At 45.1% G+C, this 144,179-nt stretch overlaps 4 protein-coding genes across 10 annotated transcripts in view; all 4 read right to left on the bottom strand.

Annotated features, from left to right (window-relative positions):
- Positions 1 to 6,038: 6,038 nt before the first annotated feature.
- Positions 6,039 to 22,624, bottom strand: LOC116406760 (histo-blood group ABO system transferase-like). Of its 3 annotated transcripts, XM_031891611.1 has the most exons (7): positions 22,561 to 22,621; positions 17,541 to 17,613; positions 17,252 to 17,317; positions 16,197 to 16,259; positions 12,130 to 12,165; positions 9,075 to 9,209; positions 6,039 to 7,374 (listed from the first exon to the last, which is right to left on the bottom strand). In XM_031891611.1, the coding sequence occupies exons 1-7, from the start codon at positions 22,574 to 22,576 to the stop codon at positions 6,681 to 6,683; spliced, it is 1,083 nt and encodes a 360-aa protein (XP_031747471.1). In that variant the 5' UTR covers positions 22,577 to 22,621; the 3' UTR covers positions 6,039 to 6,680. The 3 variants fall into 3 exon arrangements, with proteins under 3 accessions (XP_031747471.1, XP_031747473.1, XP_031747472.1); XM_031891613.1 differs by lacking the exon at positions 9,075 to 9,209 and having other exon boundaries at positions 22,561 to 22,624; XM_031891612.1 differs by lacking the exon at positions 16,197 to 16,259 and having other exon boundaries at positions 22,561 to 22,623.
- A 17,517-nt stretch (positions 22,625 to 40,141) lies between these two features.
- LOC100491908 (histo-blood group ABO system transferase) lies at positions 40,142 to 60,091 on the bottom strand. Its single transcript, XM_031891559.1, has 7 exons — positions 60,014 to 60,091; positions 52,152 to 52,224; positions 51,863 to 51,928; positions 50,808 to 50,870; positions 45,938 to 45,973; positions 42,965 to 43,099; positions 40,142 to 41,477 (listed from the first exon to the last, which is right to left on the bottom strand). The coding sequence occupies exons 1-7, from the start codon at positions 60,027 to 60,029 to the stop codon at positions 40,784 to 40,786; spliced, it is 1,083 nt and encodes a 360-aa protein (XP_031747419.1). The 5' UTR covers positions 60,030 to 60,091; the 3' UTR covers positions 40,142 to 40,783.
- A 17,437-nt stretch (positions 60,092 to 77,528) lies between these two features.
- On the bottom strand, positions 77,529 to 121,433 carry LOC101734865 (histo-blood group ABO system transferase). Of its 5 annotated transcripts, XM_031891553.1 has the most exons (8): positions 121,340 to 121,425; positions 95,594 to 95,632; positions 93,476 to 93,548; positions 93,179 to 93,244; positions 92,133 to 92,195; positions 86,947 to 86,982; positions 84,779 to 84,913; positions 77,529 to 78,864 (listed from the first exon to the last, which is right to left on the bottom strand). In XM_031891553.1, exons 1-8 carry the CDS (start codon positions 121,377 to 121,379, stop codon positions 78,171 to 78,173), a joined length of 1,146 nt encoding a protein of 381 aa, XP_031747413.1. In that variant the 5' UTR covers positions 121,380 to 121,425; the 3' UTR covers positions 77,529 to 78,170. The 5 variants fall into 5 exon arrangements, with proteins under 5 accessions (XP_031747413.1, XP_031747414.1, XP_031747416.1 ...); XM_031891554.1 differs by lacking the exon at positions 95,594 to 95,632 and having other exon boundaries at positions 121,340 to 121,433; XM_031891556.1 differs by lacking the exon at positions 84,779 to 84,913 and having other exon boundaries at positions 121,340 to 121,428.
- A 22,084-nt stretch (positions 121,434 to 143,517) lies between these two features.
- The window catches only part of abo.4 (ABO blood group (transferase A, alpha 1-3-N-acetylgalactosaminyltransferase; transferase B, alpha 1-3-galactosyltransferase) gene 4), a 29,330-nt gene continuing 28,668 nt past the window's right edge, over positions 143,518 to 144,179 (bottom strand). The window contains exon 7 of the mRNA XM_002941921.5: positions 143,518 to 144,179. This exon is cut by the window's right edge and continues 1,632 nt beyond it. The gene's annotated coding sequence lies outside the window, so the exon portion shown is untranslated.

Here is a 144,179-nt window from a genome sequence, read left to right as displayed (position 1 = left end):
GGTCCCAGGCTGAAAGACCTGCAGGCACATGGCTGTACAGCCTTATATACTGTGTGCACCTTGTGGCCTAACTATTGAACTGCAGGGGAAGCTAACTCCCTGTTAACCCTTATAGTGCCAACCACCCAAGGTGTCCCACTACTAAAGTACTACCCTCCCTTGGGGTCTATCCTGGGGCAACCATCCTAGGGGACCCAAATTTTGGGGAACCCTACATTCTTCCCCCACAAGAAAAATGTCACCTCCCGGCTGACATACCTTTTACCAAACCATATACATTTTACCCACACATTACTTATACCAAAATCACTTCTTCACAGTTCCTCGCGGTGTCTGCGCAGAAACCTGTATTACCTGGGAAGGAAACAGTAAACACAATTTTACCTTTCCCACCACCCCCAAAGTCTTGGTATAAGTCCCAGAGAGTCTTTTCCCTGTAAGAAATTTCACACATAAACTCAGAAATGCACAGGACAATTATTTCTCAAAGAACAAAAGAATTTTTATTGAACTGCTCCTTTACTACTCCCTCCTCCTCCTTGAGGGAGTCCTTACCCCCGGGTGATCAGCACCTCCTGGGGTCTTCCACCAACGGGTGGGGATGCTTAACTCAATTGGCAGCTCCAGCCGGCAGCTGCTGTGCCCTCCTTGGGCCATAACTTTGGGGCTTTTTCCCCCTTCAACTGAAGACAGCTCCTCCTGGTGGAAGAAATGGCAGGCAGTCCAGGCCTCCACTTTTTAAACAGACAAGATAACTTTGCTTAGGCATCCCCCTCACACGAGGTAGGTGAACCTGCTCTTTACATCCGCATATGAGGTGTAGTAGCGGGGGTGAGGTTTCTCCACCTTCCCACCATCAGGCATAGTGTGTTCCACACTAAAGAAACGTGGCTTGGGGTTTCTCTTTCCACAACTCTGGACAGCATGCTTAAGCACGGTGCGGCCCCACCACCACTCCTTCTCCCTGGAGCGCACGTGTTTCCAAGCCTGTAATCTTTTGGCCCGGTCAGGGGAGTGCAAGATGTTAAGTGGCATTTTTTCCTTCCTCTGTATCTCCTCTACCACCCATTCTTCCATCATATGCTCAATTTTATCGTACACCCAGAGGGGTGCATATGGAAGAAAATACCCCCACATCATATGAACCTTATAGTTCAGTACCTTCTGTATTCTGGATACAGAACGGAAAACTGCAGGGTCTGCCTGGCCAGGCAGTACCCAGAAGTACTTCTCCTCTTCTGGGCTCACTTTGGGAGGGGCCACAAAACTGTGGGGAGATCTTAGTACTGCTACCATGCCCCCTTCAGCCTCCTCTGCTGAATCCTCGGCCCCAGTGGTGTATTCACTCTGGGAGCATGCCCTTTCCGGACCGTAGGGTGGGGGTGCTCGGGCAGTTGGACCTTCCCTCAATGCTTGCAAATAGGAAGGGGGAGCCAGAACCTCATCCAGCCCTGACTCGGATGGCACTGGTGATGGGGGCCCCATTGCTGCAGCCCAGGCCTGATCCCTTTCCCCCTGGTAAGTGCCCCTCTTGGGTCCTCCCCTGCGTCTGCGGGATCTGGGTAGATTAGCTCGGTTAGCATCCCCCTCTATGGGTGGGTCAGGGGCAGGCCGTGTATTACTTTGGGCCCCCTTTTCACTCACCTCTTCGGCCGCAGCTTCCACCGCCGTTGAAGTACAAGAGGCGGTATAGGCGGGAGCGCAGGCCCCATCCGGATCGACCTCCCTTCCTGTAGGATCCCCCTCCTGAGTTGGAATGGCAGGCACTTCATCTCCCTCCTCCAGCTCTTCCTCCTCACTGAGGGTAAGGCCCTCGCAGGCCTCGGTGATGTCCTCCACCTCGAGTACTTGCGCCCCACGGGGGCCCACTCCGAGTGGCCCGCACCAGTAGGGTCGGTCGCAGGTGGGGCAGTTTGACTCCGGATGTTTTAAGGATCCAAATGACTCGGTCTCACACCCGCCACATAGCGGTACCATCCAATGCAGTGAGTCATTCACTCGCATCTCCGCGAAGCTGCCCGACCAGATGAATCTGCGGCCGGTGTCCTCCATCCTCACGGCTCCCCGTCCGGACATCCTGGCAGGAGGTGGGAGTCCCTGCCCAGGTGGTAGCTGTTTACTTAGATGAGGCATTCAAAACTTTTCTCAGTGATGCGCAGCAGCTCCTCTCTCTTGCTCAGCTCACTGCAGTCTGATGCTTCTCAAAATGGCCGCGGTGACGTCACCGGCCAAGTCGCGCCCACTCACTTTGGCGCACTTTTTCAGCCACACGGTTGGCTGGTAGCTCTAAGGGGCGGCTCCAACAATCAGGAGGGTCCTGTCTCCTCCTCCTCACGGGGCCTCCCACGTTATCTCCCGGGTCTGTTTGGCGCCACTAGCCTGCAATCTGATTGGCCCAGAGCTACTCCTCTGCTCTTTTGGCGCCAATTTTTCCTCTCTGGATACAGATTCAGGGTGCCCAAAATTTAACCCATATGGAGGTCAGGCTTCCAAATTCACACTAGGCCCAAATGCTGTTATGGCCCTTCTGCACTGTACTTGCTGTTCTTTTGCTGCTGTTTCGGGATCTCAGCAGTGCCTCCAAATGTAGCCCACTTTAAGATTAGAGGTGGCACTACCTGCTGATATATCACTGTACTTGGCGCTTTCAGGGATCCTGAGCCCCGCTTACTTTGGGGAACAGCTATGTTTATACGTTGGCGTGCCTCCACCCAGGATAGGGATAGAATGAACTATAACTCCCCTCCTGAGAACTTGATACTGTACTGCAGTGTGGGGACTCCCAGCCCTCCTGGTACCTTGCCCCCTCCCTGGGGTAGTTGCTTACCCAGCAGTGTGGATCCTCCGTGTAGGCAGGTTACACACAGGAGCAATGAGACAGTCAGGGTATACTCCCTCTTCCTTAAGAGACCCTCTCTCCACGGGATATTAGCAGTACTACTCGCCAGATAATTCCCTTTAGGGGTTCCCTCCGGTACTTCTCGCCAGAAGCCCCTCTCTAGGGCACTTCCCGGTACTACACGCCAAGCGGACACCCCCTCAGCAGACCTCACCCCGGTACTTCCACTTAGATACCCCTGGATTAGGCAAATCTCCTACACTTAGCACTTTACTCCCTGACTCCAGCTATGAGTGCTGGTGGATCTTAATCCAGTAAATCCTCCTGTAGGGGCCACGCTGCCCAACTAGATAACCTGCCTACCACTCCTAGAGCGGTCTATAACAATCACTTACTGTCTAACTCGGACCTGTTGTTAACCTCTTCTCCAAGAGGGGTCCCAGGCTGAAAGACCTGCAGGCACATGGCTGTACAGCCTTATATACTGTGTGCACCCTGTGGCCTAACTATTGAACTGCAGGGAAGCTAACTCCCTGTTAACCCTTATAGTGCCAACCACCCAAGGTGTCCCACTACTAAAGTACTACCCTCCCTTGGGGTCTATCCTGGGGCAACCATCCTAGGGGACCCAAATTTTGGGGAACCCTACATACAGATAGCTAGAATCTCAGCCATAAAGTTGCGTGCAGGACTGCTGCTTGTAAAGAAATTACAATTTAACTATTGTTTAATATTTTTTTCCAAAACATCCCTGTCCTACTAAGTACACACTCTTTATAGGCACACACCTCTCCCACACTTATTTTGCAATACACACTCTTAGTAGTGTACAATTGTCATCTGAATTACCCATATAACTCTTACTAGCTTCTTTCGATTGCAGTAAACAAAGTTATGCCTAATTAACCTCTGGGTCATTGTTATTCTCTCCATTTTAAAATGTATGAATTTGAATTGCATTAGTGGGTAATAAATCATAAAACGAGCGGTGCTCTTGTTTTGGGGGAGGAACACTGAACTTTTTTGACATAAGCTCATGTCAAAACGGGGGTATATTTCCCCTTTAAGCGAGTCCCTCTGGCTCACACAACCAATGGCACACATACATGATGGGCTACATCAGACAACAAATGGATGGATGCGTCTCTGTGACTCCCATACTGCTTCCTGCATTATTTCCTGTCAGGTGATCAGTGAGTCCCACACAATAATAAAACAGTACCTGTACTTGATCCCAACTAAGATATAATTACCCCTTATTGGGGGCAGAACAGCCCTATTGGGTTTATTTAATGGTTAAATGATTCCATTTTCTCTGTAATAATAAAACAGTACCTGTACTTGATCCCAACTAAGATATAATTACCCCTTATTGGGGCAGAACAGCCCTATTGGGTTTATTTAATGGTTAAATGATTCCCTTTTCTCTGTAATAATAAAACAGTACCTGTACTTGATCCCAACTAAGATATAATTACCCCTTATTGGGGCAGAACAGCCCTATTGGGTTTATTTAATGGTTACATGATTCCCTTTTCTCTGTAATAATAAAACAGTACCTGTACTTGATCCCAACTAAGATATAATTACCCCTTATTGGGGCAGAACAGCCCTATTGGGTTTATTTCATGGTTAAATGATTCCCTTTTCTCTGTAATAATAAAACAGTACCTGTACTTGATCCCAACTAAGATATAATTACCCCTTATTGGGGGTACAACAGCCCTATTGGGTTTATTTCATGGTTAAATGATTCCCTTTTCTCTGTAATAATAAAACAGTACCTGTACTTGATCCCAACTAAGATATAATTACCCCTTATTGGGGGTAGAACAGCCCTATTGGGTTTATTTCATGGTTAAATGATTCCCTTTTCTCTGTAATAATAAAACAGTACCTGTACTTGATCCCAACTAAGATATAATTACCCCTTATTGGGGGCAGAACAGCCCTATTGGGTTTATTTAATGGTTAAATGATTCCCTTTTCTCTGTAATAATAAAACAGTACCTGTACTTGATCCCAACTAAGATATAATTACCCCTTATTGGGGCAGAACAGCCCTATTGGGTTTATTTAATGGTTAAATTATTCCCTTTTCTCTGTAATAATAAAACAGTACCTGTACTTGATCCCAACTAAGATATAATTACCCCTTATTGGGGGCAGAACAGCCCTATTGGGTTTATTTAATGGTTAAATGATTCCCTTTTCTTTGTAATAATAAAACAGTACCTGTACTTGATCCCAACTAAGATATAATTACCCCTTATTGGGGGTACAACAGCCCTATTGGGTTTATTTCATGGTTAAATGATTCCCTTTTCTCTGTAATAATAAAACAGTACCTGTACTTGATCCCAACTAAGATATAATTACCCCTTATTGGGGGTAGAACAGCCCTATTGGGTTTATTTCATGGTTAAATGATTCCCTTTTCTCTGTAATAATAAAACAGTACCTGTACTTGATCCCAACTAAGATATAATTACCCCTTATTGGGGGCAGAACAGCCCTATTGGGTTTATTTAATGGTTAAATGATTCCCTTTTCTCTGTAATAATAAAACAGTACCTGTACTTGATCCCAACTAAGATATAATTACCCCTTATTGGGGGCAGAACAGCCCTATTGGGTTTATTTAATGGTTAAATGATTCCCTTTTCTCTGTAATAATAAAACAGTACCTGTACTTGATCCCAACTAAGATATAATTACCCCTTATTGGGGCAGAACAGCCCTATTGGGTTTATTTAATGGTTAAATGATTCCCTTTTCTCTGTAATAATAAAACAGTACCTGTACTTGATCCCAACTAAGATATAATTACCCCTTATTGGGGCAGAACAGTCCTATTGGGTTTATTTAATGGTTAAATGATTCCCTTTTCTCTGTAATAATAAAACAGTACCTGTACTTGATCCCAACTAAGATATAATTACCCATTATTGGGGGCAAAACAAGTCTATTGGGTTTATTCAATATTTAAATAATTTTTAGCAGACAAATTATGGAGATCCAAATTACGGAGAGATCCCTTATCCGAGCATTCTGGATAACAGGTCCCATACCTGTACTTGTTATGCACTTTGCACATTGCTTTTTGGTGCATTTAAATTGCCACAGGTCTTGGTGCTCCATTTGTGAGTTGAGAGACCAAGCCCCCCCCCCATAAATATAACATTGATTGCATTTCATATAAATGTTAATAACAATTACCTTATGGGTAATAAGAATGTCATTTTAAACAAGTGCCCACTATAGAAATAGTCCCGGCAGGCACAACATTTTGGCCGGCCCCCACCTCCCTTCCTCAGGGTCAGTGACCCAAACAGCCGAGGGAGCATTTGCTGTAGGCCAGGAAGCGGTAGGGGAGGAAGGAAACATTTTCAAAAAATACAAAATGAAGTACTGAAACCATAAGTATAATTATACCGTACTTACAGTAATGACCCCAGAGGATCATGGGTTCCTGTGCCACAGTTTTGCCCCCAAAACTCAATGAAAGCACAATTAATAATATTTTCCTCAATAATATTGGACCTCTGTGTACTTGAAATGGCAGAACCTATTTTGAATCCCTGAGTCTGGGCCTGGATGTTATATAATCAGGGTTGGACTGGGGGGTGCAGGGCCCTCTGGGGCTGTTGTAAAAGTACCTTCAGCACGTCAGGGAAGGGAGACCGGTGACTGGAGGGAGTACCCTGTGGGAATCAGGTCTGGGCCCACCTGGTTTTTTCCCGGTGCCCTGGCAGCCCAGTCTGACCCCTTGATCTGCAAATCTGACAGGGTAGTGCAGGGTGACAAAGGTACCTAAATCACATTATTATAGTTATAAAAGTTAGTTCCGGACTTCATCTGCATTTTTATGAAGTGAAATGAGCCTTCTCTTTCTCAGGTAGAATGCGGTCCCATCCCTCTCGTTCCACAGATACTCCGGAGAGAGGATCTTAGTAGGCTTTTTGTAATATAGAAAGTAATTGTTCAAGTAACTCTCATCGTGCCAGATCGCTTCAATGTTATTTGCTTTGTCGGTGAGCATAGCATGATGGCAGTGGTTGGTCAGCTTGTAGACCTCTTCTACTTTTCCTCCAAAATAACCCCCCGCATAATAAAAGTCTCCTTCATCTTCAGGGATGTAGGCTTGAGACTCCGGCCTTCGTTCAAATGTAAATTTGTCCCTCCCTTTAACAAAGAACGCCGGGTGTAAAGTCCCAAACACATCACTGAGGATCTCTACGCCAACGTGGTCTTGGAATCTCATGTCCACATCCACGCACACCAAGTAGTCCACCTCGGAGGCAAAACGCTGCTTAGTGAAGTCGCGAATCATCTGCATGCGTCTCATGGTGACGTCCTGCCACCGCTTGTAACTGGGGACCTCAAGGAAGATAAGTTGCTTTCTCGGGCCAACCGTCATGTTAAAATTAGTTACGTTGCCGACTAGATCAGTGAAGATGTAGTAGTTGACAGGGTATCCCACCATGAAGAACTTCTCGGCCGTTTCAATGAACGTTTTGAGAAACCTTATGTATCTGTGAAACAAAGAAAGGTTTGTTATTAGATGGGGTGGAACTAAGCATCAGGTACAGGGATACAAGTTATAGGTTATTAGTGGCTTTTTTTTGTATTATATAGTGAATAAAGTACCCACTATTGTAATATATAGGGATATTATAAGTCCCCGAGGAGTTCCTTATAATATATAGTGAATAAAGTACCCCCTATTGTAATATATAGGGATATTATAAGTCCCCGAGGAGTTCCTTATAATATATAGTGAATAAAGTACCCCCTATTGTAACATATAGGGATATTATAAGTCCCCGAGGAGTTCCTTATAATATATAGTGAATAAAGTACCCCCTATTGTAACATATAGGGATATTATAAGTCCCCGAGGAGTTCCTTATAATATATAGTGAATAAAGTACCCCCTATTGTAACATATAGGGATATTATAAGTCCCCGAGGAGTTCCTTATAATATATAGTGAATAAAGTACCCCCTATTGTAACATATAGGGATATTATAAGCCCCCGAGGAGTTCCTTATAATATATAGTGAATAAAGTACCCCCTATTGTAATATATAGGGATATTATAAGCCCCCGAGGAGTTCCTTATAATATATAGTGAATAAAGTACCCCCTATTGTAATATATAGGGATATTATAAGCCCCCGAGGAGTTCCTTATAATATATAGTGAATAAAGTACCCCCTATTGTAACATATAGGGATATTATAAGCCCCCGAGGAGTTCCTTATAATATAAAGTGAATAAAGTACCCCCTATTGTAATATATAGGGATATTATAAGCCCCCGAGGAGTTCCTTATAATATATAGTGAATAAAGTACCCCCTATTGTAATATATAGGGATATTATAAGTCCCCGAGGAGTTCCTTATAATATATAGTGAATAAAGTACCCCCTATTGTAATATATAGGGATATTATAAGCCCCCGAGGAGTTCCTTATAATATATAGTGAATAAAGTACCCCCTATTGTAATATATAGGGATATTATAAGTCCCCGAGGAGTTCCTTATAATATATAGTGAATAAAGTACCCCCTATTGTAACATATAGGGATATTATAAGTCCCCGAGGAGTTCCATGACCATATAAAGCATGAAGCCAAAGGCCAAGTGCGGTTATACTGTACAGGTCATGGGACTCCGAGGTGACTTCTAATATCCTCATATTTTACAACAGGGGGTACTTTATTTAAGTTTTAGTGAGTCATGTGACAGAAATGACACCACTAAGCTCTGATTATAACGGATTACATCACTAAGCACCGTTTATAAGGATATCATTTACAGTTTGGTCCCATAGGGGAATGACCAAGCTGTATATAATGAGTGGATATAGGAATGAAATAAGGGTACCAGCATCAACGGAACATCCAGGTATTGAATCTACCTGCCCAAGTGTTATGGACTGTAGCGTAAGGATGCCTGTAGACTGCTAGTACCAACCTTTTGGGGCCCCGGGCTTTCTACGATGGGAAATACAGGGAATCTATACACTTCCAAGGTTGATGCAGGAACACGGTACAAAAGGGGTCCAGTACCACTGGATGTGCACCAATGGGTGAAAGGAAGGACGAGACTGGGGAGCAGTATTCCAGATTCCTATATCCCATGACTCTGTGGCCAATTGACCTCCAGCCACCAACCTTCCCAAGCCGACAAATCCCAAAGTCCCACTGTGACCAACCATAACTTACTTTTTAATGGCAAACACTGTAAGGCCAATTCGAACATTTTCCTGGCGGAACAGTTCATTTAGTATATCAATGTTGAAGTTGCCTTCCCACACTATTGGGGCCAGCCAGGGGGATACGGACAGTACATTAGTTCTCCTGGAAAGGAATATGTAGATATTAATGTTATTATCTTGTTTCTTTTTTTTTATTCCCCGCTGAGTTAATCTCCTGCAGTACCAATACACGAACAGTAGGTGGCATAAGAGCATTGCACTGGTTGGCGTATGGTATTTTTTTCTTTATTGGTACCAAAGTATCCTCTGTAGATTTCTAACTAAGCTTTCTCCCTCAGCCACTGCCCCCTTCCTGCAGAACCTCGTTACTACACTCCCCCCAAAACAGCCCTGTTTGCCCTCTGTTCCCATAAAGCAGAGTCCCGCAGCGGGGTTGGCGCCATTGCATCCAGTTTAATTTTCCATTGGTAGCAATTGGCAAAGCTAAGAATGTAAAGTTAAAACCAAACCAAAAGCTGTTTCAAATGAGTATTCTCAGTCAAAGCTTTGAGTTAACTTTTACTATGATGTAGAGCAGTGATCCCCAACCAGTGGCTCGTGAGCAACATGTTGCTCCCCAACCCCTTGGGTGTTGCTCCCCATGGCCTCAAAGTAGGTGCTCATTTTTGAATTTCTGATAAGTGGGCAGTTTTTGGTTGCATAAAAACCAAGTATAATGCCAAACGGAGCCTTCTGTACGCTGACAGTCCACATAGGGGCTATTAAGTAGCCAATTATAGCTCTTACTATCACCTCCAGGAACCTTTTTCATGCTTGTGTTGCTCCCCAACGTTTTTTCCACTTAAATGTGGCTCATGGGTATAAAAGGTTGGGGATCCCTGATGTAGAGAGTAATATTCTGAGACAATTTGCAGTTGGTCTTCACTTTTTATTATTTGTAGTATGGTTATTAGTTATTTAACATTTTGTTCAGCAGCTCTTCAATTAATAGTTTGGCAGCTATCTGGTTGCTAAGGTCCAAATTACCTTAGCAACCAGGGGGTGGGTTGAAAGAGACTGATATATGAATAAGAGGGGACCTGAAAAGAAAAAAAAAAACTGTAAAAGGTAACAATAACGATATAACTGTAGCCTTGCAGAGCAATCGAGTTTTGGCTGCCGGGTTCAGAGACCCCCACTTAAAAGCTGCAAAGAGTTTGAAGAAGGAAAAATGATTCAAAAACTATAAAAAAAAAAATAATGGAGACCAACTGAAAAGTTACTTAGAATTGGGCTTTCTATATTATACTAAAGAATAACCTAAAGGTCAACCGCCCCTTTAAGAGGGGCAAAATCAATGGCGTAACAAAGTGGCCCCACAGGAAGTTCACAGATTGGAATGAGATCCCTGTTCCAAAGAGCTTATAATTAGTGATGAGCGAATCTGTTCCGTTTCGCCGAAAAATTTGCGAATCTTTCAAAAGATCCGCGAAATGGCGAAAAATTCGCGAAATGGGAAAATGTCGTGCGACAAAAAAAAATTGGCGCCCGTGGCTATTATTTTGTCACGCGGCTATTGTTTCGTCACCCGCGGCTATTGTTTCGTCGCCTGTGGCTATTGTTTCGCCGCGCGGCTATTATTTCGTCGCCCACGGCTATTATTTCGTCGCCCGCGACCATTCTTTTTTGACGCCGGCGACAATTTTTGGACGTGCGGCGAATTTTTACACGAATCCATACCTGGCAAAACATTTCGCCCATCACTACTTATAATCTATATATATATATATATATTTTTTTTTTCTTTTTTTAACTATGCTTAGATGTACTGGGTAATTCAATAACAGTTGCTTGGGGGTATGACAGCCTGAACTCATTCTCCACAGTTAGCCATGGTGCCTAAGGTGGACAGAAAGTCAAGCTGCTGCTCTTTATTCCCTATGGGAGCCGAGAGCAACCTCACAGCCCAAAGTGCTTCACAAGCAGCCAGGTTTGTATTGTCATGTTGCCGTATCCCCAAAATGTAGCACTTTGAGAACATTTCAGTGCCCCGGCCAGGGTCCAGAGCTTGGCACTTCATCTAATAAAGAAGGAAAGGGAATCCATAGTTCCTCTTCACTTCCTGCCATTCTGATTGTCTGGGCTAACGGCTTAAATGGACACTGTCATGATATTAATGGGGCACTTTCAATTTCTAAATAACAATGTTACACAGCAAATAATTCCCTCTGCCATTTAACATTTTATTCATTAACCAACAAATTTGTAGCTGTAATATTGGTGTGTAGGCGCCATCTCAGTGCCTTGTGCCTGAGTCTGAGCTTTCAGCCAGCGCTACACATTAGAACTGCTTTCAGCTAACCTATTGTTTCTCCTACTCCCATGTAACTGGAGGAGTCCCAAGCCGGACTTGGATTTCTTACTATTGAGTGCTATTCTGATACCTACTGGGAGCTGCTATCTTGCTCCCTTCCCATTGTTCTGCTGATCGGCTGCTAGGGGTGAGGGGGGATATCACTCCAACTTGCAGCGCAGCAGTAAAGTGTGCCTGAGTCTGAGCTTACAGCCAGCGCTACACATTAGAACTGCTTTCAGCTAACCTATTGTTTCTCCTACTCCCATGTAACTGGAGGAGTCCCAAGCCGGACTTGGATTTCTTACTATTGAGTGCTATTCTGATACCTACTGGGAGCTGCTATCTTGCTCCCTTACATAGTTAGTTACATAGTTAGTTATTAACTAATGGGTTTTGGAAAAAAAAAAGGTAGCCATGCCACGTGTACTGGGCCTTGCCAGCAGGACACCCCAGGACCAAGCCAGTTAGCCACCCCCCCATATGAGCCAAAGAGAGCTCCCATTGTGTTGGCCGACAGTGGTGCCGTTGGAATCAGATGCATGGGCAATGGGAGGACAAGGAACCAGACATGGAGAAGGCAACAGAGGAGGCACGTGCCTAGCGCCCCATCACCTTTGCACCTAGGCATATGCTTTATCTGCCCACCCCTAGTTCTGGCCCTGATACTCGCATACATATTCCTTTAGACACATCAGTTTAAATATTTGGAACTAAAATTCTAACTTACGGAGGCTTTAAGGTTTCAGGCTTCGGATACACCATTCTGCAAATGTAGAGAGAAAACAGATGAAGTTTGAGCATTCAAACTAGTGATTTTATCCCCTTTGTAAGTTTCCTTTCTCCCATTATCAGACAGTGTATCTATTGTGCATTCACCAAAATCTTTACCCAATTGGCCCTAACATAGTCCCTTTCTTAAAGGAACAGTAACAACAAAAAAATGAAAAATGCATCAAAAGATTTTAACTTATAATGTACTATTGGCCAGTGTTGTTTTCTTCAGGAAGACTACTATAGTTTATATAAATACCCCGCTGTGTAGCCCCGGGGGCAGCCATTCCTGCACTGGTACAGCTGGGGTGTTTGCTACAGAAACCCTACTATAGTTTATATAAATACCCCGCTGTGTAGCCCCGGGGGCAGCCGTTCAGGCTTAAAAAAAGGAGAAAAGCCACAGATTACATTGTAGATATCAGATTAAACATCATTTTACAGAGTTTATCTGTTATCTGCTATGTAACCTGTGCCTTTTGTCCTTTTTTTCCAGCTTGAATTGCTGCCCCCGGGGCTACACAGCGGGGTATTTATATAAACTATAGTAGGGTTTCTGTAGCAAACACCCCAGCTGTACCAGTGCAGGAATGGCTGCCCCGGGGCTACACAGCGGGGTATTTATATAAACTATAGTAGGGTTTCTGTAGCAAACACCCCAGCTGTACCGGTGCAGGAATGGCTGCCCCCGGGGCTACACAGCGGGGTATTTATATAAACTATAGTAGGGTTTCTGTAGCAAACACCCCAGCTGTACCGGTGCAGGAATGGCTGCCCCCGGGGCTACACAGCGGGGTATTTATATAAACTATAGTAGGGTTTCTGTAGCAAACACCCCAGCTGTACCAGTGCAGGAATGGCTGCCCCCGGGGCTACACAGCGGGGTATTTATATAAACTATAGTAGGGTTTCTGTAGCAAACACCCCAGCTGTACCAGTGCAGGAATGGCTGCCCCCGGGGCTACACAGCGGGGGTATTTATATAAACTATAGTAGGGTTTCTGTAGCAAACACCCCAGCTGTACCAGTGCAGGAACGGCTGCCCCCGGGGCTACACAGCAGGGTATTTATATAAACTATAGTAGGGTTTCTGTAGCAAACACCCCAGCTGTACCGGTGCAGGAATGGCTGCCCCCGGGGCTACACAGCAGGGTATTTATATAAACTATAGTAGGGTTTCTGTAGCAAACACCCCAGCTGTACCGGTGCAGGAATGGCTGCCCCCGGGGCTACACAGCGGGGTATTTATATAAACTATAGTAGGGTTTCTGTAGCAAACACCCCAGCTGTACCAGTGCAGGAATGGCTGCCCCCGGGGCTACACAGCGGGGTATTTATATAAACTATAGTAGGGTTTCTGTAGCAAACACCCCAGCTGTACCAGTGCAGGAATGGCTGCCCCCGGGGCTACACAGCGGGGTATTTATATAAACTATAGTAGGGTTTCTGTAGCAAACACCCCAGCTGTACCAGTGCAGGAATGGCTGCCCCCGGGGCTACACAGCAGCTTATTTATATAAACTATAGTAGTGTTCCTGAACCAAACATACCTGTTTTACCAGTGCTGGGCAACAGTACATTATATTTTAATTAGTTTAAAACGCATTCATTTTGATGTTACTGTTCCTGTAGCTGCTGGATGTTACTGTAGAGCCAAATTTATGTTCTATTAAAAGACACTTGGGCATCCATTCAAATTAGAAGAAAGGAGGGTTTGTTACAGTGAGAAATGTGAAGTTGTGGAACTCTCTCCTTGAATCAGTTGTACTGGCCGATACATACAGTAACTTCAAGAAGTTGTTGGGTGGCTTTTTATCAAGGAAGAAAATACCAAGATGCTGAACTGAACTCTTAGCACCAAGCTGATCCAGGGACTGGCTCAATTGGCTTCTTGGAGTCAAAAAAGAGTTTTATTTCCCCTTTGAGACCAATTGGAGAGGTTTCAGATGGAGATTTAGCTTCCTCTGGATCAGCTGGAAGTTTGGCAGGTTTTACAGATTTCAAGAAAAAAAAACCATGGAAATCAATATTATTTTTTCAGCTGGGGTCTCCTGTATCCTGGAGATCAATGGAATGATGCTTTTATGGGAACTAGAGACCTACAAGGGTCTAATTGGGTTGACTGGGACATTTGTATCTTCTTTCCACCAATTTTATCCACAACTGGACCTGCCACCCACTGACCTGCTCACTTATTGCATTCCCACATTGTGAGTTCCTCTGCCTTAAGCCAATTATGCTCTTATATTTTACCTTGTATAAGGTAAACAAAAGATCTATTACTTATTAACTAGTTCAGTAATTAGTACACTATTTAAAAGGCCAAGTAATGGTGGCCTCAGGTGAGCTGGTTAATTACCTAGACCAGTGCTGTCCAACTGGCGATCTCCCTCTGTGTGGCCCCCCACCTGTCTGGTTGCTTTGATGGTTTAACTTTGTATAAGCTTTAAATGGTATCAGTACTGAGATAAACTGCCCCTGCATGGTTCACACCTCGGATTCAGGCTGTAATCCCCCTGTATTGTTTAAACATGTAATCCCCTGTGTTGTTCCACATTGTCCACACCTCAGACTGTAGGAGCAGTGCCAGCATTGTGTCATTATATGTACTGCCTGCCCTATGCTGCCTGTGTGTGCCATACTCTGCCTGCCCTACCCTGCCTGTGTGTGCCATACTCTGCCTGCCCTATGCTGCCTGTGTGTGCCATACTCTGCCTGCCCTATGCTGCCTGTGTGTGCCATACTCTGCCTGCCCTATGCTGCCTGTGTGTGCCATACTCTGCCTGCCCTACCCTGCCTGTGTGTGCCATACTCTGCCTGCCCTATGCTGCCTGTGTATGCCATACTGTGCCTGCCCTATGCTGCCTGTGTATGCCATACTGTGCCTGGCCTATGCTGCCTGTGTGTGCCATACTCTGCCTGCCCTATGCTGCCTCTGGGAGGTGAACCTGGCAGGGGTTTGTTGTGGGAGTTTTTTTAGCAGTTGGAAATAGCCATTAAATGATCCCTAAGGTGTGTAATTATGACCTGGGGGTTGCTGTGCTACCCACAGAGAAGGGGGAGGCATATGGATTTAAGGGTGTGTCTTAATATTACATAATATAATTCTTTCACATATGAATGATGGTTGATATCCCCGCAGTGAGGACCAAGCATTTGGGTTTTTGCTGTGCTACCACTATTGTGATAACATGGGTGTGGTTTGAAGTGGTGCGGTTTAAAGGGGGGAGTGGTCAAAACTGGCTTCCATTAGCGGCCCTACACTATGTATGCTAGAGAACTTCCGGCCCTCTGCACCACAGACGTTTGACTGCACTGACCTAGTTCATATACTAAATGACTGGATTGCATGTGGTTTGGCTACAGTGACTAATTTGCCGTTAGGTAGTCCCTATGGTGTGAAGCACATGACCAGATGAGGCTTGTGGAGCACTTGGGTACTTTTGCCAGGTGTCTATACAGTGACAATTCTTATCTGATCGAGTGGCCCCACTGGCTGGATGGATACTGTGTGATGCCCACTTGTTCCATTTCTTGTAAAACTACAGCGTAAATGCTGCTTCTTCTCGTTACTTGCTCATTCACAAGGTGGCTTCTCTGAGACCTTCCATTGAATGGAAACCTTCTTCCACTGGTATAGGCTCCTTTCTGCAAGAAAAAGCTCTACTGCAGTGGTTCCCAAACTGTGGAGTTGGCCCTGCAGGGGTGGGACCTGTAGTAGTGGGCAGAGGGATGGGGGCTCAGCCTGAAGGTCAGTTATGGTTAGAACTAAGGAGAATGGTCATTTTCTCTCCAAGATAAGCCTGAGAACCCAAGTTAATGGTCATTTAGGGTGTGATTTGGTGTTAATGTGTATTTGCAGCAGTAGGCCAACTGTTGGACCTTGAAGGGGGCTAGGAAGGTTTTACAACTACTGCCCCAATAAACATTTTTAAGATGAACAACCACCTACCCCTAGTGCACTTAAGCCCCATACTCATGATAAATGAGACCAACAAATTCATTGAACTTTAGAGTATCAACCTTTTAAGGTGGATCACATTGACATTGTCTGGACTTGAGCTGAAGTAATCGGATCCCTCTGAGCTAAAGAGGAAATGGAATGTAACGTGTTAATATGATTGGCAATACAAGGAGTATCACACACACTATTCTATCCTGATGAACAATTTAAACTAAAACTCCCATGTCAGGCTCATCAGTACTGTACATATTGTGCTTAATACTACTTTGAAGAAAAATTCCTTCAAAATTATAACCAGAGCTATATCTTCTCTACTGCTTGGGAAGTTTAAGAAAGGACTCAACACACTGTTCATCCAGAAATGTCTCTGCAAGAGTTAGGGGACCTATTCTCTAGCCCTTACCTAATATTCAGGTCTCTTCTTCAAGTGGTTAACCTCTGGAACACTATCCGCTCTTTTACACCATGTTGGGCTCTATATATAGCCCTCCTAGAGTGCATAGGACAACCTACACTCACCTTAACTCTACTTTCTTTATAGGTCTTCTTCATGGTTTGATCAAGTTTTAGGATCAAGGCTGTCCAAGGCTTCCAAAAGAGTCTCTCACTTTAACCAGGATGAGTTTAGCTTCATAATAGCTCTTACACAGCCCTAAACCTGACCTACACAAAGATCTAATTGCTTGTGAATGTGACTTCTTCATACAGGGTCAGACTGGTCTACCAGAGGACCCCCGGCAAGCCCAGGCCTTGATGGACCCCAGGCTAGGCCTATTTCCACCCAACTTTCATAGTAAACCTATATAAAAACCTACACAATCAGGTAATATATAAATATATTGTTGTTATGAAATGTGGGCTAAAGGCAGCAGGTTCTCCAATGGGCCCTAGGAGATCTAGCCCACCACTGCCATTATAGGAATACAAGGAATTGCACTGTAGGACACATTATGGGCAAAGTCCAAAACAGGTCACTTTGCACCCAACTTGTACCTTTCCTCCTGCTTCTTAATGAGGTTGATAGACTACAAATGATTTTACAAAGACTATTACCTACAACCCGACAACCCACAATCAGTTAGCAGATTAAAAAGATATTTGATAAGTTACTTACTTTGCTTTGCAGGAAAAGATGTAGCGAGAATGCCAATAAGAGGAGGTTTCTGGGAAGTAGCTGTACCTGTTTTGGTTAAGGGGTTGAAAATTATTTGTTTTGTCCAAAATGGACTATATAAGGCAGAGCAATACATTTCTGTCTAGAAGCAAGAGTGGTACAACTAGAAACCCACAAGGTAAGCCCAACGCTGATTTTTATGCATCTGGGCATCATGTGGCACCATTGTCTTGTTAACAAAATCTCAATTTCATATAAACAAAGCATCGCAATTGGGTTTCTGACTCACCAGCCCAACACAACAAGCGCTGCAACAGCAAGACTGGAAAAATACAGGGTTTTCTTCCCAAAGCTGAACTGGCCTGCAACGCAAAAAACATAAGTACAAAAAACATAAGTTTTCCTTACAACTAATGGTTCATTTGTGCTTGGGTTTGATCTAGGTTTCCATGTGCTTTTATTTACTGTACTTTCCACTTTATTTTATTTATTGGATTTGCATCCCTCTCAACTTTTACTCTCTCAACATCTGCCAAGGCCTAGTAAGTAGTGTCGAGTGGTCCAGCCTCAAAGCTTTGGGACCTGTGGGATATCCATCGGCCAGGCAGGTTTAGGCTGATAAATTGGACCTCCAGCAATTTGTGTGCAGGTTGTGTGCTTGGCTGTACCTCTGATCCAGATGTATTGGATGGCCAGCCTGTGGACTTCCAGTTGGACAGCCTTGGTCTAGGCTAGAACATACTAGATGGACTTCCAGTTGGATAGTCCTGGCCTAGAGCATACTAATGGACCTCCAGTTATACAGCCTTGGTAAGCATACTAGATGGACCTTCAGTTGGACAATCCTGGTCTAGGGCATACTAATGGACCTCCAGTTAGACAGCCTTGGTGAGCATACTAGATGGACCTCCAGTTGGACAGTCCTGGTCTAGAGCATACTAGATGGACCTCCAGTTGGACAGTCCTGGTCTAGGGCATACTAATGGACCTCCAGTTGGACAGCCTTGGTGAGCTTACTAGATGGACCTCCAGTTGGACAGTCCTGGTCTAGAGCATACTAGATGGACTTCTAGTTGGACAGTCCTGGTCTAGAGCATACTAGATGGACCTCCAGTTGGACAGTCCTGGTCTAGAGCATACTAAATGGACCTCCACTTGGACAGTTCTGGTCTAGAGCATTCTAGATGGATCTCTAATTGGTGAGCATACTAGGTGGACCTCCAACTGGACAGTCCTGATCTTGAGCATACTAAAAGCTTTTTTTCCCCCCAATAACTGAATAGATTTTTAGTTTATCAGTACAACTCTAGTCCTCTATAAACCACTTATATGGTATAATTCTATAGGGCTTATGCTGCCCTTGATGATTTCCCAGAAAATTGGCCTTGATATAAAGGATGTCCTGGGAGGTTCCCCCTGCTGGCATTCCTACTGTTTGCCCTATCCCTCACATGGGTGAGCAAGACCTGCTTATGAATGCTAGAGGCTTCACTACCAATCCTTAAGGGATATTTATCAAAATAGGAAGAAAATTTAGTTCTTTCAGACATTAATTAATAATTCTGGGACAGTTTGCAATTAGTTTTCATTTTTTTTTAATTTTGTTGTGATTTTTCAGTTATTTTGCATTTTGTTCAGAAGCTTTCCAGCTTGGAATTTCAGGAGCTATCTAGTTGCTAGTGTTGTGTTTGCCTTAGAAACCAGGCAGTGATTTGAATAAGACATTGGTAAATGAATAGGAGAGAAACTGAATAGAAAGTTAAGGAATAAAAAGTAACAACAACAATAAAACTGTAGCCTCACAGAGCAATAGATTATGGGTTGCCGGGGTCAGTGACCCCCATTGGAAAGCTATAGAAGAGGAAGGCAAATACTTCAAAAGCAATAAAAAAATAAATCAATAATAAAGACAAACTGCAAAGCATGGTAAAAATCCGCCCTTCTTTATAAGGCGTAAACACATTAAAGGGGAACTCCGACCAAATCTGTTTTCTCATTATGCTAAGCGACTTCGTTAAGACCTTTTGATGGTTTTTAAAGACGTGGGTCAACTTTGAATTAACTTTTAGTATGTTACAAAAGGATTCTCAGCAACTTTTCAACTGGCTTTCATTTTTCATTTTTATAGTTTTCCAATTATTTGCCTTCTTCTTCCGACTCTTCGGCTTTCAAATGGGGGGTCACTGACCCCATGTAAAAAAACAAAATGCTTTGTAAAGGTCCAAATTTGTTGTTATTGCTACTTTTTTTTTTACTCCTCTTTCTATTCAGGCCCTCATTCAAAACGGTGCATGGTTGCTAGGGTCATTTGGACCCTAGCAACCAGATGGCTAAAATTGGAAACTGGAGAGCTGCTGAATAAAAAATAACTCAAAAACCATAAATAACAATTGCACATTGTCTCAAAATATCATTCTCTACCTCACACTAAAGGTTAAGTCATGGGCTCGTAAATAGTATGTTTTTATTACATATTTCTGTTAGGACAGATAAGCATGATGTTAAACTGGAATATTCACTCCTTCCCTACCCACACAGGAGACTGAGCGTTCCGGTGCCGGCAGACAGCCGAGGGCCATGGTATCGCCTGTATTTTCCATATTACATATATGTTTGATGTCTACACCCTTCTGTACAGTGTTACAGATTATATTAATAATATCATATACTTTATGGGGTTGGATGGGTATTTAGCAAGTGAGGGAATACAGGGTTATGGGAGATAGCTCTCAGTACAAGTGAGGGAATACAGGGGTAGGGGAGATAGCTCTCAGTACAAGTGAGGGAATACAGGGGTAGGGGAGATAGCTCTCAGTACAAGTGAGGGAATACAGGGGTAGGGGAGATAGCTCTCAGTACAAGTGAGGGAATACAGGGGTAGGGGAGATAGCTCTCAGTACAAGTGAGGGAATACAGGGGTAGGGGAGATAGCTCTCAGTACAAGTGAGGGAATACAGGGGTAGGGGAGATAGCTCTCAGTACAAGTGAGGGAATACAGGGGTATGGGAGATAGCTCTCAGTACAAGTGAGGGAATACAGGGGTATGGGGGATAGCTCTCAGTACAAGTGAGGGAATACAGGGGTATGGGAGATAGCTCTCAGTACAAGTGAGGGAATACAGGGGTAGGGGAGATAGCTCTCAGTACAAGTGAGGGAATACAGGGGTAGGGGAGATAGCTCTCAGTACAAGTGAGGGAATACAGGGGTAGGGGAGATAGCTCTCAGTACAAGTGAGGGAATACAGGGGTAGGGGGGATAGCTCTCAGTACAAGTGAGGGAATACAGGGGTAGGGGAGATAGCTCTCAGTACAAGTGAGGGAATACAGGGGTAGGGGGGATAGCTCTCAGTACAAGTGAGGGAATACAGGGGTAGGGGGGATAGCTCTCAGTACAAGTGAGGGAATACAGGGGTAGGGGAGATAGCTCTCAGTACAAGTGAGGGAATACAGGGTTATGGGAGATAGCTCTCAGTACAAGTGAGGGAATACAGGGGTAGGGGAGATAGCTCTCAGTACAAGTGAGGGAATACAGGGGTAGGGGAGATAGCTCTCAGTACAAGTGAGGGAATACAGGAGTATGGGAGATAGCTCTCAGTACAAGTGAGGGAATACAGGGGTGTGGGAGATAGCTCTCAGTACAAGTGAGGGAATACAGGGGTAGGGGAGATAGCTCTCAGTACAAGTGAGGGAATACAGGGGTAGGGGGGATAGCTCTCAGTACAAGTGAGGGAATACAGGGTTATGGGAGATAGCTCTCAGTACAAGTGAGGGAATACAGGGGTAGGGGAGATAGCTCTCAGTACAAGTGAGGGAATACAGGGGTATGGGAGATAGCTCTCAGTACAAGTGAGGGAATACAGGGGTAGGGGAGATAGCTCTCAGTACAAGTGAGGGAATACAGGGGTAGGGGGGATAGCTCTCAGTACAAGTGAGGGAATACAGGGTTATGGGAGATAGCTCTCAGTACAAGTGAGGGAATACAGGGGTAGGGGAGATAGCTCTCAGTACAAGTGAGGGAATACAGGGGTAGGGGAGATAGCTCTCAGTACAAGTGAGGGAATACAGGGGTAGGGGGGATAGCTCTCAGTACAAGTGAGGGAATACAGGGGTAGGGGGGATAGCTCTCAGTACAAGTGAGGGAATACAGGGGTAGGGGGGATAGCTCTCAGTACAAGTGAGGGAATACAGGGGTAGGGGGCGATAGCTCTCAGTACAAGTGAGGGAATACAGGGGTAGGGGAGATAGCTCTCAGTACAAGTGAGGGAATACAGGGGTAGGGGGGATAGCTCTCAGTACAAGTGAGGGAATACAGGGGTATGGGGGATAGCTCTCAGTACAAGTGAGGGAATACAGGGGTAGGGGGGATAGCTCTCAGTACAAGTGAGGGAATACAGGGGTAGGGGAGATAGCTCTCAGTACAAGTGAGGGAATACAGGGGTAGGGGAGATAGCTCTCAGTACAAGTGAGGGAATACAGGGGTATGGGAGATAGCTCTCAGTACAAGTGAGGGAATACAGGGGTAGGGGAGATAGCTCTCAGTACAAGTGAGGGAATACAGGGGTAGGGGGGATAGCTCTCAGTACAAGTGAGGGAATACAGGGGTATGGGAGATAGCTCTCAGTACAATTTGCCCCAGGGACTGGTCTGATTGCCATCTTGGAGTCAGGAAGGAATTTTTTCCCCTCTGGGGCAAATTAGAGAGGCTTCAGATGGGGTTTTTGCCTTCCTCTGGATCAACTAGCGGTTAGGCAGGTTATATATAGTACTATGTTACTATGCTGGTTTTCTTCTCTACCCTTTTAGTTCCGACTCAGCACACAGTATATCACATCCCTACAGCTTTCGGTTACTGTCCCAGTTGTCAGGGGAGAAATTAAGCATTGTTCCAGAACCTTCCTGCAATTATCCCACAGTAAGGACCCATCCTGTCCCCGTTCAGAGAGGGATAAAATGAATTTAGCTAATGATTCTAGTTATTCGGCTCTTCATCTGTTCTGCTGCCAATAAGGGAAGGAACATTTTCTGCCCCTTCCTATAATACATGATTTATGTGTTGCACTATTGGCTTCACATTGGCGACTGCCATTTTCCAAGTAGGGACACGTCGATTTGGCAGAACCGATAACAAATTAAAAATAAACATTAACACATGAATTGTGGATGACAGGCACCTCGAATCTTCCCTTTGTAATAGGATTTACCTTTATATACGTTATTACTGACCCCATTGCCGGCCCCTCTGGAAATAACCCAGTTCCCCTCTAGGCAATCACTTTAACAGCCCCCCTATATAATAAAGACATTACTTACATTTTTCTGGCCACATCGTCGGAGATGGTAGAAAGCAGACTAATAGGGAACACAAATCCAATTAGACGTAATTTGTTCAAGTTCAGCCCCTTATTGAGACATTGTTCACACCCAATTACAATGAATAGGTGCAATGGGAAACTCCCTTACCCTACAGCACAATATCTTCCGGATAAAAGTATTCTTAAAAAAGACTTAGCAAAGTGAAAATAATTCAGCTGCATTGTCACAGGTTTCCAGTGCTTTACATGTGAAACTCTTTAGGAGCACAAAGTCCTGCTTTTTATTGGGGAGGGTAACTTAAACCAATACGGTCATGGGAAAAGTTTTTTCCAAAACCTATCAATTAATAGAGTTTCTCCAGCAGAATCTGTTTTTCCCATGGCGCTAGCCATATTCTTCATTTCCCAGGGTGCCTCAGCCATGAGACCAGTGCTCTGATAAACTTCACTCACACTTTACTGCTGCGCTGCAAGTTGGAGTGATCAGGGCCGGATTTAACTTCTGGGCGCCCCCGTCCCCCCCGAGTGCACATGCGCGATCATGCGTCACCAATGCGCATGCGCAATTGCACATTTAAACTCCCATACGGAGCAGTGGGGAGAGGTCCCGACTGCTCCATATGGGAGCCAAATTAAAAAATTCTGTTGCGGCGGGGCGGCATGCCTCCCCTAAACTTGTGCCGCCCTAGGCCTGGGCCTTTGTGGCCTTTCCACAAATCCGGGCCTGGGAGTGATATCCCCCCACCTCACACCCAGCAACCAATCAGCCGAACAATGGGAAGGGAGCAAGATAGCAGCTCCCAGTAGGTATCAGAATAGCACTCAATAGTAAGAAATCCAAGTCCGGCTTGGGACTCCTCCAGTTACATGGGAGTAGGAGAAACAATAGGTTAGCTGAAAGCAGTTCTAATGTGTAGCGCTGGCTGAAAGCTCAGACTCAGGCACAAGGCACTGAGATGGCGCCTACACACCAATATTACAGCTACAAATACATTTGTTGAGTTAATTATCTGCTATGTAAACAGTGTCATTTAGAAATAAAAAGTACCCCATAAAAATCGTGACGGAATCCCTTTAACTCTGGTGCCCAAGGATTTGGCTCGAGTCATCCCCAGTTTGGTTTAGTTTAATCACTGACTGGTTTGCAGTCAAGTGCAAGAGTTGACATATTAACTCTTCCGGTGTAAACCATAAAAGTGGAAAGAAGTGGTGCCCTAGTTGGGGCATATATGAGAGAGATAACAAATGGTACAGTATGCTGGAAAGGTGACCGCACCCATGTCCAAAGAGATGCCTTTGGTAGAAGATTGCTATGCAGTCTGGGTGTTGGGCCTGGATTCCATGAAACCATGGTTATGACACTTCCCAAAGTGCTTCCTGGATAAATGCCATTCTTTACCTACTTGTGTAAATGACACGTTTCAATTTCTATACTACCATTATACTAGACTAGTAAACAACTAGTTTGTGGTAGATGTTGATCATTACTAATGGATCAACTAATTTAGAGAGAGAGGGCCATGTAGATCCAAGGGTGAACTCCAATGTTTACCTCTTAATAAATATGCCCTAAATCAGTGATCCCCAACCAGTAGCTCTGGGGGAACATGTTGCTCACCAACCCCTTGGATGTTGCTCCCAGTGGCCTCAAAGCAGGTGCTTATTTTTGAATTTCTGGTAAGGAGGCAAGTTTTGGTTGCATAATAACCCAGTATAATTCCAAACAGAGCTTTCTATAGGCTGCCAGTCCACATAGGGGCTATTAAGTAGCCAATTATAGCTCTTATTGCAACTCCCAGAAACCTTTTTCATGCTAGTGTTGCTCCCCAACACTTTTTCCATGTAAATGTTGCTCATGGGTATAAAAGGTTGAGGACCCCTGCCCTAAATGATTTTATACAAGAGAACAGAGCGCTTTGATATCCCCCCCCCCAATATCAAACTGTTCCCAAGCTTCTGCTATTTGATAAATAATACCCCCAGATTAGGTTTCATTGTTGCTCCCTGTCATGAAAAAAAAAAAAAAAAAAGACATAATAGGAACTATGTCAATATGTTTAAACTGATCCGGGAAATAAACAGAATGCCAAGTGTATATATATGCTTCTGGGCGTTGGCATAGGTTTCTCTATAGTGTTTCAGAGTACATCAAATAGGAGGTGGATATTTTCAAGGTTCTGTCAACATGCAACAATAGCTACGTACTCGTAGGGATTAAAAGCAGATGCAATTGCCCTTTAATACATAGGAGTAGGTAACGGTTTGTTTTTAGATGCCAAGTAGCAACAGCACAGTGCAAGTGAAGGGTATGCAAGAAGGTGCTTGTCACACAACGTATGACGTATGAGCCGCTAGCACAATCAGGGAAATACCACACGTGCCACAGGGGTTGTTTCACAGGGGTTTATTACAACCAAACGTAGATAAACAGGGAAAGGGCAATACGCATGGAAGGTCCACAAGTCCCAATCGCATCAATCCTCCTACAGGGAGTCTTCAGGGCAACCCCCCTCTGCACAGTCTCCAGGGAACAAAGGCAGAGTCTCCCAGCCCAACCCCCAATACACAAAGGTGTCCCACCCAGACAGTCACAATTACCTGGGTAGCCTCCCCAGGCAGTTCCAATGGGAATAAACAAAGTTCCTTTTTTGGGTAGTTCCACAGAAAATGCACTACCTTGGTTCCAGGGCAAACAGTCCTTCCACAGGGGTTAGGGTAATCCAGTTGGAGGGAATCTTCCTGCCTGAGCTAGGATGGATCCCAAGGAACCGCAGGGGAGGGTGTCCTGCCGTAGCGAGGTTACACCCAGATCAACAAAAAGCTCCTTCTCCACCCACAACCTCTGGGTTTTCTACCCTGCTGCTGGTACCTCCTCTCTTTTCCACACCCCCTAGGATTGATTGGTTAGGAGGCTGACCCTGCTTCTGCTTAACCCAACCCTAGCAGCTCCAATTGGCAGGGTCCCCTGCAGCATCATTAGGGGAGGGGTTTAACCTAGGAGGGACATGCCCAGCTCCTCTGGAGGGGACTTCTGGGAGCTTCTTTGTTTAAAACCCTTTCGGCGGGAAAACAGAACAATGGGCTGCCACCATCTTGGCTAGATCATGCACTGGCTGAACATGGGGCCAGTATAAAGGTTTTTTGGTCACAGTGCTCATGTATGATGCTTCTTCTATCGTTGTAGAGCCATAATGGTATTATATATGACTAGCCATGGGCTAAGAGGGGGAACCCATATGATGCCTTCTTCTATACCAGTGATCCCCAAACAGGGGCTTGCGAGCAACATGTTTGATGTTGCTCCCCCTGCCCTCAGTAGGTGCACTTTTACTCCAAGCAAAGCCTTCTGTAGGCCAGCAGTCCATATGTGACTACCAAATAGCCTATCGCAGCCCTTATTTATGTAGCACACCCGTGAGTGTTGGCTAGAAGTATCTTTGAGCGTGTGTGCTAATTGAGCAAATCCCAGGACCTTGCTGCCCCTTGGGTGAGTGCTTACCAGGTTGTTGTTGATCCGCCTGGAGAGGAATTGACCAGGAGACAGGAGGTTGCGGCTTAACCAAATGAACTTCTTTATTTAATCCAAACAGTATTCAGTAATATGATATGCAGGTTCAGGTATCTCTCCCCTTTATCCAAACCAGGAGATTCTCTTACTCCAGATAATATGCTGTGACCTGATCTAGCCACTGAATGTACCTGAACTATGGCCAGTAATGTCGGGAGGTAATAACCTCACTGATCTCCTCGGAGGGGCTTCAGACTGCCCAACTAAATACACTATCTACTCTTACTATTAAATGTCTAACTCATTTATCTAACTGGATCCTGTAGCTAGCCTCTGAAAGAGGTGAAATCCCAGGAGGAAAGACCTCAAAGTTTGCGAGTCATCCTCTTTCATATTGCAGAACACTACCACCTAGTGGTTACTGCTGGATTACAGAGGAAACCCTCCTTTAACCTGGAAAGAATAATTATAGTACACACACACAGTTAGGACCACCCTTAGGTGTCCCTATCCCACAAGGCCACCCACTGGTTTGCCAAATCTTGGGTTCCCTACTCCCCACTTGAGTTCCTCAAAGAACTTTTTTCATGATTTTGTTGCTCACCAATTCGTTTTACATCCGAGTGTGGATCACAAGTAAAAAAGGCTGGGGACCCCTGTTCTACAGTGACCCCACCGAAGAAGTTAGCAAAGAACTTTTTTCATGATTTTGTTGCTCACCAACTCGTTTTACATCCGAGTGTGGATCACAAGTAAAAAAGGCTGGGGACCCCTGTTCTACACTGACCCCACCGAAGAAGTTAGCAGCAGGGATACCTACCACTGTACCAAAGCCAGTCCCCTAATGAACATATGATGGACTTGTTTCATAACCTGCGGTGTCGGACTGGCGCACCAGGATACCAGTGGGCCCTCCTGCTCACCCAACCATTTGACTTGTATGCCTATACCATGGTCATTACTCAATTCTAGATGAGAAGAAATGGAGGAAAGGATAGATAATAGTATGTAAAAAAAAGTAATTAAGAGACTAAAGAAGCAGATAAATGAATCCTTGAGGCAAAACAATCCTTTCGGTTTAGTTAATGTTCAAATGATTTTTATGGAGAGATCCCTTATCTGGAAAACCCTGGGTCCCGAGCATTCTAGATAACAGGTCCTATACCTGTACTGTTTTATTTGTAAGCTTATACTGGCTGCACATATGATGGCATATCTGAATGGCCTGTGGCACGTGTATGGGGTCATAAACCAAACAAGAACAAGGTGGCGGTCTGGTCTACTGTAACTGTCAAAATGGGGGCACCTGCAGGCGTGCAGTGTGGCAAAACTGGTTAACTTATGTTAACCAGGGAACATAGGTTTGCCTTACAGATCTATTAATATACAGTAAGGGTTTTGTTCAGCAACCATTGGCCTTAGGATGGCCAATAAAGGAGGGATATAGTGGCATATTTTTGCCTTGTCCCACCACCATTGTGACCCTCATGGTCCCCTTTGGAGGATGTTAAAAAAAAATGCATTCAGCCCATCATAAAATCCAGCCTGAGTATTTCCCTTATGGCCGGTGGTGGCAAATGCCCAAGAATGGTCATTGATGCTTGGGATAGAAGCACTTGTATATTTTAAAAATTATTAATCCACCCATCAAATATAAAATTTGTTCTATGGTTTCATCCCAAAGACTTTCTGTTTCAGAACATTTGCGTGTCAATATTTGCTATTTCTCATCTGTTTATTCAGTTCAGCTACTCACTGCCAAAAAACGAGGTAGTTATGAAGGAAAACAATGACATTAATAAACTTCCGCATCATTATGGTCACCATAGAACAGGGATCCCCAACCTTTCTTACTCGTGAGCCACAGTCAAATGTAAAAAGACTTGGAGAGCAACACAAGCACCATAAAAGTTCATGGAGGAGCCAAATAAGGGCTGTGATTGGCTATTAGGCAGCCTCTATGCACCCTATCAGCTTACAGGGGCTTTATTTGGTAGGAAATCTTGTTTTTATTCAAACAAAACTTGCCCCCAGGTCAGGAATTTAAAAATAACTCCCTGGTTTGGGGCCACTGAAAGCAACATCCAAGGGGTTGGGGAGCAACATGTTACCCCTAAGCCACTGGTTGGGGATCACTGCCATAGAACATTCACAAGTGTATTTGCAAATAGAACACACTAGGTCTCTTTACCTTAGTAAAGTCATAGGGCTAGATTTACTAATCCACAAATTCGAATCCCAAATGGGAAAAATCCGGATTAGAAACGAAAATTTCTGAAGATCGCAAATATCCCGAAAATGCTTACGAAAATTTTTTATTAGTCACGATACTATCGTATTGGCGATCCAAAAGTCACGAAATTTTCGTACCGAACCATTGTAAACAGTGGTAAAACCCGTCCGATCTTTTCGCGCAAGCATCCGAAAAAGTCGTACGGCATACGAAAAAGTCGTGTGGACGCCCGAAACATTTGCCGAAAATACACTCGGAGCATTCAAATGAACGCTCCGAGCACTCGTGCTTTTGTAAATGTGCCGCATATTGTTATTAAAAAGAAAAATGTTATCTTTGTACCTCCATAGAGAATGTATGATGTACATGTGTCTATAGATGTATGGAGGTGGATGGGACATCAATGTGAACATAGTCCCCTGTAGCGCTACTGATATAGTGTATTTTGGCTAAAATCCAGCTAGAAAAGGTTTAAATGCTCTGGTAGGGTGTGTTGGGTAGCTCCACCTGACTTACTGTAGGAGTAATGGAGTCTGGTTTGGTACCATCAAGCCAGGTGCAAAAACAGCATTGTACGTGTCAGACAATAGATGTCAAAGCTCCAATCATGCTAATACAATCAACACCTCACCTTCAGGAGATCCCTGGTATGGTAAACAGATTATGCCAATTGGAGCAACATTCCAGCATATTTATTCAAGGAAGATCTTGTGACTTGGAGAAACCAGTTGGCTGACTGGCAAAGCGTATTCAAGAAAAACACAGCAAGTCCAGTTGATTTGACTTATTACTACAGATGTACCTTGGCCTGGATGAATGAGAATCTTCACAAACTTAAAGATTTGAACAACTATTAACCATGAAATAAACCCAATAGGGCTGTTCTGCCCCCAATAAGGGGTAATTATATCTTAGTTGGGATCAAGTAAAGGTACTGTTTTATTATTACAGGGAAAAGGGAATCATTTAACCATTAAATAAACCCAATAGGGCTGTTCTGCCCCAATAAGGGGTAATTATATCTTAGTTGGGATCAAGTACAGGTACTGTTTTATTATTACAGAGGAAAGGGAATCATTTAACCATTAAATAAACCCAATAGGGCTGTTCTGCCCCAATAAGGGGTAATTATATCTTAGTTGGGATCAAGTACAGGTACTGTTTTATTATTACAGAGGAAAGGGAATCATTTAACCATTAAATAAACCCAATAGGGCTGTTCTGCCCCAATAAGGGGTAATTATATCTTAGTTGGGATCAAGTACAGGTACTGTTTTATTATTACAGAGAAAAGGGAATCATTTAACCATGAAATAAACCCAATAGGGCTGTTCTGCCCCAATAAGGGGTAATTATATCTTAGTTGGGATCAAGTACAGGTACTGTTTTATTATTACAGAGAAAAGGGAATCATTTAACCATGAAATAAACCCAATAGGGCTGTTCTGCCCCAATAAGGGGTAATTATATCTTAGTTGGAATCAAGTACAGGTACTGTTTTATTATTACAGAGAAAAGGGAATCATTTAACCATGAAATAAACCCAATAGGGCTGTTCTGCCCCCAATAAGGGGTAATTATATCTTAGTTGGGATCAAGTACAGGTACTGTTTTATTATTACAGAGAAAAGGGAATCATTTAACCATGAAATAAACCCAATAGGGCTGTTCTGCCCCAATAAGGGGTAATTATATCTTAGTTGGGATCAAGTACAGGTACTGTTTTATTATTACAGAGAAAAGGGAATCATTTAACCATGAAATAAACCCAATAGGGCTGTTCTGCCCCAATAAGGGGTAATTATATCTTAGTTGGGATCAAGTACAGGTACTGTTTTATTATTACAGAGAAAAGGGAATCATTTAACCATGAAATAAACCCAATAGGGCTGTTCTGCCCCAATAAGGGGTAATTATATCTTAGTTGGGATCAAGTACAGGTACTGTTTTATTATTACAGAGAAAAGGGAATCATTTAACCATGAAATAAACCCAATAGGGCTGTTCTGCCCCAATAAGGGGTAATTATATCTTAGTTGGGATCAAGTACAGGTACTGTTTTATTATTACAGAGGAAAGGGAATCATTTAACCATTAAATAAACCCAATAGGGCTGTTCTGCCCCCAATAAGGGGTAATTATATCTTAGTTGGGATCAAGTACAGGTACTGTTTTATTATTACAGAGGAAAGGGAATCATTTAACCATTAAATAAACCCAATAGGGCTGTTCTGCCCCCAATTAGGGGTAATTATATCTTAGTTGGGATCAAGTACAGGTTCTGTTTTATTATTATAGAGAAAAGGGAATCATTTAACCATTAAATAAACCCAATAGGGCTGTTCTGCCCCCAATAAGGGGTAATTATATCTTAGTTGGGATCAAGTACAGGTACTGTTTTATTATTACAGAGAAAAGGGAATCATTTAACCATTAAATAAACCCAATAGGGCTGTTCTGCCCCCAATAAGGGGTAATTATATCTTAGTTGGGATCAAGTACAGGTACTGTTTTATTATTACAGAGAAAAGGGAATCATTTAACCATTAAATAAACCCAATAGGGCTGTTCTGCCCCCAATAAGGGGTAATTATATCTTAGTTGGGATCAAGTACAGGTACTGTTTTATTTCTACAGAGAAAAAGGAAATCAGTTTTACTGAATTCTGAATTATTTGATTAAAATGGAGTCTATGGGAGATGGGCTTCCCGTAATTCGGAGCTTTCTGGATAACGGGTTTCTGGATAAGGGGTCCGATACCTGTATATATATTTACCCTAAAAGACTCACCGGTATCTCAACATGGATACATACTGTATGCTGAACAGGTCATGAAAATGGCGAGATTCACCATAAATCTAGAACAGTGATCCCCAACCAGTGCCTTAGGGGCAACTTGTTACTCACCAACCCCTCTGATTTTGCTCCCAGTGGCCACAAAGTATGTGCCATATTTACATTTCTGGCTTAGGGACAAGTTTTGGAAGCCCAGAGACACAGAGCCTCCTGCAGGCAAGCAGACCACATGGGGCTACCAAATAGCCAACCACAGTCCATATTTGCCATTCCCAAAGAACTTTTTTCATGCTTGCGTGGCTCCCCAACACTTTTTACATCTGAGTGTGGCTTATAAGTAATTAAAAGGTTGAGGGGATCAGACAAGGCATAGAAATAATAATTCAAATATCATAACTGTCAAATTATAAAAAAAAAACCAAAAAGTTATTTGGTGCCATAATGGGGGTTTAGATTTCTCTCATTCACTACTACTTTACTGTCTCCCCAAAATGCCTTTGGAGATGACACGTGGCTCATTTAATGGTGAGCCTATATAATGTGTATTTTGCTAAAGGTCCTATTTGAAATTTGATTCTCTGGCAGAAGCATTCATATAGCAACCCAGAGAATTCTGGAAGCAAATCAGTCATTTAAAATGGGTAGCTGAACTTTTAATATGTTATAGAATGTCAAATTCCAGGCACCTCTGTGATTGGTCTTTACTATTTATTTATTTTTTATAGTTTTTGAGTTATTTCCTCTTCTAAATCCTTCCAGGGTCACTGACCCTGGCAGCCAAAAACTATTGCTCTGTAAGCTTAGCATTGTATCACTATAGAGGAAAACTCTTCCTATTCAGGCCTCCTCCTATTCATATTCCAGTCTCTCATTCAAACCACTGCCTGGCTGCTAAGGTAAAGAAGACCCTAGCAACCAGATAGCTGCTGAAATTCCAAACTGGAGAGCTGCTGAACCAAAAGCTAAATTGGGCATGGTCGCGTGAGCAATTCTCTCATCACTATTTGTTAAACAAAATTTAGGATTAACGGACTATGGCAACAAGGAGGGAACTACCATACAGCAAACCAATGGCTCAGACCCAGGGTTGGACTGGAGGGTGAAGGACCCACTGGGGCTCCTGCCTCAGGGGCCCTGCAGGTGCCCATGCCACCCCCCAGGGGTCCCCCTCACCCCCACCCAACGTCCACCCCCGAGGGCGTAAATTTAACGCGTCAGGGGAGGAACAGTCGGGCAGGGGAGCGCTGGCAAAGGTCGGGTCTGGGCCACTGCTCAGGCCCCTCTATAGTCACAGGGTTATGCCACTGCGCCCCTCCCTTTATTCATAATAAAATGTACAATGTAATTGAAGATGAGGATTAAGTGGTTTAATTATGGTTTTCAGCACACGCGGCTCATTACAAACACACACAAAACAATAAACGTAATTTTAAGCAAACGTCCTGTAACCCTTTCTTGGCACAATAACTGAATTTGGCCTGTATATAGACTTAGAAACAGGAGATTTCTTTGTTCTCTTTGAAATATTGATACTGGGAACTGGGATTTAGCACAGTGCCGCCCCCTAGTGGACACAGAGGAACACACCTCAAGGGGATTTCCACTAGGAATAATCACACACAGGTTTGCAGCAATATCAAACTTTATATAACTGTTGAAAATGGAAGTAAAACAAATTTATGGATAACGGATTATCCTGCTCTGAGGAACCTGCGCAGTCTATCCACTGCTGGCACAGTCAGTTTCTATAGGTGCCCAGTCCCAACTTGGATCCGGATTGACCACAACCCTTTTTGTCAGTTCAGTCCTTTCCCCAAGAGCTCTTAATTCCCCCAAGAGCTCTTAATTCCCCCAGGTAGTGCTACCTGCCCCAGAGTACCTTCCCCTTTGAAAAGGTGGCTGCTCCCACGTAGCAGGTACATGAGAAATACCTGTTCACACCAAGGGACACACACAGAGATTCCACAGAGGAGTTTGTACTCCCTGGCAGCCCAGCAGACTCTTATCCTTTCAATCTGAATGCACAACACTTTGTACTGGCTGCTCACCCTGGATCTCTCTTTCAACACTGGCAAACAACAGGGGCTCCCTTTACAAACTGCTGGCCCCTAGAGTTTTGGCTCCAAACCCTTAAGCACACATCTCCCAGACATGCACTGGGGCATCCAGCCAATCGGGTCCCTCCCCAGTCTGTAGCTAGGCTGGATGATGTCACAGACTGAGAAACAGGGGACAGGGTTCTCTGAACCCCTACAGTCCAATATACTTAATTGAAACCGATGACTTTAAAGTTACTGAAATTGGAATTTAGTGCCTGTGCAAGTGAATATATTTACAATAAAAAAGAATTTTTAGTTGCAGGTTTATGATCATAAAATTTCCAATCCACCATACCCAAGGCAATGTAAACCCCACATGGTGGTCCCCATGATCCCCCCCCTATTGTAAGCAGCAGTCCTGCCCTGCTTTATGGCTGAGATTCTAGCTATCTGTATAACAGGATCTGTGCCACTGTGACAGAATGCTCTGTTATACAGATAGCTAGAATCTCAGCCATAAAGCAGGGCAGGACTGCTGCTTACAATGGGGGGGATCAGATAGGATTTGTGCCACTGTGACAGAATGCTCTGTTATACAGATAGCTAGAATCTCAGCCATAAAGCAGGGCAGGACTGCTGCTTACAATGGGGGGGATCAGATAGGATTTGTGCCACTGTGACAGAATGCTCTGTTATACAGATAGCTAGAATCTCAGCCATAAAGCAGGGCAGGACTGCTGCTTACAATGGGGGGGATCAGATAGGATCTGTGCCACTGTGACAGAATGCTCTGTTATACAGATAGCTAGAATCTCAGCCATAAAGCAGGGCAGGACTGCTGCTTACAATGGGGGGGATCAGATAGGATCTGTGCCACTGTGACAGAATGCTCTGTTATACAGATAGCTAGAATCTCAGCCATAAAGCAGGGCAGGACTGCTGCTTACAATGGGGGGATCAGATAGGATCTGTGCCACTGTGACAGAATGCTCTGTTATACAGATAGCTAGAATCTCAGCCATAAAGCAGGGCAGGACTGCTGCTTACAATGGGGGGATCAGATAGGATCTGTGCCACTGTGACAGAATGCTCTGTTATACAGATAGCTAGAATCTCAGCCATAAAGCAGGGCAGGACTGCTGCTTACAATGGGGGGATCAGATAGGATCTGTGCCACTGTGACAGAATGCTCTGTTATACATGTAGCCCACTTTAAGATTAGAGGTGGCACTACCTGCTGATATATCACTATACTTGGCGCTTTCAGGGATCCTGAGCCCCGCTTACTTTGGGGAACAGCTATGTTTATACGTTGGCGTGCCTCCACCCAGGATAGGGATAGAATGAACTATAACTCCCCTCCTGAGAACTTGATACTGTACTGCAGTATGGGGACTCCCAGCCCTCCTGGTACCTTGCCAGAGACAGAACACTGGATGGATGTTTAACCAGTGGAACTTATTTATTGTCACAGATGTATCAGACAGGCAGGTTACACACAGGAGCAATGAGACAGTCAGGGTATACTCCCTCTTCCTTAAGAGACCCTCTCTCCACGAGATATTAGCAGTACTACACGCCAGATGATTCCCTTTAGGGGTTCCCTCCGGTACTTCTCGCCAGAAGCCCCTCTCTAGGGCACTTCCCGGTACTTCTCACCAAGCGGACACCCCCTCAGCAGACCTCACCCCGGTACTTCCACTTAGATACCCCTGGATTAGGCAAATCTCCTACACTTAGCACTTTATACCCTGACTCCAGCTATGAGTGCTGGTGGATCTTAATCCAGTAAATCCTCCTGTAGGGGCCACGCTGCCCAACTAGATAACCTACCTACCACTCCTAGAGCGGTCTATAACAATCACTTACTGTCTAACTCTGACCTGTTGTTAACCTCTTATCCAAGAGGGGTCCCAGGCTGAAAGACCTGCAGGCACATGGCTGTACAGCCTTATATACTGTGTGCACCTTGTGGCCTAACTATTGAACTGCAGGGGAAGCTAACTCCCTGTTAACCCTTATAGTGCCAACCACCCAAGGTGTCCCACTACTAAAGTACTACCCTCCCTTGGGGTCTATCCTGGGGCAACCATCCTAGGGGACCCAAATTTTGGGGAACCCTACATTCTTCCCCCACAAGAAAAATGTCACCTCCCGGCTGACATACCTTTTACCAAACCATATACATTTTACCCACACATTACTTATACCAAAATCACTTCTTCACAGTTCCTCGCGGTGTCTGCGCAGAAACCTGTATTACCTGGGAAGGAAACAGTAAACACAATTTTACCTTTCCCACCACCCCCAAAGTCTTGGTATAAGTCCCAGAGAGTCTTTTCCCTGTAAGAAATTTCACACATAAACTCAGAAATGCACAGGACAATTATTTCTCAAAGAACAAAAGAATTTTTATTGAACTGCTCCTTTACTACTCCCTCCTCCTCCTTGAGGGAGTCCTTACCCCCGGGTGATCAGCACCTCCTGGGGTCTTCCACCAACGGGTGGGGATGCTTAACTCAATTGGCAGCTCCAGCCGGCAGCTGCTGTGCCCTCCTTGGGCCATAACTTTGGGGCTTTTTCCCCCTTCAACTGAAGACAGCTCCTCCTGGTGGAAGAAATGGCAGGCAGTCCAGGCCTCCACTTTTTAAACAGACAAGATAACTTTGCTTAGGCATCCCCCTCACACGAGGTAGGTGAACCTGCTCTTTACATCCGCATATGAGGTGTAGTAGCGGGGGTGAGGTTTCTCCACCTTCCCACCATCAGGCATAGTGTGTTCCACACTAAAGAAACGTGGCTTGGGGTTTCTCTTTCCACAACTCTGGACAGCATGCTTAAGCACGGTGCGGCCCCACCACCACTCCTTCTCCCTGGAGCGCACGTGTTTCCAAGCCTGTAATCTTTTGGCCCGGTCAGGGGAGTGCAAGATGTTAAGTGGCATTTTTTCCTTCCTCTGTATCTCCTCTACCACCCATTCTTCCATCATATGCTCAATTTTATCGTACACCCAGAGGGGTGCATATGGAAGAAAATACCCCCACATCATATGAACCTTATAGTTCAGTACCCTCTGTATTCTGGATACAGAACGGAAAACTGCAGGGTCTGCCTGGCCAGGCAGTACCCAGAAGTACTTCTCCTCTTCTGGGCTCACTTTGGGAGGGGCCACAAAACTGTGGGGAGATCTTAGTACTGCTACCATGCCCCCTTCAGCCTCCTCTGCTGAATCCTCGGCCCCAGTGGTGTATTCACTCTGGGAGCATGCCCTTTCCGGACCGTAGGGTGGGGGTGCTCGGGCAGTTGGACCCTCCCTCAATGCTTGCAAATAGGAAGGGGGAGCCAGAACCTCATCCAGCCCTGACTCGGATGGCACTGGTGATGGGGCCCCATTGCTGCAGCCCAGGCCTGATCCCTTTCCCCCTGGTAAGTGCCCCTCTTGGGTCCTCCCCTGCGTCTGCGGGATCTGGGTAGATTAGCTCGGTTAGCATCCCCCTCTATGGGTGGGTCAGGGGCAGGCCGTGTATTACTTTGGGCCCCCTTTTCACTCACCTCTTCGGCCGCAGCTTCCACCGCCGTTGAAGTACAAGAGGCGGTATAGGCGGGAGCGCAGGCCCCATCCGGATCGACCTCCCTTCCTGTAGGATCCCCCTCCTGAGTTGGAATGGCAGGCACTTCATCTCCCTCCTCCAGCTCTTCCTCCTCACTGAGGGTAAGGCCCTCGCAGGCATCGGTGATGTCCTCCACCTCGAGTACTTGCGCCCCACGGGGGCCCACTCCGAGTGGCCCGCACCAGTAGGGTCGGTCGCAGGTGGGGCAGTTTGACTCCGGATGTTTTAAGGATCCAAATGACTCGGTCTCACACCCGCCACATAGCGGTACCATCCAATGCAGTGAGTCATTCACTCGCATCTCCGCGAAGCTGCCCGACCAGATGAATCTGCGGCCGGTGTCCTCCATCCTCACGGCTCCCCGTCCGGACATCCTGGCAGGAGGTGGGAGTCCCTGCCCAGGTGGTAGCTGTTTACTTAGATGAGGCATTCAAAACTTTTCTCAGTGATGCGCAGCAGCTCCTCTCTCTTGCTCAGCTCACTGCAGTCTGATGCTTCTCAAAATGGCCGTGGTGACGTCACCGGCCAAGTCGCGCCCACTCACTTTGGCGCACTTTTTCAGCCACACGGTTGGCTGGTAGCTCTAAGGGGCGGCTCCAACAATCAGGAGGGTCCTGTCTCCTCCTCCTCACGGGGCCTCCCATGTTATCTCCCGGGTCTGTTTGGCGCCACTAGCCTGCAATCTGATTGGCCCAGAGCTACTCCTCTGCTCTTTTGGCGCCAATTTTTCCTCTCTGGATACAGATTCAGGGTGCCCAAAATTTAACCCATACGGAGGTCAGGCTTCCAAATTCACACTAGGCCCAAATGCTGTTATGGCCCTTCTGCACTGTACTTGCTGTTCTTTTGCTGCTGTTTCGGGATCTCAGCAGTGCCTCCAAATGTAGCCCACTTTAAGATTAGAGGTGGCACTACCTGCTGATATATCACTGTACTTGGCGCTTTCAGGGATCCTGAGCCCCGCATACTTTGGGGAACAGCTATGTTTATACGTTGGCGTGCCTCCACCCAGGATAGGGATAGAATGAACTATAACTCCCCTCCTGAGAACTTGATACTGTACTGCAGTGTGGGGACTCCCAGCCCTCCTGGTACCTTGCCCCCTCCCTGGGGTAGTTGCTTACCCGGCAGTGTGGATCCTCCGTGTAGGCAGAGACAGAACACTGGATGGATGTTTAACCAGTGGAACTTTTTTATTGTCACAGATGTATCAGACAGGCAGGTTACACACAGGAGCAATGAGACAGTCAGGGTATACTCCCTCTTCCTTAAGAGACCCTCTCTCCACGAGATATTAGCAGTACTACACGCCAGATGATTCCCTTTAGGGGTTTCCTCCGGTACATCTCGCCAGAAGCCCCTCTCTAGGGCACTTCCCGGTACTACACGCCAAGCGGACACCCCCTCAGCAGACCTCACCCCGGTACTTCCACTTAGATACCCCTGGATTAGGCAAATCTCCTACACTTAGCACTTTACTCCCTGACTCCAGCTATGAGTGCTGGTGGATCTTAATCCAGTAAATCCTCCTGTAGGGGCCACGCTGCCCAACTAGATAACCTGCCTACCACTCCTAGAGCGGTCTATAACAATCACTTACTGTCTAACTCGGACCTGTTGTTAACCTCTTCTCCAAGAGGGGTCCCAGGCTGAAAGACCTGCAGGCACATGGCTGTACAGCCTTATATACTGTGTGCACCTTGTGGCCTAACTATTGAACTGCAGGGAAGCTAACTCCCTGTTAACCCTTATAGTGCCAACCACCCAAGGTGTCCCACTACTAAAGTACTACCCTCCCTTGGGGTCTATCCTGGGGCAACCATCCTAGGGGACCCAAATTTTGGGGAACCCTACATACAGATAGCTAGAATCTCAGCCATAAAGTTGCATGCAGGACTGCTGCTTGTAAAGAAATTACAATTTAACTATTGTTTAATATTTTTTTCCAAAACATCCCTGTCCTACTAAGTACACACTCTTTATAGGCACACACCTCTCCCACACTTATTTTGCAATACACACTCTTAGTAGTGTACAATTGTCATCTGAATTACCCATATAACTCTTACTAGCTTCTTTCGATTGCAGTAAACAAAGTTATGCCTAATTAACCTCTGGGTCATTGTTATTCTCTCCATTTTAAAATGTATGAATTTGAATTGCATTAGTGGGTAATAAATCATAAAACGAGCGGTGCTCTTGTTTTGGGGGAGGAACACTGAACTTTTTTGACATAAGCTCATGTCAAAACGGGGGTATATTTCCCCTTTAAGCGAGTCCCTCTGGCTCACACAACCAATGGCACACATACATGATGGGCTACATCAGACAACAAATGGATGGATGCGTCTCTGTGACTCCCATACTGCTTCCTGCATTATTTCCTGTCAGGTGATCAGTGAGTCACACACAATAATAAAACAGTACCTGTACTTGATCCCAACTAAGATATAATTACCCCTTATTGGGGGCAGAACAGCCCTATTGGGTTTATTTAATGGTTAAATGATTCCCTTTTCTCTGTAATAATAAAACAGTACCTGTACTTGATCCCAACTAAGATATAATAACCCCTTATTGGGGCAGAACAGCCCTATTGGGTTTATTTCATGGTTAAATGATTCCCTTTTCTCTGTAATAATAAAACAGTACCTGTACTTGATCCCAACTAAGATATAATTACCCCTTATTGGGGGCAGAACAGCCCTATTGGGTTTATTTAATGGTTAAATGATTCCCTTTTCTCTGTAATAATAAAACAGTACCTGTACTTGATCCCAACTAAGATATAATTACCCCTTATTGGGGGCAGAACAGCCCTATTGGGTTTATTTAATGGTTAAATGATTCCCTTTTCTCTGTAATAATAAAACAGTACCTGTACTTGATCCCAACTAAGATATAATTACCCCTTATTGGGGGCAGAACAGCCCTATTGGGTTTATTTAATGGTTAAATGATTCCCTTTTCTCTGTAATAATAAAACAGTACCTGTACTTGATCCCAACTAAGATATAATTACCCCTTATTGGGGGCAGAACAGCCCTATTGGGTTTATTTAATGGTTAAATGATTCCCTTTTCTCTGTAATAATAAAACAATACCTGTACTTGATCCCAACTAAGATATAATTACCCCTTATTGGGGGCAAAACAAGTCTATTGGGTTTATTCAATATTTAAATAATTTTTAGCAGACAAATTATGGAGATCCAAATTACGGAGAGATCCCTTATCCGAGCATTCTGGATAACAGGTCCCATACCTGTACTTGTTATGCACTTTGCACATTGCTTTTTGGTGCATTTAAATTGCCACAGGTCTTGGTGCTCCATTTGTGAGTTGAGAGACCAAGCCCCCCCCCCATAAATATAACATTGATTGCATTTCATATAAATGTTAATAACAATTACCTTATGGGTAATAAGAATGTCATTTTAAACAAGTGCCCACTATAGAAATAGTCCCGGCAGGCACAACATTTTGGCCGGCCCCCACCTCCCTTCCTCAGGGTCAGTGACCCAAACAGCCGAGGGAGCATTTGCTGTAGGCCAGGAAGCGGTAGGGGAGGAAGGAAACATTTTCAAAAAATACAAAATGAAGTACTGAAACCATAAGTATAATTATACCGTACTTACAGTAATGACCCCAGAGGATCATGGGTTCCTGTGCCACAGTTTTGCCCCCAAAACTCAATGAAAGCACAATTAATAATATTTTCCTCAATAATATTGGACCTCTGTGTACTTGAAATGGCAGAACCTATTTTGAATCCCTGAGTCTGGGCCTGGATGTTATATAATCAGGGTTGGACTGGGGGGTGCAGGGCCCTCTGGGGCTGTTGTAAAAGTACCTTCAGCACGTCAAGGAAGGGAGACCGGTGACTGGAGGGAGTGCCCTGTGGGAATCAGGTCTGGGCCCACCTGGTTTTTTCCCGGTGCCCTGGCAGCCCAGTCTGACCCCTTGATCTGCAAATCTGACACGGTAGTGCAGGGTGACAAAGGTACCTAAATCCCATTATTATAGTTATAAAAGTTAGTTCCGGACTTCATCTGCATTTTTATGAAGTGAAATGAGCCTTCTCTTTCTCAGGTAGAATGCGGTCCCATCCCTCTCGTTCCACAGATACTCCGGAGAGAGGATCTTAGTAGGCTTTTTGTAATATAGAAAGTAATTGTTCAGGTAACTCTCATCGTGCCAGATCGCTTCAATGTTATTTGCTTTGTCGGTGAGCATAGCATGATGGCAGTGGTTGGTCAGCTTGTAGACCTCTTCTACTTTTCCTCCAAAATAACCCCCCGCATAATAAAAGTCTCCTTCATCTTCAGGGATGTAGGCTTGAGACTCCGGCCTTCGTTCAAATGTAAATTTGTCCCTCCCTTTAACAAAGAACGCCGGGTGTAAAGTCCCAAACACATCACTGAGGATCTCTACGCCAACGTGGTCTTGGAATCTCATGTCCACATCCACGCACACCAAGTAGTCCACCTCGGAGGCAAAACGCTGCTTAGTGAAGTCGCGAATCATCTGCATGCGTCTCATGGTGACGTCCTGCCACCGCTTGTAACTGGGGACCTCAAGGAAGATAAGTTGCTTTCTCGGGCCAACCGTCATGTTAAAATTAGTTACGTTGCTGACTAGATCAGTGAAGATGTAGTAGTTGACAGGGTATCCCACCATGAAGAACTTCTCGGCCGTTTCAATGAACGTTTTGAGAAACCTTATGTATCTGTGAAACAAAGAAAGGTTTGTTATTAGATGGGGTGGAACTAAGCATCAGGTACAGGGATACAAGTTATAGGTTATTAGTGGCTTTTTTTTGTATTATATAGTGAATAAAGTACCCACTATTGTAATATATAGGGATATTATAAGTCCCCGAGGAGTTCCTTATAATATATAGTGAATAAAGTACCCCCTATTGTAATATATAGGGATATTATAAGTCCCCGAGGAGTTCCTTATAATATATAGTGAATAAAGTACCCCCTATTGTAATATATAGGGATATTATAAGTCCCCGAGGAGTTCCTTATAATATATAGTGAATAAAGTACCCCCTATTGTAACATATAGGGATATTATAAGTCCCCGAGGAGTTCCTTATAATAAATAGTGAATAAAGTACCCCCTATTGTAATATATAGGGATATTATAAGCCCCCGAGGAGTTCCTTATAATTTATAGTGAATAAAGTACCCCCTATTGTAACATATAGGGATATTATAAGCCCCCGAGGAGTTCCTTATAATATAAAGTGAATAAAGTACCCCCTATTGTAATATATAGGGATATTATAAGCCCCCGAGGAGTTCCTTATAATATATAGTGAATAAAGTACCCCCTATTGTAATATATAGGGATATTATAAGTCCCCGAGGAGTTCCTTATAATATATAGTGAATAAAGTACCCCCTATTGTAATATATAGGGATATTATAAGCCCCCGAGGAGTTCCTTATAATATATAGTGAATAAAGTACCCCCTATTGTAATATATAGGGATATTATAAGTCCCCGAGGAGTTCCTTATAATATATAGTGAATAAAGTACCCCCTATTGTAACATATAGGGATATTATAAGTCCCCGAGGAGTTCCATGACCATATAAAGCATGAAGCCAAAGGCCAAGTGCGGTTATACTGTACAGGTCATGGGACTCCGAGGTGACTTCTAATATCCTCATATTTTACAACAGGGGGTACTTTATTTAAGTTTTAGTGAGTCATGTGACAGAAATGACACCACTAAGCTCTGATTATAACGGATTACATCACTAAGCACCGTTTATAAGGATATCATTTACAGTTTGGTCCCATAGGGGAATGACCAAGCTGTATATAATGAGTGGATATAGGAATGAAATAAGGGTACCAGCATCAACGGAACATACAGGTATTGAATCTACCTGCCCAAGTGTTATGGACTGTAGCGTAAGGATGCCTGTAGACTGCTAGTACCAACCTTTTGGGGCCCCGGGCTTTCTACGATGGGAAATACAGGGAATCTATACACTTCCAAGGTTGATGCAGGAACACGGTACAAAAGGGGTCCAGTACCACTGGATGTGCACCAATGGGTGAAAGGAAGGACGAGACTGGGGAGCAGTATTCCAGATTCCTATATCCCATGACTCTGTGGCCAATTGACCTCCAGCCACCAACCTTCCCAAGCCGACAAATCCCAAAGTCCCACTGTGACCAACCATAACTTACTTTTTAATGGCAAACACTGTAAGGCCAATTCGAACATTTTCCTGGCGGAACAGTTCATTTAGTATATCAATGTTGAAGTTGCCTTCCCACACTATTGGGGCCAGCCAGGGGGATACGGACAGTACATTAGTTCTCCTGGAAAGGAATATGTAGATATTAATGTTATTATCTTGTTTCTTTTTTTTTATTCCCCGCTGAGTTAATCTCCTGCAGTACCAATACACGAACAGTAGGTGGCATAAGAGCATTGCACTGGTTGGCGTATGGTATTTTTTTCTTTATTGGTACCAAAGTATCCTCTGTAGATTTCTAACTAAGCTTTCTCCCTCAGCCACTGCCCCCTTCCTGCAGAACCTCGTTACTACACTCCCCCCAAAACAGCCCTGTTTGCCCTCTGTTCCCATAAAGCAGAGTCCCGCAGCGGGGTTGGCGCCATTGCATCCAGTTTAATTTTCCATTGGTAGCAATTGGTGATGTAGAGCAGTGATCCCCAACCAGTGGCTCGTGAGCAACATGTTGCTCCCCAACCCCTTGGGTGTTGCTCCCCATGGCCTCAAAGTAGGTGCTCATTTTTGAATTTCTGATAAGTGGGCAGTTTTTGGTTGCATAAAAACCAAGTATAATGCCAAACGGAGCCTTCTGTATGCTGACAGTCCACATAGGGGCTATTAAGTAGCCAATTATAGCTCTTACTATCACCTCCAGGAACCTTTTTCATGCTTGTGTTGCTCCCCAACGTTTTTTCCACTTAAATGTGGCTCATGGGTATAAAAGGTTGGGGATCCCTGATGTAGAGAGTAATATTCTGAGACAATTTGCAGTTGGTCTTCACTTTTTATTATTTGTAGTATGGTTATTAGTTATTTAACATTTTGTTCAGCAGCTCTTCAATTAATAGTTTGGCAGCTATCTGGTTGCTAAGGTCCAAATTACCTTAGCAACCAGGGGGTGGGTTGAAAGAGACTGATATATGAATAAGAGGGGACCTGAAAAGAAAAAAAAAAACTGTAAAAGGTAACAATAACGATATAACTGTAGCCTTGCAGAGCAATCGAGTTTTGGCTGCCGGGTTCAGAGACCCCCACTTAAAAGCTGCAAAGAGTTTGAAGAAGGAAAAATGATTCAAAAACTATAAAAAAAAAAATAATGGAGACCAACTGAAAAGTTACTTAGAATTGGGCTTTCTATATTATACTAAAGAATAACCTAAAGGTCAACCGCCCCTTTAAGAGGGGCAAAATCAATGGCGTAACAAAGTGGCCCCACAGGAAGTTCACAGATTGGAATGAGATCCCTGTTCCAAAGAGCTTATAATTAGTGATGAGCGAATCTGTTCCGTTTCGCCGAAAAATTTGCGAATCTTTCAAAAGATCCGCGAAATGGCGAAAAATTCGCGAAATGGGAAAATGTCGTGCGACAAAAAAAAATTGTCGCCCGTGGCTATTATTTTGTCACGCGGCTATTGTTTCGTCACCCGCGGCTATTGTTTCGTCGCCTGTGGCTATTGTTTCGCCGCGCGGCTATTATTTCGTCGCCCACGGCTATTATTTCGTCGCCCGCGACCATTCTTTTTTGACGCCGGCGACAATTTTTGGACGTGCGGCGAATTTTTACACGAATCCATACCTGGCAAAACATTTCGCCCATCACTACTTATAATCTATATATATATATATATTTTTTTTTTCTTTTTTTAACTATGCTTAGATGTACTGGGTAATTCAATAACAGTTGCTTGGGGGTATGACAGCCTGAACTCATTCTCCACAGTTAGCCATGGTGCCTAAGGTGGACAGAAAGTCAAGCTGCTGCTCTTTATTCCCTATGGGAGCCGAGAGCAACCTCACAGCCCAAAGTGCTTCACAAGCAGCCAGGTTTGTATTGTCATGTTGCCGTATCCCCAAAATGTAGCACTTTGAGAACATTTCAGTGCCCCGGCCAGGGTCCAGAGCTTGGCACTTCATCTAATAAAGAAGGAAAGGGAATCCATAGTTCCTCTTCACTTCCTGCCATTCTGATTGTCTGGGCTAACGGCTTAAATGGACACTGTCAAGATATTAATGGGGCACTTTCAATTTCTAAATAACAATGTTACACAGCAAATAATTCCCTCTGCCATTTAACATTTTATTCATTAACCAACAAATTTGTAGCTGTAATATTGGTGTGTAGGTGCCATCTCAGTGCCTTGTGCCTGAGTCTGAGCTTTCAGCCAGCGCTACACATTAGAACTGCTTTCAGCTAACCTATTGTTTCTCCTACTCCCATGTAACTGGAGGAGTCCCAAGCCGGACTTGGATTTCTTACTATTGAGTGCTATTCTGATACCTACTGGGAGCTGCTATCTTGCTCCCTTCCCATTGTTCTGCTGATCGGCTTCTAGGGGTGAGGGGGGATATCACTCCAACTTGCAGCGCAGCAGTAAAGTGTGCCTGAGTCTGAGCTTTCAGAAGGAGCCAGCGCTACACATTAGAACTGCTTTCAGCTAACCTATTGTTTCTCCTACTCCCATGTAACTGGAGGAGTCCCAAGCCGGACTTGGATTTCTTACTATTGAGTGCTATTCTGATACCTACTGGGAGCTGCTATCTTGCTCCCTTACATAGTTAGTTACATAGTTAGTTATTAACTAATGGGTTTTGGAAAAAAAAAAGGTAGCCATGCCACGTGTACTGGGCCTTGCCAGCAGGACACCCCAGGACCAAGCCAGTTAGCCACCCCCCCATATGAGCCAAAGAGAGCTCCCATTGTGTTGGCCGACAGTGGTGCCGTTGGAATCAGATGCATGGGCAATGGGAGGACAAGGAACCAGACATGGAGAAGGCAACAGAGGAGGCACGTGCCTAGCGCCCCATCACCTTTGCACCTAGGCATATGCTTTATCTGCCCACCCCTAGTTCTGGCCCTGATACTCGCATACATATTCCTTTAGACACATCAGTTTAAATATTTGGAACTAAAATTTTAACTTACGGAGGCTTTAAGGTTTCAGGCTTCGGATACACCATTCTGCAAATGTAGAGAGAAAACAGATGAAGTTTGAGCATTCAAACTAGTGATTTTATCCCCTTTGTAAGTTTCCTTTCTCCCATTATCAGACAGTGTATCTATTGTGCATTCACCAAAATCTTTACCCAATTGGCCCTAACATAGTCCCTTTCTTAAAGGAACAGTAACAACAAAAAAATGAAAAATGCATCAAAAGATTTTAACTTATAATGTACTATTGGCCAGTGTTGTTTTCTTCAGGAAGACTACTATAGTTTATATAAATACCCCGCTGTGTAGCCCCGGGGGCAGCCATTCCTGCACCGGTACAGCTGGGGTGTTTGCTACAGAAACCCTACTATAGTTTACATAAATACCCCCGCTGTGTAGCCCCGGGGGCAGCCATTCCTGCACTGGTACAGCTGGGGTGTTTGCTACAGAAACCCTACTATAGTTTATATAAATACCCCGCTGTGTAGCCCCGGGGGCAGCCGTTCAGGCTTAAAAAAAGGAGAAAAGCCACAGATTACATTGTAGATATCAGATTAAACATCATTTTACAGAGTTTATCTGTTATCTGCTATGTAACCTGTGCCTTTTGTCCTTTTTTTCCAGCTTGAATTGCTGCCCCCGGGGCTACACAGCGGGGTATTTATATAAACTATAGTAGGGTTTCTGTAGCAAACACCCCAGCTGTACCAGTGCAGGAACGGCTGCCCCCGGGGCTACACAGCGGGGTATTTATATAAACTATAGTAGGGTTTCTGTAGCAAACACCCCAGCTGTACCAGTGCAGGAATGGCTGCCCCCGGGGCTACACAGCGGGGTATTTATATAAACTATAGTAGGGTTTCTGTAGCAAACACCCCAGCTGTACCAGTGCAGGAATGGCTGCCCCGGGGCTACACAGCAGGGTATTTATATAAACTATAGTAGGGTTTCTGTAGCAAACACCCCAGCTGTACCAGTGCAGGAATGGCTGCCCCCGGGGCTACACAGCGGGGTATTTATATAAACTATAGTAGGGTTTCTGTAGCAAACACCCCAGCTGTACCAGTGCAGGAATGGCTGCCCCCGGGGCTACACAGCGGGGTATTTATATAAACTATAGTAGGGTTTCTGTAGCAAACACCCCAGCTGTACCAGTGCAGGAATGGCTGCCCCCGGGGCTACACAGCGGGGTATTTATATAAACTATAGTAGGGTTTTCTGTAGCAAACACCCCAGCTGTACCAGTGCAGGAATGGCTGCCCCCGGGGCTACACAGCGGGGTATTTATATAAACTATAGTAGGGTTTCTGTAGCAAACACCCCAGCTGTACCGGTGCAGGAATGGCTGCCCCCGTGGGTACACAGCGGGGTATTTATATAAACTATAGTAGGGTTTCTGTAGCAAACACCCCAGCTGTACCAGTGCAGGAATGGCTGCCCCCGGGGCTACACAGCGGGGTATTTATATAAACTATAGTAGGGTTTCTGTAGCAAACACCCCAGCTGTACCAGTGCAGGAATGGCTGCCCCCGGGGCTACACAGCGGGGTATTTATATAAACTATAGTAGGGTTTCTGTAGCAAACACCCCAGCTGTACCAGTGCAGGAATGGCTGCCCCCGGGGCTACACAGCGGGGTATTTATATAAACTATAGTAGGGTTTCTGTAGCAAACACCCCAGCTGTACCAGTGCAGGAATGGCTGCCCCCGGGGCTACACAGCGGGGTATTTATATAAACTATAGTAGGGTTTCTGTAGCAAACACCCCAGCTGTACCGGTGCAGGAATGGCTGCCCCCTGGGGCTACACAGCGGGGTATTTATATAAACTATAGTAGGGTTTCTGTAGCAAACACCCCAGCTGTACCAGTGCAGGAATGGCTGCCCCCGGGGCTACACAGCGGGGTATTTATATAAACTATAGTAGGGTTTCTGTAGCAAACACCCCAGCTGTACCAGTGCAGGAATGGCTGCCCCCGGGGCTACACAGCGGGGTATTTATATAAACTATAGTAGGGTTTCTGTAGCAAACACCCCAGCTGTACCGGTGCAGGAATGGCTGCCCCCGGGGCTACACAGCGGGGTATTTATATAAACTATAGTAGGGTTTTCTGTAGCAAACACCCCAGCTGTACCAGTGCAGGAATGGCTGCCCCCGGGGCTACACAGCGGGGTATTTATATAAACTATAGTAGGGTTTCTGTAGCAAACACCCCAGCTGTACCAGTGCAGGAATGGCTGCCCCCGGGGCTACACAGCGGGGTATTTATATAAACTATAGTAGGGTTTCTGTAGCAAACACCCCAGCTGTACCAGTGCAGGAATGGCTGCCCCCGGGGCTACACAGCAGCTTATTTATATAAACTATAGTAGTGTTCCTGAACCAAACATACCTGTTTTACCAGTGCTGGGCAACAGTACATTATATTTTAATTAGTTTAAAACGCATTCATTTTGATGTTACTGTTCCTGTAACTGCTGGATGTTACTGTAGAGCCAAATTTATGTTCTATTAAAAGACACAAGGGCATCCATTCAAATTAGAAGAAAGGAGGGTTTGTTACAGTGAGAAATGTGAAGTTGTGGAACTCTCTCCTTGAATCAGTTGTACTGGCTGATACATACAGTAACTTCAAGAAGTTGTTGGGTGGCTTTTTATCAAGGAAGAAAATACCAAGATGCTGAACTGAACTCTTAGCACCAAGCTGATCCAGGGACTGGCTCAATTGCCTTCTTGGAGTCAAAAAGGAGTTTTATTTCCCCTTTGAGACCAATTGGAGAGGTTTCAGATGGAGATTTAGCTTCCTCTGGATCAGCTGGAAGTTTGGCAGGTTTTACAGATTTCAAGAAAAAAAAACCATGGAAATCAATATTATTTTTTCAGCTGGGGTCTCCTGTATCCTGGAGATCAATGGAATGATGCTTTTATGGGAACTAGAGACCTACAAGGGTCTAATTGGGTTGACTGGGACATTTGTATCTTCTTTCCACCAATTTTATCCACAACTGGACCTGCCACCCACTGACCTGCTCACTTATTGCATACCCACATTGTGAGTTCCTCTGCCTTAAGCCAATTATGCTCTTATATTTTACCTTGTATAAGGTAAACAAAAGATCTATTACTTATTAACTAGTTCAGTAATTAGTACACTATTTAAAAGGCCAAGTAATGGTGGCCTCAGGTGAGCTGGTTAATTACCTAGACCAGTGCTGTCCAACTGGCGATCTCCCTCTGTGTGGCCCCCACCTGTCTGGTTGCTTTGATGGTTTAACTTTGTATAAGATTTAAATGGTATCAGTACTGTGATTAACTGCCCCTGCATGGTTCACACCTCGGATTCAGGCTGTAATCCCCCTGTATTGTTTAAACATGTAATCCCCTGTGTTGTTCCACATTGTCCACACCTCAGACTGTAGGAGCAGTGCCAGCATTGTGTCATTATATGTACTGCCTGCCCTATGCTGCCTGTGTGTGCCATACTCTGCCTGCCCTACCCTGCCTGTGTGTGCCATACTCTGCCTGCCCTATGCTGCCTGTGTGTGCCATACTCTGCCTGCCCTATGCTGCCTGTGTGTGCCATACTCTGCCTGCCCTATGCTGCCTGTGTGTGCCATACTCTGCCTGCCCTACCCTGCCTGTGTGTGCCATACTCTGCCTGCCCTACCCTGCCTGTGTGTGCCATACTCTGCCTGCCCTATGCTGCCTGTGTATGCCATACTGTGCCTGGCCTATGCTGCCTGTGTGTGCCATACTCTGCCTGCCCTATGCTGCCTCTGGGAGGTGAACCTGGCAGGGGTTTGTTGTGGGAGTTTTTTTAGCAGTTGGAAATAGCCATTAAATGATCCCTAAGGTGTGTAATTATGTGCTGGGGGTTGCTGTGCTATCCACAGGGAAGGGGGAAGCATATGGATTTAAGGGTGTGTCTTAATATTACATAATATAATTCTTTCACATATGAATGATGGTTGATATCCCCGCAGTGAGGACCAAGCATTTGGGTTTTTGCTGTGCTACCACTATTGTGATAACATGGGTGTGGTTTGAAGTGGTGCGGTTTAAAGGGGGGAGTGGTCAAAACTGGCTTCCATTAGCGGCCCTACACTATGTATGCTAGAGAACTTCCGGCCCTCTGCACCACAGACGTTTGACTGCACTGACCTAGTTCATATACTAAATGACTGGATTGCATGTGGTTTGGCTACAGTGACTAATTTGCCGTTAGGTAGTCCCTATGGTGTGAAGCACATGACCAGATGAGGCTTGTGGAGCACTTGGGTACTTTTGCCAGGTGTCTATACAGTGACAATTCTTATCTGATCGAGTGGCCCCACTGGCTGGATGGATACTGTGTGATGCCCACTTGTTCCATTTCTTGTAAAACTACAGCGTAAATGCTGCTTCTTCTCGTTACTTGCTCATTCACAAGGTGGCTTCTCTGAGACCTTCCATTGAATGGAAACCTTCTTCCACTGGTATAGGCTCCTTTCTGCAAGAAAAAGCTCTACTGCAGTGGTTCCCAAACTGTGGAGTTGGCCCTGCAGGGGTGGGACCTGTAGTAGTGGGCAGAGGGATGGGGGCTCAGCCTGAAGGTCAGTTATGGTTAGAACTAAGGAGAATGGTCATTTTCTCTCCAAGATAAGCCTGAGAACCCAAGTTAATGGTCATTTAGGGTGTGATTTGGTGTTAATGTGTATTTGCAGCAGTAGGCCAACTGTTGGACCTTGAAGGGGGCTAGGAAGGTTTTACAACTACTGCCCCAATAAACATTTTTAAGATGAACAACCACCTACCCCTAGTGCACTTAAGCCCCATACTCATGATAAATGAGACCAACAAATTCATTGAACTTTAGAGTATCAACCTTTTAAGGTGGATCACATTGACATTGTCTGGACTTGAGCTGAAGTAATCGGATCCCTCTGAGCTAAAGAGGAAATGGAATGTAACGTGTTAATATGATTGGCAATACAAGGAGTATCACACACACTATTCTATCCTGATGAACAATTTAAACTAAAACTCCCATGTCAGGCTCATCAGTACTGTACATATTGTGCTTAATACTACTTTGAAGAAAAATTCCTTCAAAATTATAACCAGAGCTATATCTTCTCTACTGCTTGGGAAGTTTAAGAAAGGACTCAACACACTGTTCATCCAGAAATGTCTCTGCAAGAGTTAGGGGACCTATTCTCTAGCCCTTACCTAATATTCAGGTCTCTTCTTCAAGTGGTTAACCTCTGGAACACTATCCGCTCTTTTACACCATGTTGGGCTCTATATATAGCCCTCCTAGAGTGCATAGGACAACCTACACTCACCTTAACTCTACTTTCTTTATAGGTCTTCTTCATGGTTTGATCAAGTTTTAGGATCAAGGCTGTCCAAGGCTTCCAAAAGAGTCTCTCACTTTAACCAGGATGAGTTTAGCTTCATAATAGCTCTTACACAGCCCTAAACCTGACCTACACAAAGATCTAATTGCTTGTGAATGTGACTTCTTCATACAGGGTCAGACTGGTCTACCAGAGGACCCCCGGCAAGCCCAGGCCTTGATGGACCCCAGGCTAGGCCTATTTCCACCCAACTTTCATAGTAAACCTATATAAAAACCTACACAATCAGGTAATATATAAATATATTGTTGTTATGAAATGTGGGCTAAAGGCAGCAGGTTCTCCAATGGGCCCTAGGAGATCTAGCCCACCACTGCCATTATAGGAATACAAGGAATTGCACTGTAGGACACATTATGGGCAAAGTCCAAAACAGGTCACTTTGCACCCAACTTGTACCTTTCCTCCTGCTTCTTAATGAGGTTGATAGACTACAAATGATTTTACAAAGACTATTACCTACAACCCGACAACCCACAATCAGTTAGCAGATTAAAAAGATATTTGATAAGTTACTTACTTTGCTTTGCAGGAAAAGATGTAGCGAGAATGCCAATAAGAGGAGGTTTCTGGGAAGTAGCTGTACCTGTTTTGGTTAAGGGGTTGAAAATTATTTGTTTTGTCCAAAATGGACTATATAAGGCAGAGCAATACATTTCTGTCTAGAAGCAAGAGTGGTACAACTAGAAACCCACAAGGTAAGCCCAACGCTGATTTTTATGCATCTGGGCATCATGTGGCACCATTGTCTTGTTAACAAAATCTCAATTTCATATAAACAAAGCATCGCAATTGGGTTTCTGACTCACCAGCCCAACACAACAAGCGCTGCAACAGCAAGACTGGAAAAATACAGGGTTTTCTTCCCAAAGCTGAACTGGCCTGCAACGCAAAAAACATAAGTACAAAAAACATAAGTTTTCCTTACAACTAATGGTTCATTTGTGCTTGGGTTTGATCTAGGTTTCCATGTGCTTTTATTTACTGTACTTTCCACTTTATTTTATTTATTGGATTTGCATCCCTCTCAACTTTTACTCTCTCAACATCTGCCAAGGCCTAGTAAGTAGTGTCGAGTGGTCCAGCCTCAAAGCTTTGGGACCTGTGGGATATCCATCGGCCAGGCAGGTTTAGGCTGATAAATTGGACCTCCAGCAATTTGTGTGCAGGTTGTGTGCTTGGCTGTACCTCTGATCCAGATGTATTGGATGGCCAGCCTGTGGACTTCCAGTTGGACAGCCTTGGTCTAGGCTAGAACATACTAGATGAACTTCCAGTTGGATAGTCCTGGCCTAGAGCATACTAATGGACCTCCAGTTATACAGCCTTGGTAAGCATACTAGATGGACCTTCAGTTGGACAATCCTGGTCTAGGGCATACTAATGGACCTCCAGTTAGACAGCCTTGGTGAGCATACTAGATGGACCTCCAGTTGGACAGTCCTGGTCTAGAGCATACTAGATGGACCTCCAGTTGGACAGTCCTGGTCTAGGGCATACTAATGGACCTCCAGTTGGACAGCCTTGGTGAGCTTACTAGATGGACCTCCAGTTGGACAGTCCTGGTCTAGAGCATACTAGATGGACTTCTAGTTGGACAGTCCTGGTCTAGAGCATACTAGATGGACCTCCAGTTGGACAGTCCTGGTCTAGAGCATACTAAATGGACCTCCACTTGGACAGTTCTGGTCTAGAGCATTCTAGATGGATCTCTAATTGGTGAGCATACTAGGTGGACCTCCAACTGGACAGTCCTGATCTTGAGCATACTAAAAGCTTTTTTTCCCCCCAATAACTGAATAGATTTTTAGTTTATCAGTACAACTCTAGTCCTCTATAAACCACTTATATGGTATAATTCTATAGGGCTTATGCTGCCCTTGATGATTTCCCAGAAAATTGGCCTTGATATAAAGGATGTCCTGGGAGGTTCCCCCTGCTGGCATTCCTACTGTTTGCCCTATCCCTCACATGGGTGAGCAAGACCTGCTTATGAATGCTAGAGGCTTCACTACCAATCCTTAAGGGATATTTATCAAAATAGGAAGAAAATGTAGTTCTTTCAGACATTAATTAATAATTCTGGGACAGTTTGCAATTAGTTTTCATTTTTTTTTTTAATTTTGTTGTGATTTTTCAGTTATTTTGCATTTTGTTCAGAAGCTTTACAGCTTGGAATTTCAGGAGCTATCTAGTTGCTAGTGTTGTGTTTGCCTTAGAAACCAGGCAGTGATTTGAATAAGACATTGGTAAATGAATAGGAGAGAAACTGAATAGAAAGTTAAGGAATAAAAAGTAACAACAACAATAAAACTGTAGCCTCACAGAGCAATAGATTATGGGTTGCCGGGGTCAGTGACCCCCATTGGAAAGCTATAGAAGAGGAAGGCAAATACTTCAAAAGCAATAAAAAAATAAATCAATAATAAAGACAAACTGCAAAGCATGGTAAAAATCCGCCCTTCTTTATAAGGCGTAAACACATTAAAGGGGAACTCTGACCAAATCTGTTTTCTCATTATGCTAAGCGACTTCGTTAAGACCTTTTGATGGTTTTTAAAGACGTGGGTCAACTTTGAATTAACTTTTAGTATGTTACAAAAGGATTCTCAGCAACTTTTCAACTGGCTTTCATTTTTCATTTTTATAGTTTTCCAATTATTTGCCTTCTTCTTCCGACTCTTCGGCTTTCAAATGGGGGGTCACTGACCCCATGTAAAAAAACAAAATGCTTTGTAATGGTCCAAATTTGTTGTTATTGCTACTTTTTTTTTTACTCCTCTTTCTATTCAGGCCCTCATTCAAAACGGTGCATGGTTGCTAGGGTCATTTGGACCCTAGCAACCAGATGGCTAAAATTGGAAACTGGAGAGCTGCTGAATAAAAAATAACTCAAAAACCATAAATAACAATTGCACATTGTCTCAAAATATCATTCTCTACCTCACACTAAAGGTTAAGTCATGGGCTCATAAATAGTATGTTTTTATTACATATTTCTGTTAGGACAGATAAGCATGATGTTAAACTGGAATATTAACTCCTTCCCTACCCACACAGGAGACTGAGCGTTCCGGTGCCGGCAGACAGCCGAGGGCCATGGTATCGCCTGTATTTTCCATATTACATATATGTTTGATGTCTACACCCTTCTGTACAGTGTTACAGATTATATTAATAATATCATATACTTTATGGGGTTGGATGGGTATTTAGCAAGTGAGGGAATACAGGGGTATGGGAGATAGCTCTCAGTACAAGTGAGGGAATACAGGGGTAGGGGAGATAGCTCTCAGTACAAGTGAGGGAATACAGGGGTATGGGGGATAGCTCTCAGTACAAGTGAGGGAATACAGGGGTAGGGGAGATAGCTCTCAGTACAAGTGAGGGAATACAGGGGTAGGGGGGATAGCTCTCAGTACAAGTGAGGGAATACAGGGGTAGGGGGGATAGCTCTCAGTACAAGTGAGGGAATACAGGGGTAGGGGAGATAGCTGTCAGTACAAGTGAGGGAATACAGGGGTAGGGGAGATAGCTCTCAGTACAAGCAGGGCCGGATTTGTAAGCCAGGCGCCCCAAGTCCATCGAGGAACTGCCCCCCCCCCCATGTGAATGGTGCACGCGCACCCCCTCCTTCCCGCACGGGCATGAGCGAACGCGCAATCGCTCATGCGTGGGTCTTTACCATCGCATACGGAGCAGTGGGGGAGAGGTCCCCATTGCTCCGTATGCGAGAAAAACTTTAATATTTTGGTGCGGCGGGGTGGCATGCCGCCCCCCAGTTTGTGCCGCCCTAGGCCCAGGCCTTTGTGGCCTTTCCACAAATCCAGGCCTGAGTACAAGTGAGGGAATACAGGGGTAGGGGGGATAGCTCTCAGTACAAGTGAGGGAATACAGGGGTAGGGGAGATAGCTGTCAGTACAAGTGAGGGAATACAGGGGTAGGGGAGATAGCTCTCAGTACAAGTGAGGGAATACAGGGGTATGGGAGATAGCTCTCAGTACAAGTGAGGGAATACAGGGGTAGGGGAGATAGCTCTCAGTACAAGTGAGGGAATACAGGGGTAGGGGGGATAGCTCTCAGTACAAGTGAGGGAATACAGGGGTAGGGGAGATAGCTCTCAGTACAAGTGAGGGAATACAGGGGTAGGGGGGATAGCTCTCAGTACAAGTGAGGGAATACAGGGGTATGGGAGATAGCTCTCAGTACAAGTGAGGGAATACAGGGGTAGGGGAGATAGCTCTCAGTACAAGTGAGGGAATACAGGGGTAGGGGGGATAGCTCTCAGTACAAGTGAGGGAATACAGGGGTAGGGGAGATAGCTCTCAGTACAAGTGAGGGAATACAGGGGTAGGGGAGATATCTCTCAGTACAAGTGAGGGAATACAGGGGTAGGGGGGATAGCTCTCAGTACAAGTGAGGGAATACAGGGGTAGGGGAGATAGCTCTCAGTACAAGTGAGGGAATACAGGGGTATGGGAGATAGCTCTCAGTACAAGTGAGGGAATACAGGGGTAGGGGAGATAGCTCTCAGTACAAGTGAGGGAATACAGGGGTAGGGGGGATAGCTCTCAGTACAAGTGAGGGAATACAGGGGTAGGGGGGATAGCTCTCAGTACAAGTGAGGGAATACAGGGGTAGGGGGGATAGCTCTCAGTACAAGTGAGGGAATACAGGGGTATGGGAGATAGCTCTCAGTACAAGTGAGGGAATACAGGGGTAGGGGGGGATAGCTCTCAGTACAAGTGAGGGAATACAGGGGTATGGGAGATAGCTCTCAGTACAAGTGAGGGAATACAGGGGTAGGGGGGGATAGCTCTCAGTACAAGTGAGGGAATACAGGGGTAGGGGAGATAGCTCTCAGTACAAGTGAGGGAATACAGGGTTATGGGAGATAGCTCTCAGTACAAGTGAGGGAATACAGGGGTAGGGGAGATAGCTCTCAGTACAAGTGAGGGAATACAGGGGTAGGGGAGATAGCTCTCAGTACAAGTGAGGGAATACAGGAGTATGGGAGATAGCTCTCAGTACAAGTGAGGGAATACAGGGGTGTGGGAGATAGCTCTCAGTACAAGTGAGGGAATACAGGGGTAGGGGAGATAGCTCTCAGTACAAGTGAGGGAATACAGGGGTAGGGGGGATAGCTCTCAGTACAAGTGAGGGAATACAGGGGTAGGGGAGATAGCTCTCAGTACAAGTGAGGGAATACAGGGGTAGGGGGATAGCTCTCAGTACAAGTGAGGGAATACAGGGTTATGGGAGATAGCTCTCAGTACAAGTGAGGGAATACAGGGGTAGGGGAGATAGCTCTCAGTACAAGTGAGGGAATACAGGGGTAGGGGAGATAGCTCTCAGTACAAGTGAGGGAATACAGGGGTAGGGGAGATAGCTCTCAGTACAAGTGAGGGAATACAGGGGTAGGGGGGATAGCTCTCAGTACAAGTGAGGGAATACAGGGGTAGGGGGGATAGCTCTCAGTACAAGTGAGGGAATACAGGGGTAGGGGGGATAGCTCTCAGTACAAGTGAGGGAATACAGGGGTAGGGGGCGATAGCTCTCAGTACAAGTGAGGGAATACAGGGGTAGGGGAGATAGCTCTCAGTACAAGTGAGGGAATACAGGGGTATGGGAGATAGCTCTCAGTACAAGTGAGGGAATACAGGGGTAGGGGAGATATCTCTCAGTACAAGTGAGGGAATACAGGGGTAGGGGGGATAGCTCTCAGTACAAGTGAGGGAATACAGGGGGTAGGGGAGATAGCTCTCAGTACAAGTGAGGGAATACAGGGGTATGGGGGATAGCTCTCAGTACAAGTGAGGGAATACAGGGGTAGGGGAGATAGCTCTCAGTACAAGTGAGGGAATACAGGGGTAGGGGAGATAGCTCTCAGTACAAGTGAGGGAATACAGGGGTAGGGGGGATAGCTCTCAGTACAAGTGAGGGAATACAGGGGTAGGGGAGATAGCTCTCAGTACAAGTGAGGGAATACAGGGGTAGGGGGGATAGCTCTCAGTACAAGTGAGGGAATACAGGGGTAGGGGGGATAGCTCTCAGTACAAGTGAGGGAATACAGGGGTAGGGGAGATAGCTCTCAGTACAAGTGAGGGAATACAGGGTTATGGGAGATAGCTCTCAGTACAAGTGAGGGAATACAGGGGTAGGGGAGATAGCTCTCAGTACAAGTGAGGGAATACAGGGGTAGGGGGGATAGCTCTCAGTACAAGTGAGGGAATACAGGGGTAGGGGGCGATAGCTCTCAGTACAAGTGAGGGAATACAGGGGTAGGGGAGATAGCTCTCAGTACAAGTGAGGGAATACAGGGGTAGGGGGGATAGCTCTCAGTACAAGTGAGGGAATACAGGGGTAGGGGGGATAGCTCTCAGTACAAGTGAGGGAATACAGGGGTATGGGAGATAGCTCTCAGTACAAGTGAGGGAATACAGGGGTATGGGAGATAGCTCTCAGTACAAGTGAGGGAATACAGGGGTAGGGGAGATAGCTCTCAGTACAAGTGAGGGAATACAGGGGTAGGGGAGATAGCTCTCAGTACAAGTGAGGGAATACAGGGGTAGGGGAGATAGCTCTCAGTACAAGTGAGGGAATACAGGGGTAGGGGAGATAGCTCTCAGTACAAGTGAGGGAATACAGGGGTAGGGGAGATAGCTCTCAGTACAAGTGAGGGAATACAGGGGTAGGGGAGATAGCTCTCAGTACAAGTGAGGGAATACAGGGGTATGGGAGATAGCTCTCAGTACAAGTGAGGGAATACAGGAGTATGGGAGATAGCTCTCAGTACAAGTGAGGGAATACAGGGGTGTGGGAGATAGCTCTCAGTACAAGTGAGGGAATACAGGGGTAGGGGGGATAGCTCTCAGTACAAGTGAGGGAATACAGGGGTAGGGGAGATAGCTCTCAGTACAAGTGAGGGAATACAGGGGTAGGGGGGATAGCTCTCAGTACAAGTGAGGGAATACAGGGGTAGGGGAGATAGCTCTCAGTACAAGTGAGGGAATACAGGGGTAGGGGGGATAGCTCTCAGTACAAGTGAGGGAATACAGGGTTATGGGAGATAGCTGTCAGTACAAGTGAGGGAATACAGGGGTAGGGGGGATAGCTCTCAGTACAAGTGAGGGAATACAGGGGTAGGGGAGATAGCTCTCAGTACAAGTGAGGGAATACAGGGGTAGGGGAGATAGCTCTCAGTACAAGTGAGGGAATACAGGGGTAGGGGAGATAGCTCTCAGTACAAGTGAGGGAATACAGGGGTAGGGGGGATAGCTCTCAGTACAAGTGAGGGAATACAGGGGTAGGGGGGATAGCTCTCAGTACAAGTGAGGGAATACAGGGGTAGGGGGGATAGCTCTCAGTACAAGTGAGGGAATACAGGGGTAGGGGGCGATAGCTCTCAGTACAAGTGAGGGAATACAGGGGTAGGGGAGATAGCTCTCAGTACAAGTGAGGGAATACAGGGGTAGGGGAGATAGCTCTCAGTACAAGTGAGGGAATACAGGGGTAGGGGGGATAGCTCTCAGTACAAGTGAGGGAATACAGGGGTATGGGGGATAGCTCTCAGTACAAGTGAGGGAATACAGGGGTAGGGGGATAGCTCTCAGTACAAGTGAGGGAATACAGGGGTAGGGGGGATAGCTCTCAGTACAAGTGAGGGAATACAGGGGTAGGGGAGATAGCTCTCAGTACAAGTGAGGGAATACAGGGGTATGGGGGATAGCTCTCAGTACAAGTGAGGGAATACAGGGGTAGGGGGGATAGCTCTCAGTACAAGTGAGGGAATACAGGGGTAGGGGAGATAGCTCTCAGTACAAGTGAGGGAATACAGGGGTATGGGAGATAGCTCTCAGTACAAGTGAGGGAATACAGGGGTAGGGGAGATAGCTCTCAGTACAAGTGAGGGAATACAGGGGTAGGGGAGATAGCTCTCAGTACAAGTGAGGGAATACAGGGGTATGGGAGATAGCTCTCAGTACAATTTGCCCCAGGGACTGGTCTGATTGCCATCTTGGAGTCAGGAAGGAATTTTTTCCCCTCTGGGGCAAATTAGAGAGGCTTCAGATGGGGTTTTTGCCTTCCTCTGGATCAACTAGCGGTTAGGCAGGTTATATATAGTACTATGTTACTATGCTGGTTTTCTTCTCTACCCTTTTAGTTCCGACTCAGCACACAGTATATCACATCCCTACAGCTTTCGGTTACTGTCCCAGTTGTCAGGGGAGAAATAAAGCATTGTTCCAGAACCTTCCTGCAATTATCCCACAGTAAGGACCCATCCTGTCCCCGTTCAGAGAGGGATAAAATGAATTTAGCTAATGATTCTAGTTATTCGGCTCTTCATCTGTTCTGCTGCCAATAAGGGAAGGAACATTTTCTGCCCCTTCCTATAATACATGATTTATGTGTTGCACTATTGGCTTCACATTGGCGACTGCCATTTTCCAAGTAGGGACACGTCGATTTGGCAGAACCGATAACAAATTAAAAATAAACATTAACACATGAATTGTGGATGACAGGCACCTCGAATCTTCCCTCTGTAATAGGATTTACCTTTATATACACGATTACTGCCCCCATTGCCGGCCCCTCTGGAAATAACCCAGTTCCCCTCTAGGCAATCACTTTAACAGCCCCCCTATATAATAAAGACATTACTTACATTTTTCTGGCCACATCGTCGGAGATGGTAGAAAGCAGACTAACAGGGAACACAAACCCAATTAGACGTAATTTGTTCAAGTTCAGCCCCTTATTGAGACATTGTTCACACCCAATTACAAAGAATAGGTGCAATGGGAAACTCCCTTACCCTACAGCACAATATCTTCCGGATAAAAGTATTCTTAAAAAAGACTTAGCAAAGTGAAAATAATTCAGCTGCATTGTCACAGGTTTCCAGTGCTTTACATGTGAAACTCTTTAGGAGCACAAAGTCCTGCTTTTTATTGCGGAGGGTAACTTAAACCAATACGGTCATGGGAAAAGTTTTTTCCAAAACCTATCAATTAATAGAGTTTCTCCAGCAGAATCTGTTTTTCCCATGGGGCTAGCCATATTCTTCATTTCCCAGGGTGCCTCAGCCATGAGACCAGTGCTCTGATAAACTTCACTCACACTTTACTGCTGCGCTGCAAGTTGGAGTGATCAGGGCCGGATTTAACTTCTGGGCGCCCCCGTCCCCCCCGAGTGCACATGCGCGATCATGCGTCACCAATGCGCATGCGCAATTGCACATTTAAACTCCCATACGGAGCAGTGGGGAGAGGTCCCGACTGCTCCATATGGGAGCCAAATTAAAAAATTCTGTTGCGGCGGGGCGGCATGCCTCCCCTAAACTTGTGCCGCCCTAGGCCTGGGCCTTTGTGGCCTTTCCACAAATCCGGGCCTGGGAGTGATATCCCCCCACCTCACACCCAGCAACCAATCAGCCGAACAATGGGAAGGGAGCAAGATAGCAGCTCCCAGTAGGTATCAGAATAGCACTCAATAGTAAGAAATCCAAGTCCGGCTTGGGACTCCTCCAGTTACATGGGAGTAGGAGAAACAATAGGTTAGCTGAAAGCAGTTCTAATGTGTAACGCTGGCTGAAAGCTCAGACTCAGGCACACTTTACTGCTGTGCTGCAAGTTGGAGTGATATTCCCCCCCTCCCCCCCAGCAGCCGATCAGCAGAACAATGGGAAGGGAGCAAGATAGCAGCTCCCAGTAGGTATCAGAATAGCACTCAATAGTAAGAAATCCAAGTCCGGCTTGGGACTCCTCCAGTTACATGGGAGTAGGAGAAACAATAGGTTAGCTGAAAGCAGTTCTAATGTGTAGCGCTGGCTGAAAGCTCAGACTCAGGCACAAGGCACTGAGATGGCGCCTACACACCAATATTACAGCTACAAATACATTTGTTGAGTTAATTATCTGCTATGTAAACAGTGTCATTTAGAAATAAAAAGTACCCCATAAAAATCGTGACGGAATCCCTTTAACTCTGGTGCCCAAGGATTTGGCTCGAGTCATCCCCAGTTTGGTTTAGTTTAATCACTGACTGGTTTGCAGTCAAGTGCAAGAGTTGACATGTTAACTCTTCCGGTGTAAACCATAAAAGTGGAAAGAAGTGGTGCCCTAGTTGGGGCATATATGAGAGAGATAACAAATGGTACAGTATGCTGGAAATGTGACCGCACCCATGTCCAAAGAGATGCCTTTGGTAGAAGATTGCTATGCAGTCTGGGTGTTGGGCCTGGATTCCATGAAACCATGGTTATGACACTTCCCAAAGTGCTTCCTGGATAAATGCCATTCTTTACCTACTTGTGTAAATGACACGTTTCAATTTCTATACTACCATTATACTAGACTAGTAAACAACTAGTTTGTGGTAGATGTTGATCATTACTAATGGATCAACTAATTTAGAGAGAGAGGGCCATGTAGATCCAAGGGTGAACTCCAATGTTTACCTCTTAATAAATATGCCCTAAATCAGTGATCCCCAACCAGTAGCTCTGGGGGAACATGTTGCTCACCAACCCCTTGGATGTTGCTCCCAGTGGCCTCAAAGCAGGTGCTTATTTTTGAATTTCTGGTAAGGAGGCAAGTTTTGGTTGCATAATAACCCAGTATAATTCCAAACGGAGCTTTCTATAGGCTGCCAGTCCACATAGGGGCTATTAAGTAGCCAATTATAGCTCTTATTGCAACTCCCAGAAACCTTTTTCATGCTAGTGTTGCTCCCCAACACTTTTTCCATGTAAATGTTGCTCATGGGTATAAAAGGTTGAGGACCCCTGCCCTAAATGATTTTATACAAGAGAACAGAGCGCTTTGATATCCCCCCCCCCAATATCAAACTGTTCCCAAGCTTCTGCTATTTGATAAATAATACCCCCAGATTAGGTTTCATTGTTGCTCCCTGTCATGAAAAAAAAAAAAAAAAAAAGACATAATAGGAACTATGTCAATATGTTTAAACTGATCCGGGAAATAAACAGAATGCCAAGTGTATATATATGCTTCTGGGCGTTGGCATAGGTTTCTCTATAGTGTTTCAGAGTACATCAAATAGGAGGTGGATATTTTCAAGGTTCTGTCAACATGCAACAATAGCTACGTACTCGTAGGGATTAAAAGCAGATGCAATTGCCCTTTAATACATAGGAGTAGGTAACGGTTTGTTTTTAGATGCCAAGTAGCAACAGCACAGTGCAAGTGAAGGGTATGCAAGAAGGTGCTTGTCACACAACGTATGACGTATGAGCCGCTAGCACAATCAGGGAAATACCACACGTGCCACAGGGGTTGTTTCACAGGGGTTTATTACAACCAAACGTAGATAAACAGGGAAAGGGCAATACGCATGGAAGGTCCACAAGTCCCAATCGCATCAATCCTCCTACAGGGAGTCTTCAGGGCAACCCCCCTCTGCACAGTCTCCAGGGAACAAAGGCAGAGTCTCCCAGCCCAACCCCCAATACACAAAGGTGTCCCACCCAGACAGTCACAATTACCTGGGTAGCCTCCCCAGGCAGTTCCAATGGGAATAAACAAAGTTCCTTTTTTGGGTAGTTCCACAGAAAATGCACTACCTTGGTTCCAGGGCAAACAGTCCTTCCACAGGGGTTAGGGTAATCCAGTTGGAGGGAATCTTCCTGCCTGAGCTAGGATGGATCCCAAGGAACCGCAGGGGAGGGTGTCCTGCCGTAGCGAGGTTACACCCAGATCAACAAAAAGCTCCTTCTCCACCCACAACCTCTGGGTTTTCTACCCTGCTGCTGGTACCTCCTCTCTTTTCCACACCCCCTAGGATTGATTGGTTAGGAGGCTGACCCTGCTTCTGCTTAACCCAACCCTAGCAGCTCCAATTGGCAGGGTCCCCTGCAGCATCATTAGGGGAGGGGTTTAACCTAGGAGGGACATGCCCAGCTCCTCTGGAGGGGACTTCTGGGAGCTTCTTTGTTTAAAACCCTTTCGGCGGGAAAACAGAACAATGGGCTGCCACCATCTTGGCTAGATCATGCACTGGCTGAACATGGGGCCAGTATAAAGGTTTTTTGGTCACAGTGCTCATGTATGATGCTTCTTCTATCGTTGTAGAGCCATAATGGTATTATATATGACTAGCCATGGGCTAAGAGGGGGAACCCATATGATGCCTTCTTCTATACCAGTGATCCCCAAACAGGGGCTTGCGAGCAACATGTTTGATGTTGCTCCCCCTGCCCTCAGTAGGTGCACTTTTACTCCAAGCAAAGCCTTCTGTAGGCCAGCAGTCCATATGTGACTACCAAATAGCCTATCGCAGCCCTTATTTATGTAGCACACCCGTGAGTGTTGGCTAGAAGTATCTTTGAGCGTGTGTGCTAATTGAGCAAATCCCAGGACCTTGCTGCCCCTTGGGTGAGTGCTTACCAGGTTGTTGTTGATCCGCCTGGAGAGGAATTGACCAGGAGACAGGAGGTTGCGGCTTAACCAAATGAACTTCTTTATTTAATCCAAACAGTATTCAGTAATAAGATATGCAGGTTCAGGTATCTCTCCCCTTTATCCAAACCAGGAGATTCTCTTACTCCAGATAATATGCTGTGACCTGATCTAGCCACTGAATGTACCTGAACTATGGCCAGTAATGTCGGGAGGTAATAACCTCACTGATCTCCTCGGAGGGGCTTCAGACTGCCCAACTAAATACACTATCTACCCTTACTATTAAATGTCTAACTCATTTATCTAACTGGATCCTGTAGCTAGCCTCTGAAAGAGGTGAAATCCCAGGAGGAAAGACCTCAAAGTTTGCGAGTCATCCTCTTTCATATTGCAGAACACTACCACCTAGTGGTTACTGCTGGATTACAGAGGAAACCCTCCTTTAACCTGGAAAGAATAATTATAGTACACACACACAGTTAGGACCACCCTTAGGTGTCCCTATCCCACAAGGCCACCCACTGGTTTGCCAAATCTTGGGTTCCCTACTCCCCACTTGAGTTCTTCAAAGAACTTTTTTCATGATTTTGTTGCTCACCAACTCGTTTTACATCCGAGTGTGGATCACAAGTAAAAAAGGCTGGGGACCCCTGTTCTACAGTGACCCCACCGAAGAAGTTAGCAAAGAACTTTTTTCATGATTTTGTTGCTCACCAACTCGTTTTACATCCGAGTGTGGATCACAAGTAAAAAAGGCTGGGGACCCCTGTTCTACACTGACCCCACCGAAGAAGTTAGCAGCAGGGATACCTACCACTGTACCAAAGCCAGTCCCCTAATGAACATATGATGGACTTGTTTCATAACCTGCGGTGTCGGACTGGCGCACCAGGATACCAGTGGGCCCTCCTGCTCACCCAACCATTTGACTTGTATGCCTATACCATGGTCATTACTCAATTCTAGATGAGAAGAAATGGAGGAAAGGATAGATAATAGTATGTAAAAAAAGTAATTAAGAGACTAAAGAAGCAGATAAATGAATCCTTGAGGCAAAACAATCCTTTCGGTTTAGTTAATGTTCAAATGATTTTTATGGAGAGATCCCTTATCTGGAAAACCCTGGGTCCCGAGCATTCTAGATAACAGGTCCTATACCTGTACTGTTTTATTTGTAAGCTTATACTGGCTGCACATATGATGGCATATCTGAATGGCCTGTGGCACGTGTATGGGGTCATAAACCAAACAAGAACAAGGTGGCGGTCTGGTCTACTGTAACTGTCAAAATGGGGGCACCTGCAGGCGTGCAGTGTGGCAAAACTGGTTAACTTATGTTAACCAGGGAACATAGGTTTGCCTTACAGATCTATTAATATACAGTAAGGGTTTTGTTCAGCAACCATTGGCCTTAGGATGGCCAATAAATGAGGGATATAGTGGCATATTTTTGCCTTGTCACACCACCATTGTGACCCTCATGGTCCCCTTTGGAGGATGTTAAAAAAAAATGCATTCAGCCCATCATAAAATCCAGCCTGAGTATTTCCCTTATGGCCGGTGGTGGCAAATGCCCAAGAATGGTCATTGATGCTTGGGATAGAAGCACTTGTATATTTTAAAAATTATTAATCCACCCATCAAATATAAAATTTGTTCTATGGTTTCATCCCAAAGACTTTCTGTTTCAGAACATTTGCGTGTCAATATTTGCTATTTCTCATCTGTTTATTCAGTTCAGCTACTCACTGCCAAAAAACGAGGTAGTTATGAAGGAAAACAATGACATTAATAAACTTCCGCATCATTATGGTCACCATAGAACAGGGATCCCCAACCTTTCTTACTCATGAGCCACAGTCAAATGTAAAAAGACTTGGAGAGAAACACAAGCACCATAAAAGTTCATGGAGGAGCCAAATAAGGGCTGTGATTGGCTATTAGGCAGCCTCTATGCACCCTATCAGCTTACAGGGGCTTTATTTGGTAGGAAATCTTGTTTTTATTCAAACAAAACTTGCCCCCAGGTCAGGAATTTAAAAATAACTCCCTGGTTTGGGGCCACTGAAAGCAACATCCAAGGGGTTGGGGAGCAACATGTTACCCCTAAGCCACTGGTTGGGGATCACTGCCATAGAACATTCACAAGTGTATTTGCAAATAGAACACACTAGGTCTCTTTACCTTAGTAAAGTCATAGGGCTAGATTTACTAATCCACAAATTCGAATCCCAAATGGGAAAAATCCGGATTAGAAACGAAAATTTCTGAAGATCGCAAATATCCCGAAAATGCTTACGAAAATTTTTTATTAGTCACGATACTATCGTATTGGCGATCCAAAAGTCACGAAATTTTCGTACCGAACCATTGTAAACAGTGGTAAAACCCGTCCGATCTTTTCGCGCAAGCATCCGAAAAAGTCGTACGGCATACGAAAAAGTCGTGTGGACGCCCGAAACATTTGCCGAAAATACACTCGGAGCATTCAAATGAACGCTCCGAGCACTCGTGCTTTTGTAAATGTGCCGCATATTGTTATTAAAAAGAAAAATGTTATCTTTGTACCTCCATAGAGAATGTATGATGTACATGTGTCTATAGATGTATGGAGGTGGATGGGACATCAATGTGAACATAGTCCCCTGTAGCGCTACTGATATAGTGTATTTTGGCTAAAATCCAGCTAGAAAAGGTTTAAATGCTCTGGTAGGGTGTGTTGGGTAGCTCCACCTGACTTACTGTAGGAGTAATGAAGTCTGGTTTGGTACCATCAAGCCCGGTGCAAAAACAGCATTGTACGTGTCAGACAATAGATGTCAAAGCTCCAATCATGCTAATACAATCAACACCTCACCTTCAGGAGATCCCTGGTATGGTAAACAGATTATGCCAATTGGAGCAACATTCCAGCATATTTATTCAAGGAAGATCTTGTGACTTGGAGAAACCAGTTGGCTGACTGGCAAAGCGTATTCAAGAAAAACACAGCAAGTCCAGTTGATGTGACTTATTACTACAGATGTACCTTGACCTGGATGAATGAGAATCTTCACAAACTTAAAGATTTGAACAACTATTAACCATGAAATAAACCCAATAGGGCTGTTCTGCCCCCAATAAGGGGTAATTATATCTTAGTTGGGATCAAGTACAGGTACTGTTTTATTATTACAGAGAAAAGGGAATCATTTAACCATTAAATAAACCCAATAGGGCTGTTCTGCCCCCAATAAGGGGTAATTATATCTTAGTTGGGATCAAGTACAGGTACTGTTTTATTATTACAGAGAAAAGGGAATCATTTAACCATTAAATAAACCCACTAGGGCTGTTCTGCCCCCAATAAGGGGTAATTATATCTTAGTTGGGATCAAGTACAGGTACTGTTTTATTATTACAGAGAAAAGGGAATCATTTAACCATGAAATAAACCCAATAGGGCTGTTCTGCCCCCAATAAGGGGTAATTATATCTTAGTTGGGATCAAGTACAGGTAATGTTTTATTATTACAGAGAAAAGGGAATCATTTAACCCTTAAATAAACCCAATAGGGCTGTTCTGCCCCCAATAAGGGGTAATTATATCTTAGTTGGGATCAAGTACAGGTACTGTTTTATTATTACAGAGAAAAGGGAATCATTTAACCATGAAATAAACCCAATAGGGCTGTTCTGCCCCCAATAAGGGGTAATTATATCTTAGTTGGGATCAAGTACAGGTACTGTTTTATTATTACAGAGAAAAGGGAATCATTTAACCATGAAATAAACCCAATAGGGCTGTTCTGCCCCAATAAGGGGTAATTATATCTTAGTTGGGATCAAGTACAGGTACTGTTTTATTATTACAGAGAAAAGGGAATCATTTAACCATTAAATAAACCCAATAGGGCTGTTCTGCCCCCAATAAGGGGTAATTATATCTTAGTTGGGATCAAGTACAGGTACTGTTTTATTATTACAGGGAAAAGGGAATCATTTAACCATTAAATAAACCCAATAGGGCTGTTCTGCCCCCAATAAGGGGTAATTATATCTTAGTTGGGATCAAGTACAGGTACTGTTTTATTTCTACAGAGAAAAAGGAAATCAGTTTTACTGAATTCTGAATTATTTGATTAAAATGGAGTCTATGGGAGACGGGCTTCCCGTAATTCGGAGCTTTCTGGATAACGGGTTTCTGGATAAGGGGTCCGATACCTGTATATATATTTACCCTAAAAGACTCACCGGTATCTCAACATGGATACATACTGTATGCTGAACAGGTCATGAAAATGGCGAGATTCACCATAAATCTAGAACAGTGATCCCCAACCAGTGCCTCAGGGGCAACATGTTGCTCACCAACCCCTCCGATTTTGCTCCCAGTGGCCACAAGTTTTGGAAGCCCAGAGACACAGAGCCTCCTGCAGGCAAGCAGACCACATGGGGCTACCAAATAGCCAATCACAGTCCATATTTGCCATTCCCAAAGAACTTTTTTCATGCTTGCGTGGCTCCCCAACACTTTTTACATCTGAGTGTGGCTTATAAGTAATTCAAAGGTTGGGGGGATCAGACAAGGCATAGAAATAATAATTCAAATATCATAACTGTCAAATTATAAAAAAAAAACCAAAAAGTTATTTGGTGCCATAATGGGGGTTTAGATTTCTCTCATTCACTACTACTTTACTGTCTCCCCAAAATGCCTTTGGAGATGACACGTGGCTCATTTAATGGTGAGCCTATATAATGTGTATCTTGCTAAAGGTCCTATTTGAAATTTGATTCTCTGGCAGAAGCATTCATATAGCAACCCAGAGAATTCTGGAAGCAAATCAGTCATTTAAAATGGGTAGCTGAACTTTTAATATGTTATAGAATGTCAAATTCCAGGCACCTCTGTGATTGGTCTTTACTATTTATTTATTTTTTATAGTTTTTGAGTTATTTCCTCTTCTAAATCCTTCCAGGGTCACTGACCCTGGCAGCCAAAAACTATTGCTCTGTAAGCTTAGCATTGTATCACTATAGAGGAAAACTCTTCCTATTCAGGCCTCCTCCTATTCATATTCCAGTCTCTCATTCAAACCACTGCCTGGCTGCTAAGGTAAAGAAGACCCTAGCAACCAGATAGCTGCTGAAATTCCAAACTGGAGAGCTGCTGAACCAAAAGCTAAATTGGGCATGGTCGCGTGAGCAATTCGCTCATCACTATTTGTTAAACAAAATTTAGGGTTAACGGACTATGGCAACAAGGAGGGAACTACCATACAGCAAACCAATGGCTCAGACCCAGGGTTGGACTGGAGGGTGAAGGACCCACTGGGGCTCCTGCCTCAGGGGCCCTGCAGGTGCCCATGCCACCCCCCAGGGGTCCCCCTCACCCCCACCCAACGTCCACCCCCGAGCGCGTAAATTTAACGCGTCAGGGGAGGAACAGTCGGGCAGGGGAGCGCTGGCAAAGGTCGGGTCTGGGCCACTGCTCAGGCCCCTCTATAGTCACAGGGTTATGCCACTGCGCCCCTCCCTTTATTCATAATAAAATGTACAATGTAATTGAAGATGAGGATTAAGTGGTTTAATTATGGTTTTCAGCACACGCGGCTCATTACAAACACACACAAAACAATAAACGTAATTTTAAGCAAACGTCCTGTAACCCTTTCTTGGCACAATAACTGAATTTGGCCTGTATATAGACTTAGAAACAGGAGATTTCTTTGTTCTCTTTGAAATATTGATACTGGGAACTGGGATTTAGCACAGTGCCGCCACCTAGTGGACACAGAGGAACACACCTCAAGGGGATTTCCACTAGGAATAATCACACACAGTTTTGCAGCAATATCAAACTTTATATAACTGTTGAAAATGGAAGTAAAACAAATTTATGGATAACGGATTATCCTGCTCTGAGGAACCTGCGCAGTCTATCCACTGCTGGCACAGTCAGTTTCTATAGGTGCCCAGTCCCAACTTGGATCCGGATTGACCACAACCCTTTTTGTCAGTTCAGTCCTTTCCCCAAGAGCTCTTAATTCCCCCAGGTAGTGCTACCTGCCCCAGAGTACCTTCCCCTTTGAAAAGGTGGCTGCTCCCACGTAGCAGGCACATGAGCAATACCTGTTCACACCAAAGAACACACACAGAGATTCCACAGAGGAGTTTGTACTCCCTGGCAGCCCAGCAGACTCTTATCCTTTCAATCTGAATGCACAACACTTTGTACTGGCTGCTCACCCTGGATCTCTCTTTCAACACTGGCAAACAACAGGGGCTCCCTTTACAAACTGCTGGCCCCTAGAGTTTTGGCTCCAAACCCTTAAGCACACATCTCCCAGACATGCACTGGGGCATCCAGCCAATCGGGTCCCTCCCCAGTCTGTAGCTAGGCTGGATGATGTCACAGACTGAGAAACAGGGGACAGGGTTCTCTGAACCCCTACAGTCCAATATACTTAATTGAAACCGATGACTTTAAAGTTACTGAAATTTGAATTTAGCGCCTGTGCAAGTGAATATATTTACAATAAAAAATAATTTTTAGTTGCAGGTTTATGATCATAAAATTTCCAATCCACCATACCCAAGGCAATGTAAACCCCACATGGTGGTCCCCATGATCCCCCCCTATTGTAAGCAGCAGTCCTGCCCTGCTTTATGGCTGAGATTCTAGCTATCTGTATAACAGAGCATTCTGTCACAGTGGCACAGATCCTATCTGATCCCCCCCATTGTAAGCAGCAGTCCTGCCCTGCTTTATGGCTGAGATTCTAGCTATCTGTATAACAGAGCATTCTGTCACAGTGGCACAGATCCTATCTGATCCCCCCCCATTGTAAGCAGCAGTCCTGCCCTGCTTTATGGCTGAGATTCTAGCTATCTGTATAACAGAGCATTCTGTCACAGTGGCACAGATCCTATCTGATCCCCCCCCATTGTAAGCAGCAGTCCTGCCCTGCTTTATGGCTGAGATTCTAGCTATCTGTATAACAGGATCTGTGCCACTGTGACAGAATGCTCTGTTATACAGATAGCTAGAACCTCAGCCATAAAGCAGGGCAGGACTGCTGCTTACAATGGGGGGATCAGATAGGATCTGTGCCACTGTGACAGAATGCTCTGTTATACAGATAGCTAGAATCTCAGCCATAAAGCAGGGCAGGACTGCTGCTTACAATGGGGGGATCAGATAGGATCTGTGCCACTGTGACAGAATGCTCTGTTATACAGATAGCTAGAATCTCAGCCATAAAGCAGGGCAGGACTGCTGCTTACAATGGGGGATCAGATAGGATCTGTGCCACTGTGACAGAATGCTCTGTTATACATGTAGCCCACTTTAAGATTAGAGGTGGCACTACCTGCTGATATATCACTGTACTTGGCGCTTTCAGGGATCCTGAGCCCCGCTTACTTTGGGGAACAGCTATGTTTATACGTTGGCGTGCCTCCACCCAGGATAGGGATAGAATGAACTATAACTCCCCTCCTGAGAACTTGATACTGTACTGCAGTATGGGGACTCCCAGCCCTCCTGGTACCTTGCCCCCTCCCTGGGGTAGTTGCTTACCCGGCAGTGTGGATCCTCCGTGTATGCAGAGACAGGACACTGGATGGATGTTTAACCAGTGGAACTTATTTATTGTCACAGATGTATCAGACAGGCAGGTTACACACAGGAGCAATGAGACAGTCAGGGTATACTCCCTCTTCCTTAAGAGACCCTCTCTCCACGAGATATTAGCAGTACTACACGCCAGATGATTCCCTTTAGGGGTTCCCTCCGGTACTTCTCGCCAGAAGCCCCTCTCTAGGGCACTTCCCGGTACTTCTCACCAAGCGGACACCCCCTCAGCAGACCTCACCCCGGTACTTCCACTTAGATACCCCTGGATTAGGCAAATCTCCTACACTTAGCACTTTACTCCCTGACTCCAGCTATGAGTGCTGGTGGATCTTAATCCAGTAAATCCTCCTGTAGGGGCCACGCTGCCCAACTAGATAACCTGCCTACCACTCCTAGAGCGGTCTATAACAATCACTTACTGTCTAACTCGGACCTGTTGTTAACCTCTTCTCCAAGAGGGGTCCCAGGCTGAAAGACCTGCAGGCACATGGCTGTACAGCCTTATATACTGTGTGCACCTTGTGGCCTAACTATTGAACTGCAGGGAAGCTAACTCCCTGTTAACCCTTATAGTGCCAACCACCCAAGGTGTCCCACTACTAAAGTACTACCCTCCCTTGGGGTCTATCCTGGGGCAACCATCCTAGGGGACCCAAATTTTGGGGAACCCTACATTCTTCCCCCACAAGAAAAATGTCACCTCCCGGCTGACATACCTTTTACCAAACCATATACATTTTACCCACACATTACTTATACCAAAATCACTTCTTCACAGTTCCTCGCGGTGTCTGCGCAGAAACCTGTATTACCTGGGAAGGAAACAGTAAACACAATTTTACCTTTCCCACCACCCCCAAAGTCTTGGTATAAGTCCCAGAGAGTCTTTTCCCTGTAAGAAATTTCACACATAAACTCAGAAATGCACAGGACAATTATTTCTCAAAGAACAAAAGAATTTTTATTGAACTGCTCCTTTACTACTCCCTCCTCCTCCTTGAGGGAGTCCTTACCCCCGGGTGATCAGCACCTCCACCAACGGGTGGGGATGCTTAACTCAATTGGCAGCTCCAGCCGGCAGCTGCTGTGCCCTCCTTGGGCCATAACTTTGGGGCTTTTTCCCCCTTCAACTGAAGACAGCTCCTCCTGGTGGAAGAAATGGCAGGCAGTCCAGGCCTCCACTTTTTAAACAGACAAGATAACTTTGCTTAGGCATCCCCCTCACACGAGGTAGGTGAACCTGCTCTTTACATCCGCATATGAGGTGTAGTAGCGGGGGTGAGGTTTCTCCACCTTCCCACCATCAGGCATAGTGTGTTCCACACTAAAGAAACGTGGCTTGGGGTTTCTCTTTCCACAACTCTGGACAGCATGCTTAAGCACGGTGCGGCCCCACCACCACTCCTTCTCCCTGGAGCGCACGTGTTTCCAAGCCTGTAATCTTTTGGCCCGGTCAGGGGAGTGCAAGATGTTAAGTGGCATTTTTTCCTTCCTCTGTATCTCCTCTACCACCCATTCTTCCATCATATGCTCAATTTTATCGTACACCCAGAGGGGTGCATATGGAAGAAAATACCCCCACATCATATGAACCTTATAGTTCAGTACCCTCTGTATTCTGGATACAGAACGGAAAACTGCAGGGTCTGCCTGGCCAGGCAGTACCCAGAAGTACTTCTCCTCTTCTGGGCTCACTTTGGGAGGGGCCACAAAACTGTGGGGAGATCTTAGTACTGCTACCATGCCCCCTTCAGCCTCCTCTGCTGAATCCTCGGCCCCAGTGGTGTATTCACTCTGGGAGCATGCCCTTTCCGGACCGTAGGGTGGGGGTGCTTGGGCAGTTGGACCCTCCCTCAATGCTTGCAAATAGGAAGGGGGAGCCAGAACCTCATCCAGCCCTGACTCGGATGGCACTGGTGATGGGGGCCCCATTGCTGCAGCCCAGGCCTGATCCCTTTCCCCCTGGTAAGTGCCCCTCTTGGGTCCTCCCCTGCGTCTGCGGGATCTGGGTAGATTAGCTCGGTTAGCATCCCCCTCTATGGGTGGGTCAGGGGCAGGCCGTGTATTACTTTGGGCCCCCTTTTCACTCACCTCTTCGGCCGCAGCTTCCACCGCCGTTGAAGTACAAGAGGCGGTATAGGCGGGAGCGCAGGCCCCATCCGGATCGACCTCCCTTCCTGTAGGATCCCCCTCCTGAGTTGGAATGGCAGGCACTTCATCTCCCTCCTCCAGCTCTTCCTCCTCACTGAGGGTAAGGCCCTCGCAGGCCTCGGTGATGTCCTCCACCTCGAGTACTTGCGCCCCACGGGGGCCCACTCCGAGTGGCCCGCACCAGTAGGGTCGGTCGCAGGTGGGGCAGTTTGACTCCGGATGTTTTAAGGATCCAAATGACTCGGTTTCACACCCGCCACATAGCGGTACCATCCAATGCAGTGAGTCATTCACTCGCATCTCCGCGAAGTTGCCCGACCAGATGAATCTGCGGCCGGTGTCCTCCATCCGCACGGCTCCCCGTCCGGACATCCTGGCAGGAGGTGGGAGTCCCTGCCCAGGTGGTAGCTGTTTACTTAGATGAGGCATTCAAAACTTTTCTCAGTGATGCGCAGCAGCTCCTCTCTCTTGCTCAGCTCACTGCAGTCTGATGCTTCTCAAAATGGCCGCGGTGACGTCACCGGCCAAGTCGCGCCCACTCACTTTGGCGCACTTTTTCAGCCACACGGTTGGCTGGTAGCTCTAAGGGGCGGCTCCAACAATCAGGAGGGTCCTGTCTCCTCCTCCTCACGGGGCCTCCCACGTTATCTCCCGGGTCTGTTTGGCGCCACTAGCCTGCAATCTGATTGGCCCAGAGCTACTCCTCTGCTCTTTTGGCGCCAATTTTTCCTCTCTGGATACAGATTCAGGGTGCCCAAAATTTAACCCATACGGAGGTCAGGCTTCCAAATTCACACTAGGCCCAAATGCTGTTATGGCCCTTCTGCACTGTACTTGCTGTTCTTTTGCTGCTGTTTCGGGATCTCAGCAGTGCCTCCAAATGTAGCCCACTTTAAGATTAGAGGTGGCACTACCTGCTGATATATCACTGTACTTGGCGCTTTCAGGGATCCTGAGCCCCGCTTACTTTGGGGAACAGCTATGTTTATACGTTGGCGTGCCTCCACCCAGGATAGGGATAGAATGAACTATAACTCCCCTCCTGAGAACTTGATACTGTACTGCAGTGTGGGGACTCCCAGCACTCCTGGTACCTTGCCCCCTCCCTGGGGTAGTTGCTTACCCGGCAGTGTGGATCCTCCGTGTAGGCAGGTTACACACAGGAGCAATGAGACAGTCAGGGTATACTCCCTCTTCCTTAAGAGACCCTCTCTCCACGGGATATTAGCAGTACTACTCGCCAGATAATTCCCTTTAGGGGTTCCCTCCGGTACATCTCGCCAGAAGCCCCTCTCTAGGGCACTTCCCGGTACTACACGCCAAGCGGACACCCCCTCAGCAGACCTCACCCCGGTACTTCCACTTAGATACCCCTGGATTAGGCAAATCTCCTACACTTAGCACTTTACTCCCTGACTCCAGCTATGAGTGCTGGTGGATCTTAATCCAGTAAATCCTCCTGTAGGGGCCAAGCTGCCCAACTAGATAACCTACCTACCACTCATAGAGCGGTCTATAACAATCACTTACTGTCTAACTCTGACCTGTTGTTAACCTCTTATCCAAGAGGGGTCCCAGGCTGAAAGACCTGCAGGCACATGGCTGCACAGCCTTATATACTATGTACACCCTGTGGCCTAACTATTGAACTGCAGGGAAGCTAACTCCCTGTTAACCCTTATAGTGCCAACCACCCAAGGTGTCCCACTACTAAAGTACTACCCTCCCTTGGGGTCTATCCTGGGGCAACCATCCTAGGGGACCCAAATTTTGGGGAACCCTACATACAGATAGCTAGAATCTCAGCCATAAAGTTGCGTGCAGGACTGCTGCTTGTAAAGAAATTACAATTTAACTATTGTTTAATATTTTTTTCCAAAACATCCCTGTCCTACTAAGTACACACTCTTTATAGGCACACACCTCTCCCACACTTATTTTGCAATACACACTCTTAGTAGTGTACAATTGTCATCTGAATTACCCATATAACTCTTACTAGCTTCTTTCGATTGCAGTAAACAAAGTTATGCCTAATTAACCTCTGGGTCAGTGTTATTCTCTCCATTTTAAAATGTATGAATTTGAATTGCATTAGTGGGTAATAAATCATAAAACGAGCGGTGCTCTTGTTTTGGGGGAGGAACACTGAACTTTTTTGACATAAGCTCATGTCAAAACGGGGGTATATTTCCCCTTTAAGCGAGTCCCTCTGGCTCACACAACCAATGGCACACATACATGATGGGCTACATCAGACAACAAATGGATGGATGCGTCTCTGTGACTCCCATACTGCTTCCTGCATTATTTCCTGTCAGGTGATCAGTGAGTCCCACACAATTATAAAACAGTACCTGTACTTGATCCCAACTAAGATATAATTACCCCTTATTGGGGGCAGAACAGCCCTATTGGGTTTATTTAATGGTTAAATGATTCCATTTTCTCTGCAATAATAAAACAGTACCTGTACTTGATCCCAACTAAGATATAATTACCCCTTATTGGGGCAGAACAGCCCTATTGGGTTTATTTAATGGTTAAATGATTCCCTTTTCTCTGTAATAATAAAACAGTACCTGTACTTGATCCCAACTAAGATATAATTACCCCTTATTGGGGCAGAACAGCCCTATTGGGTTTATTTAATGGTTAAAAGATTCCCTTTTCTCTGTAATAATAAAACAGTACCTGTACTTGATCCCAACTAAGATATAATTACCCCTTATTGGGGCAGAACAGCCCTATTGGGTTTATTTAATGGTTACATGATTCCCTTTTCTCTGTAATAATAAAACAGTACCTGTACTTGATCCCAACTAAGATATAATTACCCCTTATTGGGGCAGAACAGCCCTATTGGGTTTATTTAATGGTTACATGATTCCCTTTTCTCTGTAATAATAAAACAGTACCTGTACTTGATCCCAACTAAGATATAATTACCCCTTATTGGGGCAGAACAGCCCTATTGGGTTTATTTCATGGTTAAATGATTCCCTTTTCTCTGTAATAATAAAACAGTACCTGTACTTGATCCCAACTAAGATATAATTACCCCTTATTGGGGGTACAACAGCCCTATTGGGTTTATTTCATGGTTAAATGATTCCCTTTTCTCTGTAATAATAAAACAGTACCTGTACTTGATCCCAACTAAGATATAATTACCCCTTATTGGGGGTAGAACAGCCCTATTGGGTTTATTTCATGGTTAAATGATTCCCTTTTCTCTGTAATAATAAAACAGTACCTGTACTTGATCCCAACTAAGATATAATTACCCCTTATTGGGGCAGAACAGCCCTATTGGGTTTATTTAATGGTTAAATGATTCCCTTTTCTCTGTAATAATAAAACAGTACCTGTACTTGATCCCAACTAAGATATAATTACCCCTTATTGGGGGCAGAACAGCCCTATTGGGTTTATTTAATGGTTAAATGATTCCCTTTTCTCTGTAATAATAAAACAGTACCTGTACTTGATCCCAACTAAGATATAATTACCCCTTATTGGGGGCAGAACAGCCCTATTGGGTTTATTTCATGGTTAAATGATTCCCTTTTCTCTGTAATAATAAAACAGTACCTGTACTTGATCCCAACTAAGATATAATTACCCCTTATTGGGGGCAGAACAGCCCTATTGGGTTTATTTAATGGTTAAATGATTCCCTTTTCTCTGTAATAATAAAACAGTACCTGTACTTGATCCCAACTAAGATATAATTACCCCTTATTGGGGGCAAAACAAGTCTATTGGGTTTATTCAATATTTAAATACTTTTTAGCAGACAAATTATGGAGATCCAAATTACGGAGAGATCCCTTATCCTGTTCTGGATAACAGGTCCCATACCTGTTTTGCACTTTGCACATTGCTTTTTGGTGCATTTAAATTGCCACAGGTCTTGGTGCTCCATTTGTGAGTTGAGAGACCAAGCCCCCCCCCCATAAATATAACATTGATTGCATTTCATATAAATGTTAATAACAATTACCTTATGGGTAATAAGAATGTCATTTTAAACAAGTGCCCACTATAGAAATAGTCCCGGCAGGCACAACATTTTGGCCGGCCCCCACCTCCCTTCCTCAGGGTCAGTGACCCAAACAGCCGAGGGAGCATTTGCTGTAGGCCAGGAAGCGGTAGGGGAGGAAGGAAACATTTTCAAAAAATACAAAATGAAGTACTGAAACCATAAGTATAATTATACCGTACTTACAGTAATGACCCCAGAGGATCATGGGTTCCTGTGCCACAGTTTTGCCCCCAAAACTCAATGAAAGCACAATTAATAATATTTTCCTCAATAATATTGGACCTCTGTGTACTTGAAATGGCAGAACCTATTTTGAATCCCTGAGTCTGGGCCTGGATGTTATATAATCAGGGTTGGACTGGGGGGTGCAGGGCCCTCTGGGGCTGTTGTAAAAGTACCTTCAGCACGTCAGGGAAGGGAGACCGGTGACTCAAGGGAGTGCCCTGTGGGAATCAGGTCTGGGCCCACCTGGTTTTTTCCCGGTGCCCTGGCAGCCCAGTCTGACCCCTTGATCTGCAAATCTGACACGGTAGTGCAGGGTGACAAAGGTACCTAAATCACATTATTATAGTTATAAAAGTTAGTTCCGGACCTCATCTGCATTTTTATGAAGTGAAATGAGCCTTCTCTTTCTCAGGTAGAATGCGGTCCCATCCCTCTCGTTCCACAGATACTCCGGAGAGAGGATCTTAGTAGGCTTTTTGTAATATAGAAAGTAATTGTTCAAGTAACTCTCATCGTGCCAGATCGCTTCAATGTTATTTGCTTTGTCGGTGAGCATAGCATGATGGCAGTGGTTGGTCAGCTTGTAGACCTCTTCTACTTTTCCTCCAAAATAACCCCCCGCATAATAAAAGTCTCCTTCATCTTCAGGGATGTAGGCTTGAGACTCCGGCCTTCGTTCAAATGTAAATTTGTCCCTCCCTTTAACAAAGAACGCCGGGTGTAAAGTCCCAAACACATCACTGAGGATCTCTACGCCAACGTGGTCTTGGAATCTCATGTCCACATCCACGCACACCAAGTAGTCCACCTCGGAGGCAAAACGCTGCTTAGTGAAGTCGCGAATCATCTGCATGCGTCTCATGGTGACGTCCTGCCACCGCTCGTAACTGGGGACCTCAAGGAAGATAAGTTGCTTTCTCGGGCCAACCGTCATGTTAAAATTAGTTACGTTGCTGACTAGATCAGTGAAGATGTAGTAGTTGACAGGGTATCCCACCATGAAGAACTTCTCGGCCGTTTCAATGAACGTTTTGAGAAACCTTATGTATCTGTGAAACAAAGAAAGGTTTGTTATTAGATGGGGTGGAACTAAGCATCAGGTACAGGGATACAAGTTATAGGTTATTAGTGGCTTTTTTTTGTATTATATAGTGAATAAAGTACCCACTATTGTAATATATAGGGATATTATAAGTCCCCGAGGAGTTCCTTATAATATATAGTGAATAAAGTACCCCCTATTGTAACATATAGGGATATTATAAGTCCCCGAGGAGTTCCTTATAATATATAGTGAATAAAGTACCCCCTATTGTAACATATAGGGATATTATAAGCCCCCGAGGAGTTCCTTATAATATAAAGTGAATAAAGTACCCCCTATTGTAATATATAGGGATATTATAAGCCCCCGAGGAGTTCCTTATAATATATAGTGAATAAAGTACCCCCTATTGTAATATATAGGGATATTATAAGTCCCCGAGGAGTTCCTTATAATATATAGTGAATAAAGTACCCCCTATTGTAACATATAGGGATATTATAAGCCCCCGAGGAGTTCCTTATAATATATAGTGAATAAAGTACCCCCTATTGTAATATATAGGGATATTATAAGTCCCCGAGGAGTTCCTTATAATATAAAGTGAATAAAGTACCCCCTATTGTAATATATAGGGATATTATAAGCCCCCGAGGAGTTCCTTATAATATATAGTGAATAAAGTACCCCCTATTGTAATATATAGGGATATTATAAGTCCCCGAGGAGTTCCTTATAATATATAGTGAATAAAGTACCCCCTATTGTAATATATAGGGATATTATAAGTCCCCGAGGAGTTCCTTATAATATATAGTGAATAAAGTACCCCCTATTGTAATATATAGGGATATTATAAGCCCCCGAGGAGTTCCTTATAATATATAGTGAATAAAGTACCCCTATTGTAACATATAGGGATATTATAAGTCCCCGAGGAGTTCCTTATAATATATAGTGAATAAAGTATCCCCTATTGTAACATATAGGGATATTATAAGCCCCCGAGGAGTTCCTTATAATATATAGTGAATAAAGTACCCCCTATTGTAACATATAGGGATATTATAAGTCCCCGAGGAGTTCCTTATAATATATACAGTGGAGGAAATAATTATTTGACCCCTCACTGATTTTGTAAGTTTGTCCAATGACAAAGAAATGAAAAGTCTCAGAACAGTATCATTTCAATGGTAGGTTTATTTTAACAGTGGCAGATAGCACATCAAAAGGAAAATCGAAAAAATAACTTTAAATAAAAGATAGCAACTGATTTGCATTTCATTGAGTGAAATAAGTTTTTGAACCCCTACCAACCATTAAGAGTTCTGGCTCCCACAGTGTGGTTAGACACTTCTACTCAATTAGTCAACCTCATTAAGGACACCTGTCTTAACTAGTCACCTGTATAAAAGACACCTGTCCACAGAATCAATCAATCAAGCAGACTCCAAACTCTCCAACATGGGAAAGACCAAAGAGCTGTCCAAAGATGTCAGAGACAAAATTGTAGACCTGCACAAGGCTGGAATGGGCTACAAAACCATTAGCAAGAAGCTGGGAGAGAAGGTGACAACTGTTGGTGCGATTGTTCGAAAATGGAAGGAGCACAAAATGACCATCAATCGACCTCGCTCTGGGGCTCCACGCAAGATCTCACCTCGTGGGGTGTCAATGATTCTGAGAAAGGTGAAAAAGCATCCTAGAACTACACGGGAGGAGTTAGTTAATGACCTCAAATTAGCAGGGACCACAGTCACCAAGAAAACCATTGGAAACACATTACACCGCAATGAATTAAAATCCTGCAGGGCTCGCAAGGTCCCCCTGCTCAAGAAGGCACATGTGCAGTCCCGTCTAAAGTTTGCCAATGAACACCTGAATGATTCTGTGAGTGACTGGAAGAAGGTGCTGTGGTCTGATGAGACCAAAATAGAGCTCTTTGGCATTAACTCAACTCGCTGTGTTTGGAGGAAGAAAAATGCTGCCTATGACCCCCAAAACACCGTCCCCACCGTCAAGCATGGGGGTGGAAACATTTTGCTTTGGGGGTGTTTTTCTGCTAAGGGCACAGGACAACTTATTCGCATTAACGGGAAAACTGAGCCATGTATTGTGAAATCCTGAACGACAACCTCCTTCCCTCTGCCAGGAAACTGAAAATGGGTCGTGGATGGGTGTTCCAGCACGACAATGACCCAAAACATACAGCAAAGGCAACAAAGGAGTGGCTCAAGAAGAAGCACATTAAGGTCATGGAGTGGCCTAGTCAGTCTCCGGACCTTAATCCAATAGAAAACCTATGGAGGGAGCTCAAGCTCAGAGTTGCACAGAGACAGAAACCTTAGGGATTTAGAGATGATCTGCAAAGAGGAGTGGGACCAACATTCCTCCTAAAATGTGCGCAAACTTGGTCATCAATTACAAGAAACGTTTGGCCTCTGTGCTTGCAAACAAGGGTTTTTCCACTAAGTATTAAGTCTTTTTTTGTTAGAGGGTTCAAAAACTTATTTCACTCAATGAAATGCAAATCAGTTGCTATCTTTTATTTAAAGTTATTTTTTCGATTTTCCTTTTGATGTGCTATCTGCCACTGTTAAACCTACCATTGAAATGATACTGTTCTGAGACTTTTCATTTCTTTGTCATTGGACAAACTTACAAAATCAGTGAGGAGTCAAATAATTATTTCCTCCACTGTAGTGAATAAAGTACCCCCTATTGTAACATATAGGGATATTATAAGTCCCCGAGGAGTTCCTTATAATATATAGTGAATAAAGTGCCCCCTATTGTAACATATAGGGATATTATAAGCCCCCGAGGAGTTCCTTATAATATATAGTGAATAAAGTACCCCCTATTGTAACATATAGGGATATTATAAGCCCCCGAGGAGTTCCTTATAATATATAGTGAATAAAGTACCCCCTATTGTAACATATAGGGATATTATAAGTCCCCGAGGAGTTCCATGACCATATAAAAACATGAAGCTGAAGGCCAAGTGCTGTTATACAGGTCATGGAACTCCGAGGTGACTTCTAATATCCTCATATTTTACAACAGGGGGTACTTTATTCAAGTTTTAGTGAGTCATGTGACAGAAATGACATCACTAAGCTCCGATTATAACTGATGACGTCACAAAGCACTGTTTATAAGGATATCATTTACAGTTTGGTCCCATAGGGAAATGACCATGCTGTATATTACAAGTGGATATAGGAATGAAATAAGGGTACCAGCATCAAAGGAACATACAGGTATTGAATCTTCCTGCCCAAGTGTTATGGACTGTAGTGTAAGGATGCCTGTAGACTGCTAGTACCAACCTTTTGGGGCCCCGGGCTTTCTGCCATGGGAAATACAGGGAATCTATACACTGCCAAGGTTGATGCAGGAACACGGTACAAAAGGGATCAGGCAGAGGCAACATCAGAGTCTGACAAATGATCAAGGGCAGGCAGCATTTCGTATTTCGTACTTTGTGTACGGTTTTGAGAATTTTTCGTTAATTTGCTCGACTTTTTCGTACTTTGCGACAATTTGCGTGACAATAAATGCGACACAATTGTATTTGTCGCTCTGAGTACGAAAGTTTTGGATTCACCCAAGCTTTGGTATCATGACTTTCCTTGGGCCGGGTTGGAGCTGCAGAGTGCCATTGAGCCCTATGGGAGACTTTCCTTGGGCCGGGTTGGAGCTGCAGAGTGCCATTGAGCCCTATGGGAGACTTTCCTTGGGCCGGGTTGGAGCTGCAGAGTGCCATTGAGCCCTATGGGAGACTTTCCTTGGGCCGGGTTGGAGCTGCAGAGTGCCATTGAGCCCTATGGGAGACTTTCCTTGGGCCGGGTTGGAGCTGCAGAGTGCCATTGAGCCCTATGGGAGACTTTCCTTGGGCCGGGTTGGAGCTGCAGAGTGCCATTGAGCCCTATGGGAGACTTTCCTTGGGCCGGGTTGGAGCTGCAGAGTGCCATTGAGCCCTATGGGAGACTTTCCTTGGGCCGGGTTGGAGCTGCAGAGTGCCATTGAGCCCTATGTGAGACTTTCCTTGGGCCGGGTTGGAGCTGCAGAGTGCCATTGAGCCCTATGGGAGACTTTCCTTGGGCCGGGTTGGAGCTGCAGAGTGCCATTGAGCCCTATGGGAGACTTTCCTTGGGCCAGGTTGGAGCTGCAGAGTGCCATTGAGCCCTATGGGAGACTTTCCTTGGGCCGGGTTGGAGCTGCAGAGTGCCATTGAGCCCTATGGGAGACTTTCCTTGGGCCGGGTTGGAGCTGCAGAGTGCCATTGAGCCCTATGGGAGACTTTCCTTGGGCCGGGTTGGAGCTGCAGAGTGCCATTGAGCCCTATGGGAGACTTTCCTTGGGCCGGGTTGGAGCTGCAGAGTGCCATTGAGCCCTATGTGAGACTTTCCTTGGGCCGGGTTGGAGCTGCAGAGTGCCATTGAGCCCTATGGGAGACTTTCCTTGGGCCGGGTTGGAGCTGCAGAGTGCCATTGAGCCCTATGGGAGACTTTCCTTGGGCCAGGTTGGAGCTGCAGAGTGCCATTGAGCCCTATGGGAGACTTTCCTTGGGCCGGGTTGGAGCTGCAGAGTGCCATTGAGCCCTATGTGAGACTTTCCTTGGGCCGGGTTGGAGCTGCAGAGTGCCATTGAGCCCTATGGGAGACTTTCCTTGGGCCGGGTTGGAGCTGCAGAGTGCCATTGAGCCCTATGGGAGGCTTTCCTTGGGCCGGGTTGGAGCTGCAGAGTGCCATTGAGCCCTATGGGAGACTTTCCTTGGGCCGGGTTGGAGCTGCAGAGTGCCATTGAGCCCTATGGGAGACTTTCCTTGGGCCGGGTTGGAGCTGCAGAGTGCCATTGAGCCCTATGGGAGACTTTCCTTGGGCCGGGTTGGAGCTGCAGAGTGCCATTGAGCCCTATGGGAGGCTTTCCTTGGGCCGGGTTGGAGCTGCAGAGTGCCATTGAGCCCTATGGGAGACTTTCCTTGGGCCGGGTTGGAGCTGCAGAGTGCCATTGAGCCCTATGTGAGACTTTCCTTGGGCCGGGTTGGAGCTGCAGAGTGCCATTTAGCCCTATGTGAGACTTTCCTTGGGCCGGGTTGGAGCTGCAGAGTGCCATTGAGCCCTATGGGAGACTTTCCTTGGGCCGGGTTGGAGCTGCAGAGTGCCATTGAGCCCTATGGGAGACTTTCCTTGGGCCAGGTTGGAGCTGCAGAGTGCCATTGAGCCCTATGGGAGACTTTCCTTGGGCCAGGTTGGAGCTGCAGAGTGCCGTTGAGCCCTATGGGAGACTTTCCTTGGGCCGGGTTGGAGCTGCAGAGTGCCGTTGAGCCCTATGGGAGACTTTCCTTGGGCCAGGTTGGAGCTGCAGAGTGCCATTGAGCCCTATGGGAGACTTTCCTTGGGCCGGGTTGGAGCTGCAGAGTGCCATTGAGCCCTATGGGAGACTTTCCTTGGGCCGGGTTGGAGCTGCAGAGTGCCATTGAGCCCTATGGGAGACTTTCCTTGGGCCGGGTTGGAGCTGCAGAGTGCCATTGAGCCCTATGGGAGGCTTCCAAAAACATGCAATGAAGGATCAAAGTCAGAAAGGTTTTCCTGCAGTTTACGATCGTTCAGATACGAAAGTTTGGTGACTTTCGGATCGCCTATACGATATCATTGTGACTATTACGATTTTTTCATAAGCATTTACGTGACATTTCCGATCATCAGAAATTATCGTATCTAATCTGAATTTTACCGATTTCGGGATTCGAACTCGTACTTTGATGAATCAGCCCCCAAGTCTACTCGCACTTAACGATAGTATTCCAGACTCCTATATCCCATGACTCTGTGGCCAATTGACCTCCAGCCGCCAACCTTCCCAAGCCGACAAATCCCAAAGTCCCACTGTGACCAACCATAACTTACTTTTTAATGGCAAACACTGTAAGGCCAATTCGAACATTTTCCTGGCGGAACAGTTCATTTAGTATATCAATGTTGAAGTTGCCTTCCCACACTATTGGGGCCAGCCAGGGGGATACGGACAGTACATTAGTTCTCCTGGAAAGGAATATGTAGATATTAATGTTATTTTCTTGTTTCTTTTTTTTTTTATTCCCCGCTGAGTTAATCTCCTGCAGTACCAATACATGAACAGTAGGTGGCATAAGAGCATTGCACTGGTTGGCGTACGATATTTTTTTCTTTATTGGTACCAAAGTATCCTCTGTAGATTTCTAACTAAGCTTTCTCCCTCAGCCACTGCCCCCTTCCTGCAGAACCTCGCCGCTACACTCCCCCCAAAACAGCCCTGTTTGCCCTTCCTGTTCCCAAAAAGCAGAGTCCTGCAGCGGGGTTGGCACCATTGCATCCAGTTGATCCAAAGCTGAGCACGTAAAATTAAAACCAACTCAAAAGCTGCTTCAGCCGAGTATGCTCAGTCAAAGCTTTGAGTTAACTGTTAGTATGATGTAGAGAGTAATATTCTTAGACAATTTGCAATTGGTCTTCACTTTTTATTATTTGTAGTATGGTAGTTATTTAACATTTTGTTAAGCAGCTCTTCAATTTATAGTTTGGCAGCTATTTGGTTGCTAGGGTCCAAATTACCTTAGCAACCAGGGGGTGGTTTGAAAGAGACTGATATATGAATAAGAGGGGACCTGAAAAGAAAAAAAAAAGCTGTAAAAGATAACAATAACGATATAACAGTAGCCTTGCAGAGCAATCGAGTTTTGGCTGCCGGGGTCAGAGACCCCCACTTGAAAGCTGCAAAGAGTTTGAAGAAGGCAAAATGATTCAAAAACTAGAAAAAAAAATAATGACAACCAATCTGAAAAGTTACTTAGAATTGGGCTTTCTATAATAGACTAAAGAATAACCTAAAGGTGAACCGCCCCTTCAAAAGGGGGCAAGATCAATGGTATAACAAAATGGCCCCACAGGAAGTTCACAGATTGGAAAGAGCTTATAATCTATATATATATATATATATATTTTATTTTTATGTAACTATGTTTAGATGTACTGGGGTACTGAACTCATTCTCCACAGTTAGCCATGGTGCCTAAGGTGGACAGAAAGTCAAGCTGCTGCTCTTTATTCCCTATGGGAGCCGAGAGCAACCTCACAGCCCAAAGTGCTTCACAAGCAGCCAGGTTTGTATTGTCATGTTGCCGTATCCCCAAAATGTAGCGCTTTGAGAACATTTCAGTGCCCCGGCCAGGGTCCAGAGCTTCTCTTCACTTCCTGCCATTCCATATTTATGGGGCACTTTCTATTACTAAATGACACTGTTACACAGCAAATAATTCCCTCTGCCATTTAACATTTTATTCTTGCACCAACAAATGTATTTGTAGCTGTAATATTGGTGTGTAGGCGCCATCTCAGTGCCTTGTGCCTGAGTCTGAGCTTTCAGCCAGCGCTACACAGTAGAACTGCTTTCAGCTAACCTATTGTTTCTCCTACTCCCATGTAACTGGAGGAGTCCCAAGCCGGACTTGGATTGCTTACTATTGAGTGCATTCTGATACCTACTGGGAGCTGCTATCTTGCTCCCTTCCCATTGTTCTGCTGATCGGCTGCTGGGGGGGGGGGGGGGGATATCACTCCAACTTGCAGCGCAGCAGTAAAGTGTGCCTGAAGTTTATCAGAGCACAGGTCACATGGCTGTGGCACCATGGGAAATGAAGAATATGGCTGGCCCCATGGGAAAAACAGATTACAATGCAGGACTCTGCTGGAGAAGCTCTATTAACTGATGGGTTTTGGAAAAAAACAAGGTAGCCATGCCATGTGAACTGGGACTTGCCAGCAGGACACCCCAGGACCAACCCCTCCCCCCACATGAGCCAAAGAGAGCTCCCATGCCCGTGTGTTGGCCGACAGGGGTGCCGTTGGAAAAAGATACATGGGCAATGGGAGGACCAGACATGGAGAAGGCAACAGAGGAGGCACGTGCCTAGCGCCCCATCACCTTTGCGCCTAGGCATATCCTTTTCCTGCCCACCCCTAGTTCTGGCCCTGATACTAGCTTGCATATTCCTTTAGACACGTCAGTTTAAATATTAGGAACTAAAATTCAAACTTACGGAGGCTTTAAGGTTTCAGGCTTCGGATACACCATTCTGCAAATGTAGAGAGAAAACAGATGAAGTTTGAGCATTCAAACTAGTGATTTTGTCCCCTTTGTAAATTTATTTTCTCCCATTATCAGACAGTATTGTGCATTCACCAAAATCTTTACCCAATTGGCCCAAACATAGCCCCATTCTTAAAAGAACAGTAACACAAAAAAAAATGAAAAAATGCATCAAAAGTTTTTAACTTATAATGTACTGTTGCCCAGTGTTGATTTCTTCAGGAAGACTACTATAGTTTATATAAATACCCCGCTGTGTAGCCCCGGGGGCAGCCGTTCCTGCACTGGTACAGCTGGGGTGTTTGCTACAGAAACCCTACTATAGTTTATATAAATACCCCGCTGTGTAGCCCCGGGGCAGCCATTCCTGCACTGGTACAGCTGGGGTGTTTGCTACAGAAACCCTACTATAGTTTATATAAATACCCCGCTGTGTAGCCCCGGGGGCAGCCATTCCTGCACTGGTACAGCTGGGGTGTTTGCTACAGAAACCCTACTATAGTTTATATAAATACCCCGCTGTGTAGCCCCGGGGGCAGCCGTTCCTGCACTGGTACAACTGGGGTGTTTGCTACAGAAACCCTACTATAGTTTATATAAATACCCCGCTGTGTAGCCCCGGGGGCAGCCATTCCTGCACTGGTACAACTGGGGTGTTTGCTACAGAAACCCTACTATAGTTTATATAAATACCCCGCTGTGTAGCCCCGGGGGCAGCCGTTCCTGCACTGGTACAACTGGGGTGTTTGCTACAGAAACCCTACTATAGTTTATATAAATACCCCGCTGTGTAGCCCCGGGGGCAGCCATTCCTGCACTGGTACAACTGGGGTGTTTGCTACAGAAACCCTACTATAGTTTATATAAATACCCTACTGTGTAGCCCCGGGGGCAGCCGTTCCTGCACTGGTACAGCTGGGGTGTTTGCTACAGAAACCCTACTATAGTTTATATAAATACCCCGCTGTGTAGCCCCGGGGGCAGCCATTCCTGCACTGGTACAGCTGGGGTGTTTGCTACAGAAACCCTACTATAGTTTATATAAATACCCCACTGTGTAGCCCCGGGGGCAGCCATTCCTGCACTGGTACAGCTGGGGTGTTTGCTACAGAAACCCTACTATAGTTTATATAAATACCCCGCTGTGTAGCCCCGGGGGCAGCCATTCAGGCTTAAAAAAAGGAGAAAAGCCACAGATTACATAGCAGAACACAGATTAAACATCATTTTACAGAGTTTATCTAATATCTGCTATGTAACCTGTGCCTTTTCTCCTTTTTTTCCAGCTTGAATGGCTGCCCCCGGGGCTACAGAGCGGGGTATTTATATAAACTATAGTAGGGTTTCTGTAGCAAACACCCCAGCTGTACCAGTGCAGGAATGGCTGCCCCCGGGGCTACACAGCGGGGTATTTATATAAACTATAGTAGGGTTTCTGTAGCAAACACCCCAGCTGTACCAGTGCAGGAACGGCTGCCCCCGGGGCTACACAGCGGGGTATTTATATAAACTATAGTAGGGTTTCTGTAGCAAACACTCCAGCTGTACCAGTGCAGGAATGGCTGCCCCTGGGGCTACACAGCGGGGTATTTATATAAACTATAGTAGGGTTTCTGTAGCAAACACCCCAGCTGTACCAGTGCAGGAATGGCTGCCCCCGGGGCTACACAGCGGGGTATTTATATAAACTATAGTAGGGTTTCTGTAGCAAACACCCCAGCTGTACCAGTGCAGGAATGGCTGCCCCCGGGGCTACACAGCGGGGTATTTATATAAACTATAGTAGGGTTTCTGTAGCAAACACCCCAGCTGTACCAGTGCAGGAATGGCTGCCCCCGGGGCTACACAGCGGGGTATTTATATAAACTATAGTAGGGTTTCTGTAGCAAACACCCCAGCTGTACCAGTGCAGGAACGGCTGCCCCCGGGGCTACACAGCGGGGTATTTATATAAACTATAGTAGGGTTTCTGTAGCAAACACTCCAGCTGTACCAGTGCAGGAATGGCTGCCCCGGGGCTACACAGCGGGGTATCTATATAAACTATAGTAGGGTTTCTGTAGCAAACACTCCAGCTGTACCAGTGCAGGAATGGCTGCCCCTGGGGCTACACAGCGGGGTATTTATATAAACAATAGTAGGGTTTCTGTAGCAAACACCCCAGCTGTACCAGTGCAGGAATGGCTGCCCCTGGGGCTACACAGCGGGGTATCTATATAAACTATAGTAGGGTTTCTGTAGCAAACACCCCAGCTGTACCAGTGCAGGAACGGCTGCCCCCGGGGCTACACAGCGGGGTATTTATATAAACTATAGTAGGGTTTCTGTAGCAAACACCCCAGCTGTACCAGTGCAGGAATGGCTGCCCCCGGGGCTACACAGCGGGGTATTTATATAAACTATAGTAGGGTTTCTGTAGCAAACACCCCAGCTGTACCAGTGCAGGAATGGCTGCCCCCGGGGCTACACAGCGGGGTATTTATATAAACTATAGTAGGGTTTCTGTAGCAAACACCCCAGCTGTACCAGTGCAGGAATGGCTGCCCCCGGGGCTACACAGCAGGGTATTTATATAAACTATAGTAGGGTTTCTGTAGCAAACACCCCAGCTGTACCAGTGCAGGAATGGCTGCCCCCGGGGCTACACAGCGGGGTATTTATATAAACTATAGTAGTGTTCCTGAACCAAACATACCTGTTTTACCAGTGCTGGGCAACAGAACATTATATTTTAATTAGTTTTTATGTTACTGTTCCTGTAACTGCTGGATGTTACTGTAGAGCCAAATTTATGTTCTATTAAAAGACACAAGGGCATCCATTCAGATTAGAAGAAAGGAGGGTTTGTTACTGTGAGAGCTGGGAAGTTGTGGAACTCTCTCCTTGAATCATTTGTACTGGCTGATACATTAGATAGCTTCAGGGGTTGGGTGGCTTTTTATCAAGGAAGAAAATACCAAGTTGCTGAACTGAACTCTTAGCACCAAGCTGATCCAGGGACTGGCTCAATTGCCTTCTTGCAGTCAAAAAGGAGTTTTATTTCCCATTTTGAGACCAATTGGAGAGGCTTCAGATGGGGGTTTAGCTTGCAGTTTGGCAGGTCAAGAAAAAAAAAACCATGGAAATCAATATTATTTTTTCAGCTGGGGTCTCCTGTATCCTGGAGATCAATGGAATGAGGCTTTTATGGAAACTAGAGACCTACAAGGGTCTAATTTGGGTAGACTGGGACATTTGCATCTTCTTCCACCCACGGACCTGCTCACTTATTGCATACCCACATTGTGAGTTCCTCTGCCCTAAGCCAATTATGCTCTTATATTTTAGCTTGTATAAGGTAAACAAAAGATCTATTATTTATTAACTAGTTCGGTAATTAGTACACTATTTAAAAGGCCAAGTAATGGTGGCCTCAGGTGAGCTGGTTAATTAATTACCTAGTCCAGTGCTGTCCAACTGCCGATCTCCCTCTGTGTGGCCCCCCACCTGTCTGGTTGCTTTGATGGTTTAACTTTGTATAAGCTTTAAATGGTATCAGTACTGAGGTTAACTGCCCCTGCATGGTTCACACCTCGGATTCAGGCTGTAATCCCCCTGTATTGTTTAAACATGTAATCCCCTGTGTTGTTCCACATTGTCCACACCTCAGACTGTAGGAGCAGTGCCAGCATTGTGTCATTATATGTACTGCCTGCCCTACGCTGCCTGTGTGTGCCATACTCTGCCTGCCCTATGCTGCCTGTGTGTGCCATACTCTGCCTGCCCTACCCTGCCTGTGTGTGCCATACTCTGCCTGCCCTATGCTGCCTGTGTGTGCCATACTCTGCCTGCCCTATGCTGCCTGTGTGTGCCATACTCTGCCTGCCCTATGCTGCCTGTGTGTGCCATACTCTGCCTGCCCTATGCTGCCTGTGTGTGCCATACTCTGCCTGCCCTACCCTGCCTGTGTGTGCGCCATACTCTGCCTGCCCTATGCTGCCTGTGTGTGCCATACTGTGCCTGGCCTATGCTGCCTGTGTGTGCCATACTCTGCCTGCCCTATGCTGCCTCTGGGAGGTGAACCTGGCAGGGGTTTGTTGTGGGAGTTTTTCAGCAGTTGGAAATAGCCATTAAATGATCCCTAAGGTGTGTAATTATGTGCTGGGGGTTGCTGTGCTACCCACAGGGAAGGGGGAAGCATATGGATTTAAGGGTGTGTCTTAATATTACATAATATAATTCTTTCACATATGAATGATGGTTGATATCCCCGCAGTGAGGACCAAGCATTTGGGTTTTTGCTGTGCTACCACTATTGTGATAACATGGGTGTGGTTTGAAGTGGTGCGGTTTAAAGGGGGGAGTGGTCAAAACTGGCTTCCATTAGCGGCCCTACACTATGTATGCTAGAGAACTTCTGGCCCTCTGCACCACAGACGTTTGACTGCACTGACCTAGTTCATATACTAAATGACTGGATTGCATGTGGTTTGGCTACAGTGACTAGTTTGCCGTTAGGTAGTCCCACTGGTGTGAAGCACATGACCAGATGAGGCTTGTGGAGCACTTGGGTACTTTTGCCAGGTGTCTATACAGTGACAATTCTTATCTGATCGAGTGGCCCCACTGGCTGGATGGATACTGTGTGATGCCCACTTGTTCCATTTCTTGTAAAACCACAGCGTAAATGCTGCTTCTTCTCGTTACTTGCTCATTCACAAGGTGGCTTCTCTGAGACCTTCCATTGAATGGAAACCTTCTTCCACTGGTATAGGCTCCTTTCTGCAAGAAAAAGCTCTACTGCAGTGGTTCCCAAACTGTGGAGTTGGCCCTGCAGGGGTGGGACCTGTAGTAGTGGGCAGAGGGATGGGGGCTCAGCCTGAAGGTCAGTTATGGTTAGAACTAAGGAGAATGGTCATTTTCTCTCCAAGATAAGCCTGAGAACCCAAGTTAATGGTCATTTAGGGTGTGATCTGGTGTTAATGTGTATTTGCAGCAGTAGGCCAACTGTTGGACCTTGAAGGGGGCTAGGAAGGTTTTACAACTACTGCCCCAATAAACATTTTTAAGATGAACAACCACCTACCCCTAGTGCACTTAAGCCCCATACTCATGATAAATGAGACCAACAAATTCATTGAACTTTAGAGTATCAACCTTTTAAGGTGGATCACATTGACATTGTCTGGACTTGAGCTGAAGTAATCGGATCCCTCTGAGCTAAAGAGGAAATGGAATGTAACGTGTTAATATGATTGGCAATACAAGGAGTATCACACACACTATTCTATCCTGATGAACAATTTAAACTAAAACTCCCATGTCAGGCTCATCAGTACTGTATGTATTGTGCTTAATACTACTTTGAAGAAAAATTCCTTCAAAATTATAACCAGAGCTATATCTTCTCTACTGCTTGGGAAGTTTAAGAAAGGACTCAACACACTGTTCATCCAGAAATGTCTCTGCAAGAGTTAGGGGACCTATTCTCTAGCCCTTACCTAATATTCAGGTCTCTTCTTCAAGTGGTTAACCTCTGGAACACTATCCGCTCTTGTTGGGCTCTATATATAGTCCTCCTAGAGTGCATAGGACAACCTACACTCACCTTAACTCTACTTTCTTTATAGGTCTTCTTCATGGTTTGATCAAGTTTTAGGATCAAGGCTGTCCAAGGCTTCCAAAAGAGTCTCTCACTTTAACCAGGATGAGTTTAGCTTCATAATAGCTCTTACACAGCCCTAAACCTGACCTACACAAAGATCTAATTGCTTGTGAATGTGACTTCTTCATACAGGGTCAGACTGGTCTACCAGAGGACCCCCGGCAAGCCCAGGCCTTGATGGACCCCAGGCTAGGCCTATTTCCACCCAACTTTCATAGTAAACCTATATAAAAACCTACACAATCAGGTAATATATAAATATATTGTTGTTATGAAATGTGAGCTAAAGGCAGCAGGTTCTCCAATGGGCCCTAGGAGACCTAGCCCACCACTGCCATTATAGGAATACAAGGAATTGCACTGTAGGACACATTATGGGCAAAGTCCAAAACAGGTCACTTTGCACCCAACTTGTACCTTTCCTCCTGCTTCTTAATGAGGTTGATAGACTACAAATGATTTTACAAAGACTATTACCTACAACCCGACAACCCACAATCAGTTAGCAGATTAAAAAGATATTTGATAAGTTACTTACTTTGCTTTGCAGGAAAAGCCGTAGCGAGAATGCCAATTAGAGGAGGTTTCTGGGAAGTAGCTGTACCTGTTTTGGTTAAGGGGTTGAAAATTATTTGTTTTGTCCAAAATGGACTATATAAGGCAGAGCAATACATTTCTGTCTAGAAGCAAGAGTGGTACAACTAGAAACCCACAAGGTAAGCCCAACGCTGATTTTTATGCCGGTGAGCATCTGGGCATCATGTGGCGCCATTGTCTTGTTAACAAAATCTCAATTTCATATAAACAAAGCATCACAATTGGGTTTCTGACTCACCTTCTCAACACAACAAGCACTGCAACAGCAAGACTGGAAAACAACAGGGTTTTCTTCACAAACCTGAACTGGCCTGCAACACAAAACAAAACACTCAAAAAAACAGTTTTCCTTACAATTAATGGTTCATTTGTGCTTGGGTTTGAGCTAGGTTTCTATGTGCTTTTATTTACTGTACTTTCCACTTTATTTTATTTATTGGATTTGTATCCCTCTCAACATCTTCCAAGGCCTAGTAAGTAGTGTTGAGCGGGCCAGCCTCAAAGCTTTGGGACCTGTGGGATATCCATCGGCCAGGGAGGTTTAGGCTGATGAATTGGACCTCCAATTTGTGTGTAGGTTGTATGCTTGGCTGTACCTCTGATCCAGATGTATTGCATGGCCAGCCTGTGGACTTCCAGTTGGACAGCCTTGGTCTAGGCTAGAGCATACTAGATAGTCCTGGTCTAGAGCATACTAATGGACCTCCAGTTATACAGCCTTGGTGAGCATACTAGATGGACCTTCAGTTGGACAATCCTGGTCTAGGGCATACTAATGGACCTCCAGTTGGACAGCCTTGGTGAGCTTACTAGATGGACCTCCAGTTGGACAGTCCTGGTCTAGGGCATACTAATGGACCTCCAGTTGGACAGTCCTGGTCTAGAGCATATTAGATGGACCTCCATTTGGACAGTTCTGGTCTAGAGCATTCTAGATGGATCTCCAATTGGACAGCCTTGGTGAGCATACTAGGTGGACCTCCAATTGGTCAGTCCTGGTCTAGAGCATACTAAAAGTTATTTTTCCCAATAACTGAATAGATTTTTAGTTTATCAGTACAACTCTAGTCCCCTATAAACCACCTACATGGTATAATTCTATAGGGCTTATGCTGCCCTTGATGATTTCCCAGAAAATTGGCCTTGATATAAAGGATGTCCTGGGAGGTTCCCCCTGCTGGCATTCCTACTGTTTGCCCTATCCCTCACATGGGTGAGCAAGGCCTGCTTATGAATGCTAGAGGCTTCACTACCAATCCTTAAGGGATATTTATCAAAATAGGAAGAAAATTTAGTTCGTTCAGACATTAATTAATAATTCTGGGACAGTTTGCAATTGGTTTTCACTTTTTTAATTTTGTTGTGATTTTTCAGTTATTTTGCATTTTGTTCAGAAGCTTTCCAGCTTGGAATTTCAGGAGCTATCTAGTTGCTAGTGTCGTGTTTGCCTTAGAAACCAGGCAGTGATTTGAATAAGACATTGGTAAATGAATAGGAGAGAGACTGGATAGAAAGTTAAGGAATAAAAAGTAACAACAACAATAAAACTGGAGCCTCACAGAGCAATAGATTATGGGTTGCCGGGGTCAGTGACCCCCATTGGAAAGCTATAGAAGAGGAAGAAATACTTCAAAAGCAATAAAAAAAAAAAATCAATAATGAAGACAAATTGCAAAGCATGATAAAAATCCGCCCTTCTTTATAAGGCGTAAACACATTAAAGGGGAACTCCGACCAAATCTGTTTTCTCATAATCTAAGAAAACATTATGCTAAGCGATTTAGGAATTTTTTCCCCTTTGCTGCAAATTAGAGAGGCTTCAGAAGGTGTTTTTCGCCTTCCTCTGGATCAACTAGTAGTTAGGCAGGTTATATATAGTACTATGTTACTATGCTGGTTTTCTTCTCTACCCTTTTAGTTCCGACTCAGCACACAATATAGCACTTCCGTACCCTACAGCTTTCGGTTACTGTTCCAGTTGTCAGGGGAGAAATTAAGCATTGTTCCAGAACCTTCCTGCAATTATCCCACAGTAAGGACCCATCCTGTCCCCGTTCAGAGAGGGATAAAATTAATTTAGCTAATGTTTCTAGTTATTCAGCTCTTCATCTGTTCTACTGCCAATAAGGGAAGGAACATTTTCTGCCCCATCGTATAATACACAACAGAGAACAAATTAAAAATAAACATTAACACAAGAATTGTGGATCACAGGCACCTTGGATCTTCCCTCTGTACTAGAATTTACTTTCTATACACGATTACTGCCCCCATTGCCGGCCCCTCTGGAAATAACCCAGTTCCCCTCTAGGCAATCACTTTAACAGCCCCCCTATATAATAAAGACATTACTTACATTTTTCTGGCCACATCGTCGGAGATGGTAGAAAGCAGACTAACAGGGAACACAAACCCAATTAGATGTAGTTTGTTCAAGTTCAGCCCCTTATCCAGACATTGTTCACACCCAATTACAATGAATAGGTGCAATGGGAAACTCCCTTACCCAACAGGACATATCTTCCGGATGAAAAGTATTATTAAAAAAGACTTAGTAAAGTGAAAATAATTCAGCTGCATTGTCACAGGTTTCCAGAGCTTTATGTGTGAAACTCTTCAGGAGCACAAAGTCCTGCTTTTTATTGGGGAGGGTAACTTAAACCAATACTGTCATTGGAAAACGTTTTTTCCAAAACCCATCAGTTAATAGAGCTTCTCCAGCAGAATCCTGCATTGTAATCTGTTTTTCAAAAACACAAACAGATTTTTTTATATTTAATTGTCAAATTTCCCATGGGGCTAGCCATATTCTTCATTTCCCAGGGTGCCACAGCCATGAGACCAGGGCTCTGATAAACTTCAGTCACACTTTACTGCTGCGCTGCAAGTTGGAGTGATACCCCCCCTCCCCCCCAGCAGCCAATCAGCAGAACAATGGGAAGGGAGCAAGATAGCAGCTCCCAGTAGGTATCAGAATAGCACTCAATAGTAAGAAATCCAAGTCCGGCTTGGGACTCCTCCAGTTACATGGGAGTAGGAGAAACAATAGGTTAGCTGAAAGCAGTTCTAATGTGTAGCGCTGGCTGAAAGCTCAGACTCAGGCACAAGGCACTGAGATGGCGCCTACACACCAATATTACAGCTACAAATACATTTGTTGGTTCAAGAATAAAATGTTAAATGGCAGAGGGAATTATTTGCTGTGTAACCGTGTCATTTAGAAATAAAAAGTACCCCATAAAAATTGTGACGGAATCCCTTTAACTCTGGTGCCCAAGGTTTTGGTTTGAGTCGTCCCCAGTTTGGTTTGGTTTTATCATTTACTGGTTTGCAGCCAAAGTGCAAGAGCTGGAGTGCCAACTCATCCGGTGTAAACCATAAAAGTGGAAAGAGGTGGTGCCCTAGTAGGTGGCATAGAGAGAGATAACAAATGGTACAGTATGCTGGAGAAGTTACCGCACCCATGCCCACAGGAGATGCATTTGGTAGAAGATTGCTATGCAGTCTGGGTGTGGAGCCTGGATTCCATGAAACCATGGTTATAACACTTTCCAATAGTGGTTCCTGGATAAATGCCGTTCATTAACTATTTGCGCCAGGCCACTGTTGCCCCTATCAGGTCTATGCCATTGGTTGTGACTTAGTGTGGCCACAAGTTGAACCTTGAACTTTACATTTGCCATTGGACAGGTCTTAAAGGGCACATAGCCTACTTTTGAAACCATGATTCTCCGATCTAAATTAATTCCAGTCTGTGCTTCTTACTTTTATTTCTAGACAGCTCCTATGAGGCTCTGAGCCTCCATGTTGGCATTTATCCTCTGAGCAACACTGTATTGTGGGAAAACATGGTGGATTGTGCAGATTTTTTTCCCTTTGTAAAGGAGATTCTAAATGGGTACCCTGGCCTACAAATTTTGCCAGTCATAAACGCAATGGCTACAACCTAGATCTGAGTTCCTTTCTGCATTGATTGCTAATGTTATGCAGTGAACAAGTAGTGGGAACACTACCACCAACAGAACTGTGCACCCGCCCATAGAATCAAGGCCCAACAGGGCATGGTTGGATTAACAGCGCGTGGCCCAGGAGTAAAGGGGCATGGCCAGCCTGCTTGGGGAGTGGCCTACACCTCCAGAAAAATCACCATCGGGAGGTTGAGATACCCTATGGGCAATAGTGCTCATTTATATATATATATATATATATATATATATATATATATATATATATAATGTTCCGATTCCACCAGTACAGTAACCCATTTCAGCCTATGAACAATCAGCTTTAATCAAGCCAGAGCAGTTTAAATGCTGAAACAAAATACCCGATTGGTTACTGCCCCGTGTAAAGGATATGTTTCAATATCTATACTGCCATTATACTAGACACTAGGTAAACAACTCTAGTTTGTGGTATAGAGACCACAGCACCCCAAACAGTGCCTGTCGGGCTGAGCTGGGCAGATTCCCCCTACTGTTTGCCATACAGAAGAGGGCGCTCTCATACTGGACACACCTACACAACAGCAACCCCAAGACCTACCATCATAAAGCCTTGTTGCACAATGAGACCCAGGGAAAGCCTTGTGCCCTGAAACAACTCATCAGTACCCTGCCCACTCAAGCCTCCCACCCACTGACTAAAGGCCAAGTAACACAATCAATAAACCAGTCAAAAGAGCAATGTGTCTGTGATTGGAGGGAAGAGATAGCAAACTCCCAGAAGCTTACGATCTACCAATCACTAGGGAGGGAATACAAACTGGCCCCATACCTGGAAAGGCTAAATAACCCCAAAGACAGACAGATCCTGAGCCAGTACAGACTGAGTGCCCACAGCCTGGAGATTGAACTGGGTCGGCACCGACAGACCTACAGGCCCAGGGAGAGCTGGCTGTGCCAGCGATGTGGCAAGGGGGCAGTAGATGATGAGACCCACTTCCTGCTACACTGCCCCAAATACTCAGCACTGAGAGACACCCACTGCCAGAGACTCTCCCATCACATCCCAGACTTCCCATCTATAGAAGAAGCGAGAAAACTCTGCATCCTACTGGGAGAAGAGGCACCAACAGTAACAATGGCAGCACAATACATAACTGACTGTCATAGACTGAGAGAGACAGGACTTTCCCCTGTCCCCATGCCCACACCCCTTAATACCCCTCTTATTCCCATATACTGACCCCCTAACCCCACCCATTACACCCTATACCTGCTTTGGCAATGCTAAATGTATTTGGTCCTGCCAATAAAGCTCATTTGATTTGATTTGAGAAAGAGAGAAAGAGAGAGAGAGGGAAAGAAAGAAAGAAAGAAAGAAAGAAAGAAAGAAAGAAAGAAAGAAAGAAAGAAAGAAAGAAAGAAAGAAAGAAAGAAAGAAAGAAAGAAAGAAAGAAAGAAAGAAAGAAAGAAAGAAAGAAAGAAAGAAAGAAAGAAAGAAAGAAAGAAAGAAAGAAAGAAAGAAAGAAAGAAAGAAAGAAAGAAAGAAAGAAAGAAAGAAAGAAAGAAAGAAAGAAAGAAAGAAAGAAAGAAAGAGAGAGCCATGAAGATCCAAGGGTGAACTCCTGGTTTCTTTTTCTTAATAAATATACCCTTAATTATTTTATACAAGAGAACAGAGCGCTTTGATATTCCCCCCCACCAGTATCAAACTGTTCCCAAGCTTCTGCTATTTGATAAATATTACCCCCAGATTAGGTTTCTTTGTCACTCCCTGTCATGATAATAAAGACATAATAGGATCTAAGTCAATGTGTTTAAACTGAACTGGGAAATAAACAGAATGCCAAGTGTATATATATATTTCTGGGTGTGCAGGAGGCGTTGGCATAGGTTTCTCTATAGGGTTTCAGAGTACATCAAATAAGAGGTGGATATTTTCAAGGTTATGTCAACATGCAACAATAGCTTCGTACTCTTAGGGCTCTGGCACACGGGGAGATTAGTCGCCCGCCGCCCATCTAGAGGCAACTGGCGATTCACATTTTCGCCGGTGGGATGGCAATCTGGGGAGATTAGTCGCCTGAGACACGGGAGATTTGTCACGGGCGACTAATCTCCGCGTGTGCCAGAGCCCTTAGGGATTAAAAGCAGATGCAATTGCCCTTTAATACATAGAGTAGGTTGGCAGGGTTTCGTTGTGGCTTGTTTCTATTGGGCAATGGATTGTTTTTAGATGCCAAGTAGCAACAGCACAGTGCAAGTGAAGGGTATGCAAGAAGGTGCTCATGTATGCTTCTCCTATCGTTGTAGAGCCATAATGGTATTATATATGACTAGCCATGGGCTAAGAGGGGGAACCCATATGATGCCTTCTTCTATACCAGTGATACCCAAACAGGGGCTTGTGAGCAACATGTTTGATGTTGCTCTCCCTGCCCTCAGTAGGTGCACTTTGCACCAAGCAAAGCCTTCTGTAGGCCAGCAGTCCATATGTGACTACCAAATAGCCCTTATTTATGTAGCACACCCATGAGTGTTGGCTATAAGTATCTTTGAGCGTGTGTGCTATTTGAGCAACTCCCGGGACCTTGCTGCCCCTTGGGTGAGTGCTTACCAGGTTGTTGTTGATCCGCCTGGAGAGGGATTGACCAGGAGACTGGAGGTTGCGGCTTAACCAAATGAACTTCTTTATTTAATCCAAACAGTATTCAGTAATATGATATGCAGGTTCGGCTATCGCTCTCCTTTATCCAAACCAGGAGATTCTCTTACTCCAGATAATATGATGTGACCTGATCTAGCCACTGAATGTACCTGACCTATGGCCAGTAATGCCGGGAGGTAATAACCTCACTGATCTCCTCGGAGGGGCTTCAGATTGCCCAACTAAATACACTATCTACCCTTACTATTAAATGTCTAACTCATTTATCTAACTGGATCCTATAGCTAGCCTCCACCTAGTGGTTACTGCTGAATTACAGAGGAAACCCTCCTTTAACCCTTTTACTGCCAGCTGTTTTGGTCAAAGTGGAACTTGTATTGCCAGACAGTTTTTGAACAGTTTCAAATATTCCATAATATAAACACACATACTAGAAACAAAAATTATTTTATGCATGAATATACAACGGATTTGGAAAGTCCCATGTCTCCTGAACGTGCCAATACCAAATATATATAGTTTTATGGAGATTTCTCACTTGTATAGGCCACAAACTCCCAGCAGTACACTACCAAATTTCCAAAGCACTGCTCCAGAAAGCTGCATACTTTAGATTTCAAGGACAAAAATTCCACTAACAGAAAGTTTATCCCAGAAAATTGTACATTTTTGGAAAGAACAGATTCTGGGGAATACAGAATAGGCACAACTGTCTGTCTACACCAAACTATCAAGTCGCAATGCTTTCCTAAAGTTATTGGTTTTTATCAAAATTTGTGATTTTTTTTTAAAAATCGCTTCAAATCTTCTAGTCTATAGTATCTTATCTCCTACAGGTCATAAAGTAACCAAATAAAACACCCTAAATATGAACGCCAGGGGTCCCCTGAACAGTTTGATGCCCAATATGTATAGGTTTACCTAAGTATGTGGCATGTAGGGGCCCCAATGGGAACATACCCCCATATGATCTATCATTTCAGCTCCTGCAAAATCAACACATTTACATCATTATATGTGGGATAAAGCTACAAAAAAGTACACTCACCCCAGAAAGTCATATTTTTGGAAAGTACACATCCCCCCGAATCTAAAATGGGTACCCATGTCTTTCTACTCCAAAGTACCAAGCCACACAGCTTTTCTAAAGTTAGCAATTTTGATGACATTTCCAAAAATCCCCTCAAAGCTTCCACTTTGCAGCATCTTATCTCCCACATAGCATTAGGTACCAAGATAAAACACCCTAAATTTGAACACCAGGGGTCCACTGAACAGTTTACCTAAGTATGTGGCATGTAGGGGCCCCAATGGGAACATACCCCCATATGATCTATCATTTCAGCTCCTGCAAAATCAACACATTTACATCCTTTATGTGGGATAATGCTACAAAAAAGTACACTCACCCCAGAAAGCCATATATTTTTGAAAAGTACACATCCCCCCGAATCTATAATGGGTAAACATTTCTTTTTGCTCCAAAGTACCAAGCTGTAAAGCTTTCCTAAGTTTGCAGATTTATATGACATTTAGAAAATTGCATAAAAATGTTGCAATTTGCCGCATTTATCTCTCACAATTTCTTGCGTACAAAGGCAAATCAACCCAAATAGGAACACCTAAGGTCTACTGAACAGTTTGATGCCCAATATGCATAGATATACCAAAGTCTGCGGTATGTACTGACCCCAAAATGAAAATAGCGCATATGGATTTCTCGCCTGCCAACTCAGCTTTTGCACACAGAGCCCCCTGTCAGTGTATTATGTGCCGAAACTTCCCCTAACTATACAGAAAACCCCCCAAAAACATATATTTTTGGAAAGTACACATTCTGACAAATCCAACAAGGGTAAAGAGCCCTTTCTACACCAAATTACCAATCTGCAGAGCTTTCCTAAAGTTATTGGTTTTTATGACATTTCAGAAAATCGCCTAAAAATGTTGCAATTTGCTGCATTTATCTCACACAATTTCTTTCGTACAAAGGCAAATCACCCCAAATAGGAACACCAGAGGCCTACTGAACAGTTTGATGCCCAATATGCATAGATATACCAAAGTCTGCGGTATGTACTGACCCCAAAATGAAAATAGCGCATAAGGATTTCTCGCCTGCCAGCTCAGCTTTTGCACACAGAGCCCCCTGTCAGCGTATTATGTGCAGTAACCCCCCCTAACTATACAGAGACCCCCAGAAAACCATATATTTTTGGAAAGTACACATTCTGATGAATTCAAAATAGGTAAAGTTATTTTTGTACACCAAAGTTACACCTGGCAAAGCTACGCTAAAAACAGATTAGGAACACTTATACAGGGATAAAATGCGATGCAAATCAGTGAAACAAAGTGGTAAAATGAAAAAACAAAACAAAACAAAGTGTTTGTGTATACATGTGTGTACATGTGTAAAAGTTGTGTGAAAGTGTGTAAGTGTGTATATGAGTGTAAATAAGTGTATATAAGTGTGAAAAATGAAAAAAAAAAAAAAACTGCTAAATTGTGTGCTGTAAGTGTGTGTTAAATGTATGCAAGTGTGTGTGTAAGTGTGTAAATGCAAAAAAAAAAAAAACTTACCTGTCCTGAAGACCCGATCCTCCATGCTGCAGTGGGCCGGCGCTGGGGGAGAGACAGGAAGCAGCAGACGCGATGCGATCACGTCTGCTGCTTCCAGGAGGGTCCTGCGCAGATCGAGTCGCAGGACCCTCATGACAACCCCCCTGGCTCGTTGCCCAGGGGGGCTGTCATCGATAGAAACTCTCTGCAGCGGCGGCACATGCCGCCACTGCAGAGAGACACCTTTAAATGCCAACGACGTTGTTGGCATTTAAGCCCTTTTACTGCCACGACGTATCCCATATGTCGTTGGCAGTAAAAAGGTTCACCTGGAAAGAATAATGTTAGGTGTCCATATCCCACAAGGCCACCCACTGGTTTGCCAAATCTTGGGGTCCCTACATTTAGCATCCTCAAGGAACTTTTCATGATTTTGTTGCTCACCAACTCGTTTTACATCCGAGTGTGGATCACAAGTAAAAAGGTCTGGGGATCTCTGTTCTACACTGACCCCACCGAAGAAGTCACCAGCAGAGATACCTACCACTGTACCAAAGCCAGCCCCCAATGAACATATGATGGACTTGTTTCCTAACGTGCAGTGTCAGACTGGCCCACCAGGATACCAGTGGGCCCTCCTGCTCGCCCAACCATTTGCCTTGTATGCCTATACCATGGCCATTACTCAATTCTAGATGAAAAGAAATGGAGGAAAGGATAGATAATAGTACGTAAAAAGAAGTAATTAAGAGACTAAAGAAGCAGATAGATGAATCCTTGAGGCAAAACAATCCTTTCGATTTAGTTAATGTTCAAATGATTTTTATGGAGAGATCCCTTATCTGGAAAACCCTGGGTCCCGAGCATTCTAGATAACAGGTCCTATACCTGTACTGTTTTATTTGTAAGCTAATACTGACTGCACATATGATGGCATATCTGAATGGCCTGTGGCACGTGTATGGGGTCATAAACCAAACAAGAACAAGGTGGCGGTCTGGTCTACTGTAACTGTCAAAATGGGGGCACCTGCAGGCGTGCAGTGTGGCAAAACTGGTTAACTTATGTTAACCAGGGAACATAGGTTTGCCTTACAGATCTATTAATATACAGTAAGGGTTTTTTCAGCAACCATTGGCCTTAGGATGACCAATAAAGGAGGGATATAGTGGCATATTTTTGCCTTGTCCCACCACCATTGTGACCCTCATGGTCCCCTTTGGAGGATGTTAAAAAAATGCATTCAGCCCATCATAAAATCCAGCCTGAGTATTTCCCTTATGGCCGGTGGTGGCAAATGCCCAAGAATGGTCTTTGATTCTTGGGATAGAAGCACTTGTATATTTTAAAAATTATTAATCCACCCATCAAATATAAAATTTGATCCATGGTTTCATCCCAAAGACGTTCTGTTTCAGAACATTTGTGTGCCAATATTTGCTTTTCCTCATCTGTTTATTCAGTTCAGCTACTCACTGCCAAAAAACTAGGTAGTTATGAAGGAAAACAATGACAGTATTAAACTTCTGCAACATTATGGTCACCATAGAACATTCACAGGTGTATTTGCAAATAGAACACCATAGGTCTCGTTACCTTAGAAAAGTCATATTGTTATTAAAAAGAAAAATGTTATCTTTGTACCTCCATAGAGAATGTATGATGTACATGTATCTATAGATGTATGGAGGTGGATGGGACATCAATGCTAACATAGTCCCCTGTAGCGCTACTGATATAGTGTATTTTGGCTAAACTCCAGCTAGAAAAGGTTTAAATGCTCTGGTAGGGTGTGTTGGGTAGCTCCACCTGACTTACTGTAGGAATAATGGAGTCTGGTTTGGTACCATCAAGCCAGGGAGCCTTCCAGTAGCACAAATGGCTGGGTAGGAGTTAAGCTCTGGTTCTATTCTCTCTGTGACTTAAAGATTTGAATATCTGGAGCAATAAGTCAAATCAACTGGACTTGCTGTGTTTTTGGTGAAGGTGTTTTGCCAGTCAGCCAACTAGGTCTCAATCAGAATTACTTAATAAATACCCTGGTATGTTGGTCACCATAATCTGTTCATCATAACCTGCATGGGGTCAGGGATCTCATGAAGGTGAGGTGTTGATTGTATTAGCATGACTGGAGCTTTGAGGTGTAATTAAACCTTGCAGGGAGAGGTGCCCAACAGCATTGTACGTGGCCGACAATAGATGTTGCACCCCCCACCTCTAGTCAAACTCGGTTTTTCGGTTTTCTAGTGATGAGCGAATCTGTCCCGTTTTGGTTCACCGTAAAATTAGTGAAATGACCAGAAAATTCATGAAATGGCAAAAAAATAAATCAGCGAAACGTGTTTATCGCTTTTTTTTTATGCGACCTCGCCCATTTTGACACGACCATGACTTTTTTGAATTTTTCCTTGGTGAATGGTCACGGGAGTGTCGCAAAACAATTAGCCAATGGCGAAATGTGGAAATTCTCCTCTGTGCAGCACCATACGTTTGTGTAACTGTTGTTTGGTTTCTCCCACAAACAAGTCAGAGCACTCCTCACTGTACTGCATACACCATGTGACTCTTCTTATGCTTTGGGCTTGGGTCTTTTGGGTGAACCAGTTGCTGCCCCGGTGTGTTGCTGGGTTTAAAGCAGACAGGGACACCCCGGGCCAAGTTATTTTGCCTCTCCTGCTTTCCACCTTCTCTGGTAGTTTTGGTGTTGTTGCTTCTCTTTGTCAGGATCAGCGGGATTCGAACACCACTTGGGGTGTTCCTGGCGGCATGCATTTGCCTCTGTAGCCACTGGAGGCATTTGGGCTCTGTCTGTTTCTTCCCTTGTCTCCTACTTTCTGTCTGCTCTCTTTCCTCCGCCCACCTCATTAACCTCATGTGTTTCCCATCTCCTAATCTTCACCCTTTATAAGCCTTTCCCTGACCATTGCCCCTTGCTTGGTCATTAATTGTCTTTTGTGACCCTGCCGTCCTGTTCCTGTGTCTGTGTCCTTGTTCTCGCTGGTTCCAAGCTCCAGTTCCGTGTCCTGATCCTGCCTTCTGCCTTGTTCCTGAGCCCTTCCTAGTTCTACCTTGATTTCCCGGTTTTGACCTTGGCCTGCCCTGACTACGTTTGACTGCCGCTTGCCCTGACCTTTTGCCTGCTTTTGGATTCTGCCTCTGCCTGCCGTTCTACATTCAGTTTGTATGTTCATTGTATGTTCGGTTACATCACTAGTTTATTAAAGTTCTTCACCTTCAACATGGCCTCTGGCACCAGTTCTGTGACTTATGGTTACACTCCGGGTTACCCAATCTTCAGGCTCCCACCTTCCTGGTACTCCACAGCGTCTCCACAGGGAGATCGTGACACTCTTTCTACCAGTTTTAACCAAGGCCCAATCTGGATACCCACACGTCTAAAGGTCCCCTCTGAGATGTTCCACCTTTTTCTCTGTGCTGCTGGGGATCTTGTCTGCTCTGCGATGGAGGGTTCTGATAACCCCCAGTTTGTGATCTAGTGGATGGTGGGAATCAAACAGCAGGTACTGGTCTGTGTGGGTTGGTTTCCTCTAGACCTCTATTTCCAGCTTTCCATCCTCTCTGGCTCTTACCAAGCAGTCCAAAAAAGCCAGCGTCTTATCTTGCACATCTTCCGGAGTAAACTTGATGTTGTGGTCCACTTTGTTGGTCAGTGAAACTCTGTGCCTCTTGTGTGTGTATTTTTTTTTTTTTTTATAAAGATGCCATATATGTGAAAACAGAAAAAACAAGTTTCAATAGAGGTGGGGGGTGGGGGGGTACGACATATATTGTCTGACATGTACAATGCTGTTTTTGCACCTCTCCCTGGAAGGTTTAATAACACCTCAAAACTCCAATCATGCTAAAATAAACACCTCACCTTCATTAGATCCCTGGTATGGTAAACAGATTATGCCAATTGGAACAACATTCCAGGATATTTATTCAAGGAAGATCCTTGTACAAGTCATTCTGAAGGAGAAACCAGTTGGCTGACTGGCAAAGCGTATTCAAGAAAAACACAGCAAGTCCAGTTGATTTGACTTATTACTACAGATGTACCTTGGCCTGGATGAATGAGAATCTTCACAAATGTAAAGATTTGAACAACTTAGGTTCATCAAGCATTGAAGTTGACCCATCAGGTAAAATGAAGGCCAGAGTTTTACTGGCTCTTTAGGGAAAGTTAAAAGGTAAACATATTTTAAAGCCCTAGTTAATTACCATAGACCAGGAGTCCCCAACCTTTCTTACTCGTGAGCCACAGTTAAATGTAAAAAGACTTGGGGAGCAACACAAGCACCATAAAAGTTCATGGAGGAGCCAAATAAGGGCTGTGATTGGCTATTAGGGGCCTCTATGTACCCTATCAGCGGTATAGGGGGCTTTATTTGGTAGGAAATCTTGTTTTTATTCAACCAAAAGTCAGGAATTCAAAAATAACTCCCTGGTTTGGGGGCACTGAGAGCAACATCCAAGGGGTTGGGGGGCAGCATCAGCATGTTGCCCCGTACCACTGGTTGGTGGTCACCGACAGAGACCAAGTTAGAACATTGAAAGAAGCTGTATCTAGTAGAATTAAGTCTAAGACAACTGGAATTTTCTGAGTTTTTCCACTCATCCAAGTGGCTTTTGAATAGCTGAACTGGCCATACATGTACAGGGAATGGTTAAATTAACTCTTACCATTCTTTAGTCTTCTGATCAGTTCCCTTGCTATAGCCAAGGGATGGGCACCCTTTAACTACAATTTACAGCATGACTTTAACAGCTTGTTGGGGGTTAGGAGCAGTACTAGAAGGTTGCAAAATGTAGAATTTGTGATTAACTTGAGCTGCCTTATGGAGTCATTTGAACCAGGTATTGATATTAAGATCTTTCTGGTGCCCTCAGCTGCCAACATTGTAAATATTTTCTTTTGCCTATTGCAGCTTTATCTAACTTATATAACATATACAGTATAGAAAGGAGTAATACTTCCTCCCCAAGCGCACAGGAGCCCATACCCCATCCTCCCTCTTTCCACCCACTTGCATCCCCCACTTCTCGGCCACTCACATTGAGTAGGCAAGAGAGCAGCTTGGGGGGGGGGGATTTCTAGAAACTATAGAAGAAGCAGACCCCTTGGTGTTGGCCCCCCTGTCCCAGGGCCCCCCGTCTTCCTGCTTCCTCAATAGTTTTGCCACTGTCTCAGTACATTTACACACATTTATACACACATACAGCACACAATTTAGCAGTTTTTTTTTTATTTTGCACACTTAGATACACTCATATACACACTTACACACTGTCACACAACTTTTACATATGTACACACAAAATTTTTTTTTTTTTTTTTTCATTTTACCGCTTTGTTTTTAGTTTCTTTTCTCTAAAAACTGTTTATTTTGACAGCGGGACTATTGGATCAGATATTCTGACCACTAATTACACTGTTGTGTTATTTTGCAGAATTTTTGTGGTTTTATTGCATTTTTTATCCCTGTATTAGTGTTCTTAATCTGTTTTTAGCGTAGCTTTGCCAGGTGTAACTTTGGTGTACACAAATAACTTTACCTATTTTGAATTCATCAGAATGTGTACTTTCCACAAATATATGGTTTTCTGGGGGTCTGTGTATAGTTAGGGGGGTTACGGCACATAATACGCTGACAGGGGGCTCTGTGTGCAAAAGCTGAGTTGGCAGGCGAGAAATCCTTATGCGCTATTTTCATTTTGGGGTCAGTACATACCGCAGACTTTGGTATATCTATGCATATTGGGCATCAAACTGTTCAGTAGGCCTCTGGTGTTCCTATTTGGGGTGACTTGCCTTTGTACGCAAGAAATTGTGAGAGATAAATGCGGCAAATTGCAACATTTTTAGGCGATTTTCTGAAATGTCATAAAAATCTGAAAACTTAGTAAAGCTTTACGGCATGGGGCCCCTACATGCCACATACTTAGGTAAACCTACTGTAGAGACTTTTCTGAGTTTTTCCACTCATCCAAGTGGCTTTTGAAAAGCTGAACTGGCCATACATGTACAGGGAATGGTTAAATTAACTCTTACCTTTCTTTAGTCTTCTGCTCAGTTCCAGAATCACCTTGCTATAGCTATACAATTTACAGCAGGCCTTCAACAGGACATTTGTTGGGGGTTAGGGGCAGTACTAGAAGGTTGCCTAAGGTTGTCCACTGACTATTGGCAAAATATATCATTTGTGATTAACTTGAGCTGCCTTATGGGGTCATTAGAACCAGGTAATGAAATTAAGATCTTTCTGGTGCCCTCAGCTGCCAACACTGGAAATTCTTAGAGAACACAAATTTATTGAAAATTAAGAATATAGATTTAATTTTGCCTTTTGTAGCTTTATTTAGCGTATACAACATATATGAAAAGGAGTTATTCTTCCTCCCCATGTTCAAGTTCTACCTAATCCATTTGCACTTGAGTTTTAACTATCAAGAAATCCAAAAACAATGAAAAGGCAGGCACTCCGGATATTGGATGAAAGTAGACAGCAGTAGCTCAGAAAAATGAAGTAAAATCAAAAAGTTTATTTATACTAACACATGATGCTATTAACCTTACGCGTTTCGTTCCATGCGGTACTTAATCATAGGTTGCAGCTTTATTTAGCGTATACAACATATATGAAAAGGAGTTATACTTCCTCCCCATGTTCAAGTTCCACCTAATCCATTTGCATTTGAGTTGTAATTATCAACCCTACAAGGACAGACCTATAAGGAAATGAGATTTATCTTTTTCCCCCCTATGTTGGAGTTTCACCTAATAAGTTTGCACAAGATCTAAACTTATTAACCCTACAAAGACTCAACAGTATCTCAGCATGGAGACTACATATGCCGAAAAGGTCACGAAAATGGTGAAATTCACCATAAATCTAGAACAGTGAGCCCCAAAAAGCTAAATAACAAAAAATAAAAAATAAAATTCAAATGCAAATTGTCTCAAAACAGTGGTGTAACGATTTTGCTGGCCCCTCCCCCCCAAAAAATATATATTTTCAGAGGGGTCCCAAGCGCACAGGAGCCCATATCCCATCCTCTCTCTTTCTGCCCACTTGCATCCCCCAGAAGAAGCAGACCCCTTGGTGTTGGCCCCCCCTGTCCCTGGGCCCCCAGTGACCGTCTTCCTGCTTCCTTAATAGTTTTGCCACTGTCTCAGAATATCACCGTCTACTTTAGACTTAAACCCTTTTAACTCTTAAACTGTCAAGGACTTGCCCCGCACATGCCGCTTCTGAAGAGAGTTTTTAGTGATGACAGACCCCTGGGCAATGAGCCAGGGGGGCTGTCATTTTGGTCCTGAGATGCGATCGTCACAGGACCGACCTACAAGCAACAGACGCCATCGCATCGGGTCGGCCGCTTGTTCCTGCTTCCTCCTTTTGTGGTTTTATTGCATTTTTTATCCCTGTATTAGTGTTCCTGATCTGTTTTTAGCATAGCTTTGCTTTTCTTGGGGTCTGTGTATAGTTAGGGGGGTTATGGCATATAATACGCTGACAGGGGGCTCTGTATAGTTAGGGGGGTTATGGCACATAATACACTGACAGGGGTCTCTGTATAGTTAGGGGGGTTATGGCACATAATACACTGACAGGGGGCTCTGTATAGTTAGGGGGGTTACTGCACATAATACACTGACAGGGGGTTTTCTGTATAGTTAGGGGGGGTTACGGCACATAATACACTGACAGGGGGCTCTGTGTGCAAAAGCTGAGTTGGCAGGCGAGAAATCCATATGTGCTATTTTCATTTTGGGGTCAGTGCACACCACAGACTTTGGTATATCTATGCATATTGGGCATCAAACTGTTCAGTAGGCCTCTGGTGTTCCTTTTTGGGGTGATTTGCCTTTGTACGCAAGAAATTGTGTGAGATAAATGCAGCAAATTGCAACATGTTAGCGATTTTCTGAAATGTCATAAAAATCAGCAAACTTAGGAAAGCTTTGCTCGGCTTGGTACTTTGGAGTACAAAGACATGGGTACCCATTATAGATTCGGGGGAATGTGTACTTTCCAAAAATATATGGCTTTCTGGGGTGAGCGTACTTTTTTTGTAGCATTAGCCCACATAAAAGATGTAAATGTGTTGATTTTTTGAAATAACAGTACATATGGGGGTATGTTCCCATTGGGGCCCCTACATGCCACATACTTAGGTAAACCCATACATATTGGGCATCAAACTGTTCAGTGGACCCCTGGCATTCAAATTTAGGGTGTTTTATTTGGTTACTTTACGACCTGTAGGAGATAAGATACTATAGACTGGAAGCTTTGAAGCAATTTTTTTAAAAATTTCACAGATTTTCATAAAAACCAATAAATTTAGGAAAGCATTGTCACTTGACAGTTTGGAGTAGACAGACAGTTGTGCCTATTCTGTATTCCCCAGAATCTGTTCTTTCCAAAAATGTACAATTTTCTGGGATAAACCTTCTGTTAGTGGAATTTTTGACCTTGAAATCTAAAGTATGCAGCTTTCTGGAGCAGTGCTTTGGGAATTTGGTAGTGTACTGCTGGGAGTTTGTGACCTATACAAGTGAGAAATCTCCATAAAACTATATATATTTGGTATTGGCACGTTCAGGAGACATGGGACTTTCCAAATCAGTTGTTTTTTTTGAGCATAAAATAATTTGTTTCTGGTATGTGTGTTTATATAATGGAAAATTTGATTTTTTTTTTCATTTTTAGACATTTAGAAGCCTATATCTTGTTACAGAATTGGAATTATGCATAAATTCTACCATATTTTGAAAGCTTAGGTTGTTCTGAAAAAAACCATATATTGTTTTCCTGGGTAAACTAAAAGTCCCCCCCGAGGAAAGGCCCCTAAAGTGAAACAGTGCAAAATTTTAAGCAATAACAGATTGATGCCAATGCACAAATGCTAGATATTAATATTGTTTTATTGAAAATATGTACATTCAATCTAAATTGTAAGTGTAATGCAAAACAAAATATACATTTGATAGTTTTAACTTTGACTTTTTTGTATTTTACATTAAACATTACTGTTTCTGTAGATTTTATATTATTGATTTGCTTGAATATTTTACATTCACTTTTTTTTGCTTTTCACTTACTGTATGTGAAATATTGCATTTTATTTTCAGTTTTTTGTTACACTTTTTTCATTAAATTATCCTCATATTTTTATATTTATGTATAAGCAATCTATTATTTGTTTTTATAATTGTGTAACGTACAATATACATTTGTAAGCTTATTGTAAATTAGCCCTTCGGTTTACCACAAACCACACCTTATTTCACCCGGGTGTGAACCCTCGCTTGATATGGAGACCAGGTAGTTACAGTATGTCTACTGATGAACGGTTTATTTACACAGCCACTTAGGAGTAATTACAGCACAGAATAGGTAGGTAGTAACATCTCACAGAACAGGCAGTACTTACAACAAATTTCACAATATCTCTCTGCCTGCTTGTTCAGGCAGAGAGCTTCACAAAATGGCCTCCAGCTTCATAGCTGCTCAGCCTTTTATACTTCACCACAGTGCCACCTAATGGCCAAACTGTGGAACTGCAAAAGTTCATGCTATGACCCAGGAACAAGGGACTCACTTCCCATTACATTAAGGACCCTTTATAGCTGTCCAGATAAATAGGGGACCACAGAGTTAGAAAAGGTACAATTTATCAGTTCCCTACACATACATAATATAAAATCCCCTTTTTCCCCACATATTGCTGGCATACTTTTGAAATACCCTATTTGAGTCTATCAAAGTCCGGCCATGGCACGTGCTGAATACGGATAGCATTGCAGCCATTAAATTCCTAGGCCAAGCCAACAATTAAACCTCAGTGCCCTTATCAGGAAATATGCCCATAACTAGAGATAATAAAATAATTAGGAAGGCAATAAAGACATAAAAATATAATCTCTAGCAGAAAGTGACTTCCTGAACAAGCAAACTAGCCAAGGCCAATGGGATACTAAAATCTACAGTTAGTATTGATGTGGGTATATATAGTTTATATATGTGAGTGTATAAATAAACCTAATGGGACCTGTGTGGGTGCTGGGCTCACTTGGAAGAGTTGACTTTGGTCTTTTTTCAACCCAACTAAACTATTTGCTTATATGTAAGCGCACCTAAAGAAAATGACAGTGCAGTTTGAATTGAATTTTTGATGCATTTGTTGAAAGGATATCGCCCTTGTGTTTATTTGGATACGTATGAGGCGGTCTCCTCAACCTTTCTGATTTATCTGTGGATCCACACCCTTAGCTACACTGATCAGTCCCAACAAGGGGAAAACCAGCCTGTAGGTGGGAATCTGATCAGCTATTATCCTGGCTTCTGGTTTAAAAACACAGTGCAAGAGCCTATTGGATAAACCATACCTCCCAACATTTGAAAAATGAAAAGAGGGACCACACCCACTTTGTGGCCATGCCCCAATTGTCACACCCCATTTTTAAAATTCATTTTTAAATGCCCCCATAGAAATTACCCTCCATACACTATGCCCCCATAGAAAGTGCCCCCATACACAGTAGCCCCCCATATATATTAGCCCTCCATATACAGTAGCCCCCCATACACAGTAGCCCCCCATACACAGTAGCCCCCCATACACAGTAGCCCACAATTGCCCCATAGAGTGTACCTCCAATAGTAAATGTCCCCCATACACAGTAGTCCCCAATTGCCCCATAGAGTACCTCCAATAGTAAATGCCCCCCATACACAGTGCCCCCCCATACACAGTAGCCCCCAATTGCCCCATAGAGAGTACCTCCAATAGTAAATTCCCCCCATACACAGTGACCCCCATAGACGCTGCTGCTGCTTCTTGTGGCTCCTGCTTCTTATGCGGCTCCTTCTACGGCGGCGGCAGGCCCTTTTATAAGGTTGCGCCCCGTGCATACGTGTGACGTCACACGTATGCACGGGCGCAACCTTATAAAAGGGCCTGTCGTCGCTGTATGAGGAGCAGAATAAGAAGCAGGAGCTGGAGGACTAGACAGAGCCGGAGCCGGAGCACCCAGCGCATCCCGCTGGCCTGGATAGTTTAATGAATGTTCTGCATTTCCGTAATGCGGGACATTCATTGAACAATCCGGGACAGCGGGATGCGCTGTAAAAACCGGGACTGTCCCGCAAAAAGCGGGACAGTTGGGGGGTATGGATAAACCCATGTAACTATAGTAACATAGTAAGTTGGGTTGAAAAAAGACATACGTCCATCCATAATGCCTATATATAACCTGCCTAACTACTAGTTGATCCAGAGGAAGGCAAAAACCCCCATCTGAAGCCTCTCTAATTTGCCTCAGAGGGGAAAAAATTCCTTCCTGACTCCAAGATGGCAATCGGATCAGTCCCTGGGGCAACTTGTACTAAGAGCTATCCCCCCTACCCCTGTATTCCCTCACTTGTACTGAGAGCTATCTCCCCTACCCCTGTATTCCCTCACTTGTACTGAGAGCTATCCCCCCTACCCCTGTATTCCCTCACTTGTACTGAGAGTTATCCCCCCTACCCCTGTATTCCCTCACTTGTACTGAGAGCTATCCCCCTACCCCTGTATTCCCTCACTTGTACTGAGAGCTATCTCCCATACCCCTGTATTCCCTCACTTGTACTAAGAGCTATCTCCCCTACCCCTGTATTCCCTCACTTGTACTGAGAGCTATCCCCCCTACCCCTGTATTCCCTCACTTGTACTGAGAGCTATCCCCCCTACCCCTGTATTCCCTCACTTGTACTGAGAGCTATCTCCCCTACCCCTGTATTCCCTCACTTGTACTGAGAGCTATCCCCCCTACCCCTGTATTCCCTCACTTGTACTGAGAGCTATCCCCCCTACCCCTGTATTCCCTCACTTGTACTGAGAGCTATCCCCCCTACCCCTGTATTCCCTCACTTGTACTGAGAGCTATCCCCCCTACCCCTGTATTCCCTCACTTGTACTGAGAGCTATCTCCCCTACCCCTGTATTCCCTCACTTGTACTGAGAGCTATCTCCCCTACCCCTGTATTCCCTCACTTGTACTGAGAGCTATCTCCCCTACCCCTGTATTCCCTCACTTGTACTGAGAGCTATCCCCCTACCCCTGTATTCCCTCACTTGTACTGAGAGCTATCCCCCCTACCCCTGTATTCCCTCACTTGTACTGAGAGCTATCCCCCTACCCCTGTATTCCCTCACTTGTACTGAGAGCTATCCCCCATACCCCTGTATTCCCTCACTTGTACTGAGAGCTATCCCCCCTACCCCTGTATTCCCTCACTTGTACTGAGAGCTATCCCCCTACCCCTGTATTCCCTCACTTGTACTGAGAGCTATCTCCCCTACCCCTGTATTCCCTCACTTGTACTGAGAGCTATCTCCCATACCCCTGTATTCCCTCACTTGTACTGAGAGCTATCTCCCCTACCCCTGTATTCCCTCACTTGTACTGAGAGCTATCTCCCCTACCCCTGTATTCCCTCACTTGTACTGAGAGCTATCTCCCATAACCCTGTATTCCCTCACTTGTACTGAGAGCTATCTCCCATAACCCTGTATTCCCTCACTTGTACTGAGAGCTATCTCCCATAACCCTGTATTCCCTCACTTGTACTGAGAGCTATCTCCCCTACCCCTGTATTCCCTCACTTGTACTGAGAGCTATCTCCCCTACCCCTGTATTCCCTCACTTGTACTGAGAGCTATCTCCCCTACCCCTGTATTCCCTCACTTGTACTGAGAGCTATCTCCCCTACCCCTGTATTCCCTCACTTGTACTGAGAGCTATCTCCCATAACCCTGTATTCCCTCACTTGTACTGAGAGCTATCTCCCATAACCCTGTATTCCCTCACTTGTACTGAGAGCTATCTCCCCTACCCCTGTATTCCCTCACTTGCTAAGCAGCCATCCAGCCCCTATATAAAGCTATATAATGTATCAGCCAGTACGACTGATTTGGGGAGGGAATTCCACAACTTCACAGCTCTCACAGTAAAAGATCCTTGTAGATTTTCTTGGAGCTCTTTGGGATTAGTCCCCAGAATGCCTTGTGTTTATTTGCATATGGAGGCAGTCTCTTTAACCTTTTTGATTCATCTATTGCATTTCTCTTAAAGTGTCCTTTGTTGCTATCAGTGTTATAAAGCAGTGATCCCCAACCAGTCGCTCCAGGCTAACATGTTGCTCACCCGCTACAAAGTTGGTGTTTATTTTTGAATTCCTGGCTTGGAGGCCGGTTTTGGTTTTATGAAAACCAGACATACTGCCAAAAAGAACCTCCTGTAGGCTGCCAGCCCCATATAGGGGTTACCAAATAGCCCTTATTTGGTACCCCCGGGAACTTTTTTCATGGTTTTGTTGCTCCCCCACTCTTTTTCCCATTTGATAGTGCTCACAGGTAAAAAAGGTTGGGGGATCCCTCTTATAACGAATACAAGAATTTATAAACTTTCCAACAAAGTACGGCAAATATTTAAAGCAAGAAAAGCCCCATAGGCACAGAAGTCCACAATGTTTTTGTTCTTTCTTATACACCTTAACAAAAGTAGTATCCAACCACCTGTCTGTCCAATATCTGGTTCCAAAATCAAAGGGTATAAGTTGGCCCATAGGGATATAACCACCAATCAGTTGGACTTGCTTTCATTGCCATTAGTGAGGTTGTGAAGAGTGGTGATGAGTGTAATTGTGCCATGTTGCTTTGCAAAACCACAGAAACCAAGTGCGACGGAGTCAGTAAGAAGGCGAAGTTACAGCTCCAGATGTCCTAAATGTTTTTGTTCTTCCTTATACACCTTATTAAAAGTAATATCTAGTCACCTATCATGGTCGGTGAGACCTGCTTCCATTCATCCACATGTGCATTAGTTGGGTTGTGATGAGTAGCGATGAATGCATTTCGCTCTGCAAAACCACAAAAAATATCTACAAAATGCTTTGGAGTCAATGCGAAGATGAGATTACAGTTCCAGATGTTCCCAATGTTAGTATCTGGTCACCTGTCATCATTTGTAGGACTTTCTTCCATTAAGCCGCAAGAGCATTAATGAGGTTGGAGTCAATGTGAAGACCAAATTACAGTTAGTGTTTTAGCTCTGCAATAGCACATACCCCTCATTGTTATAGAAGATCCTTTCCAACTGTTCATAGAAAAAAGAAAATTCTCCCATGTTGCCAATTTCTTACAAACATGGTGCGTAGACAGATAGACATGGGAAGGGTGACGTAGAAGGCAAGGATTGGTTGACGTAGAAGGCAAGGGATGGATAATAATGAGGGTCACATTTCTTCTTGTTGTCAAACAGATAAATTACAGAAATTCTAGAGATTTGGGGAAAAAAATGTTGTTGCTGGAAAAACCACAAATTTCGCTGTAAAACTGTACCAAGCAAAGAAAGTTGTAGAGACAATAGGTCTGGCTTGTAGTTGGTGTTCCAGTTAAATCCACAGTTAAGGCCAGACTGGGCCAGCAGGATACCAGGAAATAACCCAGTGGGTCCCACCAACCCAGAAATGATCCCCACCAGGAAGCATCAGCGGTTTCCTGCTGAAACCCCTCTCCCAATCACGCCTAGGCAGGGTCGGACTTGGGGGTAAAGGGCCCACCAGGGCTAACAACCTGCACCCCCCAAGGTACCCCCCCAGCTGCATCCCCCACTACCAGGGCCGGAACTAGGGGTAGGCAGAAGAGGCATCTGCCTAGGGCGCAAGGATTGGGGGCACCAGGCAGCCTCTCCTGACTACCCCTAGTCTGCTCTCTTTAGTCATTGCCCCCGTTGCTTGTCCTTATGCGGAGGGGGCAATCATCCATCGAATCACAACACGAACCCCGCCCCCCCCGCTTTCAACTGCGCATGCGCACCAAAGGGGGGGGGCAAATGAGGAAGGTGCAGGAGAGAGGTGGCCGACTGGGTTGCCTAGGGTGCCTGGTCGGCTTGGCCCGCCCCTGCCCACTACACCCCCTCCCGACATCAGCCCTGAGCTACATGTGAAACAAGTCACGGGAGGACACTGGCAGCGGGGCAACAGGCATCGTGTCTGGGCCACCGGGGCCCACCAGGTTTTTTCCCGGTGGCCCAGTCTGTACTTACACCTAGATGTAGCTATGCACTCTGGGGTGGAAGGGGAAGGTGGCAGAGGGGTGTGGGGGGCCCCTGAGGTGGCAGCCCTGGTGGGCCCCACACACACCAGTCCAACCCTGCCCACAGGAGTTCTTTTGGGTTGAGTTTAGGGCTCTTTACAGGCCAGTCAGGTTCTTCAACCATCTCGGTAAACCCATTCAGTACAGACCTTCCTCTGGCTTAAACCTAGCCCAATGAAAGGCAGCAATAATCCACTTATTCTGTAAACACTCGTATTCTAAACTAAATTGCAGCTGATCTTTCATCAGTCAAAGCACCATGCCATGTGGCACGCACTCAATTGGACACCAGGGCAGCGGTGAACGTTAAACAGCTTTATTCATAAAAATACACCCTAACACGTATTGTGTGTATACATGTGACCATTGTTATGGACTATGGCAAAAAAATACAAAAATAGCCAAACTAGGAAAAGTAAAATTGAAATCAAAATAAATAAAGTTGAGATTATTCACATTATTATTATTATCACATTATTAATTACATTATTCATCGCCCTCTAGTGACCAAACGAGGGAAATAATATAATATTTAAAGATTAAGTCCTTAAGTCTTGAACGCATACTTAGTACAGGTATAGGACCCATTATCCAGAATGCTCGGGACCAAGGGTATTCCAGATAAGGGATCTTTCCGTGATTTAAGTCTACTAAAAAATCAATAAACTATTAAATAAACCCAATAGGGCTGTTCTGCCCCAATAAGGGGTAATTATATCTTAGTTGGGATCAAGTACAGGTACTGTTTTATTATTACAGAGAAAAGGGAATCATTTAACCATTAAATAAACCCAATAGGGCTGTTCTGCCCCAATAAGGGGTAATTATATCTTAGTTGGGATCAAGTACAGGTACTGTTTTATTATTACAGAGAAAAGGGAATCATTTAACCATGAAATAAACCCAATAGGACTGTTCTGCCCCCAATAAGGGGTAATTATATCTTAGTTGGGATCAAGTACAGGTACTGTTTTATTATTACAGAGAAAAGGGAATCATTTAACCATTAAATAAACCCAATAGGGCTGTTCTGCCCCCAATAAGGGGTAATTATATCTTAGTTGGGATCAAGTACAGGTACTGTTTTATTATTACAGCGAAAAGGGAATCATTTAACCATTAAATAAACCCAATAGGACTGTCACAGTGGCACCAGATCCTATCTGATCCCCCCCCAAGTACAAGGTACTTGTCATGCCCAGGCAATATTGCCCTGGCATTGTAAAGGGTTAAACCTGGCATTTGCTTTGTGTCCACAAGACACCCTTAATGAATCCAATACACACTATCAACAGGCTCCCACAGAGACCCTTAATTAAATATACAACAAGGGACTGTGGAAGGTGACCTATCTGGGGCATCAGACAATGCAGAGCCATATGGGGCAGGAAACTGGGGCCATTGGCTTCTTTGATTTGTGGATCAAAGAGAGGCAATGGTGGACCTAAGAACTGCAGGGGGTGCAGCTATGAGAAAATATGGATTATAGAAAGGGATCCTTTGAGGTTCACATCCTCATAAATCATATATGGGTTATGAGGAGGCCCCATGCTTCCCAAGGATACCAAACAGGGGCGGCCTATCCCCACCAGTTAGGAGGGATGGTTTCTGGGGGACTGGGACATGAGACACCCCTCATGTTTGGTATCATTTTGATCGCCCCCATATGGGTTAAACAAGCCCCTATTTTCATAATAATATTGGGTACTGGCTCGGGATTTCCAAACTCTTGCCTCGGATAACTCGGTAACATACCTAGGGTTTTCTCTGTGTTTTATTCCCTTTTATTTTATTTACTGTTTGGATATATAAGTCTCTTTTTGTAAAACCTTTTTAAAAGCACTGTTTACCCTTGTAATATTAAATATAAAATGTAATAAGTTCTGTCCTTTGGCCCTATAAAGATCCCCACGTACTTTGTTTACATGTGAATATATTAACTGCTTGGCTGTGTGTGTATTAAGTAGAGGGCAAGTTTGGTGTAAATACTAATTAACTAGTTAACTGCTAGCAGGAGAGTGTGTTTGACTGTAATTAACCCTTTTGGCTGCTCGAGTGCTGGTTGCATTAGCGGAAACTAAACCTAAATGCAGTAAGAAAGCTTGTGTGATACATTTGTGTATTAGGTTTCAATCGCCTGTTAATGATAGATGGTGGCAGCGAATAGTTATTTGGGGCGGTGGTGAGTTTAGGGGTGCCCTATGTTAAGTCTAACCTGTGTGAAAGTGTAACCCCTTGTTGCCCGTCTCGGTGTCATACGCGTCTGAGAGTGGCTTGTTCTTGACAGTACTGTTTTATTATTACAGGGAAAAAGGAATCATTTAACCATTAAATAAACCCAATAGGGCTGTTCTGCCCCCAATAAGGGGTAATTATATCTTAGTTGGGATCAAGTACAGGTACTGTTTTATTATTACAGAGAAAAGTGAATCATTTAACCATTAAATAAACCCAATAGGGCTGTTCTGCCCCAATAAGGGGTAATTATTTCTTAGTTGGGATCAAGTACAGGTACTGTTTTATTATTACAGAGAAAAGGGAATCATTTAACCATGAAATAAACCCAATAGGGCTGTTCTGCCCCAATAAGGGGTAATTATATCTTAGTTGGGATCAAGTACAGGTAGAATTAGAATTATTTGCTTATAATGGAGTCTATGGGAGATGGCCTTTCTCTAATTTGGATCTTTCTGGATAACTGGTTTCCGGATAAGGGACCCCATACCTGTAGTTGTTGTTTTTTTAGTTAGCTTGGGAGGCACATCCACCACTCATGTGCATGTAATGACGGAGCCAGGAAACCTGCTCATGATGCACAGCAGCCATGCTCACCACAGTGCACGTAAGGCAAATTTTTTGTGGAAAGTATCATTGTTTCCCCCAACCATAGAGTGGTTTATTTCAGCTATTTTCACTTTGCCCCAGTTTGGTTTAATGTTAATAGGCAGTTTAAAAATAAATAAAAAAATAGGTATAAAGGAACAATATATCTTAACTGCCAAATAACAAAATTATAGCATTTGTCCTATGGCTCTTTAGAGGCAGCACTGTTGATTCTACAATCCACTGAACTGAAAGGGTTAAATATTTAACCATTTATTTTTTTTAACCCTGTCCCTTCCCTTCTCATTGAAACAGCCAAGTTTAAGTATTAAAACGGGTATAGAAAGCTCATCTCTACCCCCACTATATTATAAGCATAAGAGATAATGGGGAATTCATTGTACAGGGGCTTGAACTGGAAGGGAAAGTATAACTTAATAGCAGACACCAACTGGTTAAATGGCAATTAGTGACGTATAACATCTTACCTGGGCTGCTTGGGTCGAGAGGGAGAGGGCGAACATGAAGAAAGGCAGATTTGTTCATTTAAAAGAAGCCAATATGGTTAATAAATGATATTCCTGCCCCTCGTGGTGCCCAGAGCTGCCCATAATGTCTGTAGCACCTTCCCTTCCCACATCTGCTCTGTATAATGTAATTGAGGCTGAGGGGTAAGTGATTTAATTATGGTTTTCAGCACAAACGCATATAAAACAATAAACAAAACAGATAGTGTATTCTGCTTAAAGTGGAACTGCACCCCAAAACAACGTCCAATGTACTTAATTGAAACCAATGGCTTTAAAGTTACTGAAATCTGAATTTAGTGCCTGTGCAAGTGAATATATTTACAATAAAAAAGGATTTTTAGTTGCAGGTTTATGATCATCAAATTTCCAATCCACCATACCCAAGGCAATGTAAACCCCACATGGGGGTCCTAACTATTTACCTCCATTCAAGCAGCCTGGTACCTCCCTGCTTGGTGTCATTTCTTGGGGAAATCATCCACCGACCAAAGCTTTCCTCTCACAGGCTAATCCTCCCCCACTGGCTTTATAGGGAATAGATTTCCAAATCCCCTTCTTAAAGGCATAAGGCTACCATTAAAGCAGGGATGCTTACAATGGGGGGATCAGATAGGATCTGTGCCACTGTGACAGAATGCTCTGTTATACAGATAGCTAGAATCTCAGCCATAAAGCAGGGCAGGACTGCTGCTTACAATGGGGGGATCTGATAGGATCTGTGCCACTGTGACAGAATGCTCTGTTATACAGATAGCTAGAATCTCAGCCATAAAGCAGGGCAGGACTGCTGCTTACAATGGGGGGATCAGATAGGATCTGTGCCACTGTGACAGAATGCTCTGTTATACAGATAGCTAGAATCTCAGCCATAAAGCAGGGCAGGACTGCTGCTTACAATGGGGGGATCAGATAGGATCTGTGCCACTGTGACAGAATGCTCTGTTATACAGATAGCTAGAATCTCAGCCATAAAGCAGGGCAGGACTGCTGCTTACAATGGGGGGATCAGATAGGATCTGTGCCACTGTGACAGAATGCTCTGTTATACAGATAGCTAGAATCTCAGCCATAAAGCAGGGCAGGACTGCTGCTTACAATGGGGGGATCAGATAGGATCTGTGCCACTGTGACAGAATGCTCTGTTATACAGATAGCTAGAATCTCAGCCATAAAGCAGGGCAGGACTGCTGCTTACAATGGGGGGATCAGATAGGATCTGTGCCACTGTGACAGAATGCTCTGTTATACAGATAGCTAGAATCTCAGCCATAAAGCAGGGCAGGACTGCTGCTTACAATGGGGGGATCAGATAGGATCTGTGCACTGTGACAGAATGCTCTGTTATACAGATAGCTAGAATCTCAGCCATAAAGCAGGGCAGGACTGCTGCTTACAATGGGGGGATCAGATAGGGTCTGTGCCACTGTGACAGAATGCTCTGTTATACAGATAGCTAGAATCTCAGCCATAAAGCAGGGCAGGACTGCTGCTTACAATGGGGGGGTCAGATAGGATCTGTGCCAGTGTGACAGAATGCTCTGTTATACAGATAGCTAGAATCAGACTGAGGAACCAGACTGTGAAGATGACTATACTGATCTTTCTGATTATGAAGATTGGGAAGATGTGGATTCTGATGAGGATGAGATTCAAACTGCCATTAAGCCCATGTCTGTTCATTTACCTTCAGTTCAGTCTGTAACTGCTCCCCTGTCAGCTTTGGCTGTTCCGCAGTCTGACATCAAGCCTGTGGCAGTTTTTAAGTCTCTCAGACCTGAACCCCAGTTCGTGAGTCTGTCTATTAAAAATCCGTCTCTTACTCAAGTTCCTGCAGCCAAGCTTCAAGTGTCAGCTCCAGTGCCAGCTGTCTCCCTGTCCGCTCCTGTGCCAGTCTCTGCTCCTGTGCCGGCTCCCTGAAAGCTGTCTGCTCCTGTGCCAGTCTCTGCTCCTGTGTCAGTCTCTGCTCCTGTGCCGGCTCCCTGAAAGCTGTCTGCTCCTGTGCCAGTCTCTGCTCCTGTGCCAGTCTCTGCTCCTGTGCCAGTCTCTGCTCCTGTGCTGGCTCCCTGAAAGCTGTCTGCTCCTGTGCCAGTCTCTGCTCCTGTGCCAGTCTCTGCTCCTGTGCCGGCTCCCTGAAAGCTGTCTGCTCCTGTGCCAGTCTCTGCTCCTGTGCCAGTCTCTGCTCCTGTGCCAGTCTCTGCTCCTGTGCCGGCTCCCTGAAAGCTGTCTGCTCCTGTGCTGGCTCCCCTAAAGCTGCTGCTGCCTGCTCTAGCACCTGCTGTTAGCCTGCCGGTTCCTGTACCCGCAGTTCATTCTCCGGTGTCTGCTATCCAGCCAGTGTCTGCTCTGGTGTCTGCCATCCAGCCAGTGCCTGCTCCGGTATCTGCCATCCAGCCAGTGCCTGCTCCAGTGTCTGCCATCCAGCCAGTGCTTGCTCCGGTGTCTGCCATCCAGCCAGTGCTTGCTCCGGTGTCTGCCATCCAGCCAGTGCTTGCTCCGGTGTCTGCCATCCAGCCAGTGCCTGCTCCGGTGTCTGCCATCCAGCCAGTGCTTGCTCCGGTGTCTGCCATCCAGCCAGTGCCTGCTCCGGTGTCTGCCATCCAGCCAGTGCCTGCTCCGGTGTCTGCCATCCAGCCAGTGTCTGCTCTGGTGTCTGCCATTCAGCCAGTGCCTGCTCCGGTGTCTGCCATCCAGCCAGTGCCTGCTCCGGTGTCTGCCATCCAGCCAGTGTCTGCTCTGGTGTCTGCCATCCAGCCTGTGCCTGCACCCCGACGGCTGCCTCCTCCCGTACCAGCAGTCATATCTGTACCAGCTCCTTTCCTTGTGCCAGTTCTCCAGCCATCAGCTCCTGCCTCCGTGCCAGTTCTCCAGCCATCAGCTCCTGTGCCAGCGGTCCTGCCCGTGACGGCTCCTGTGCCAGTGGTCCTGCCAGCTCCCGTGCCAGCAATTGTGGCTGTTCCTGCCTCTGTGTCAGCAGTCGTGCCTGTTCTCACTTCAGTGCCACTGCTTCTGCCACCTGCCTCTGAGGACAAAATTGCTTCCGGGCCTACCTTCCCTGCTACTGAATCTGGTGGTTCTGTTGTCGCAGACTCTGCCAGTCCCGTTACAGTGAGTGGTGGTCTTGTTGCTTCCCTGGGCATCTCTCTTCCACCTGTAGTGGGTGTCTATGATGGTCCTCCACCTGTAATGGGTGTTTTGTGTGGCGTCTCATCCGCTGTGGCTCCTGACCCTGGCGTCTCATTCGCTGTGGCTCCTGACCCTGGCGTCTCATCCACTGTGGCTCCTGACCCTGGCGTCTCATCCGCTGTGGCTCCTGACCCTGGCGTCTCATCCGCTGTGGCTATCGATTCTGGCAACTTCTCTGTTCTAAATCCTGACCTTGGTGGCCTACCTTGTGTTAATGATCCTCTGGCTTCGGCTCCTGACTCTGGCGACACTCCTGTTCTGGCTCCTGGCTTTGGTGACCCTCTGTCTTCGGCTTCTGTTCCTGGCGACCCTCTGTCTTCGGCTTCTGTTCCTGGCGACCCTCTGGCTTCGGCTTCTGTTCCTGGTGACCCTCTGGCTTCGGCTTCTGTTCCTGGCGACCCTCTGGGTTTGGCATCTGTTCCTGGCGACCCTCTGGCTTCGGCTTCTGTTCCTGGTGACCCTCTGGCTTCGGCTTCTGTTCCTGGTGACCCTTTGGATTCGGCTTCTGTTCCTGGTGACTCCTTTGTTCTGGCTCCACTGATGTCTCAGATGTGGTTCCTAGACTTGATTTATCTACTTTTCTGGCCTCTGTTTTTGATGAACCACCTGAACTGGTGTCCACTTTGTATGGGATTTTTTCTAGTAGTTTTTTCCTTTGGTCCAATTTATGTTTTTCTTTCTGTATTTATTTTCCAATGTGGTTTTGGGACAGTATTTTAAATTTTTTGCAGATTTTCTGTTTTTGGTCTCTCTGGACTTGAAACTTTTGGACATTTTTTTAGACTGCAAGTCTTAAGGACATTTTTTGTAGGAAAATGTTTAAAATATGTCCACCCGATCCTGGGATCGCCCAGTGGTCAATCCTCAAGGGGGGGTAATGTCAGGATCAGCCAGGATTCGAACACCACTTGGGGTGTTCCTGGTGGTGTGCATTTGCCTCTGTAGCCACTGGGGACATTTTGGGCAGTCAGTTTGATTCTCCTCTTGTCTGTCATCTGCTTTCTGTCTGCTCCCTTTCCTCCGCCCACCTCATTAACCTCATGTGTTTCCCATCTCCTAATCTTCACCCTTTATAAGCCTTTCCCTGACCATTGCCCCTTGCTTGGTCATTAATTGTTTCTTGTGACCCTGCCTCCGTGTTCCCTGTTCCTGTGATTATTCTTGTTCTTGCTGGTTCCAAGCTCCAGTTCCGTGTCCTGATCCTGCTTTCTGCCTTGTTCCTGTTCTATGGTGCCCTTCCTAGTTCTGCCTTGATTTCCCAGTTTTGACCTTGGCCTGTCCTTGACTTCGCTTGACTGCCGCTTGCCCTGACCTTTTGCCTGTTTTGGATTCTGCCTCTGCCTGCCGTTCTATTCAGTCTGTATTACCATTGTGTGCACTGCTATGTTTCTAGTTATTAAAGTTGTTCACTATATCATGGCCTCTGACACCAGTTCTGTGACTTATGGATACAATCCGGGTTACCCAGTCTTCAGGCTCCCACCTTCCTGGTACTCCACGGCGTCTCCTCAGGGAGATCGTGACAGAAAGTCTCCCATAGGGCACAATGGCACTCTGCAGCTCCAACCCGGCCCAAGGAAAGTCTCCCATAGGGCTCAATGGCACTCTGCAGCTCCAACCCGGCCCAAGGAAAGTCTCCCATAGGGCTCAATGGCACTCTGCAGCTCCAACCCGGCCCAAGGAAAGCCTCCCATAGGGCTCAATGGCACTCTGCAGCTCCAACCCGACCCAAGGAAAGTCTCCCATAGGGCTCAATGGCACTCTGCAGCTCCAACCCGGCCCAAGGAAAGTCTCCCATAGGGCTCAATGGCACTCTGCAGCTCCAACCCGGCCCAAGGAAAGTCTCCCATAGGGTTCAATGGCACTCTGCAGCTCCAACCCGGCCCAAGGAAAGTCTCCCATAGGGCTCAATGGCACTCTGCAGCTCCAACGCGGCCCAAGGAAAGTCTCCCATAGGGCTCAATGGCACTCTGCAGCTCCAACCCGGCCCAAGGAAAGTCTCCCATAGGGCTCAATGGCACTCTGCAGCTCCAACCCGGCCCAAGGAAAGTCTCCCATAGGGCTCAATGGCACTCTGCAGCTCCAACCCGGCCCAAGGAAAGTCTCCCATAGGGCTCAATGGCACTCTGCAGCTCCAACCCGGCCCAAGGAAAGCCTCCCATAGGGCTCAATGGCACTCTGCAGCTCCAACCCGGCCCAAGGAAAGTCTCCCATAGGGCTCAATGGCACTCTGCAGCTCCAACCCGGCCCAAGGAAAGTCTCCCATAGGGCTCAATGGCACTCTGCAGCTCCAACCCGGCCCAAGGAAAGTCTCCCATAGGGCTCAATGGCACTCTGCAGCTCCAACCCGACCCAAGGAAAGTCTCCCATAGGGCTCAATGGCAGTCTGCAGCTCCAACCCGGCCCAAGGAAAGTCTCCCATAGGGCTCAATGGCACTCTGCAGCTCCAACCTGGCCCAAGGAAAGTCTCCCATAGGGCTCAATGGCACTCTGCAGCTCCAACCCGGCCCAAGGAAAGTCTCCCATAGGGCTCAATGGCACTCTGCAGCTCCAACCCGGCCCAAGGAAAGCCTCCCATAGGGCTCAATGGCACTCTGCAGCTCCAACCTGGCCCAAGGAAAGCCTCCCATAGGGCTCAATGGCACTCTGCAGCTCCAACCTGGCCCAAGGAAAGTCTCCCATAGGGCTCAATGGCACTCTGCAGCTCCAACCCGGCCCAAGGAAAGTCTCCCATAGGGCTCAATGGCACTCTGCAGCTCCAACCCGGCCCAAGGAAAGTCACAATACCGAAGCTTGAATGAATCCAAAACTTTCGTACTCGTTGCAACAAATACGATTTTGTCGCTCAAATTGTCGCAAAGTACGATAAAGTCGCCCCAAATTAACGAAAATATTGCAGAAAATACACAAAAGTTGTAACATCACAAAATGGTGGATTCATGTAAAATGTCTTATTTACTGATCTGTACATGCCGGTTTGTAACAACGTTTTGATATATAAATTGATTTAAATGAAAAACACACTGGGACAAAATGATCAAAATGTGAGATCAGAAAAACTCCCCACTTTCTACTCATTTCTATGGGGTTTTTAGAAGTGTATTTATCAAATGGGGATATCATGATTCCATTGCAGCAGCCCATTAGCACAAAAGACAAGGGATTTTATTTTAAATACAGTCGCTAGCATTGTGTTTGTGAATGTTTTATAGTTGCTCCCTGGCAGATGAATACACGCTTTTCAATGTTTATTGGCAACATGTCTGTATACGAATTTAAGGTGCTTTTTTGGCCGTTGGTTTTCAATTTAATTCAACCGGATCCAAAAGCAGCCAAGGCAACTATACATGTGTAAGGCATGGCAACTGCAATGTATGTCTCTTCTTAGATACCAAAAATTCTTTGTTGTTTATGTAAAGAACAGTTGTGTTGGAAGCGGCACGATGTCCCCCATTTACAATTGCTGACATAGTACAGCCAGCAGACACTTTTCGGACCAGGGTTGAACTGGGGGATGAAGGGCCCACCGGGGCCCGCGCCCATAGCCCGCCCATATAGCCTGCGCCCATAGCCTCCCCCACCCGAGGAGCCCCCCACCCGACGTCCTTCCCCGAGCACGTAAATTTAACGCGTTGGGGCAGGAGCGGTCGTGCAGGGGGAACACCGCAAGGGTCAGGTCTGGGCCGCCGGGGCCCAACAAGATTTTTGGGCCCGCCGGGGCCCGTTCCCATAGCCCGCCCATATGGCCTGCACCCATAGCCTCCCCCACCCGAGGAGCCCCCCACCCGACGTCCTTCCCCGAGCACGTAAATTTAACGCGTTGGGGCAGGAGCGGTCGTGCAGGGGGAACACCGCAAGGGTCAGGTCTGGGCCCACCGGGGCCCGTGCCCATAGCCCGCCCATATGGCCTGCACCCATAGCCTCCCCCGCCCGAGGGCCTCCCCTAAACTCCCTCGCAGAGCCCCCCACCCAACATCCTTCCCCGCCCGAGGGGCTCCCCTAAACCCCCTCGCAGGGCCCCCCACCCGCTTCCTTCCCCGCCCGAGGGGCTCCCCTAAACCCCCTCGCAGGGCCCCCCACCCGCGTCCTTCCCCGCCCGAGGGGCTCCCCTAAACCCCCTCGCAGGGCCCCCCACCCGCGTCCTTCCCCGCCCGAGGGGCTCCCCTAAACCCCCTCTGCAGAGCCCCCCACCCGACATCCTTCCCCGCCCGAGGGGCTCCCCTAAACCCCCTCGCAGGGCCCCCCACCCGCGTCCTTCCCCGAGCGCGTAAATTTAACGCGTCGGGGCAGGAGTGGTCATGCAGGGAAAACGGCGCAAGGGTCGGGTCTGGGCGGCCCGGTGGCCCAGTCCAACCCTGTTTCGGACAGACTTGTGTTCTGCCCGCCGGAGCTCCCTGGAAAGGGCTGTGAACCCCACACCCCTATTCCTGCATACCCTTAAAGCAAAGTTAAAGATGCGTCTCTTTAACTTCCATACTGCTTCCTGCATTATTTCCTGTCAGGTGATCAATCACACACATAACATCACAAAATGGTGGATTCATGTAAAAGATCTTATTTACTGATGTGTAGAGAGATAGTGACGGCACTCACAGGGATTTTCACACAGAATCCTCAGGTGAAGAAAAATGAGGTTTTTATTAAGTCCAACGTTTCAGTTCCTGATTGGAACTTTTGTCAGGGACACCAACACCACAGTGCAGTACAAACACTATATACCCAAAATGGCGTCACTGTTGTTGCTGGGCAACCAAAACATGCATTGAAAGTAGCAAAACAGTACACAAATTGAAACAATAAAGTGCAATCTTGTAAAATATAATGTATACATGACCAACAGTGTTATAGATGGACAAGTGTAGTTTCTGCCATTTACACATTACTTACCTGGGGTTTGCACGAAATCACAATATGCTGACTATGAGTAGTGATGAGCGAATCTGTTTCGCTTCGCCGAAAAATTCGCAAATCATTCAAAAGATCCGCGAAACGGCGAAAATGTTGTGCGGCAAAAAAAATTGTCGCCCCCAACTATTCTTTTGTCGCCCGCGGCTATACTTTTGTAGCCCGCGGCTATTATTTCGTCGACCGCAGCTATTATTTCGTCGACCGGGGCTATTATTTTGTCGAGCGGCTATTATTTTGTCGCCCGTGGCTATTATTTTGTCACCCGCGGCTATTATTTCTTCTTGTGGTTATTATTTAGCCGTGCGGCTATTCGTTTTTGATGGCAGCGATAATTTTGGGACGTGCGGTGAATTTTTCCGCTGCAAATTTTTTCATCCGTTTTGTGAAACAATCCGCCTATGGCGAAACGCGGAAATTCGCTGTGAATCCATGCCTGCCGAAACATTTCGCCCATCACTAACTATAAGGTCTGTGTAACCGTTTGACCACAACTACACTTGTCCATCTATAACACTGTTGGTCATATATATATTATATTTTACAAGATTGCACTTTATTGTTTCAATTTGTGTACTGTTTTGCTACTTTCAATGTATGTTTTGGTTGCCCAGCAACAACATTGGTGCCATTTTGGGTATATAAGTGTTTGTACTGCACTGTGGTGTTGGTGTCCCTGATGAAAGTTCCAATCAGGAACTGAAACGTTGGACTGAATAAAAACCTCATTTTTGTTCACCTGAGGATTCTGTGTGAAAATCCCTGTGAGTGCCATCACTATCTCTCTCTATGCTCACTACTAGTGATAAGCGAATCTGTTCCGTTTCGCTTCGCCGAAAAATTACTGAAAAATTACTAAATCTTTCAAAAGATCCGCGAAACGGCAAAAATGTGCGGCAAAAAAAAATTGGCTTTTATTTTGACGCACGGCTATTCTTTTGTCGCCAGCGGCTATTATTTCGCCGCACGACTATTCTTTTGTTGCTAGCGGCTATTATTTTGTCGCCCGCGGCTATTATTTTGTCGCATGGCTATTATTTTGTCGCACGGCTATTATTTCGTCGCCCGCAGCCATGGGCGTCCGCAGAAAATTTTCCAAGGGGGGGCAAGTAAGCTAGTATCATCCTGCAACAGACAAATATATATATATATATATATATATATATATATATATATATATATATATATAAATATATATATTTTTTTTGCAGGATGATACTAGGGGAGGCTAAAGATGGCCCATACACAGACTGACCTACAGCTAATGTGACACTTAGTGGATTCGCTGCTGGCGTATAAAGTTAACCTCCCAACTACCTCTTGCCGTTCCCACTGACTCCCAGGGATACTGTACAAAAGTGCGGGGGGGGCTTTTTTGTTTTTACCCTAAAATGTTTAGTATGTTAAAGTATTTATACGCGCATTTCTGTGAGGGGATCTGCAAACATTTGTGTTTGTGATCAGGGCTAGTTCGCATTCAAATTCACTTTTATTTTTAATGGTTTTTCAGTTATTTAGCTTTTTGTTCAGCAGCTCTCCATTTGGTATTTCAGCAGCTATCTGGTTGCTAGGGTCTTATTTACCCTAGCAACCAGGTAGTGGTTTAAACAAGAGATGGGAATATGAATAGTTAAGGGGCCTACTTGGAAAAATAAGTAATACAAAATTATAATAATAATAAAATTGTAGCCTCACAGAGCAATATTTTTGGCCCCCATTTGAAATCTGTATAGAGGCAGAACAGAGGCCTGTGTATAGTACCTGGGTATAGTACCTGTGTATAGTGCCTGTGTATAGTACCTGGGTATAGTGCCTGGGTATAGTGCCTGTGTATAGTACCTGGGTATAGTACCTGTTTATAGTGCCTGTGTATAGTACCTGGGTATAGTACCTGTGTATAGTGCCTGTGTATAGTACCTGGGTATAGTACCTGTTTATAGTGCCTGCGTATAGTGCCTGGGTATAGTACCTGGGTATAGTACCTGGGTATAGTACCTGTGTATAGTGCCTGTGTATAGTGCCTGGGTATAGTACCTGCGTATAGTACCTGCGTATAGTGCCTGCGTATAGTGCCTGGGTATAGTGCCTGCGTATAGTGCCTGCGTATAGTGCCTGGGTATAGTGCCTGGGTATAGTGCCTGGGTATAGTGCCTGCGTATAGTGCCTGGGTATAGTGCCTGGGTATAGTACCTGGGTATAGTGCCTGGGTATAGTGCCTGGGTATAGTGCCTGGGTATAGTGCCTGGGTATAGTGCCTGGGTATAGTACCTGGGTATAGTGCCTGGGTATAGTGCCTGGGTATAGTGCCTGGGTATAGTGCCTGTGTATAGTGCCTGTGTATAGTACCTGTGTATAGTACCTGTGTATAGTACCTGTGTATAGTGCCTGTGTATAGTACCTGTGTATAGTGCCTGTGGGATGAAATCTGCAGCAAAAGTTGAGAGTTGGTTCTCAGGTAAAGTTACAGCTGCAGATTCTTCTTTTCAGTCTTCATTTGTTTCCAGTTTGCAAAATCTCCCGATCCCTGTGTGCATCTGTGCTCTGATTGGTCAATTTTACTGTCTGTCAAGGAAGCTGTGCTCTGATTGGAGAATCCACAAGAAGAAAGATCCAATCGGAGCACAGCAAAAACGGGCTTGAGGAGACAATGCAGAAAGTAAGGTTTTTTTTGCTACTTTTCCAGGGGGGGGCAAGTGCCCCCTCTTGCCCCCTTCTGTGGACGCCCATGCCCGCAGCTATTATTTCGTCGCCCGCAGCTATTATTTAGTCGCGCGGCTAGTATTTTGTCGCCTGCGGCTATTATTTTGTTGCACGGCTATTATTTAGTCGCACGGCTATTCTTTTGTCGCTAGCGGCTATTCTTTTGTCGTCCGCGGCTATTATTTCGTCGCATGGCTATTATTTTGTCGCCCAAGGCTATTATTTTGTCGCAAGGCTATTATTTCGCCGCCCGCAGCTATTATTTCGTCGCCCGGCTATTCTTTTGTCGCCCGCAGCTATTATTTAGTCACGCGGCTATTATTTTGTCGCCTGCGGCTATTATTTTGTTGCACGGCTATTCTTTTGTCACTAGCGGCTATTCTTTTGTCGCTAGCGGCTATTATTTTGTCGTCCGCGGCTATTATTTTGTCACACGGCTATTATTTCGTCGCCCGGCTATTCTTTTGATGCCCGCAAAAATTCTTTTTGACGCCGGCAACAATTTTTGGATGTGCGGCGAATTTTTTTGCGGCAAATTTTTTCATCCTTTCGTGAAACAATCCACCTGTGGCGAAACGCGGAAATTCAACGCAAATCCAGGCACCAGGCAGCCTCTCCTGCCTACCCCTAGTTCGCTCTGTTTAGTCATTGCTACCGCCGCTTGTCCTTACGCGGTGGGGGCAATGATCCATAGAATCACAACACGAACCCCGCCCCCCCGCGCGTTCAACTGCGCATGCGCACCAAAGGGGTGGGGGGGGGGGAAGAAGGAAGATGCAGGGGCGAGGTGGCCGACCGGGTTGCCTAGGGCGCCCGGTCGGCTTGGCCCACCCTGCATTTCGCCCATGATTACTTACTACAATATCTCACTGGCACGCAGATATCGTCTGTTATTTATGGTGTGCAGCTTACTGACTGTTTTTATTTAATGATGTGTATATGCCAGTCTGTCAAGACTTTTTGATATTAGGATATAAATTGTTTTAAATGAAAAACACACACACGGGGGAAAATGATCAAAATGTGAGATTACATTTCACCACAAAAAAACTCCCCCACTTTCTTTTCATTTGTATGGGGTTTTTAGAAGTGTATTTATCAAATGGGGATATCATGATACCATTGCAGCAGCCCATTAGCACAACAGACAAGGGTTTTTATTTTAAATACAGTCGCTAGCATTGTGTTTGTGAATGTTTTATAGTTGCTCCCTAGCAGATGAATACACGCTTTTCAATCTTTATTGGCAACATGTCTGTATACGAATTTAAGGTGCTTTTTTGACCGTTGGTTTTCAATTCAACTCAATTCAACCGGATCCAAAAGCAGCCAAGGCAACAATACATGTGTAAGGCATGGCAACTGCAATGTATGTCTCTTCTTAGATACCAAAAATTCTTTGTTGTTTATGTAAAGGTTAATTTGCCTCGTCTCACTTGGGTTGCAACTCTATGGGCAGTGTTCACTGAGCTAAAAATGTCTTTTGTGTTTTTTGTGACACTGTTTACACAGCAAATAATCCCCTCTGCCATTTAAAATGTTATTCTTGAACCAACAAATGTATTTGTAGCTGTAATATTGGTGTGTAGGCGCCATCTCAGTGCCTTGGGCCTGAGTCTGAGCTTTCAGCCAGCGCTACACATTAGAACTGCTTTCAGCTAACCTATTGTTTCTCCTACTCCCATGTAACTGGAGGAGTCCCAAGCCGGACTTGGATTTCTTACTATTGAGTGCTATTCTGATACCTACTGGGAGCTGCTATCTTGCTCCCTTCCCATTGTTCTGCTGATCGGCTGCTGGGGGTGAGGGGGGGGGATATCACTCCAACTTGCAGCGCAGCAGTAAAGTGTGCCTGAAGTTTATCAGAGCACAGGTCACATGGCTGTGGCACCCTGGGAAATGAAATTAAGAATATGGCTAGCCCCATGGATGCAGGGTTTTGAAAAAAAAACATGTTTTTCCATGACAGTATTGCTTTAAATTCAAGACAGGCGGCACAGGCTGTTTCAGCTGTCTGGTGTTCCATTAGCTATAGTGTGCTCTCTCAGACTTAGTTCACACAACTCACACTTAAATTAAGACATTATTCGTCAATCATTTAGTTAAGATGAGTGATCAGACCCGGACTGGCAATCTGTGGCTTCTGGCAAATGCCAGAGGGGCTGCTGTAAGGTGCCATAGTCACTATTTATTGGGCTGGGGGGGGTGTTTGTGCCTCTGGGTACTGGGAATGCCAGGGGGGCTGTAAGGTGCCACAGACAGTCACTATTTATTGGGCTGGGGGGGCTGTTTGTGCCTCTGGGTACTGGGAATGCCAGGGGGGCTGTAAGGTGCCATAGACACTCACTATTTATTGGGCTGGGGGGGGGGCTGTTTGTGCCTCTGGGTACTGGGAATGCCAGAGGGGCTGCTGTAAGGTGCCATAGTCACTATTTATTGGGCTGGGGGGGGGGGGGCTGTTTGTGCCCCTGGGTACTGGGAATGCCAGGGGGGCTGTAAGGTGCCATAGACACTCACTATTTATTGGGCTGGGGGGGGGGCTGTTTGTGCCTCTGGGTACTGGGAATGCCAGGGGGGCTGTAAGGTGCCATAGACACTCACTATTTATTGGGCTGGGGGGGGGGCTGTTTGTGCCTCTGGGTACTGGGAATGCCAGGGGGGCTGTAAGGTGCCACAGACAGTCACTATTTATTGGGCTGGGGGGGCTGTTTGTGCCTCTGGGTACTGGGAATGCCAGGGGGGCTGTAAGGTGCCACAGACACTCACTATTTATTGGGCTGGGGGGGGGCTGTTTGTGCCTCTGGGTACTGGGAATGCCAGGGGGGCTGTAAGGTGCCACAGACAGTCACTATTTATTGGGCTGGGGGGGCTGTTTGTTCCTCTGGGTACTGGGAATGCCAGGGGGGCTGTAAGGTGCCACAGACAGTCACTATTTATTGGGCTGGGGGGGGGGCTGTTTGTTCCTCTGGGTACTGGGAATGCCAGGGGGGCTGTAAGGTGCCACAGACAGTCACTATTTATTGGGCTGGGGGGGGGGGCTGTTTGTGCCTCTGGGTACTGGGAATGCCGGGGGGGCTGTAAGGTGCCACAGACAGTCACTATTTATTGGGCTGGGGGGGGGGGCTGTTTGTGCCTCTGGGTACTGGGAATGCCAGGGGGGCTGTAAGGTGCCACAGACAGTCACTATTTATTGGGCTGGGGGGGGGGCTGTTTGTGCCTCTGGGTACTGGGAATGCCAGGGGGGCTGTAAGGTGCCACAGACAGTCACTATTTATTGGGCTGGGGGGGGCTGTTTGTGCCTCTAGGTACTGGGAATGCCAGGGGGGCTGTAAGGTGCCACAGACAGTCACTATTTATTGGGCTGGGGGGGCTGTTTGTGCCTCTGGGTACTGGGAATGCCAGGGGGGCTGTAAGGTGCCACAGACAGTCACTATTTATTGGGCTGGGGGGGGGCTGTTTGTGCCTCTGGGTACTGGGAATGCCGGGGGGGCTGTAAGGTGCCACAGACAGTCACTATTTATTGGGCTGGGGGGGGGGCTGTTTGTGCCTCTGGGTACTGGGAATGCCAGGGGGGCTGTAAGGTGCCACAGACAGTCACTATTGGGCTGGGGGGGGCTGTTTGTGCCTCTGGATACTGGGAATGCCAGGGGGGCTGTAAGGTGTCACAGACAGTCACTATTTATTGGGCTGGGGGGGGCTGTTTGTGCCTCTGGGTACTGGGAATGCCAGGGGGGGCTGTAAGGTGCCACAGACAGTTACTATTTATTGGGCTGGGGGGGCTGTTTGTTCCTCTGGGTACTGGGAATGCCAGGGGGGCTGTAAGGTGCCACAGACAGTCACTATTTATTGGGCTGGGGGGGCTGTTTGTGCCTCTGGGTACTGGGAATGCCAGGGGGGCTGTAAGGTGCCACAGACAGTCACTATTTATTGGGCTGGGGGGGGGCTGTTTGTGCCTCTGGGTACTGGGAATGCCAGGGGGGCTGTAAGGTGCCACAGACAGTCACTATTTATTGGGCTGGGGGGGGGGCTGTTTGTGCCTCTGGGTACTGGGAATGCCAGGGGGGCTGTAAGGTGCCACAGACAGTCACTATTTATTGGGCTGGGGGGGCTGTTTGTGCCTCTGGGTACTGGGAATGCCAGGGGGGCTGTAAGGTGCCACAGACAGTCACTATTTATTGGGCTGGGGGGGGGCTGTTTGTGCCTCTGGGTACTGGGAATGCCAGGGGGGCTGTAAGGTGCCACAGACAGTCACTATTTATTGGGCTGGGGGGGGGCTGTTTGTGCCTCTGGGTACTGGGAATGCCAGGGGGGCTGTAAGGTGCCACAGACAGTCACTATTTATTGGGCTGGGGGGGCTGTTTGTGCCTCTGGGTACTGGGAATGCCAGGGGGGCTGTAAGGTGCCACAGACAGTCACTATTTATTGGGCTGGGGGGGCTGTTTGTGCCTCTGGGTACTGGGAATGCCAGGGGGGCTGTAAGGTGCCACAGACAGTCACTATTTATTGGGCTGGGGGGGGGCTGTTTGTGCCACTGGGTACTGGGAATGCCAGGGGGGCTGTAAGGTGCCACAGACACTCACTATTTATTGGGCTGGGGGGGGCTGTTTGTGCCTCTGGGTACTGGGAATGCCAGGGGGGCTGTAAGGTGCCACAGACAGTCACTATTTATTGGGCTGGGGGGGGGCTGTTTGTGCCTCTGGGTACTGGGAATGCCAGGGGGGCTGTAAGGTGCCACAGACAGTCACTATTTATTGGGCTGGGGGGGCTGTTTGTGCCTCTGGGTACTGGGAATGCCAGGGGGGCTGTAAGGTGCCACAGACAGTCACTATTTATTGGGCTGGGGGGGGGGGGCTGTTTGTAGTGGAAATGCCAAGGCCTATTTTGAATCTCAGACCAGGCTGGTAAGCGACACACCCAAAGCACTAATTAGTATTTTATCTTAATATTTGTGTAGCTATTGTGAGGTAACACATTATTTGCATAACCTTTGCATGATCTTATTTGTAATATGACAAGTTTAAAAATCCCACAGACACACAACTATGTTTTTCTCTGCTGATTTGTTTGCAAATGTACAGGTGTCTCAGTAATACCCATATATTTACATAGTTACATAGTTACATAGGGTTGAAAAAAGACCAGTGTCCATCAAGTTCAACCCATCCAAGTAAACCCAGCACACTTAACCCACACCTACCAATCTATACACTCACATACATAAACTATATATACAACCACTAGTACTAACTGTAGATATTAGTATCACAATAGCCTTGGATATTCTGCTTGTTCAAGAACTCATCCAGGCCCCTCTTATAGGCATTAACAGAATCTGCCATTACCCCATCACTAGGAAGGGCATTCCCCAACCCCCTCACTGCCCTCACCGTGAGGAACCCCCTACCCAACATCCCCCAGCAGGGCATTCCCCAACCCCCTCACCGTGAGGAACCCCCTACCCAACATCCCCCGGCAGGGCATTCCCCAACCTCACTGCCCTCACCGTGAGGAACCCCCTACCCAACATCCCCCGGCAGGGCATTCCCCAACCTCACTGCCCTCACCGTGAGGAACCCCCTACCCAACATCCCCCGGCAGGGCATTCCCCAACCTCACTGCCCTCACCATGAGGAACCCCCTACCCAACATCCCCCGGCAGGGCATTCCCCAACCCCCTCACTGCCCTCACCGTGAGGAACCCCCTACCCAACATCCCCCGGCAGGGCATTCCCCAACCCCCTCACTGCCCTCACCGTGAGGAACCCCACTACCCAACATCCCCCGGCAGGGCATTCCCCAACCCCCTCACTGCCCTCACCGTGAGGAACCCCCTACACTGCTTCAAATGGAAGCTCCTTTCCTCTAATCTAAAGGGGGGGGCCTCTGGTGCGCTGATTGTTTTTATGGGAAAAAAGAACACCCCCCATCTGCCTATAATCCCCTCTAATATATTATGATGAATAATGTCAATGTCAGAATTTGTCTTAGAGAAGTTCCATTTTTTTTTGCTCAGGGTCTATAAATATTATTCACCAAATTCACAGGGCAAACTGAACTCTTTGCCTCACATCTTTGCAGTTGGTAATACAGGTATAGGATCTGTTATCCGGAAACCCATTATCCACAAAGTTTCTGAATTATAGAAGCCCATTTTACATAGACTCCATTTAAAGCGAAGACTCAATTTCCTTTTTCTCTGTAATAATAAAACAGTACCTGTACTTGATCCCAACTAAGATATAATTACCCCTTATTGGGGCAGAACAGCCCTATTGGGTTTATTTCATGGTTAAATGATTCCCTTTTCTCTGTAATAATAAAACAGTACCTGTACTTGATCCCAACTAAGATATAATTACCCCTTATTGGGGCAGAACAGCCCTATTGGGTTTATTTCATGGTTAAATGATTCCCTTTTCCCTGTAATAATAAAACAGTACCTGTACTTGATCCCAACTAAGCTATAATTACCCCTTATTGGGGCAGAACAGCCCTATTGGGTTTATTTAATGGTTAAATGATTCCCTTTCTCTGTAATAATAAAACAGTACCTGTACTTGATCCCAACTAAGATATAATTACCCCTTATTGGGGGCAGAACAGCCCTATTGGGTTTATTTAATGGTTAAATGATTCCCTTTTCTCTGTAATAATAAAACAGTACCTGTACTTGATCCCAACTAAGATATAATTACCCCTTATTGGGGCAGAACAGCCCTATTGGGTTTATTTAATGGTTAAATGATTCCCTTTTCTCTGTAATAATAAAACAGTACCTGTACTTGATCCCAACTAAGATATAATTACCCCTTATTGGGGCAGAACAGCCCTATTGGGTTTATTTCATGGTTAAATGATTCCCTTTTCTCTGTAATAATAAAACAGTACCTGTAATTGATCCCAACTAAGATATAATTACCCCTTATTGGGGCAGAACAGCCCTATTGGGTTTATTTAATGGTTAAATGATTCCCTTTTCTCTGTAATAATAAAACAGTACCTGTACTTGATCCCAACTAAGATATAATTACCCCTTATTGGGGCAGAACAGCCCTATTGGGTTTATTTCATGGTTAAATGATTAAAAAAATGTTGTGCTTATTTTCAGAAATTCAAATTATGGTTCGATTTTAAATGCAAAAAAACTAAATTGCTCGAATATAAAACTTCGGTATCTGAAAACTTCATGTAGAAGTCAATGAGAGTTGCCCTAGGCAAAATGTATGTGATTTTTCAATTCAAGTATTTTGAATAGTGATGGGCGAATATTTTCGGCAGCCATTTGTAGCAAATTCGGCATGGATTTGTATCAAATTCGCCACTTGCGAATTGTTTCACGAAATTCTGTGAAAATTTGATGTGTGTCAAAAAAAGTCATGGTTGCATCAAAATAGGTGCAGTCGTGTCCAATAGGGCGGGGTTGTGCCAAACATATTTCATGGATTTTTCGCCGTTTAGCGAATTTTCCGCCGAACCGGGGACCAGATTTGAAATAATATGAATTTAAATGCGTTCACATTTTTAATAAATGTTGCGAAACGACAAGAAAAGCGCATTTGTTGGGTGACTTTTTTTTTTTGTCCGCATGTTCTTTTTTGATGCGCGAATATTTTTCCATGGCAAATTTTTGCTGAAATTTCACTAAACAAACGCCAATGCCGAAATTCTCTGCAAATCCGAAAAAAAGAAAATCACTCTACACTAAGGGGCTGATTTACTAAGACACAATTTCGAATCCGAATTGGAAAAATTCCGATTGGAAACGAACATTTTGCGACTTTTTCGTATTTTTTGCGATTTTTTCGGCGTCTTTCCGATTTTTGCGTAAAAATGCGAGTTTTTGGGCGTCTTTACGATTTTTGCGTAAAAACGCGAGTTTTTCGTAGCCATTACGAAAACTTTCGTAATGGCTACGAAAAACTCGCGTTTTTACGCAAAAATCGTAAAGACGCCGAAAAACACGCGTTTTTACGCAAAAATCGTAAAGACGCCGAAAAAAAATCGCAAAATTACCGATCATTACGAAAAAAACGCAATCGGACGCATTCGGGTCGTTCGTGGGTTAGTAAATGTGCCCCTAATTATGGCTTATTTTTCTATAGGAAAAGACAAGGATCTCCCGTTTGTCCTGATAACACATGGGTACCAAATAGTGATGAGCAAATCTGTTCCGTTTCGCTTCACCGAAAAATTTGCGAAACGGTGAAAATGTCGTGCAACAAAAAAAAATTGTTGCCCGTGGCTATTATTTTGTCGCACGGCTATTGTTTTGTCGCCCGCGGCTATTATTTTGTCTTCCGCGCCTATTGTTTCGTCGCGCGGCTATTGTTTCGTCGCCCCCGCGGCTATTATTTTGTTGCACAGCTATTGTTTCGTTGCCCGCGACTATTCTTTTTTGATGCCGGCGACAATTTTTGGACACGCGGCAAATTTTTTCATCTGTTTCGCAAAACAATCTGCCAATGGCGAAACGCGGAAATTCTCCGCGAATCCATGCCTGGCGAAACATTTTCCCCATCACTAGTACCAAATGTATAATTTCAGCAGGGACATGTGTGAATGTATATATAACTTTATTTTTAAAGTGCTACATGGATACTAGGGATTAGTGAAGAGGGAATTTTTTCACCAGGCATGGATTCGCAGCGAATTTCCGCATTTCGCCATTGGCGAATTGTTTTGCGAATTCACCGCGTTAAGTTTGGTACAGTCGCATAAAAAAAAAAAAAAGAAAAAAGGGCCTGGTCGTGTCAAAAAAGCGCGGCGACAAAAAATAGACGCGGGTGACAAAAAAATCGAGCGACAAATGCGTTTTGCTAATTTTCCGCCTTTTCGCAAATTTTATGGCGAAGAGAAATGGGACAGATACGCTTATCACTACTAGGGATGCACCGAATCTAGGATTCAGTTCAGAATTCCATTTTTTTCGGCAGGATTCGGATTTAACCGAATCGAATCCAAATCCTAAAAATCACGGGACTTTTTGGGGGAAGTTTATCAATGTTTGAGTTTGATTTCACAATTTATATAAATTAAAAAAAATGAAAATGGCTGGTATTAATTCAAAGGTAAAAATCCGCCATCGAAAAGCTTGTGAGTCTCTATAGAAGCCAATGGGAGTTGTCCTAGGCAAAGTCCAGCCATATTTTCAATTCAAGATATTCGAGTTTTCAAGCTTTATTCAAGATACTAAAGTCGAGATATTAGAGTTTTATATTCAAACAAGTTTTCCTTATTAATAAATAAGCAAGCATTCGAAATTTGATTTAGAAAAACAAACTCGAATTCACAAACTTGAAAATTGCTAAATAAGCCCCTAAGTGCCATGTGGTATGAGACACGGGAGGAAGTAGTTCCGTGCCCCATAGCGCTTAGGGTCTAAGGGGGAGATTAGTGATGAGCGAATCTGTCCCGTTTCGCTTTGGCCAAAGATTTGTGAAAATTTAAAAAAAAACTTGTGAAAATTTGCTCAGTTTTTTTCCACAGCAAATTTTTGCTCCCGTTTTGAGAAAAAAATCTGCCAATGGTGAAACGTGGAAATGTGCTGCGAATCCATGCCTATCGAGAAATGTCACTTATCACTAGGGGGGATTTATCGATATTAGCAGGGTTTTTTTCCCCACGGTTTGAGTTTTTTTGCTTTAAAAAAACTCAAATGTCTGGAATTTAATTAATTTATCAATTTTCTGTAGATTTACCTACAGGGAGGTGAAGAGGCTACATTGTTGTGGAGTTGGCCGTACCTTGTGCACATAAAGAATTTGTTTGTGAAGGGTGTACATGGAAATGGAAACCTGGAAATGTCCCAGTTAGGTGCTTGAAATGTCCAGTAGCCGTACACCGAAATCCACTTAACCGCATACACAGGCAAGTACAGTCCTTTGGCTATATTGCCCATATATAGCCCATATTGATCCATTTCTTTGTCCAGTAATTCAATTCCAATTGACTAGGTTAAGGAAGCAGGGGTGGCAACCCAGTCACTTCCCCATCAGCTTGTGAAATAGGCATTATTATATTGGGACTATAACAGGGGGCTCAAACTCAATTTACCTGGGGGCCGCAGGAGGCAAAGTCAGGATGAGGCTGGGCCGCATAAGGGATTTCACAAAAAATTGGCTTTCAAGGGATAATGCAAGGCACGGCGGGCGGGAGCTGCTGATTGCGGAAATGACGTTATGCCATCATAACAGTTATTATGGGAAGACGTTCTGTGTGCACAATTAGCTCCTTAGCAGCTAATTGTGCACACAGAATGTCTTCCCACAATAACTGTTATGATGGCATAACGTCATTTCCACAATCAGCAGCTCCCGCCCGCCGTGCCTTGCATTATCCCTTGAATCGCAATACAAATCGCGATCCATTCATTGCTTTTGAGAAGGTGTTGGTGCGGGCCACAAAATATTGTACCGCGGGCCGCGAGTTTGAGACCCCTGGACTATAAAGAGTGTGACGCACTCCAGTCACAGGACTGTCTGAGGAAATTGCTCTCCGTATAATGTAGACACCGAGCAAACTCCTCAATCCAAATGGTATTTACATTGCTATACAGGGATAGGCAAAAGGGGCCCGAGCCAAGAGTTCTGTTCCTTATCATCCAGGTCTTCTCCCCCTACCCGCTCATCACTGCTCCCTCTTCTCCCCCTACCCGCTCATCACTGCTCCCTCTTCTCCCCCTACCCGCTCATCACTGCTCCCTCTTCTCCACCTACCCGCTCATCACTGCTCCCTCTTCTCCCCCTACCCGCTCATCACTGCTCCCTCTTCTCCCCCTACCCGCTCATCACTGCTCCCTCTTCTCCCCCTACCCGCTCATCACTGCTCCCTCTTCTCCACCTACCCGCTCATCACTGCTCCCTCTTCTCCCCCTACCCGCTCATCACTGCTCCCTCTTCTCCCCCACCCCACTCCTTGTGTAGCATGGGTAACAGGGGCAGTGGGGGAAATTTATTGTGGAGTTGGGAAAGAGGGAGGAACAGGAGGGAGGAGTAATGCGTAGTGCCATGGTAAACGTCATCATAAACTGACAGGATTGTCAGGATTTGGCCACAAACATGGTGGGTCAAAAAAGCCTAAACTGATGACTCTCAGACCAACATTTAGACCAGAGGTCCCCAACCTCTTTTAACCCATGAGCTACATTCAAATGTAAAAAGAGTTGGGGGGTACCAAATAAAAGCCGTGATTGGGTATTTGGTAGCTCCCAAGTGGACTGGCAGCCTACAGCTCTGTTTGGCAGTACAACTGGTTTTTAAGCAACCAAAACTTGCCTCCAAGCCAGGAATTCAAAAACTAGGATACTGGGAACAACACCCAAGGGGTTGGTGAGCAGCATGTTGCCCCCGAGCCACTGGTTGGGGATCACTGGTTTAGACCATAATAGGGGCATTTAGGCAGAGGGCTGCATCAATGAACCAGTATCCTCTTCTTCCAATGGGATTATTTTCCATGCCCCATAGTGCCTAGAGTCTAAGGGGTGATTAGTGATCAGTTAATCTGTATGGTTTCGCCGAAAAATTTGCAAAACTTTGAAAAAATTAGGGAAATTTGTGAAAAAAAATTGTTGCGACAATTTATTTGCCGACACGCTGAATTTTCCATGGCAAATTTTTGCGCCCGTTTTGCGAAAAAAATCACCAATGGGGAAACATGGAAATGCGCTGCGAATCCATGCCTGCCGAAAAATTCCACGCATCACTAGAGGTGATTTATCGACGTTAGAGTTATTTTCTCCCCGCGAGAAAATAACTCAAAAAAACCCTCAAATATTTGGAATTTATTAATTGCCAAAAACTTGAAAACTCGAGTGTAAAAATTCACCATCATTTATTATAATGCTATTTACTTGTATTTTTTATTTTATTGAAGTGGCTGTCTATTCTTTGTTACAGCACAGAGTATATCGCTAGAGTCCCAACCAACAATAAAATGCAAGACTTGATGAAAAGGAAGTCAAAAAAACAAACTAAATATGTAACATTTTAAAAAAAAATAATAAATATGTACCCCAAAACACCAATCCTATGGATTTTCATAGGATCGTGTCGGTATCAGTTCAAATTGGGAATGGGCTGGGGCATGTCACTGCTGAAAATGGTTTACCAGATGGAAATTCAACATCCAAAGGCTACAAGCAATTGAAAGTAACTGGGAACCAATCATAGGCCATACCAAAAGAGAATGGACCTTGGGCAGACCAATAGCCAAAATGAACCCTGTCTCTTAAAAGGAGAAGGAAAGGCATTTTGGCATTTTACTACCATTAGATTAGTGCCACCTAGAACATTTATTCTGCAGAAAGCTTTACCATACCTGAGTAAAGAGCTGTAGAAGCTCCCTCCGTTTGTTTAAGATTGCTGCTGCCATTTTAACTTGGTCTTCCTAGCTTACTGCTTGCAGCTCTAGCCTATAGCTCAGATTACACATTGTTTAATGGGAAGGGGGAGCAGGAGAGACCTGCGCAGACTCGGG

This window comes from Xenopus tropicalis, chromosome 8 (genome assembly GCF_000004195.4).
Source record: "Xenopus tropicalis strain Nigerian chromosome 8, UCB_Xtro_10.0, whole genome shotgun sequence".
NCBI classification, from domain to species: Eukaryota; Metazoa; Chordata; class Amphibia; order Anura; family Pipidae; genus Xenopus; species Xenopus tropicalis.
The sequence above is the reverse complement of the archived record's forward strand: the minus strand, read 5'-3'. Positions and strand labels throughout refer to the sequence as shown.

Excerpts from the sequence above, each read along its gene's own strand:
- LOC116406760 (XM_031891611.1), bottom strand. Across the intron at positions 16,260-17,251 it reads ATCTTTTCCTGCAAAGCAAA|CTCAGAGGGATCCGATTACT; the intron begins GTAAGTAACTTA and ends TTTCCTCTTTAG. Across the intron at positions 9,210-12,129 it reads CCTGAAACCTTAAAGCCTCC|GAGAACTAATGTACTGTCCG; the intron begins GTAAGTTAGAAT and ends ATTCCTTTCCAG.
- LOC100491908 (XM_031891559.1), bottom strand. Across the intron at positions 50,871-51,862 it reads ATCTTTTCCTGCAAAGCAAA|CTCAGAGGGATCCGATTACT; the intron begins GTAAGTAACTTA and ends TTTCCTCTTTAG. Across the intron at positions 41,478-42,964 it reads ACAGTGTTTGCCATTAAAAA|ATACATAAGGTTTCTCAAAA; the intron begins GTAAGTTATGGT and ends TTTGTTTCACAG.
- LOC101734865 (XM_031891553.1), bottom strand. The coding sequence starts at position 121,379 with ATGACACCAAGCAGGGAGGTACCAGGCTGCTTGAATGGAG. Across the intron at positions 95,633-121,339 it reads ACCAGGCTGCTTGAATGGAG|TCTGCTTTCTACCATCTCCG; the intron begins GTAAATAGTTAG and ends GTTCCCTGTTAG. Across the intron at positions 92,196-93,178 it reads GGCTTTTCCTGCAAAGCAAA|CTCAGAGGGATCCGATTACT; the intron begins GTAAGTAACTTA and ends TTTCCTCTTTAG.